Raw genomic sequence first — 119,832 nt, 5'->3', positions numbered from 1 at the left:
ATGTGAACTCCCTATTTGTGAGGGGTCCTGCACCATTTGAACACCAAGGGTATAATGCTTATGCAATTTTCTTCTTAATTCTCAATTACAAGTACAAGGAAATATTTTTCATTGGACAAACCAGTTAAAATATTACTTGTCCCACCATATCCTAGAACATTAATAAAATAGACTTTGCATGAAGCCCATCAAAAGAAACCAAATCATTTATTTTTATCAGCATCAATCCGAGATGGGCAGCCATTTGGCAATGGAACGAGATCATTAGGAGTGTCAACGGATCAAATCCACATGCTAAGCAGAAAAAATAATATTCTTGTAATCAGATCGGATCCAGATTAGAGCTACTCTTTTTTTTTTTGGGTCAAACCCATGACTGGGTCCGGCCTATTGAAATTAAGAAGTAGAAACACAGAAACACAGAACTGACCAATCACATAGAGGAACATGAAGCAACACACTTTGCACTTTCCCAAAACAAAATGGGATAATGTTTTACATTCAAGAGGCAAATAGCCACTAATTGAATGGTCAGGGAATGTAATAATACATACACTTGTAATCTTCCTTGCTTATAATTCTCTTGATTTCGCATAGAATGCGAGTTCTAGATCATGTATGCAGCATGTTAATAACATATCAGGGCCTAATTTTCAACATAAATTTCATCTAAAAGTGGGACAATGTTATGAATATGAAAGAAAATAACAAAATTAGATGGGCCTACAATTTAATAGAAATGCTAAAGCCATAACGTTTAGGTGGCACGCGTAGACACGCACCATCGTGGAACATGTGTGCGTGTCAGAGTGTGCCGCCCAGGGTGAGGCTTTAGAAGTACTCATAATTTATTATAATGACCAAAATAAGAGGGAAAAAAAGAGATACTGGACATACGTGAAGCTTTCACACGGGCATCGGGCATTGGTCATAAGCAGTTAAATATTTTCTCTGAAAACACAGAAAATAAATATGTTTTCCATTACCAAAGCAACCTTCCCAACTGAACAATCAATAAAAAGGAGAAAGAAAAAGAAAATACAACCCAATTTCAAGCACTGACCTTAGTTTCATCAGAACCTAGAAGAAGTGTGCTTGAAACAGTCGATATTGCACAATCCAACCGATCTCATCATGTCTCCAAAGCTGCCATCATTTGATTCATTCAACAGTTAAGAAAACCAGCTATGTACATGATAAGCCACATTGGCGACAATAGATAAAATAAATACAGATAAAATAAGAAGACACTATTAGCGAGTCCAAGTTTTATCGAACCGATCTATGCTGTTCCTTGCTCTCTCCGGCTGGTCCACGCTGTTCCTTGACTTCTCAGAATGATCCACACTTCTTAATTTGTCTCTCCTATCGGTGCTAACCCTTGACTTCTCTCTACGGTCTGTGCTTGACCTAGATTTCTCTCTGTGGCCTGTGCTTGACCTAGGCCTTTCTCTGTGGTCTGTGCTTGGTCTAGGCTTCTCTCTATGATCTCTGCTCTTTCTTGGGAGCTCCGAACGGTCTGAGCTAGGCTCTGAAAGATCAGTGTTCTGATTCGATCCGTTTCTGATGTGAGGTGATTTTCCGATGGCTGATATGAACTTCTTGAGATGCTTTATGTACTCTGGATGGATTTCCAAATCACAGTGGTTCCCACCTTTAAGCCACAGTGGCTCATACTTCTCTTTACATAGCTCCCAAAGCTTCTTACCATGAGACCAATTCACTACTTGATCTGCTGTTCCCTGCAAATGCCAAAAACACACTCAAAATGCTTTACAGTGTAAACATGCTTGAACTTCATATGTGTGTGTGTGTGTGGCATTTTTGTTTGATCGTGAAAATGCCGGAGTTGGTTTACAACTTTAAAGACATCAACATCAACAGGGGTTCCACCTCTTTTCTCAATTTTAAATTTCTTACCATTCAGAAAAAAACGCAAGGGTTCCCCTCCTACAGAATATAACTTCAAAAGGTTCAAGTGGAACAGGGTAAGGTTTGGGTGGAACAGGATTTTTTTTGGTGACGCAGGGTGTTCCCACCCCCTTCGGGAGTACGACTATTCCCTACGGATGCACGCAGTGGCCCACACACCACGTGCATCAAGATAAGTCCGGGGGGATTCGAACACTCGTCACCAGGGAGCAAACCCGTGACTTACGCCAAAGAGCCAACACCCATTTGGGCAGGTGGAACAGGATTCATGCCCCATCAACCTGACAAGTCAAATTACTGGTATTCTGTATAAATGGTTTTTTCTTTTTTTTTCTCTCTGTATACTACTGGTAAGGTGTGTATTATCCAATTGGAGTCTCTGGACTAAGACTTGTCAAGATAGTTTTCAGTGCATGAAATGATATATATTCGATTTTCTAGTTACATACACTATCTTTGTGGATGTGATGCAGAAGTTAGGAGTTACACAAATTTACACACTAATTACTATTTTAGTTAACATATTGTAACCCATGTCATTTCCACTACGGTCCGCGGAATCCAATCATATCCAGCGCTACATATTGAAATGAAAATTCATGTGACGTGAGTGGAACAAAGGTAATTTTTTTTAGATCAAGATGAGTGAAAAAAGGTATTAAGATCGTCTTTCCACTACCAAGGAGTTTATATTACATATAAATTCAACATAACTCTGCAGGATTCAGAGTGAGATTATGAATAAAAACTCAATCTGGTACTTCTAACTCAATAAATGTGGCTAATTTAGGTTAATGACACTTAAACAGCAATGCATGATAATAAGATAATGGACACTGATCTAGCTACAAACGTGCAGTCTAGATGATAGCAGTAGTTAGGTCTGTTGCTTTAAAAACTTTGGTAATGAAATAAAGATGGGAGAACTGACTGAATCATTACGGTAGAAATACTCACATGAATTACCAGAACAGGACAACTGACCAGTGGAATTTTATCAATGTTCTGCACAAACACCAGATAAATGTTTGCTAATGTTAAATAACATCTCACTGAATTTATCAAGACCAAAACACCAATAAATCGAATAATAAAAAATATGAACCTTATATATGTCAAACCAGTACGTATGTTTTATGGGATACATAACACGCAAGCCAGACAGAATTGGACTATGCAGAACAACAGCTCTGAGTCGAGGTAAGTGAGTCGCTAAATCCAAAGTAGGGCCACTACCAACTGACTGGCCATATAAAATAATGTCCTCCTCCTTCGCTCCATAAGTTTGTTCAAGGCATTTATAAGCGGCCTCAATGTCCGCATAAGTGTTTTGTTCACTTGGCTAGCAAAGAGAATAACACAAACCAAATCAACTTCTGCTTGACAAAAAACAATTGACAGTCCTAATGTACAAAACATAAACAGTTATACTTATATGCCAGACCTTTCCAGATGACTGGCCATATCCAGAATAGTCATACCTGCAAAGTGTACAAACTCAGAGTTAAACAGGATGCAATCCACTTGTAAGCTTTTAATAGCAGGATGAGAAGGACAAACCAACAGATATCACAATTACGGTAACCAAAGAATGTGTAAGAATAGCTTGGATAAAAAAGTTCCAGACTCGTTCAATACATTTCTTGCACATAAACAAAGAGCTCTCTCTGGGAACGGCAACAAAGAGGTTGTCTCTGGGCATTCGCTACATCCACTACAGAACAAGAAGGGTTTGTTGCATACCATCAGCATGCGAATGTCTGTACAATCGAAGGATCCAGATCATCCATTTGGTCACTTAACTGTGGATGTGCCACTGTACAAAAATACAATGGTTGTGTTTATGGTGATGTGATGAGCGACAAATTCATCTTTGTTTGTCGCAACAGATTAAAACAAGCTCTTAAATACATATACTGCAGTATATGTAACAGTAACTAATATTCCAAATCCAAGTCCAATAATTACTTCCTGCAATCAACTACTAAGTTGGTGAATGCAGTTGCTCCCTAACTAAATGTAGCCCGTGAGGAAGTTATTACATGTTCCAAAGTTTCATATCAATATTCTAAAACATAGACTCAGACGAGAACTACTAGCCAAAGGTAAAGGGGAGTAAACTGAGGTGAGTCAATTATTGAAGCAGTCAATTTTTCACTAACTCAGGCGGGTCAAAGGAGTGTGTATTGACTTAGTAGGGAAAAACTCAGTCTCGGTCAAAAACTTCGACAAGGTAAATTAAGCCGACTCGCATGAGCCTCACATAATTCTTCTTCTTCCTCTTCTTCTTATTCTCCATCTTTATCATCATCATCATCTCATCTTCTTCTCTCTCTTTTTTGTTTTTCTTTTTTGGGACAACTGGAGAAAAAAAAAACATAAAACAAAAGCAACATACACTAAAGTTTAGAATAAGCGAATGCAGTCTCGGGGTTGGGCGTTACAGCCTGTAGCTTAACGGTCGAGACTTTGTACCTCAACCTTGAGGTTGCAGGTTTGATCCCAGCTTAGAGAAGCCAAGGCACAACAGCTTCTTCCCTGAGCCATCTAATGGACTTCAACAAATTTCCTGCAGACAGAACCCTGGCCATGTCTGCCATCATGTAACAGTGAAGCCTAGTCTTGGGTTTGCCAATAAATGCATCCAGGCAACTTCCTTTTTTAGAATGGCAACAATTTATTAGAAAAGAGGGCGATGCCCGAGGAACGAAGTGGTAAAAAAACAAGCAAAATGAGAGAGAGACAGAGAGAAACAATAACTAATGCAACCTCATAGAATAAGAAAGTCAAAGACTTCAAAGCTAAGTCTATTACCCTAGTGCGGGCGAGCTGGTCAAGATCACAATTGGCTGAGCGCCAAATGTGTTGAAAAGTCATGGGGTGCCCCTCCATATGAACCAAGATCCCTTCAATCATGTCAACAAATCTCCATGGATAGCAAGCCCCCGCCTTCACCAAGCGGATATTAAGCAAGTCATTGTCCACGATCAGGTTGCTGAGGTTCCTGTAATCCAACGGGTGAATACCAGATTGTAAGGCTAGCACTTCAACCTTCTTAGAATCCCTCTAACTCCCCACTTGGTAGCCCCTTCCTCATTGCGGAGAAGAACAACCACTCCAGCTGGGCCCGCGTCCCCCCTACTGGATACCTCAAAATTCATCTTAACTAGCCTAGTAGCAGGAGTGGCACAAAGGGGTATGGGTACAGGCCACGATCCTGCCCATGCACACCTAAGCCCAAGATTGTCGAAAATAGTATATTCATTTATTTATTTTTATCAGCGTAAAATAGTATATTCATGGATGCCCATAAAATTTGAAAGTCAAGGGGCAAAGCTCCATCCCTCAAAAAGATTAGCAATGTGATCTAGAAAAGCCCAAGCAATGCCAAATAGAATCAGAATAAAGGTCCAAATCTTTTTGGCCTCCTTGCAATGAATGAAAATATGGTCCATGATTTCCCATATGTCAGAAAGTGCAACGACTAAAAATTAAAAAAAATTGCGACTACGCAAATAATTCATTTTCAACACCTTATTAAAATATGCAGTCCAACAGAACGTGCAAACTCTTGGTGGCACAGGAGTCCTCCAATCCTATTTGTTGTTAAGGCACGATCGGCACGAGACGCTGCTGGACAAATGGTAAACAAGACCTCATCTCAAGCCCAAATTCAAATTCACTAATCCTTTCTGATAAAGATCTAGTCCAAGGCTTCCATAAATAAGACTACCCTCTCAACCTAACTATCAAAGAAGTTCTTACGGAATTCGACCTACCAAGCAACCTTGTCATTGATTCAGTTGAAGGATTCTTCGACCGTGGTCTCTTTCTTCTTCCCCACAAGAAACATATCTGAGAACAAGTCCTTCAACAGAACTTTATTGCACGAGGGATTAGACCAGAACTGCACTATATCACTTTTGCAAACCCTATAACGAATCCCCCCTAAGAAAGGGAGAGTTAATTTTCATCATGCCTCTCTAGACCTTACCGCCCATATTCTTGTAACCATATGACAAAATCCAGCTACCAACACTGGCATTGTACTTCTCCGCAATCATCCTCGTCCAAGGTGAGATCAATCCCAATTTCGACAACCACTTGCCCAACAACGCTCTGTTCATGGATTTGAGATTTCTAATGCTTACGCACCAAGAGTTCTTTGTCTGGCATTCCTCCTATCCAAATCAGCCCAAAGAAAATTTTGTTGAAGCTGTTCAATGCGCTTAAGGACCCTGACAAGGCATTTGTACAATGGCATGCAATAAATGGGAAGGTTAGACAAAACATAATTAATCTAAGTGATCCCGCCTCCCAAAGAGAGAAAGCTTCCAAGAAAAAAGATTATTCTCCATTTTTTAAAATTTGGGTCTCAAATCCTTCTCTTAGGCCTCCCTCCACATAGGAATTGCTGAAAATGGTTTTTTGACCAGGCACCACCTCATAACATTGAATAGCAACTTTCAGTATCTTGATTTTTCCTTTATTGGTGTTACTAAACACCAATGTGTCGTCCACATACTAGGGGTGAGTAATCTCCACCCTTAGCAATTTCATTCTGAAACCCTCGATCAGCCTACACCTCTTAGGTTTCTTAAACATTCTATTTAAAGATTCAGCCATCACAGTAAGAAGAACGAGCAATAACAAATCACCCATACAGAGGCCATGAGAGGATTTGAAGAAATTCTGAAGAGCCTCAAACATTGACAACACAACATATCCCCCTTAAAAATCTCCCACATACGTAGAAAAAAGCAAGGCAAAAATCGTCCATCCAGGGGACTGGTCTCCTTTAAGGGAAAACAGATTGGCACTAACTTCCTTTTTACTAAACTCAGCCTCAAGCATGTTGTTATTACCTTGAACAACCCGATAAAAGACAAACTCATCCGGAGTAGGGAAAACACTACCCTCTGTAGAGTACAAAGATTTGTAAAATCTCATGACCTCCCAAATGATGGTTGCGTAATCGTCTCCTTTTATATCCTCAATCAACAAAGATTAGATACTGTTACCTCTTCTTCCAGCACCGACACCAACATGAAAATAAGAAGCGTTCTTATCTCCCCCTTTTAGCCACTTAAACCTTGATCTACTCCTCTGACAAAGAACAAACTTACTCTTTACCATCCAGCTCTCTGATAGAATAAATGAGATCCACTTTTTCTGGTTAGCGTGACAATTCTCTTATGCTACGTTTGGTTGCTTGGAGTGGCTTGGAGAGTAGTGGAATAGGAAGTCAAAGGGAAGAGACAAGAATTTTGATTAGCCTAGAATTACCTCGGAAAATTGTGCAGTAGTGTTTGGTTGCGCGGCAAATAATGGGAGAGTAGGAGAAAAAGTAGGGGGTGTCATTACCAATATAGGGAGAGAGAGAGAGAGAGAGAGAGAGAGAGAGAGCATCATTCCCTAGAAAATTCAACCACAATTCTTTGCTTTTGAAATAAGGGGACAAGAAAGAGACAAGAAATTATTTCATGAGAGAAATCCAAGGGAATGAATGGGAATCCAATGCATTTTGGCAACCAAATGTGGAATGGCATGCCAAATCCAAACCAAATTCCAACAGCTGAAGAGCTTTTGTGCAACCAAACGAAGCATTATGGATGCCACCTTCTGAGCTATTCTTTGACAAATTTAAGCCTTTTCTCAATTCTAACATCGATTCAGCCAAACAATCTAGCCTCCCGTCACCAAGTGTCTAATCTCTCTATTTCCTCTTTGGCTATTCCAACGAGGCTGACCGTAACCAGAAGGGGATCACGGTTAGCCTCCCCCGGTTGGGTTGTCAAAGCTAAAATTTGATGTTCCAGTTTTGGGAACCCCAGGCCTGCGGGTATCGGGGGTGTTCTTAGGGACCCAACGGGAGTGGTTATTTGGGCCTTTTCATGACCTAATGGTTCAATGGATGCTAGCGAAGCACAGATTAGAGCGGCTCATCAAGGCATAATGCTCTTGGAGAAGGATAGTTTGTCTCAAACTATTGTCGAAGGAGATTCGCTAAATGTGATTAGGTGGCTTAGAGGTTCTTTGGTTCCTCCTTGAAGACTCACTCGACTCTTTGATGAGATTAGGGATAGAACAATAGGATCCTCCATTACTTTTAAACATGTGAGAAGGTCTGCCAATGGGATAGCTGACAAACTTGCTAGGGATGGAGTAATTAAGCAGGTCTTAGAGTTGTTTGATTTTTTAACACCTTGATGGGGATGTTCACCATCCCAGGTCCTAAAGAATTCATCTAGACAACTTTGACGCCAAGCATCTTAATTCTAAATTCATATATGGAACAGCTGTTTTCAAGAAGAAAAAATGTAAAAAAAAACAGCTGGGCATCTAACAAGCTGTCACATTGGCAACACAAAGAGGCTGAAATATCAGCCAGCAAGCTTTGATGAGATCAAGGCTACAGTTCCTTACAACTAAACTCAAGACCATAAGCTCAACCTCAACAAGAAACACCTGTTTCTGGTGGATAAGCTAAGATTGAAAACACACACAGTCTCTTTTCATTTTCGGGACACTTAGAATCCACCTACGCTTGACGCCATCGAAACATCTCACTAACAATTATAAAATCAAATATAATAAACTGAATCAAAAGTCCAAAACAGAAAAACTTAATGCTCACAAAGTATCATAACCAAATATTTAAAATAAAAAATTTCAGATCATTCTGATCGAATGATCACAATTTCAAAATTTTCTCGATCCTAAAAAGACATCTCATTAACAATCATAAAACTCCATCTAACATACTGAAAAAGGGAAAAAAAAAACCCAAAACAGAAACATAGCGAAATAACATATACTAACAAAGCATCAAAGCCTAATACTTCTAATCACAATTTCCGATCATTTCCACCAAATGAAGCTTAGAATTTCAAACAGAACCAAAGCTGAGAAACGGGAAAAAAAGAGAGAAAATAATCTATTTCAATACTGACCCCATGAGATTTACGCGTAGATGAACGCTGAGCTGAGAAAAGAGCTCGAACATCTGCCCCACATCAGCAGCATTTCCATGCGAATACAGCAAAGTCAGTGTCGCCGATGGATTCTTTACATAGATAGCTACGATCTCATTCCCCTTTTTCGTGCAGAGTTTTAAAACATCAACGTTCTGCTTCCATGTAACACCAGTGAGAATCGTATTACCCGTAGATTCATCAACAGAGAGTTTGTAAGATGGGGGATTTGGAGGGAAGAATGCGAATTTTGCCGCCATTGAGGAGGTCACGGCTCCCATTTTTGCCCTAAAAAGGTCAAAAGTGGAAAACAGAGAGAGAGAGAGAGAGGGGGGGGGGGGGAGAGAGAATTAGGGTTTGGGATCAGATCAGTGCGTTGAAACAGAGTGGGAATCTCGATCTCGGCATCGAATGGGGAGTGAAATTCGATAGTTTTGAAAATGGAGATGAGAAGTGTCGATGATGTCGAGAGTTCGGAGAAATCTAGGGTTTGGGTATTCTGGATCTCTGTTTTTTTGTTTTCTCGGGTTTTTCAGAGCGAGTTGGACTCGGTTGGGCCTTGGGAGCTGCTTTCTTTTTGCTATTGTTGCGTGTGCAATGAGTCATGGTGGAGGGACGGGAGGCGGGGAGTGTGAACTGGGGAGAAATTTCCGCCGCGACAAAGGAAACGGACACGTGTGATACTATTAAAGTAAGTACACTCTAGTTTGGAAGGTCCCACTGTTGTTAAAAGCTAACATGCGCTGGGGCTGTCTACAAGGGTTAGGATCATCCTATGAATTTGTTTTTAGGACATGGAGACATACGTTAAAATTAAAATAAAAAATCATTTAGTCTAGTGATATTGGCACTACCATGTTTTAATAATACACGAACTCCTCTTGTCTTTTATCAACTAAACAACTGTCAAAGGTTACTGCAGTTCCAAAAAATCTAGGAAAGGGGAATGATATTCCGCCACCCCCCTAACAGTTTGTGTGAGAATGAGGATAAATTCATCCCCTTTAATGTTTTTCTTTGTCTTTAAAACTTAACGAATTATTCATTGGGCGGGAGTGGGGGCAGAGGGGTTTTAGCCATCAGAGGGGGGAAATATCATTTCCCCAATTAAAACATAAAAGACTAGCTAAGTTTGCAATTATTAAAACATGGTGGTGCCAATATCAGAAGCCAAAATTGATTGGGAAAAAACATTATAACTCAGGCGGAATTAGAATACCACCTCTTGGCGGGGAAATAAATTCCGACCTTTTGCCCTTTTAATCCCACCCTGATGTCCTTTTTCGACTCCTGCCGTTCAATTTTTGAGCCAAACATTGCAATCATATTGAATCGGAATAGGGTGCCAATTCTAATGACTGTTTCCGATAATTGCAATCCACCCTATGGGTCAATTGGATTAAACTGTCCACTGATAGGCTTGCTTTAGGGCTCTTCTGAGTTTTATGGTTCAATGAATAGGCTATTAATATTGGCCATGACATGTTTTAATAATTGAACGAACTTGGCTTGTCTTTTCTTCGTTAATTGGCTTTGGATAACTTTTTGAGAACTGTAATAACCTTTAACACCAGTCTACATAATAAAAGAAAAGATGGGTTAGTGCAATAATCAATACATGTTGCACTCGTGAAGTACCTAATCGAAGGAACAAGTTATCCAAGGATTTCAATATCGTGGAAACAATCCCGTATGGTGTGTATCCACTATCAATTAGTGGGGTCATATCATGATTACGGAGTGATTAAGTGGGAATTCGGGGTGTAAATAATCGGGTAGAGTTTTCTGCAATTTTTTAATAAGGAATAGATTGTCTATTATTCCATTATGCTTTTGTAATTTGACTGGGGCGCACCTCTACTCCCTTTACTCATTTTTCTTTTATAGCCGTTAGCTTTCGTGGCCCACTCCTACCTAACATCCTCTGTTTTTTTTGTCTCTCTCCGACCTTTTCTTCCTTCAATTATGATGAACCCTTTTCACACTGGAGATTTTATATGCAGTGTGAGAGTGATGTCAAGTATTTACAACAGTGAACGTGGACTAAGTTGAAATGAACCGTTGGATCATATTAACCTGGCTAAAATGAGATAACCTAGCTAAATTAGGAAGCTAAATTAAATTAGTAATTAGGTTAGATTAGTATGTTTCTATTCTTATCTCTTTCCACAATCAATGCTTCTTTATATATTTATCCTTTGAGTGTTCTATATTGTAATTAATCATTAAGATTCATCTACATAAACACTCCTTAGTGAAATTCTCTATTTTATCACTCATATTTCTTGGAACCGACAGTTTTTTCCTAGTGTAGTAAAATAAAGTGAATAGTGTCATTATAAAAAATATGGAAGTGCAGATATCAATCAACTGTATTTTTTTATAGAGGTGTTATCAACTACTTAAGATTATCCATCTAATCAGTACGAGAGCAAAGGACATTGTCCAAAATAATGACTTGTCAACAGTCCCAGTCATCATGAAGTGCCATGTTTTTAATGATTTAAGAAATTGGTAACACCACCAACCACCATATTGTCGATGATTCTCCTTTCAACAGTAGTCTTGACGATTCTCCTCTCTATCCCAGCAAACCTACCAAGAAAAAAACAAGAGTAGTCTTGACTCTTGATGGATGTTGTACAAGTGATTTTCCAAACCATCCTTATCAGACCCATCACCCATACATGACAGGCAGTGTCTAATGGTCAGTTTAAGCTGGTAGGAACCTTTCACAATTGGATGACTCTCTCTTGGAGAGGATATTTGTAGTGGCAAGGTTGGGGTGGTTAGAAGATGAGTACAAGGAGAAAATAGTATACGGTTAACCGGTGAATGTGTAATTATCTTTTCTTTATCTGAGACAATTTAGTTGTTTTTACCAAAAAACAGTTCGACTTATTGGATCTTTATAGCCATCTTTGCGATGATTGGTCATTGGACCTTTGGCAATTTTATGAGATGATTGGTCATTTGGGGTCTATAGAGAGTCCGCTTTATGAAATTTCTCAGAGATCAGAAGTGAGAGACGGTTTATTTATCACCAAGTAGGGACTAATATTATACGGTAGACCTACTTATGCATATTTGCAAAGGAGTTATTTTAGTTGCCCCAACATTTAAAAAAAAAGAAAAGTCAAACAACTGTTTGGGCAATATTAGTTACCTAACATATTTAAAAAGGGAGGTGATAAACCCGCCCCTTTTGATTACTTGGGACACCTAGCAACAGTATATGTGGCAATCAACCCCATTGAATCCTTCTGACGTGAAGTACATTAGCCCTTCTGCAGTCATTGATACACTGCTGCTGGGTGTCCCAAATAATCAAAAGGGGCGGATATATCACTTCCCTTTAAAAAATGTTACGTAAGATCAAAGAACGGACATGACCTTGGATATGATAGAATGGAAGAAAATGATCCACGTAGAAGAACCCAACTAGAGCCAGGATTAAAAATCGGGGTATGATTAAAAATCTATTCTCTATCAATGTAGACAAAAAGGAAATCTATGAGCTGGAATTGCAGGCTATTGAAAGAGGCATCGACCTTGTCCTGTCCATGAACTGTCTGAACTTATGGATCGAATCAGATTCAAAACTCGTGGTGGATATCATCCTTGGAAATGTACCTGTCCCCTGGAAGTGGAAACAAACCCCTAGACAAATCAGAAGCTATCTGGAACATCTGAGTTGGCGAAATATCCCATTCATGGAGAGAAGGAAACTGCCTTGCAGATCAACTGTCAAAAAGGAATTACCCACATAAAGGCTTTCCTTCCATTGTTTTTTTGGCTACTCAAAGCATCCTCTTAGCTGTAATTGAACACAAGAATGGATCATTGTATCTTAGATTGTAAGGGCTGAAGCCCGGCCTGTCTGCCCTTTTGTACTGGCCTCTTGGCCCCCTTTGTTATGCTTCTATCTTAATGATATCTGGTAGGGGTCTTGCTTAACCCCAGCTTACCTATCAAAAAAAAAATTGGAGCCAGGATTAGAGCCGGATAGATTCCTTCTTCGTGAAATTTTTCTAAAGGATTCATTTAGCCGACCCCAACTAGTTTGGGACAAAGGCTTTGTTGAGTTGTTGAGTATGTAACATCAAGGAACCACTCTCCCATCTCGTGGATCCGTACAACCAAATTTATGGGGTATTACAAGGTGCTATCATTTCACTGTAATAGGGAAGAGAGAGACTTTCGTTCTGCTTTATTTCATGTGGAATTGTTGGAGAAATTTGACCATGGAGATGGTGAGAAAATGAGAGTTGAGATGCTCCAAGGAACATTAACATACATTGCTTTCCTTAAGACGATATTCGCTCACACCAATTGGTGCACTCGATCACGATGGACTACTTATTTGACTGTTAGAGTTGCGCCAAGTCGTGATTCTACAACTATCCGTTGCTACGCGATCCTAGGGTCGTGCGAAGTGCAAAGTTCGCCAAAAAGCATCATTAATGCCCCGCTGCCCATGCAGCGCATGCGTTGCATCGGCGCCAAATTGCTCTGTCCCATGGTCCCCCAATTTACCAAAAGCCACATTTGCTACAAAAGCAAAAGAGAGAAGCGAGAGGGACTTTATTGTTTGCTCCTCACAAGCACTTTTCATCAACTACTTTCCAAAATTTAAAACTCTTTTATTTCAAAATCATTTTATTTTGAAAATCCTCTATCAATCTCGTCCTCTTCTTGAATATAATCTTTTTTTTTATTGGGTATGAATATAATCTTCACAATAGGGTTTCTATAGATGTTGTGATGTCGCGGTGTTGCAAATACCCCACCCCCTCCGCTGGTCCTTGTGTATGTTGTTGAAGCGGTGCCACTACAATTAGGTGACGAACAAAGGAGGAAGTTTTTTCAAAAGAGATTGAGACCATAGCACCTCAAAAGCAACATCCATCTATTGATTTCGTTCATGAACCAAAATGCCTTGATATGCTTCATACTGCTGTACAATCTCATGCAGCTTTATGTAAAACAATGAGTGCTCTGACATGGTGGTTTTTACATCTATTTGTTGTGTCTAGATATTTTGGTGATAATATTGTTTTAGCCAATTGACTGAGTTGAATTTTCAAACACAAATCATGATTTTGAACTTTTATTTTCATCAAGGAAGCATGTAGTTTTTAATTTTGGATTTGAACGGAAAAAATTGTCTTTTCTACCACGTAAGAGTGTCGAGGATTCTTTTGGGGAGATGATATTTTCACCCCCTGCATTACGTGCACACCCCACTTGTAACCTGATTTGACGTGAAAAATGGGCAACTTTATGTGAAATCGCGTTATAAGGGGGTGTACAAGTACTGCAGGGGGTGAAAATATCATCACCCTTCTTTTGTGAGCGTGTCGTTGATGTACTGTTCAATAGTGAATATATTGCCAGACAGGAGGCTGCTAGGAGTCGAGATTTGCCATGAGTGTACTATAAATTTTTGTCTTCCGGGATCTTTGACAAAAAATTGTAATCACACATTAATCACTGGAATCATACTATACACATTGATCCGTCAGGGGTGCAACTGGGTTTGGGTTGAGGCTAATCCGAACCGAACCCGAGGAACCACTAACTCAACCCGAACCCGTGCCGACCCAATCCGAGTAACCTTTTTCCCAACCCGATCCTAATCCACCCTGAGTTTTCAAGTTTACTAAAAACTCAAAAAAAAAAATTGATAAAAAATTGTTGGGGTTCACTAGGGTTGGGTTGCCCAAGCCCTCAACCCGTACCCGACCTGAAAGACACCCAACTCTACCTGAATTTTTTTCGGGTTGAACCTGACCCGAGTTGCACCCCTGTGAGCTAGGTTCAGAATGTCATGAGATAGTTCCGTTTATATATCCAGTGTGGGCATTAGAGCATTGAGAAGACCTTTCCCTAATATAAGATCATCGGAACCATTCACAATGGAATATAATCGATACAACAAAGGCTTTATACTAGCACCACTCTTTTGTTCGTACCGTAACATTTTTTAGATCTATCGCCGAATAAAGCTAAATATGATGATGATCAAAGCTTACTTAATACGGGAGCTTAAGAAAGAGTGGGGAAGAGATAGGGTTTCTCATCTTGTAGTTGTGAAACTCTAGAAGAGCTTTTAATAAACTCCAAGTTAAGATTTTCTACTCTTAGTTGGAATTGATTAACAAGTAACTTCTAATCATACTCAAATTAAGATCTTGCATAAATAAAGGTATACTACTCAAATGTCTACACTTCTAAGGTTATCAACTTTTCATCTTTTTAATTATTATGGTTATGTCATCACAGAGGAAGCCCTATTGATACTCAATGTGTTACAATAATGTAGTTATCTCACATGTATACACTAAATTTAAGTTACTTTTTATTGAAAGTAGTTAAAGACACTAAACGAACCCAAATTTTCTCGTAATTAAACATCCAAGTTTGATTTCTCATATTGCAACCTAAATATGTGAGAAGTTTAGAATCATACATCTCCTCAGCCCCGAGAATATCTTATTAATTCTCCATCTAATTAGCATGACAATATCTTAACTCCATCTAGCATGTTCTAGATCCGCTTGCATTGATTAAAATAAATATATTTAACTAAATAAATATAGGAAAATGATATCAACACAACCATGTTTTGATATTTTCACTCAACTTGTCTTTTAGTATCCAAAGAGCTGTCAAAGGTTATTACAATAAAAGCCCTCACAAGCCAATTAAAAGAGAAAAAACAAACTGGTTTTGTGCAATTATTAAATATGGTTATGCCGTTATCATTTTCCTAAATATATTTTAAAATAGCTTATATATCTCTAATAAAACACTTGATAATGTCAGTGGATAAGAAATATAAGTGGATCATGACCATTCGATCATAATTAAAAACCTTGATGGATAATCAGATTAGTAAAGGGAATAATGTAATATCATGGAATCATTAACAAAGCATGCATATATCATTATGTATCAATCTAGTTGCTTTCCTTGCAATTTCCTATGGTTTGATTGATCACAACCATAGGTAAGCATACCGGGGAAGTTATTAACAAACTCTAACTTTCATGAATGGCATGTGAACACAAGGATCACCTACTAGGCCAACTTCTCCTACAATAGCATAAACATGAATCGATCACGTACTTATTGGCAATGGTCTACAATACACACATCATAGTGCATTTCTACAAAGCTCGAAGCAATCTTGACCCATGTTTTGCTTAATTATACCATGTAGGACAAGTCATCGTCAACTTAGGTTACTTGACTCATCTCAAAATTCCATCTCGACATATGAATAGGAATGGATTCGTCCTGACCTCTTGAAAAAAGTAGAAAAGCTTTTCTTCTCTATGCGACTGGTCTCATCTCTCTCAATAAGACTGGCCTTGGTGTATAGACCAACTTGTTGACGATCTTTAGTCAATTAAATAATTAAAATAACTAGGTATTCCAGTTTCATAACATGCAACATCAAAAGCATGAAATAATAAACACTAACAACATCTCGTACATTAAGCAAATATTATCCTTAATACCAATATATGCAAAAATCAACACATTTAACATTTCATGTAAAATTGTTTGAAAGGTCACACTGATGTCTAACACAATATGCACTACTTGTACGACTGGTTCGCGCTACTTTTTTTTGGCAAAGTTCCCACTAGAGAATAACTTTTAAACATGCTCTCGTGCGCATAAGAGTAGTAGTTACAATTTTTGTGCATAAAATCTTCAAGAAAAAAAAAAAAAAAAACACTTATGACTTCATCCTTGGCGTGATTTTCAACTAAATTGAGTCAAATACCAATTTAGTTATTTGATAATTTGTTCCCAATTTCCAATACACAACAGTGGATAAGGGTATTAAAATTAAGTAGTACAAATAAGAAATCCCTTTCTCATGTTTTAGGTGTTATAGATTTTTTTTATCTTTTAAAATATACCCTTTAGTAGATAGAGCGAAGGAATTATAGGGGATTATGGAAATGTTGATGACTGTTTCAAGTGTCTTTTAATTAAATTCATGATATTTCATTATTTTTTCGAATAATTTATAACAAAATTGGTTTGGAAGATTTTGCGTTGGTTTACACAATAGTCAGAACAATCTAGATCTTCAAGATTATACTAACTCAAAAGTTGATCTAAAAGGAAAGATTCTATACCGTAGATACACATGTAAGTTGGTATCAGCGGTACCGACCTTGATATCTGATCCAACAGCAGCGCACATTTTAAGATGCTGTTGTTGGATCAAATATCAAGGGCGGTACCTCTGTTGCCTCGTCTTTCATGCCTTCTATTATCTAGTATAACCAAGGTATTATCTCCAAGGCCTACAACAAAAACGAAGCTTCTATGAAGAGAACACACCTTTAAAGGAAGAAAAAACTAAAGAGAGGAGATAGTGCCTTGGTTTTTATAACTCGCAGCGAGAAGTTTAAGGGCCAAGCTTGGTCAAGAGGTGAGAGCAAGCACACTTACATTCTATTGTAGGCGATGTCAGCCGGGTTGCAAGGAAGGGTTTGGGAATCAATCTAGTGTTAAATCAATTGGAGTTAATGTGCAGTTCTTTTCATATTGGAGGGTTAGGATCATCTTATGGAAAAGATTTGCGGGGTATGCCTTATTTACATTGCGGCCCATCAAATGAACAGTTTGGATCATCATAAGAAGTGGGCCCAATGTACTTTTAGAAGAATACTAGACTTATCACATGTAAAACCTCCTATAATGATCCGATGATGGTAGAAACCATGTCAATTGAGTAGACTTGTTATGGTCAATAATACGGGAAATGTTTTAATCGCCCATTTTTTTACTTGGGACAGCCCCTTCTAGTATAAAAGAGAAGTCATAAATACGCCAAGGGGGCTGTCCGAATTTAATATAAGGGGCGAATATATCACTTCCCCAACAATATTCTCAAAACTGTTACATTGAACCTTTCAATGCGCACATTTCCTCCAGCGCATTTTAGTAGATACCAATTTTTTACCTGACGACAAAACATTCACTCTTGAAATCTCAGAGAGGGATTTTTCTTTCCCGTTCAACAAATTTTCTCCGCTCATGTGAAGGGCTTTTACTCCGAAAATGGCGGAATTTTGAGATCAAAAGGTACGGCTCTCCAACATGATTTCTAAAATTCAGGAATTATTCGATCAAATATACGGATCTCGAATATGATTTATAAAATTTAGGGATTACTCGATTTTTAATTATTTTACAAATTTAGGGATTTGATCTGCAGTTCGATTCTCATTCCTCTGTAATCGATGTTTGGAGCTTCTAGGGCATCGGATGTTGGGGTTTCTAGGGTTTCGAAGTAAAGATCTTGTATTTCCTGTCGCTTTTTTATTTGAGATACTTTAAAGTTAGGGTTTTTTTATATATATCTGTAATGAGATTTTCGTTTGATTGTAATCGATGTTCTGAGTTTTAGGTAAAGATTTTAGAAAGTTATGGCTTTGATTCCCTATTCGGTTTACATTCTATTATAATCCACGTTTTAGGGCTTCTAGGGTTTCGAACTAGGGGTTTTGGATCTGCGTAAGAGGAATTGTCATTAGGTCTGTTTTCAAAACGTTCTAGACTCTGGGGTTAGGGTTTCTTTCTATTTATTTCTGAAATCATGGATGGAATTGGCATTCCTGATTCTGGAAACCGAGAATTAGGGTTTAGCTTTGCAAAAAATGATATTTTTCGTGAAGATGTTCTTCCAAAGCCATCAGCCATTTCAAGTAGGAGTGGTGTTAGGAACACAAGCCCGTCTCGGCAGAAGGTAGTCAAGACGAAACCCCGTGGATTCGATGAAGAGACTGTTTCATCGTTTAATAAAATCATACATTCAGACGTTCGAATGGAAGATAACATATGGGCACTATTGCCTGAGGATTTATTAAACGAAATCCTCCTTAGGTTTCCTCCGTTTTATATCTTTCGCCTGCGATCAGTGTGCAAACGGTGGAATTTGATACTGCAAGACAATAGTTTCCTAAAATTTCACTCACGAGTGCCATCTCATGGACCCTGCCTTCTTACATTCTGGAAGAACTCACAGACCCCGCAATGCTCGGTTTTTAGCTTGCCGCTGAAGACATGGTATAAGCCTCCGTTCACATTTCTGCCAGATTGGGCGTTTTGGTTAGTTGGTTCTTCTGGTGGCCTTGTTTGCCTCTCTGGGTTGGATGGGCTGACCTTCAAGACTCTAGTTTGTAATCCCCTTACTCAAGCCTGGAGGACATTACCAAGCATGCATTATAATCAGCAAAGACAATTGATCATGGTCGTTGATAGGATGGACAGATCGTTTAAAGTCATTGCCGCAAGTGATATCTATGGTGACAAAACATTGCCAACCGAGGTGTATGATTCAAAGCTGAATAGCTGGTCTCTTCATCAGATAATGCCCGCTGTTAATTTATGCTCGTCAAAGATGGCATTCTGCGACTCTAGGTTGTATTTGGAAACGCTTTCGCCACTTGGTTTGATGATGTATCGGGTAGATACAGGGTACTGGGAACATATTCCGGCTAAGTTTCCGCGATCCTTGTTGGATGGTTATCTTGTTGCTGGTGCACAGAAGCGCCTGTTTTTGGTTGGAAGGATAGGGCTATATAGCACTCTCCAGAGTATGAGGATTTGGGAATTGGACCATGCGAAGACACTGTGGGTGGAAATAAGTAGGATGCCACCGAAGTATTTTAGGGCTCTCTTAAGGTTATCAGCGGAAAGGTTTGAGTGCTTTGGGCAGGAAAATTTGATCTGCTTTACATCGTGGAACCAAGGGAAAGGTCTTCTTTATGATGTCGATAAGAAAGTGTGGTCGTGGATTGCTGGTTGTGCGCTTCAGTCTTGCAACAGTCAAGTCTGCTTTTATGAGCCTAGGTTTGATGCTTCCATCTACTGAGGATTTTGCTTGGGTGGCAGTGTGTGAAGGAAGGATGCCATTAAAAAAAATGCTCAAAGGAAAGATATCAGATGTCATGATATATGACCCAGGTTCATCATGAGAAGGGATTATTTTAATTCATGAAAATGGGTCACAGAATTTTGATTTCTCAGATGGTGCAATATAAATAATGAATGTTTGTTTGTTCAAATGAAATGGTATACAGATAATGGGGGAATAGGTAATGCAGGCATCATTTTGAAATGTACACTGTCGTGGCTGGAATCTGACTCATTGAATGAAGAATTGCATGAGGTTGCGTTTTTTCCTTTTCCGTCCTCCTTTTCCCCAGGTGTGAACATTGCAAATCTCCTGGTCAAGATAGTTGTTTCATTCATTCCTCAACTTCACCATTTTTTCCAAAATGGCTTCTAGATCCAGTTATTTCTTTCTTGAGAAGCCTCTATATTTGGGATTTCTCTTGAAGGACTGCCTGCTGCAATTCAGCATTACAAGTAACAGTCCAGAAAAGTATTATTCTTTTACAGGGATATTTATCTTTGAAAGTAATTCCACCTGGTCCTGGGGCACAATCAACTACATGGATTGGTTCGTATAATAGTTGGATTCTTAGACAAAGATCAGACTTGTTAAATGGATTATATTCTGAAAGGTGCATTTGAGAAAGGAGGTAAGAAAATATAGGGTTTTCTTAAGTTTCTTTATCCTCACTACAAACGTTTGACATGTGTGAGTTGATTATTTAATTTTCTTCTTGACATAGCTCATTATTCCCATTTTTGTCAAGTTGCTGTTTTGGCATGTTTTTGTATCTGTTGTTAAGAACTATTTATGATGTACACCTGCCAAATTACCATATCTTATGATCTTACGTTGGGTCATAAATTATTTTTATTTTGCTTTTATTGTATGTCATTGTAGCATAGGGATTCTTTAGGGATTTTTGGTGAGTGACTGCATAGTGACGTAATGGTGGGATGACCCCATCAGGTGCTAATGGATTGCTTTATTTTACCTTACATTCTGGGCATTTGGTATTTTTGTGTGTCTTATGACCTCATAATCTGGATCCCACCTGCTGCTCGCAGGCATTACCTAGCCCACTACAAGCCTTGAAATGCTGGAACTGACTTATTATTTGGTCAGCTCCTGTCACTGCTTATGCTCTTGGGTTCTAATGCTGTGAATTGGGATACTCATCTTTGAATTTCAGGTGCTGCTGGTCTCCGATATTTGTTTGTGGTTTAATCATACATTACCAGGACTTGAAGCTATCAGGTAGTACATGTTTGTTTTCTATTTAATTTAGACTGTAATTCTGTCTTGGGTAAGGCGTGGCATAACACCTGGACATGCCATGAAGCTCCTTACAATTTGTTACACAACATCCATTTTCTCCTTTTATTGTTTTCTTTGTGGAAGAGATCAGCAGATATCAGTCCTCACTGTGGCTAGTTCAATTGCCCTGTTTTATTGTTTCCATGAAATTGTAAGTTCTGTTGTGATTGATTTGGTGTTTCTCTTGATGAGCTATGCTTTGGATGATTTAGTGGTATCCTTGTTATTTAATGTACTGTTCATAAGACCCTTGTAGTACTTTGGAGGCTCATACAGAGATGGCATACCTGTCTCGATGTTAGATTTTGTCCAACTCTAAAGATTTTATTAGAAGAGAATGAAGCTGCCTCAGTAAGTTTCTTGGGCTATGGCTTTGATACCTTGCTATGTCACCTCATCCTGCATTGCAGTTTGGTACCTCATGTTTCCTTTTGGAAAATGATATATCCGCCCCTTTTGATCACCAGGAACACCCCCTGTCAGTGTATCAATAACTAAAGAGGGGCTGTTGTACTTATGTCAGAAGAATTCAATGCCCCTGATTGCCACAAACACTGACAGGGGGTGTTCCTGGTGATCAAAAGGGGCGGATATATCACTTCCCTTGTTTTTTTAATTACTCTCATTGGCAAACTCAAAAACATTTTCTTTCTCGTGGCATTTGTAAAGGCGAACGACAACTTCTGCCTTTGGCCTAATTTATATGGATGGAAAGCTTTGCTGGAAACGGACGAACCCTGAACCGTAGACTTTTTCCCAATGCCAATGAAGACATATTTGAGAAGTTATGAAGGGGACACTGGGGGTTGTTCCGTGCAGTAGATAAACCTTAAAGAAACTTTTCTTCCCAGCTCCCAGTAGTTGCTTAAATCCCCTTTTACAAGCTCAATAGAGGGTGTGTTAGATTGTGTGCTTCTAGTGAACTGTTCATTTCAATGATCTTTCTACTAGTATCTTTGCAGCAAATAAAAAATGCTCTTTCAAGATGGAAGGAACTGTTAATCTTTCCATTAGAATCTTTGCAGTGGATAAAAAATTTCTTTCAAGATGGAAGGAATTGTTCTTCAGAGCATGTGAAGTTCCAGCTCCCAAGCAGTTAAAATGGGAATGCTGAGTAGGCATTGATGTGGCAACTTGAACTTCACTTTTTGGCTCAACATAGTTCTGTCATTTGCAATGGCAACTAGAAGAATCCTTTCCTCTCCAGTCTGCTCATTTGAGAAAAAAGTCACTTGGCTATAGTAGTGCATATACAATTCTGACAAGCATGTTCTTTGCTTGACTGTCTACACTAAAATCCATGATGTATCTTACCATGAAATTTATCTATCCTCTTACCATTTTTGTTGAGAAAGGTCATTGATTGACATACTTCACAGCTCTCTTAGCCTACACACAAAAAAAAAACTAGGATAAAAAGTGAATAACAGATGTAACCCATTTGCTATTAACAACTTATAGCATTGTACTCTTATACCAAATGAGAAATTCATGAAGAAAATACCTTCAATTTTTTAGGCATTGCCAATCCAAAGTTGGGATTTTGGTTTTAAAAATGGGGTTTTACAGAAGATCACCTATCCAATGAGATATTCTTAAATAGCCACTTCTACTTTAGGATATACAAAAGAGCACCTACTGTTTGTGTAGAAACCTACTGTTTGTGTAGAAACCTACTGTTTGTGTAGAAACCTGGATGGCTAAAATTGAACTTTGATGGGAGCTCAAAAGGTAAGCCAGGACCTGGACCTGCAGATATAGGAGGCGTCATCCGTGATTCATTTGGCAGGACAGTAATGACATATGCAGGTTCGGCGGGAATATGTTGAAGCAGAAGCTAAGGCACTATTATGGGGTCTAAGAAGGTGAAAGGGCCATGGAAATTAGCCACATTTACAGCTAAAATTAGGGACCTTATCCAGATTGTTGATCCCCATTTTTAACATATAAGGCGATGAGCAAATGAAAGTGCCGATAAAGTGGCAAAAGAAAGGGTAGATATAGTGGGAGTTCAGATCATAGAGGCCGGTGTTATTTCTTATTATAATCCACCCTAAGGGTAATATTCTCATTACATGTGGTAATCTTGGGGTTGCTGCTTGGTGCAGAGAAGATTTGAGGCCACACTATTTGTATTTGCAGATCACAGTTGGTCCAAACAATAGTTTTGATCAAGGTTTTAGATTTCGTTTTCTGGTCTAACTTCGGTCCTCACTCAAACTGAAATTGGTAGAAGCGCCTGAAATGCCGGTTTTTTGGGCTGAAATTTTGGTAATTTTCACTGAAATTCTGTACAGAAATAAAAAATTAATATTTTATAAAAATATATGCGAACCGGTTGAATGTTTACAAGGGTCGGGAGCCGTTAGAGGTGTTAAATTATATGGTGTCTGCACGTAATTGTGTGTGTGTGTATATATATATATATATATATATATATATATATATATATATATATATATATATATAGAGAGAGAGAGAGAGAGAGAGAGAGAGAGAGAGAAGGTACTCCCTGGAGTAGATTACTTATCTACTCCCTACCTTAAAATAACAGTTGGGGCCACATTGTTTGGGTGATCAAAAGCATTCATTTGATGGGCCCTCACATAGATATGTGCCCAAAAAATCAGCTCGATAGGATCATCCTAACCCTATGAACTATGGAGGCAAAAATGGACGTGTATAAACCTGCACAAATCTGTCCATTTTTTGCCCCCACAGTTCATAGGGTTAAGATGATCTTATCGAGCTGATTTTTTGGGCACACCCTATCTATGTGAGGGCGCATCAAATGAATGCTTTGGATCATCCAAACAATGTAGCCCCAACTGTTATTTTAAAGTAGGGAGTAGATAAGTTATCTACTCCATGGAGTACCTTCTCTTCTCTCATATATATATATATATATAGTGAGCCCACATTAATATTTGTTGATCCAAACCATTCATTTGTTGGGCGCGAGGTAAGTAGGTTGTGCCCCCAAAATCATCTCTATAGGATGATCTCAATCCTTCGATCTATAGAGTTATCTATAATGTGTCATCTCTCTACAGAACTGAGGGATATGATCAGCAAATAATATGGGCCCCACTGTATTTTTAAAATAGTGCACATATATGGGTAGGGCTAGACGTACCCTGCAATGGTGGGAGCCTGCACTAGGCTGCCTTTTTTTTTTGTGCATATATATATGTGGTACTTTAAATACATATCGATAGTCAAGGGTCTATGCACGCTAGGGTGCAACTTCGGTCGACTCAACTCGTACGGACAGATTAGACCCGATTTTGGCTTGGCTTTGGTTGGTATTTTCTCAGGTTCGGATGGAAAAGCCAACCCGAATTAATTTTGGGGGGAGTTAAAGTTGAGACCTTGGCCAAAACTGACCCGACCCTAACATGACCCGTCCGATAGTTTTATCGTGATTTTCATAATTTTAAGGTTTAATGTTTTTCTTGTATTTTTAGCTTCTGCCATAGGACAACCCGAACCCATTTTGAAAAGACGCGTCAGACGACCAGGCTAGAGTTGAGAGATTTAGAGGCGGGTTGGGTGAGGCTTGACCCTCTTTGACCCTAGGCTCGGTTTAGGGTTGAGGGAATGCTACCTTGGGTTGGCCTCAATCAGACCCAACCTGACCGGATTTACACATCTAATACACGTATCAAATGAGAAAGGAGGAGGAGAAGGTGAAGAAAAAGAGTTAGGTGGTGGCTTCCATGTGTTGTGATCGTCCCCCAAAAGCCAAAAAAGATTTTCATGGCTTTGAAGTTTGAACTTTGAACTACCGTCCAAGTCTAGCGTCAGTTCCAAAGTAATATATATTATTTCCATGTATGTAACTTTTACGAAATTAGAATCTCTAAGCCTCAAAGACTCCATCGTCGTACACATGCGGTACTAAGTGAGGAACACAACCCAACTCAAGGAGACATAGTACTTGCCTACTGCCATTTACCAATGCAAAATTACCCTAGTCCCTTTGCTTATGCTTTGAGAGAAGTGATCCACTGTATACACTGACTATTCTGTGTATGCCAAACATTCACATCTTTGTATGAAATTCACCACTAGTTTTGATCGTGATTCATGACAACGTTGTAGTAATGGGATCCATTTAAGTAGAGAGCGGATCACACTAGTTATCACTTATCACCACTCGATCATGATCAAACAGAACTTTAAAGTGTACACTGACTACTCTTTTAGACTCGAGGGAGGGGCTGTCCCGAGTAAAAATCTCCCCCATAAGATGATACTAACCCTTACATTTGTGAAGGCTTGTAAACAGTTGTTTCTTTAAACCTGCTGAGTCTATCATTTTTACTCAACATATATATCAGATGGTTAGGATCATCTTATGGAGTTGGGGCACAGCCGGTTCATGGTGGGACCAACAAATGTACAGCTTTGATCAACTAGATAGATGGGGCCACTGTGCTTTTTGTAGAAGACAGTCCACGTATCAAATAAAACCCCGTTTTCGAGATAAAATTGTTCGCTAGGTTTTCACGCTTTGGTTTGCACGCTAGACATGTGGTGGCCATTGTTAAGCAAATGGAAATGATTTTCCAAATAGGGCATTTCAAACCGACTTAGTAACAGTTGACACACTTCACAAGGGGCACCCACTAATATAGTATTGGAGGGCACGCCCTCGTGTTCTAAACTCTTTCCATCCCCAAACCCTAAAGTTAATATAATACTTGTTTTAGTGTTTAATGATGATGATGGGTTAGTGATTCTAGGTAATAATCACTTGCTCATGTCTCTTGAGCTCTTAATTTCATGCTCATGCCCCTTTGCCAACTATGCTTCCTACCCACCACTCTCTCTCTCTCTCTCTCTCTCTCTCTCTCTCTCTCTCTCTCTCTCTCTCTCTCTCTCTCTCTCTCTCTCTCTCTCTCTCACACACACACACACACACACACAAGCCCTTGAAGAAAATTTGACTTAAAGAGCCTTTGGTAACAAATTCAACCATTTTTTCTGCCATCTTTCCTAAACAAAGCTAAATTTGACTTAAAGAGCCTTTGGTAACAAATTCAACCATTTTTTCTGTCATCTTTCCTAAACAAAGCTAACAATTAATATAAATCAGCTGACCTTGTCCTACTTTTGCTTAAGTAGAGAAAGAAAACTCTCTCTCTCTCTCTCTCTGAAGCCCTTGAAGAAAAAAATTAAGTGCCTCTCCTTACAAATTCAACCTCGTTTTGCTGTCATCTTTACTAAATAAAGTTAACAATTCATATAAATCAGCTGGCTTTTTTTGACATTTGCTTCCCTAGGGGAAAAAACACACACACACACAAACAAACAAAGAAACTTTCTCTATTTAATCTTAAGAAAAACACACACATCCAAACAAAGTAACTGACCGTTTGATTTAGCTATCAACGGACTGGGTGAAGCATGTAATAAAAAGAAGAATATTCTAATCTTGTTTGGTTGCTGGTTTTTTTTGTTCCTGGGAGTTATGTGGGAGAAAAAAATTTCCTGGGAGATAGGTGAGGAAAAAAAAGTCTTAGAAGTATCCGGGTAAAATAAAAATCCCATGTTTGGTTGACCGGATTATGGTGGGAAAAAAAAAAACCTTTGTTTGGTTGCTTGAACTGTTGGGTAGAAAAAAAAATTCTTCTCAAGCTTATTTTTGGTTCCTGAGTTTATTTTTGTTCCTGGGGTTATCTTGGGATGGGATGAAAAGGCAATCATTACAAAAGTGGGATTAAAAAATTCACCCACAAGTAATCATTACAAGAGTGGGATTAAAATAAACCTAGTGTTAAAAGGCAACCAAACATGGGATGGGACCAAAATTTAACTTACTCTCCCAAATAACTCCCAGGAACAAAAAAAACCCGGCAACCAAACAGAGCCATGAGAACTATAATCAAGAACCTCGTTAGTTTATTTATAAACTCAAACTTTTTGCTAATATATTTCCTTCATTTTTCCAAATAAAAAAACAGCAATTCAGCATTTGTTTAGGTGGATAAATGAGCACCCAAATTGCAATTTAGGTATTTTGCAATTTCATTTTCACCCATATATTACAATAAAAAAAAGGACACCCGAATTGCAATATCCAAATGCATATTACCTTAAGCTAAGAGCCTTTTCTTTCGATAATAACCAATTAGTCTTTTAATAACATTTTTAGCTACTAAACATGTCTAAAGGGTCTCAAATGAGTCACTTACAACCAATACAAGATAGAATCCAAGGTATTTATTCCCCATTAACATCCAAAACCTTATAACCTCTCAAGGCAAGCAGGTTTCACCCATCTGTTAGGGTCACAATGAAATATCATTTTAAGGCATGTTTGGCAGCGATGAAAAAAATCATGGAATATTTATTTAACCAAGGTGAGAGAAGTTAAGGAGGGCTGGTGAGAGAGAGATTTGAGAGGGTACGTCTTGACTGAGGAAAGCATGTGATAGGGTAGGTAAAAGAAGAAGAATAAAAAATCAATCTATTGCTAGAGTCTAAGTGTTTTATGAATTCTGGTACGGGTCCTGCCTATCCCCAGCTTACCGATAAAAATAAAAATAAAAAGTTTTATGAAATGTTTTCTCGTCGCAAGCATTCATACTAAATTCTTTTATGCAATAATTTTTCATACAAATTATGCTATTTATATTTTAATTTTGTGAGAAATGTAACGTACGATTACCTCTTGAACCCAACCTAGTCAAAGTCAAACCAAGGTCAAGATGGCCAACAATGACAGGTTTAGTATGAAAAATACTCATCTCTTCACACTAATTTCCATTAGAAACATGCTAAGCTTGCCACCTTAGCTTCCACTACCATAAGAAACTGTGCCAAAGACAAGTTGGGGGCCTTGTGATTCTCTCTTCAAACTTACACCAACCTCACTTTCATGTCTCATTTCCACTAATACCAGAAGCCTTAATTAAAGCCCTAAAACATATGTTGATATGGGAACTAGAGTCCAATAATATAATGTAAGTATCGAAATTCGAGGTTTTGGTGGGTACACCATTTTCACCCTCCTCGTTGCATGCATGGCGGCAGACAGGCTCAGAACACCCGTATCTTCCATTCCACGCTGTTACACACACAAAATCCCCTTTACAGTTCAAACAACCCCAAAAAAACCACATTCAACTTCTCAAGCTTTGAAACACTACACTTTTTTGAGTTCTTCCAAAGTCCTATTTGAATCCAACACGACAAAATAAAATAAAGGCGATCTTGGAACCCTAGCTTTGACTTAGCTTGGGCTTATAAAAACCCACCCACCCTGTTACATCTTCCTTCTCTTTTGTTGCGCATCAAAGATACAAGGAAAGCAAACATGATACCCATAAGGTTCACAAGCTTATTATTAGGGATTTTGTTGGTTATTCTTGCTGTGAAGGACTCCATTGCACATACCCACCAAGGTATTCTTTTCTTCTTCTTTGTGCATTTGTGGCAATGGGTTTCTATGGAAGATTATAGTGATGTACTTAACTCATTTTAGTTGTAACAGAGGCTGCGTCAACGGCGGATAACTATCGGTTTGTGGTGAATAATGGCTATTCGGCAGCTAATCAGGTAGCTAGGTTTTTTCATGCATGATTGTTCTTAGCATAAAATTTTATCTTGTGGGGAGGTTTTTGTATTGAATCAAACATGTTTTCAGGAACTTTCGGGCGATGTTGACGCTAGCAATGATAAAAAATGGCTTAAAGGAAGGAAAATGGCGGTGGACAATGTGTTAAGGAAGGAGATGAAAGAGGAATTGGTGAATAAAGATGCTTCAAAGATTTCAGGTGCAACCCATTCTGTTGGAATGAGTGAACATGAAAAGAAGGGGGAGTTCAGTGTAGCATGTAAATTGAGAGTTAGAAGTCTTCTTCCTATGAAAGTCCATGCGGTTGGTCATATTGCGTTTAGTGCTGATTATAACGTGCCAAAACCCCACCCACCCAAGAATAATTGAGGAAAAGCCCTTTATGGTTCTTTTTGTTTCTATATATGTGCAAGTGAAAACAAGTGAATGTATGTATGAAATTGAGTTTTGGTGTTTAAAGGAATATATATACTGAGAAGCTTTCTGTTCATATGTTTTTAACTGGGTTGCTTTTTTGAACTTGCATGGTCTTATAATTTAGAGTGGGTTTAATGATTTTCCTGCAATGGAAATGTTCATATTGTCATAGTGCCAGCTTTAGAATGTGGGCTGTTGGGACAAAGGAGAGGCTTATGGTTCCATTTGAATATTTGAATACTTAATTGTTTGGATGCAGGAAAGGGTAAGAATGCTTCAAACAAGCCATTTGGACAATCACAAACCGGGATGGATGATAAGGTATCTTTCTCATACAAAACATCCACCAATGCACAACTAAGTTTACACAGACTATATCTTGGTACTCTTAAATAGAATTTTGCTTGTATATATAGATTGTGTTGCCTATTCCAATCTAACATATGGTTCTTCTTATGAACATCACAGAAAAGTGGCAACAAGCTGAATCCAAAGACACTATATGCTGTCCAAAGAAAGAGAACTGATCTCCCAAATAGCCCACAACTTAACTCTCATGCCTTTGAGGCCACTTCAACCAATGATCTTTCTGAGACAGTTGAATCAGAAAAGCTTCTGCAGGGCGCCATTGAGACTATGAACATGGTGAGTATGGACTATAAGGATGACCCTCCTCGCAAGCCTCCGATCAACAACGCTCAACCTTTAAATGAAGAAAATGCTGAGCCTTAGTTAAACTCACAACTCTAGCATAGGAAAATAACTCTCTTTTATTTTGAAATACCAAACTTTTATTTAGTATAAAGGCAAGTATAGAAGTTCCTCTGTCTAAATATCAAATTTCCTTTTTGATTACTAAACTGAAAATTTAACTTAATTTGATATACATTGGATTGAGATTTGGATCTTCATTCAAAATTTCGAAATCTAATTTTAGGGTTTACGATCCCAAATCCCAATCCAGGTCTTTCTATGGCGACACTATGGTATACACATGAAATACAGAGTTAAGTGTTCACTGTTACAGAAATCTTGAATTTTCTAGCCCCATGTTTGGCCACCATGAAAAAATATAGCATGGAATATTTACGTTTAATTATGAGTCAAATAATCAGTGGCCTGATCACTGCAACCCCCTTTGTAAGGACGCACTAGTTGTCATTGTTGGAAAACGACAAATCTTTCCCTTTGTAAAGGGATCGATAAGTACATATAAGTAGAACTGTTGGGACTTGGGTAGAACTCACCCCTAAAAGCTAGCTGTTAAGGAGAGGGTGCCCAAGTCCTTATAATCCCTTCCACATCCATATACTTTTCCTATGTGGGATCTTTGCTTTCACATGGAATCCCCAAAACGAATGCGGAAACAGATTTTTGCTCCTGTTTCCCATAAATTAGATGCCTTTGACAACTTCTTTTGCTTTTTTAAGTCCTCTGCTCATTTTCAAGAAACACCCTTGTTACCTGCGGTAACTCTTATTTCAGAAGTAAAGGCACAAGGCAGATGGAAAACAACAAATAGGATGGCAGGGTCACAAAATTACGCTATACATTGTGCTCAATGCATTTGCATAGCTATGCTACCTCTAAGTTGTTAGTGACTTAAAAACTGTGAAAAGTAACAATGGCAGGGTCACAAAATTACGCCTTCAAGAACACTAAATAAGCATCCAAGAAATAGAGCAGAATACTGTAAAAGATACAATTCAATGATGCTTCAAATTTCAGAATTGGATTTTCTACATAAGCATTGATAAATTTAGTTGACAAAGGGCCAGAGAGTCGAGAAAGATTGAGGTCAGTCTTTCTGTCATGAAACACTGAGATGAGTATCTGTTCATTTGTTCTATAGAAAAGAAAATCTCAATTGAGGCAGGGCCAAGGCAACAATTGAGTCTGAACCATAGTTTCAAAGCATCCACGCAAACAATTAGGTGAGCCATATTTTAAAAACATCCATGCCAACAATCAGGTCTGAACCATAGTTTCAAACCTCTTACCATCGTGGACTTTCCTGAGTCGAATCCTTTTTACCTTGGTCGTGTTATTGTCCGAGTCTGTGTTTTGCCCTACAAAGTCAACCAAAACTCATTTGACTCTCCTAAATTATAACCGTGTCAACCGAGTTCTCAGCCCCGTCAACCAAGTACTGGACCACATTGGATCGACTTAGATTTGATTTGGCCGCATTTTGACCTGCAACCAGTTTTGAAACACTGGTCTGAACATACACAATATGGGGGATGTATTGTGTATGAATTCTTGTGTATGTATTGTGTATGTATTGTGCATGTATTGCTATGGCACTTGAACCCAATACGTGGTTGCCAAGCCACGTTACATGAATTCTTCTAAATAGGCGAAGAATCCATGTCGGACATGTCTCGGTTTCCTAATAATTCAGGATTCTCTAAGACACTTCTAGATCTCTTTTATCTTTTTTCCTTTCCTGGATATTACGACTACAACTTTACAAATACTGAATGTTTTGAGTTTTACCCATCCTAATAAAAAGTTGGGATTTACTAGGGTCCATCGCATAAGGTTTCGCGGATGGCCTGTTGCATGAAGACAAAATCTGCTGAAAAGTGAGCCGGTGTGGTTGCTCTCACATGCAACAGGCCATCCGCGAAATTAAGGGTGAAACTTGGGTCAGGTCGGGTTGAGGTTTTGCTAAAAAATGAATTGGAATCAACCCGAACCCGACCCGATTTCAAGGCAAAAGCTCAACCCAAGTTCCAAAAAATCAACCCGAGTTGCACCCCTAAGGGAAATGCCTTCTGCGATGGACGCTAGCAAATCCCTAGCAAGTTTCTTGAATGGAAATAAAATATTATATCTACTTAACCTATTAAAAATTTCAATATATTACTTATTATAACCATATTATTAATGGATTTGCTAGCGTGTCCATCGCGGAAGGCATGTTGGAGCAGCCCCCTCATGAATGAAGACAAAATTTATTGAAAAGCGAGCCTGTGCTAAAATCTCCCATACTTTTATTGGTTGTCCACACTGTAATTTTGCATTTTTTTTAAAATATCGTGGGACACACCTTGTTCATTGATCCAAACCATTCATTTCTTGGGCCACAACGTAGTGCTCCAAAACTTATCTCCATACGTTGATCCCAACCTTCTGATCAGTAGAGGCTTCTTTATGGTCCCATCATTCTATCTATCAGAGGGTTAGGATCATGCAGCTATTTGCGGACATCACAGGAAAACATATATCAGGGGGTTAGGACTTAGGATCACGCAAAACAAACAATGAACCCGGCGTGTGTAGTGGTGAATGTTCTACCGGCAGGGCTAAGATGGTGGGTCCATTCAATAAAAACGATGGGCCTACGTATAGGAACTAACTGTAGAAAAAATAATAGCAATAAGCAGAGAACACTGGTGAGGCGAAGATGAAGGGTCCAGGGTCCAGGGTCCACTGGCCAAAAACAAATAAAGATGAGATATATAGATTTGCTAGGGACCATAGCAGAATGCATTTTGCATGAGAGACCAGCAACAGGTTCACTTTTCAACAGATTTGGTCTTATTTATTTAACTCGTCTGAAGTGGCCTAACAGCCAAACAATAATGGATCTTTATACCAATTAGTGATCTACTAGTGTCACTAAGGGCTTGTTCGTTTTAGATTCTGACAATCGATTGTGAGTCCAAAACTGATTATTGGACTCAAAATCACGTCCGATAATTGGTTTTTGACTCCCAATCTGTTGTCAAGGCCTAAAATAGATGGTGCAACAACCAAAGACTATACTGGGGCATTAATAGTTATATATTAGTAGGGAAATGTTATCAGCACTACTGTATTTTGATGAAGGCACTCCTCATCGCACAAGCCAAAACAAAACCAAATCGTGAAAACTAAAAGGGCAGTGATAAATCGACCTCCTAATATGATAAATCGACTCCCCATGTGTCTCTCTCTCCTCTTTCTCTCTCTAAATAGACTCCCCATGTGTCCATCATTCCTATTTTACTTGCATGTCTATTATTTAACCAGCTGTCAAAGGTGTCATAAAATTAAAAAATAAAAAAAACAAGGGGAGTTCGCACCATTATACGAACACGGTAGTGCCAATAACGGTAGAACTTGGAGGAAAACATGAAATAATTAATCAAGTCAAACAAGAGCCCATATCATTTCTTTTCGTTGCAGCCAAAACAAAACCAAATCGTAAAAGCTAAAAAGCATTTGAAGCATAATGGAAACCATAATCAACACTCACGACTTTGGAAAAATAATTTGAGATTAATCAGCCCCCTTTCTTTCTTGTGGTACTAACACTTCTATTTTGTCATCTACTTAGCCTCTAGCGCACCCAACTCCTCCACCAATCCACCTAAATCCTTCCAAGAACTCCCACCTTCTTTCACGGCACTCAACGCAGCCTCCTTCAGCTCCCTGGCTCGGATCCTCATTGACTCGCTCCCCCCAACCGAGTTCGCAACGATCCTAGCCAACTCAGCCGAGTCAGGAACGGTATCCGCACCCTCACACACACTAACCCCAACGCCCATATCCTCTATCAAAAGCCTAGCGTCCACAAACTGGTCTGCACCCATCGGCCACGTCAGCATCGGCACCCCAGCCAAGATTGCTTCAAGCACCGAGTTCCACCCACAGTGAGTCAAGAACGCGCCCACAGATCTATGACTCAGTATCATCACTTGCGGGGCCCACCCCTTGATCACCAAACCCCTCCCTTCCACACGTTCCTCAAACCCAGCTGGGACCACCCCGTACTCACCCTCCACGTGTCCCACAGTGGCCCCCTTGACACACCACAAGAACCGGGCCCCACTGCGTTCTAAACCCTCTGCGAGTGCATCCATCTGACGGTTATTCAGCACCGCTAGGCTTCCAAAGCACACGTACACCACCGAACCCTCCTTTGACTCGTCGAGCCAACTCAGCAACTCGTCCGATTCGATCGAGCTCGACCCGCCTCGGTCACTGGGCCCCACTGGAACAAGAGGCCCCACCGCCCAGACACGTGGATGCCCCATCACCTTCTTCATGTGGTCCACATACATCCCTTCCAACTCGCCAAACGTATTCACCACAGTCCCCCAACTCGCCACGTTGGCCCTCATGCCCTCTTTTATAAATTCCGAAACTGGGTCTCCTTCTTTATAGCTCCTAAACACGGATGAAATCTGATACCAGGGGTAAATCGGGGAATTAGGAATTTCAGGGAAGGAAATTGGGAAATTGGGATCGTCTGAGTCAGCATCTCGCTTGGGCTTATCGCGCCACAGGCGGTGGATTAGGCATAACATGAGGGCCCCAGACGGGGAGAAAACGACACGTGGAATGCCGAGCTGGAGGGCTAGGTGGTGGGTCCAGCCTAGGAAGAAATCTGAGAGGATGGCAATTGGGGGAGAAGGGTGGGCCTCAAACCATTGGTGGAGAGGATTGTAAAGTTCGCCCAGGGCATGCATCATAGAAGAGAAGGAGTTTCCGGGCATATCTTTGGCGTTTTCTACGCCGGGAGGGATAGAGGGGTAGTTTGGGAAGGGAAGTACCAAAGTTTGGATGGAAGGGCATGTTGAGAGAAGAGGTTGGAGTAGAGGGAGGTTTTTTGGGGTGACGAGGATGGTGATGGATAAACCTTGGAGTGCTAGCAGGTGGGAGAGGTCTAGGAGGGGTATCATGTGCCCCTGCGCAGGATAAGGGAAGACCAGGATATGTGAGCCGTTGGGCTTCATTGCCTCTCTCTCTCTCTCTCTCTCTCTCTCTCGTTTCCTCAGTGTCTGTTTTGACGTTTATATTGGGAGTCAAGAGTCATGACAGGGGGGGTGGGGGTTGACATCACTTTTGACGCATGATCGAGTGGTATTTTAATGCTGTTTCGATGAATACATGGAAATTTTCATTTGTGATTTTTTTTATTGGAAAATGAATTTTCCCTCTTTGGTTGCTCATTTCGGGGAGATAATTGGAAGATTATCTTTCCAATATCTCCCATTTCGGTTGTCATTTTGAAATAAAACTCACTTTTGACCACCATACATCTTCTAGACATTATGTTTGTCTTTTTTTTCCCTTCTGCTGGATTTTCGATGGGAGATTAGGTGAAGATTCTTTCTCTCTTGCACCCTCTATTTTGGTGGAATTTGGATGTGAGATTAGGAGAAGATTCTTTTTCTTAGTCTCTGTCTCTCTTCCCTTTCTCTCTTTCACCCTCTATTTTGGTAATTACACCACTAATCTTCTCGCAGATTACCCCACAACCAAACACTACTTATCACTCTTTCTCTAATCTTGTACCCATCTTCCAAGCTTGTTTATTTCCTTTTGATTTCTTACTCTCCTAATCTCCCACACAATTTTCTCCAATTTCTGATAATAGGGATAGTATACCCTGTGGTTAAATCCCCTTCTTCTCTCAACGGGTAGGATAGATCGATCACTCGAATATTTGGAATTATTTTTGGTAAAAGAAAGGTTTAGAACATTCACATCAGAAGTCGAAGACACGGACAATCCGTGGGAGGCTAAGCAAGAGTCATTACAAAGACGCATTATGACACGGACAATCCGTGGGAGGCTAAGCAAGAATCATTACGAAGACTATGAAGTACGCGCACTCACCCCGACACGGTCTCAATGAATGATGAATGTTCTAAGCCGGCCCACATTTTTTTTTTATGTGAATGGTATCCCCTAATAAAAGATTGAAAGCTCTTTGCAATTTGCATGCTATCTACCGGTCCCATCTCCCCCGTATAATAGTACTGAAAAAAAAAAATGTCAAAGCACCATAGGATGGTATGACCAGCATCATAGGGTGATTCAAACCGTCCATTAGATGGGCACATCCTAAATAGGTTGTATCCCAAAAATCATTTCCATAAGTTGATCCTAACCCTTTGATCTATAGAGGGTTAGGATCTACCCTCTAATATTCAGTCCCTTTATAGAATGGAGGGTTAGGATCAACCTATTGAAATGATTTGTGGGGCACAACCTATTTAGGCTGTGGCCCATCTAATGGATGGTTTGGATCAATCTATGGTGCGGGCCATAGTGTACTTTTTAATAATGTGAGGAGTGTGATCATCAAAATACAGTAGTGGTGATATCATTCTCCCTATATTAATAATATATGGTAAACATTTTCATAGAAAGTAATTAAAATAAGAAATATATTATTAGGGATTTGCTAGCGTCCATAGGAAAAGGCATTCCGTACCATTCACGAGTTGGCTGGTTGGCTGGTCTGACATGCGACTGACCAGCCCCGTATTATTATCATAAGAGAAAAGAGTTTCTACACAACTGTCCAAAGCATTCATTTGATGAGCATTTTACTACATATAAACCTTACAGCAATGTGATTTACATTAGTAAATATAGAAAAAAGAAAGGAAGTAAGCTCTAGACAAGTATATATGTAGCATATTGTATTTAGACCTGGCAAACGCGACCCGTGCCCGCGGGTCGACTAGACTCACCCGCAAATTTGCAGGCACAGGTCTAAATTTTAGTGACCCGTCAAAACTGACCCGCGGGTGACTCAACCCGCAAAAGCACGGGTCGGGTCGGGTCAACCCGTGGGTCATTTGGCTTTTTTAAGGGTGGTGATTTTGTCATGCTAATCTAGCTAGATGGCTTTTTTTTTCTAATGCAAAGGATGGTGATTTTGTCATGCTAATCTATTTTTATAAGGGTTTGATGCCTGAATAGGTTGTGGCTGGCACCATAGGTTGATCCCAACCCTCCGATCTGAATGTTAGAGGGTTGATCACTTGATCCTACCCTCTATAGATCGGAGGGTTAGGATCAACATATTGAAATGATTTTTGGGGCACAACCTATTTAGGCTGTGGGCCATCTAATGGACAGTTTGAATCATCTCATGATGCCGGCCATACCACCCTCATCAAAATCCAGTGATAACATTTCCCAAAATAAACGACTGTTTGAATTTGCGGGTGACCCGCGGGCCGCGCGGGCCACCTAAATTCTGACCTGCAAAAATGCGGGTCATTTCCTGACCCGACCCGTGTGACCCGCACCCGCGGGTTAACCCGGCCCGGCCCACCCGTTTGCCAGGTCTAATTATATCTACATATCTCTACGCATTTATCATTTCCCTTATTAGATTCGTTGTTGACTTGTTGTGATGCACTGCCAATTACGAGTCCAACTCAAAACAAATGGGTGTTTATTATGTCAAATGATGGGGGCTGCACGCATATCCTATGGTGGGACTCAGCTTGGATAATGGTTCACAGGAAAGCATTAGTACTTTTGCATGAATCACGTTTCCACATTGACCACATACCATCTCTCTCTGTGAAATGCTAAACTGAAGAGCGCCCTTGCCAAAACCAGCTACATCATACATGGGTGCGTGCGTCCAACCATAGCTAGAAGCCCAAGGACAAAACAAAAAGTCCGTACTCCTTGCGGATAGAGCCGATGAGGGCTATACGAGGAGGAACAGGAAGACGACCTTTAGGACAAGAATCTCTAGGAGTAAATTGGGGCGTAGTTGTCAAATTCGGCTTCCTTAAGAAAACAAATCTCCTCAGACCTATGATTCTCATATATAATCTGGTGACCCATGATTCTCATAATCTGGCTTTGGAAATGGTTACCAATGATTCTCATAATCTGCTTTAATCGTCTTGCATCAGATTGAATAGTCCGATATCTCGTCTTTCTAATGAAGGAAAACTCGAGCCTTTCCTCTTACAAATCCGAGGTCTATGTCGTTTCTAATGCGATAGACAAACAATGGCAATGATAATGATAGAGATAGAACATAATGTTGAGTCAAGAAAGGACAAATGCAGATGGAGGGGACCATACAAATTCCATGTTAGTATGTTACTGAGCTCATCCTTAGAAACTAGCCATCAGGAGGAGGTTGCCCATTCCCTTATAAGCCCATCCGCATCTCTACACTTTCCCGGTGTGGGATCTTGCTTGAGAGTGGAACCCCCCTACCAATCTCCCCCTCCATGCAGAGCAACGAGGGCAATCTTGCCCCAAGAGCAACGTGGAAACTGCGAGATCTTCCCCAAGGGATTTTTCCATCATGGAAGGTACATCGGGTTTACCAATGTCTTCCCGATGGATTGTGTTTAGAGATTTTGCAAAATAAAATAAAAAACATTTTTGAAAAGATTTTAAAAAAAATTAAAATAATTTTTATTTGGAAAAAATGGGTGCTTTTGATAGAGAGGGAAAAGAGCTTTTGGGAGACAAAAGATAGTCCCGCATTGGATGTTTAGAAAGTTGGAAAGGGGTATATAAGCTTTATCTCTTGCTTTGTTGTACGTTGGGTTTTAGCCATGGGAGGACCTGCGGTCTGTGAGCGCGCGACATGGGATGTAGGGTGCTTTTTGGTGCACTTCGCATCGTTGCGAGGAGCACTTAAATTTTTCCCAATTTGATCCTAGCCATTGGATCAAAACGGTTCAATTCGATGGTGATCTCGAGCGGGTGCGATCTAGACCGTAGGATCGGGCTTGATCTGGTGCGTTGGATCGTGTCTAATGGCTAGTGTCCGATTCCCGTAGGGGTGTAAATCAACAAAAAAGTCACCAAATGCTCTATAAAAAGCAGAGTATGGCCCTTTTCTGAGCTTGTGGCATGTCAATTTGTGTAATTTCAAAGCTCAAAACACTCTCTTGAAAGCCTTTATAAAGTTCTTTACATTCTTTTGCAAACTTTGTTCTACATGACCCGCATCAACCCGACCCGAAAAACCCATGGGCCGGGTTTGATGATCGTGGGTTTTCCTAAAAAAAAAATGACCCGATAACAAGGTCAGTGGGTGTCATCCAAGAATTGTTCATTGCATGCACTATTTTATTTTTCCATGGGCCGATACCCATCACATAATCGTTCACAGTAACTGCATGAAGTAATTTCCCGATATTAAGGTTGGCAATTAAACCCATGAAAATGGGGATCCACCCTGCCCTACCCCGCCTGCGGGGAGGGATTCCCCGGGGATCGAAAAAAAAAATTCCTAGAAGTGGGGACGCGGATGCCTCTGGCTCTGCCCCACACTGTAATCCTGTAAAAAATTGAATTTTCCACTATTAAATTTGGGTTTGCTGCTTTTAATTTGGATAGCCGCACTTACCTTAAAACAAATTTCGTTTGGTATTCCTAAATTTTCCCTAATATCTTTCTCAAATGCATCTATAGTAGTATAGTAGAATATTTCCTATAATAAAATCCATTAAACACGTTTCCCTGTAAAGTATGGGGCGGGGATGGGGATTAGATTTTCCCCACAAAGCGGGGATAGGGATTCCCCGCCATCCCCGAAGTGGGGACGGGGAATTTCCTTGATGCGGGGACGAGGAATGCAACATCAGCCCCAGCCCTGCCCAATATGACTAACTTGTGTCATGAGTTAGCGCTGTTACATCATCAATTAAGAATGTTTTGGGTGAGCAGAGATCACATCTTTATACTATGGATTAATCTGGTAAAAGTCCCCAATGGTTATTTCACCCCAAGGAGAGTGAGCACTGAACAGAATTCCCCCATGGAATTTTGAACTTTTTTCCCAATGAAATGAGGGTATCTATAGTAATTCCATCCGCATTTTTGGTTTGTATATCTGCCAATAAGTTGCAGTTGTAGTTGTATTGGTGTTATGATCAGATTAGGAAGTTATGGTTAATCAATCATATTATAAAGTTGATGTTAGTGTATAGGATTTGTTTTTTTAAATGGTAAAGCAGAAGCTTTATTGGAGAAATATAAATGGATAGCAAGCCTCACCTATATGGCCAAAGGCAGGATAAAAGAAATAAACAATAAACACCACAAATCAGGTTTAGAGTGAAAGGACATTTTGGAATAAAAAAGATGTAGGTTTGCATGAAGTTGAATGCGATAATGTGGAAAAATCCGACCTGACCAAAGAAACTATCCGGGGTAGGGCCGGGTTTAATAATCGTGGGTTTTCTATAAAAAAAAAAAGAAAGAAACCAACCTGCCCGACCGGAGTTGCAACTCCACAATGGAGTCCGTCCTCTTTCCATTTGCCAAGATCCAAAATTTGAGTCGATCCAGCAATCTTGAGAATGTTATCAGGCCCAATTGGATGTGATCGGAGATCCATCCCATCGAGAAACACATGTGCAGCCCATTGCCGTTGGTACCACCTTGATCAAATGATTCTAGGCGGTTGGATCTTGATATACTCTACTGAACTAATGATTTTTTGACGCCTTAATCTAATCGACTAGGACATATGTGGGTGACCTGGTGATTTGTCCACCAGATCAACGGTTTGGATTGCACATAAGTTCCACATGTGGAACCCAATGTTGGTCATTAGCATTGGTTGTAGACTATAAGAGCTTACACTATATTAGATCTGGCAAACGGGAGGGTCGGGTTGACCCGCGGTCACGCGGGTTGCAGGTCAAAATGACCTGCATTCCTACGGGTCAGCAAATAGTGACCCGTACCCAATGCTGGTGGGTCGGGTCAACCCGCAATTTTTTCCAAAACAGTGTTTTTTTTTTTGCCGGCGATAAATTCACCCCTAATTTTAAAGATGGATGGTACAACATACACCATAGGATGATCCAAACCGTCCATTTGATGGGCCACAACGTAAATAGATTGTGCCCCAAAAATCATTGCCATACGAACCGTTCGATCTATAGAAGTTTCCATATTGTGAGTCCCTCTTTAGATCGGAGGGTTAGAATCTTCCTATGCTAATGATTTTTTAGGCACAACCTATTTACATTATGGCCCATCAAATGCACGGTTTGGAATTTGGATCATCCAAAGCATATATAACATTGGGGTTAGAGTTTCAAACTTTTAGTTCAAAGCACAACCTATTTTCAGACTTTTAGCATATATAACATTGGAATCTGAAGTTAAAGAGTGGAATTTAGATCTATTTTCAGACTTTCAGCATATTATAATTTCGGTCAAGACCCGACCCGACCCTTGTTTTTGCGGGTTGGGTCACCCGCGGATCGGTTTTGACGGGTTACTAAAACCCCAACCCGTGCTCGCAAATTTGAGTTTGGGTTGGGTCGGCCCGCGTTTGCCAGGTCTACACCATATAAAACCTCCTAACATCTAACAATGATCAAGGATTCGTTAGTAATATTTCTAACCGTCTGTTGCCAGGCTACTGAATCAACGGTGGAAAATAACACGTTAGACGCCCCAGGTGGGTCCCACTGATGGAATGTTTATTCATGAGGCACTGCCAAAAGAGGGATATAGAAAATAGATACGAGGTAGATTTGGTGGGGGCAGAGAAGTTTTCAGGGTTTTTGTTGTTCGTGTGAGAGGCGGTTGGCTCCCAAAGAAGCGAGAATGGGTAGGGTTCCAGATCGCAGAAAAGCTTCCAGAAAATCGGATTCCGAAGTCTCCCCAAACAAACGCTTGAAAACCCTAACCCTACCCTCTTCTCCTGTTTCCAAAAGAAAAGGAAAAGAGAAACTCGAAGAAATCAGAGAGGAGGAGGAGGATATAGAAGGAGGAGGAGGAGGTGGTGGTGGCGATCTCGTTTCGGAGACATGCGGAATTTGTCTTTCGGAAGAAGGAAAGGCAATCCGAGGGCGAATTGATAGCTGCAACCACTATTTCTGCTTCGTATGCATCATGGAATGGGCAAAGGTCGAAACTCGTTGCCCTATGTGCAAGCAACGGTTCAGATCTATCCATCGCCCCCCTAAATCTGGACTTTTTCTTCGTGATCGGATCGTTGATGTCCCCGTCCGTGATCAGGTTAGATCCGATTTCCTCTCAGTCGTTTTTCTTTGTTTAATTCCTCGCAAAATGGTGGATTGATGATTGCTGATTAAATCGTGTTATATACAGCTTCGTAGAGGAAATTTTTTTTTTTTTTTATTCAACTTTTTTTTTTTTTAGAAATTTTTGGGAGAAAATTTTAAATTTAAGTTCTTCAATTCTGCTCTGTAAAATTATGGAGTGAGTGCAAAAGAGAGATCTGAATTATCCAAAGCTGTTTCGTGTTGTTTTTAATAATTCTCTTGATGGAAAATCGGAGTCTAAGGTTCATTCTTCAGTACCAAATTTGCGAAATTTAGTTCTTGGATTCTCCATTGTAAAATCGAGGACTGAGCGCAAAATAGTTAGCCTTATCAACCAAAAATCTTTTTCTTCTCAAGAAAAAGAAAAAGAGGGAAGGAAAATCTGAGTGCAATTTAAATACTTGCCTTAAAGTGGAAAGATTGACACCTTAATCTTATGAACCATCATCCAGGATTAGATGCCATGTACAGAGAATTATGCAACCTAATTTTAATTACAGGCTTAAAGTTATTGACTTTATTTTGTATATATTTTTTGTTATATCCATGATTATGAATGAGAAGGCAATTTAGATGGTGCATAATACTAGACACCACTCTAACTTAGTTTTGATGTCGTTCATGGAGGTAATCATCTTGCATCACCTTCATAGTTGTATTTTCGCTAGTTTTGGTTTTTCACCATCCTCCCTTGAACCTGGATTTAAGACTTGCTGGATAACATACTTATCATTGTGATGAGTTGAGTTTAAATGATATTGTGTACTAGTTTTGCATTTGAATTGCCTGGTATCTTTTTATAAACACCCTATATCAATTTGTTGAAAGTACAAACACGTGTTGAATTACATAGATACTAGTTCTATTTATTCTATTTCACTGTGTTATTTTACAGTGATGTCCTGCAATTGGCAGCTTAAAAAGTTACATGTTGTATGAATGTATACCATAAGTCATAATACAAACTTGTGGCGTCAAAAAAATAGTCAGTGTAGCTATAAATAAATTTTTGCAATTAGTCTCATGAGTCATAAATACAAAAACTGTGTTCCTATATGTTTCTAATTGCAATTTTTTATCTTTTACTTTAGTTTCATTTATTTTTGTTTTTCAATTTTCATCTCTCTCAGTTCTTTTCATCCTGAAATTCACATCTTATCGTCTATTGCATAACAGTTTTGTGTCTGGAGTATAGAATATGCGAAAATGAAATTTTAGTCCACTCGTGATAATACATTTTCGCGATGAAACTGTCATCCCCTTCTCTAACTGCTAACTTTCGAAATACAGTGCCTTATTTAGGCTGGAAACTATCAGATTGGGAACTGGTAACCTGTTGTGAAGATTTTTCTTGCTTGCTCCTTTGCTATTATTGGTTGAAGCTCAATTTCTTCTGAATGACATGATATTAGGTCTCCATGGAAACTTAATTTGATGCAAGTCGAACTGCTCCTTTTTAATCACATTCTCATGACACAGTCTGTTCATTGACAACTTCTTTCTAAAGGATGCATAATGCTTTGTTAATGCTTGGAAATAAGGGATGCCTCTTGTAAATTTGGATAAAATTAAGACCCTTGGATAAATCACACTATAATCCAGTTTTACCCAGCTCAAAGCCTCAAACAGTCCATTTCACAAGTCTTTCACTTTTCAACCAACTCACTGATAGTCTTTGATGGTTGAACCAAAACCTCACTGGGCCACTAAGGTTCTTCTGGCCCTTGGTGAAAAAACTGGCATTAGCGTAGAAGTACATCTACGAATTGTGATTTTTCTTTCAATACGTACTAAACCTCACCGGCCACTAAGGTTCTCCTGGCCCTTGGTGAAAAATCTGGCATTAGTGTAGAAGTACATCTACGAATTGTGATTTTTCTTTCAATACGTACTCATGCTTCTATAATCCAAACAGAAAGATCCGAAGGGGTTCATCCATTCTCCATTAAAAAAAGGGGGTGCATCCATTCTAACTTGCCTTCCGTCATGCTTTTCTAATGTGTGTTTGATGGGATCATTTTGCAGGTTTACGATCTTGATGGAAATGCAACAATTGGGCCTTTTGATCCATATGCAGAAGTCATTTGTAGTGAATGCCACTCTTCCGAGAATGAGAATCTGCTCCTGCTGTGTGATCTATGCGACTCAGCTGCTCATACATACTGTGTTGGACTGGGGCATACTGTGCCTGAAGGTGATTGGTATTGTCATGATTGTACTGTTTCTAGGAATGAACATTTGAATTGCAAAATAGATTCTGACTGTCACAATCAAGATCTACGCAAAAACTTTGATTTTACGATTTATGAAATCGTACGAGAGGGGAAAGCTTTGGATGAGTTGTCAGTGCAGAGATACTCCAATAATCAAATGCATGAAAGTCAAATAGAGAATGGTAGACTGACCAGAAGAAGCTCAACTGTTCTGGAACAATCATCAATCCCTGTCGTTCCTGTCGGTGAAGCTGAATTATCTTCTTCAGGGGAAAAAATTGTTGAGCAAGGTGCAAGAACCTTACGTCGTTGCCGCAATTTGCATGTTCGTATACAAACACTTCGTGAAAATTGGAATGCCTTGCGAAGTGGATCAGTGAACTTCTCATCGACAATTTGTTCTTCTGGTGGGAAAAGTAAGAATATAAGTCGCAACAGTGGAGCAGCAAATTCTAATAGGCAAAGTCAATCCCATTCATTTGCCGCAATTTGCATGTTCGTATACAAACACTTCGTGAAAATTGGAATGCCTTGCGAAGTGGATCAGTGAACTTCTCATCGACAATTTGTTCTTCTGGTGGGAAAAGTAAGAATATAAGTCGCAACAGTGGAGCAGCAAATTCTAATAGGCAAAGTCAATCCCATTCATTATCTTCTGCAATATGTCAGGAAATATCGGAGGGCACTGTTTCTAGTAACATGTTGAGCAGTAGTTGCTCAAATGATGTTGTAAGAGCTTGGAAAATTATGGAAATTGCAAAATCTATTCAAAGTGGTCATGACGGCCCTGCATTTGGACATCACGACCCTAATTGTCCGTCTATTAAAAGAAATGTCCCAAAGGATGTGAGTAATATGAATTCAAGTTCCTGTGTATTGAAAAGTGAACCCTTTCCACATACGGCGCTGGGTAACCCACTGTCAGAGGATACCAAGCGCTATCACTCTCTTGAGTTGGCACCTAAAGAGTGGAAATATCAGCTCTGTCAGAAACAGAAGCAAGGCATTGCTACAACAAAGGCAAATCCAACAATTGCTAGAGGGCCTATAGGTTCTACCCTTTCAGCATCTTGTGAATTGCCCTCTACTAAGCAGGAGTTGAAATCATTTCAGGTTGTGCATCGAGCATCAGACCTAGTTGATGGAAGTGATGTGCCTCCATGCTCAACATCTGATACTTATTCCTTGTCAGGAGCTTCTGATCTACCATTTAGCAGAACTAAGCCTGTTGCATCATCCTGTTGCAAGATAGAGCCTAAGAGGAAAGGTGGATTCGATAAAAGTTTTGAACGTTCGGTAAGAAATGATGATGGTGCCAAGAGCGAGATTCAGTCATTGGTTAAGCTGAACTTGAAGTTGCTAAGTAGAGACAGACTGTTAGGTATGTGCCATACCAGTTTATATTTCAATAGAACTTTTCATTATGTTTAAATTTTCGACGTTATTTGATAGTCTTGAGCTGATAAATTATATGTGTTTGGCATCTAATATTATATATATTTATATATATATATATATATATATATATATATATATATATATATATATATATATATATATATATATATATATATATATATGTGAGAGAACATTACCTACACACTTGTGTAGGTAAGTTACCTACACACTACCTTAAAATACAGTGGGGGCCCACATTGTTTGGGTGATCCAAACAATTCATTTGAATGGTCCTCACATAGATAGGGTGTCCACAAAAAATCAGATCCATATGATCATCCCAACCCTACGATTTGTGGAGGTAAAATGGACGTGTATAAACCTTCACAAATTAGTCCATTTTTTGCCTCCATAGTTTGAATGATTAGGATGATCCTATGGATCTGATTTTTTGTGGACACCCTATCTATGTGAGGACCATTCAAATGAATTGTTTGGATCACCCAAACAATGTGGGCCCCCACTGTATTTTAAGGTAGTGTGTAGGTAACTTACCTACACAAGTGTGTAGGTAATGTTCTCTCATATTCTCTCTCTCTCTCTCTCTCTCTCTCTATATATATATATATATATATATATATATATATATGAGGAAAAGGATTGTACGCTGGAGTGTACCAAGCTTATGATACGCTCGAGTGCCCAATTACATGTGGGCCCACTTTGTTAGGGTGATCCAAAGCATTCATTTGAAAGGCCCTTACATAGATGGGGTGTGTACCAAAAATCAGCTCTATAGGATCATCTTAACCCATCCATTTGTGGAGGTCAAAATGGACAGACACTGTTTGTCCACAAATCTGCCCATTTTTGCCCTCCACTTTTGGAGGGGTTGGGATGACTCAATGGAGCTGATTTTTGGTACACACCTTATCTATAATAGGGCCTTGCAAATGAATGCTCTGGATCACCACAAAAAATGTGGGACCCATGTGATTGGGCACTCGAGCGTACCATAACAATCCTTTTCCTCATATATATATATATATATATATATAGAGAGAGAGAGAGAGAGAGAAAACGGTTCCTACACATATGTGTAGAGAGTTCTCTACACACTAGCTTAAAATACAGTGGGGGCCCACATTGTTTGGGTGATCCAAGCCATCCATTTTAAAGGCCCTCACATAGATAGGGTGTCTACAAAAAATCAGATCCATAGGATCATCCCAACCCTACGATTTGTGGAGGTAAAATGGATGTCTTTAAACCTTCACAAATTAGTTCATTTTTTGCCTCCAAAGTTCGAATGGTTAGGATGATCCTATGGATCTGATTTTTTGTGGACGGTATGAGAGGGCCTTAAAAATGAATGGTTTGGATCACCCAAATAATGTGGCCCCCACTGTATTTTAAGCTAGTGTGTAGATAACTTATCTACACGTGTGTAGGAGCCGTTCTCATATATATATATATATATATATATATATATGTGTGTGTGTGTGTGTGTGTGTGTGTGTGTTGGTAAACTGTTTCTGCAGGGTACCGCAGATGACTTATCTGTTCTGACCCTAAAAAAAAATCATGTGGGCCCATATTGTTTGCATGGTCCAAAGCATTCATTTGGTAGGCCCTTACATAGATAGGGTGTGTACAAAAATCAGCTGCATAAGATCATCCTAACCCTTCCATTTGAGCATGTTAAAATGGATGGGTATAAACCTCCACAAATTTGTCCATTTTTAACCAGAGCTGAAGTCCCCAGGGAATGTTTAGTGATTTTTTATTTTCTCCCTTGAGGGTCTTGATCTTATGTATGCCTTTTTTTTAGTTGCATTCTTGTATTGACCATCTTGGTCGTCAGGGTTCATCCCCTTCTTAATTAAATTCTTCATCAATGAGAGAGAGAGAGAGAGAGAGAGAGAGAGAGAGAGAGAGAGAGAGAGAGGCACTTCAACTGGGAATAGGAGAGGAAAATAGAGCCTACTAGGAAGGCAGAGAAGAAGTCCCAAGAACAAGAGAAAAAACTAAATGAAAAAATGACTATATTTATATATGTATATAGACACACACACACACACAGATGTGCTTGTGTGTGTGATGATACTTCATTTGGAATCTAAGCTTTCTTCTTTTTATGGGACTTTGTTGCCATGTGTGTAAGGGTGTCAATTTTGGCTCGGGCTCGGAAGCTCGCTTGAGATCGGCTCGAAAAAAGCTCTGCTCGAGCTTGGCTCGAATCCTTAACGAGCCGAGCCGAGCCCGAGTTAGGCCAGGCTCGGCTCGGCTCGGCTCGTTAAAGCTCGTTAAGAATTTAATATATTTAAATATATATATATATATTATATATTAATATATACATTAAAAGGGTTGTCCATGCAGTGAAAGGGGGGGGCAAAATATGTCACTTCATTTTTGGAACCCCATTTGTTACTAGGACCACCTAGCATAGTGTAAAAAAAAGTAGTCAAATTACACTAGTCGTCCAGGGAAGATGAGGGGTGTGAACATAATATAACCCGAGCTCGGTAAGGCTCGCGAGCCTGGCCGAGCCTAGCCGAGCCGAGCCTGACCGAGCCCGAGCCCGAGCCTCGCCTCACTTGTGAGCTTAACGAGCCGAGCCGAGCCTGGCCAAGCTCGGCTCGGCTCGTTTACACCCGTACATGTGTGTGTGTGTGTGTGTGTGTCTATAATATAATGGGATTTGCTAGGCAATTTTACGGAAAGCCATTTCGCGGCTCACTTTTGCTGGAGAGAACAACCACCTAGGCTCACTTATTTGCAGATTTTGTCTTATTCATTTAATTCATCTGAGGTGGCTGTTCTCTCGTGCAAAAGTTAGCCATGAAATGGCTTTCCGCGAAATTGCCTAGCTAATCCCTAATATAAAGAACTTTGCATTTTCATTTGAAATTTCCTTAAGAAATTTGCATTCTTAAGGGAAAAAAAATATCTTGAGGAAAATCGACATTTATATGATATTAAATAATTGAGCCAAGTTTTCTCATTATATACTGTATAGATAAGGTGTTTAATTTTAATTGCTTTGTTACAGTTTTACTATATGTGTAGGAAATTTGCATTCATAAGATATCTAATAGATGAAGGGAAGCATACATTTGTAAGGTTGTAATTAACATCGAGTGCCACCGAGTTTTCCCATTACGTAAAGGAATTACTCCCCATTTCAAAAAATGTAAAGGCATTAGTGATATAGTTTTAGGATTTGCTGCATGCACTTTTATGTGTGAAAACATTAGATGCATAAGCATCAAATGCATCCATCTAAATCCATTTCAAAAATAAAAATCAAAAGCATCTAAATTTGATGCATAATTTTACCTTTCAAATTTTTTTTTTGATACATCAGCAACTTGCTTTGACTAAATTTATCTGAATCATCTATTTTCTGCAGGGGTTGACAGATTCAAGGAAATTGCAAGGCTTGCTACGCACACCATCTTGGCAGCGTGTGGGTTGGAGCACTCAAAATCCAGTGTCCGCTCTTATCCAAGGTCAATATGCTGCCACACTGATAAATTACCTCATCTTCGTCCATCTAAACTAATGCCTTCTTCCTGCCGAGAATGCTTCTACGTCTTTGTAAAAGATGTCGTAAACTCCGTCATGGAGGAGAAAACAGGTCTCCCTGAGTCATCTTGACAAAATTGACTTTGGTTTTTCACTGCCAAAGGTTTTCTGTATTATTGGTTTTAGAGACACGGCAGATAGAAGATTGCAGCTTATTAGTCAATGCAGAACATTTGAATTGATGCTGAAACAGCAGCGTTATGAAGGTCTGTAATGGGGGGATATTGAAGGGCTGATACGTCACCCAAACCAACCATCAAGAGGATACTAACTGTGGGCCACGATTTGAATGAGATGAGCCATGGTAAGCATATTATACAATTGTACCCACTTTGACACACGAGTTAGGGGAAGATGGATGGCTACATTGGCAACGACAGCTTGCAAACTTACCTGGTGACATGTATGCTAGTGCCGCTCCATAGAGGAGGCTCTAAAAATGATTCATACAACCACATGTACCAAACAGACTACTTTAGTTGGAATGTCATGATTGGTGTTCCCATGAGACATGAAATGAGTAGTTCTGCATTCGGTATGTTGGCGTAAATCCTATTTATTTCAGTCCTGGTAGATGAGAAACATGGGTTTGTCACATGTTCTGTGCCCATGGAGAGCACAAGTGGGCTGTGCGTGGTAATATGTTGATTTGGAAATAATTGGGAGAGAAATCTAGTAAGGCCTTGTGGCTGCTTAGATGAGGCATGTTTGTAAAGACAATGGCAGTAGAATTGATGGCTTTCATGTTGAAGTTGACAAAAGGCTAATTGAAACTGATATTGAACATGTACGACACACTATGTGGCAATAGAACTGATGGCTTTCATGTTAAGCAGTCTAGCTGGGTGGTTCGAGATTGTTGTAAGTTGATGAAGGGCTAATTGAGATTGGAGCCTAATGACACAAGTCATTACAATGGCAGTAGCAGGGATGGCTTTCATGTTAGGAAGTATAGTAGGCTGGTTGGAGCTTGTTGGAGCTATTGGCAAAATTTTCACATAGGATATTGAGAGAAGTCGTATTAGAAAGGTGATGTAATTGCCTTATTGTTAACATGTTTTATGTTAGTTATGAAAGTTATATTTGAATTTTCCAATAGGCTTGCCACTGGATCTTTCTGTCAGTTCTTTCTACCTCTTGGCTCTCTTGCGGATTTTTTTCTGTTTTCCTTGCATACACTTAATTAAGCTATTTAAGTGTCTGAGGGCTTTTTTCTTTCGTCCCCATGGGGTTTCTTTCTAGTATTTATACATGGGAAGAGGAATGCTAGCGTGAAGCAGTTAAAGAGCCGCTTGAATGTAGTTATTGGCTATAAAACTCCGTGCTGGTGTTCTTTAACTACGATTAATAGGAAGCCAAAATTGTCGGGCAAAATACTCACATTCCTCCTTGTAGTTATCTACTATTAATAGAATCCCAAGCTGGCAGTCTTTTCTTCGATACGATTAATAAGGGTGAAAGGCGTCTCTCTCCCTGACGTTCTGAGTTTTTTACACACCCACCCATTACTGCATTTTCTGCCTCTAATCCTCTTAAACATACCAAAAACCCAACTCGTTCGAATCGTATTTTGTTCATCTGACCATGAGGATTTCATGAACCGCGTGTGGGTGAATGGTCCAACCATCTTCGATGCCGGCTGTTGGGCCTCCTCATGGGTGCATGCCTGAGAGAAGATTTTATAATCTCATTGATTCTCTATGACAGAAAATAACTTACAATCGATTGAAACTTACCTTCTAGAAAAAGTGCCATTTACAAAAGAATATCCTGAATATACAAGGAAGAAGCAGTTCATACAGTACTTAGAATCATAGTTCGAAATCAAGCCGAGGTTCGTGGTGGCAACGGGGGAGAACGAGTCATGGTGCAGGAGATTGAAGGACTTACAGATTTCGGCAGCCGAGTAATGCATTTTTTGAGTATAATTCTGGGAAGATTATAGTGCCGGGACAGATTTTTCTTCAAGTGGGTTGGGTTTTAAAATTTTCTCCTCAGCTTTCCTTCCAGCCTTTTCCAAGTGAGAATAATAGTATTAAGCTGGTGTGTGTGTGTGTGTGTGTGTGTGAGAGAGAGAGAGAGAGAGAGAGAGAGAGGCATCGGAAGCTGTAGTTTTTCATTTAATCCACCAAAGATGTATGAAATCCAGTAGAACGAACATGAAACGAGTAGATCATTAGTAGCTGGATTGTCTTTCTTCTTCTTCTAGATTCTTTAACTTTTGCTCCTCTCCCGTCTTCTTCGTTGATTCTGTAGTTGAAGAAAAGAATGCCAACTTGGCGTTCTATTTATAGTAGATAACTATAAAGAGGAAAAGCGAATATTTTGGCCGACTATTTTGGCTTCCTATTAATCGTAGTTAAACTGTTGAAGAAGACACCACCATGGCGTTTTATAGCCAATAAACACCCAACTAGGCGTTTTCGTTTGCGATTATGCCAACCGATTGTGAGCCCCAAACCAATTATTGGACTCAAAATTATATTTAATTGTTTTGGGCTCACAATTGGTGCATAATCTTAAATGCACAGGGCCTTGGTGTGATGGTTATGCAAAACAACCCTCCTTATTATAGCCAATTAGGGTTGCAACTCGAGTCCGGCGGGTCGGGTTTTACAATGCCATATGCTACCCAAGAAACTATCTTGGTTCGGGTCGGGTTTTCATTGAGAAAATCCAAGATTCATAAACCCGGCCCTACCCGTGATAGTTTCTCGGGTTGGGTCGGGTCGTGTTGGGTTTTTTCACACACTCGATACCGTCCCTTGATTTTTCAAATGTATATATGGTCATGCATACAGTAGTATATTTTTCAAATTTTCGTTCCTTGATTTTTCAAATGTATATTCAGTCATACATAGAGTAGTATATTTTTCAAATGTGAAAATTTGAAGACAGATTAGAATGATATTTGCAGTAAAGCACGTAATTCAGGATAAGTTAACCGTTCTCAAAGAGTAAAGAACAAAAGCAGTTGAGAACTTAGAATAAAAAAGATTAAATAGTAAAAGAAAGCTAAACTGTGAACAAAAGTAAGCTCACCATGACAATGAAGTACCCCTTAATAAATGAATAGTTTCTAATCTAAACCGTAGTTAATGATTTAATCAATCACTAGCATTTCATGATAAACAACCTTCCTAAGAGAATTTTCGATTAAATAAACAGAGAAGAGTCCTTGTTTTCGGCCAAGTTCTTTATGGACTGTTAATGGAATGATGTATCTAAGACTCCGGTTTCTTTAACATAGTTTACCTACCTTTACATGCTTTTTATAACATTTACTTTAGACAATCACTTGATATGTGAGAATGTAAACTGCCTCTTGCTTGTTCCATGCTGTGCCATGCAAAAGATGTTCTTCCCAATAGTTAGTTTTCACATGCTATTTTCTACAACTGTCATATTGATGTTCATATCCTTATTTCCACCAACCTCTGTACATTTCATGCCCCAAGAAAAGGAAAAGAAAACTACCTTTACATATGAAACATATTCACCCTGCAAAAAGAAAGATTTTCAGCTTAGCTTTCCTTTCAGACTAAGTAATAATTTTATAGTCTTGAGCGGCGAATACATTTCATAGGATTAAAAGGGGTATGCCGACGCCTGGAGGAAAATGTCTGACTATTTGAGGACCCAATAGGCTTTAAGTCCCAATCTTCGATGTTCTTGGGAACACAAACGTCGAAGAGAATTTTTCCAAGGACGCTGTGGGCGCTGAGGCTTGGTGGGTTCTGCCGATGAATCAATCTTTCCTTTTGTTCATCCTGGATAGAACCCACATCTTTACCTTCATGATACTCCACTGAACTTGGCATGAAGAAGTGATCGCTAGGTCCGTGTGCAACTCTACACAGACTCTTGTTAGAGCTCACTGCTGCTTTATGGAGATTGTACACTGACTCAGATATCTGGTTGCATGCCATGCCTCTTCTTTCTTCATTGAGTTTTTGCACCCTTTCTGAATAAATTGAAGATGCTTTCTCAAGCAATTCGGTCACAGCAGCTTTATAATCGATTGGATAATGCCTCAAGTGACCTGCAAGGGCATCAAGTCACTCTAATCACATTTGAATTTATAAACATGGTAACAAGAATAAAGCATTTATAGATTAAATTGCTATTGTGACAATAAAATGGATATTTCTACTGCCTATTATTCGATAAGCAACTGCTTCTAAAAGGTCTACTCTTTTCAATTCAACATCAAGGGGATTGACTGTTAGGGCCGTCAATTTGGAAAAATAGTCGGCCGATACCCTCAGTGGCCAAGTGATAGAGAGCATCCACCTTACTAGACAGGTCGGGAGTCTAATCCGATAGGTTGTCACTAGGTTTCGGTCTGCCAGAACCAATTTAACTTCCCCCAAAGAAGTTAGTAACAAACTTTGAAAGTTGGAATCAAGTATTTATTTTTGCTAGAGAATTTTCATCTGCTTTGTCCTCCGGAATTTTTTAGATAGGTAAGTTGGCTTGAAGCCCCAACCTCGTGGTTGTCACACTTTGGATTTTCAAGTGAGATACGGGCTCCAGCCCACTTTATCCTTCAGAATATGTTTCTTGATCTGTTTAAAAGGGTTCTCTTGGCATGGGTTTCTCATTTTTTGTTTCAGATCTCATTCAATTAAACCATGTAAAAATTTAGCATTATAAGCTGTTTAAATATCCTTTTCATTTTGGTTGCATAATTGGTTCAGGCAGAGAAATGTGAAACCTTTTTTTTTTTTTGAATGGTGAATATCATTAATATAAAAAGGAAGAGACTGAGAAGGTCATAACAATATATACAGAGCAAAAATTATACAAAAATGCATGATCTTCTCTCAGCAGAGGAATGCTCTCTTACGGCTTGCACACCAAGGGCATGAGCAATCTGTTCAGATATCTGTTTGTATTGTCACTAATTTATGTTATTTGCAGCATGTTCTAACAGTATTGTGACATGGTGGGGCCCACAAATGTTCTTTTTCAGAACTAATAGAAGCGATTTCCCCAACTAGTTTGAGACAAAGGCTTAGTTGAGTTGAGTATAATAGAAGCAATTTCTCCAAGGAGACATGGACGGGTGACTATCGAAAGTAGTAGTAGGTTTGACGCAATGGGGATGGGCCTGTCTCCTCGGCCATTGGGGGGGCCCACAGGACCTTTTGATGAAGGTGAGGCCCATTTGTCGCAAAACAGTGCAGAAAGGTGTCCTTGTCAAGGAAGGGCCAGGGCTACAGAATTTTGTTGGATACGATACAAGTTAGGCTATTGGGTAGTGTAATGGGGAATGGGGATGGGTGGCACATAACTGAAATGTAAGCTAATTCTACAGTATGTAGTGTTCTAACAGTATTTATTGGAGTGTGACAAGACATCTTATAGCAATGCATGATAAGGAAGCATGATAGTTTCATCGAAAAGCTTAAATGAAAGCATGCTTCTCACAAGAAACAGTGTAGATGATGCATCTGAATGGTACAGAACAACCAACTGATACATGTTCATGCAGTGATGTTGAAAGAAATGGAGATAGAGCTTTATATGTGACAGGCCTTCAAATCAAGGCTAAAAGAGCAAATTTTGAATCATACCACCCCCCCCACAAGAGAGAGAGAGAGAGAGAGAGAGAGAGAGAGAGAGAGAGAGCATTTTGAATGATAAGTCTAATAGGAAGCATGGGATACATTTGTTGCCATCTGGTTCAGTAAGAATTGAGAGTCTAAATTTATGAGTTCATACCCAAATGATGCCTCTGCCTTGATTATCATCCAATTATAGTAGGACTAGTCATAATGTGTTAGACTTGTGTTAACACACTAGTTCAACAAAATCGATTATGTAGGTGTGTGACATGCATGGCGGCCTAGAGCCACCTTTCTTTTTTCTTTTTTTCTTTTTTCTTTTTTCCTTTTCCTTTTCTTTTGTATATGCACTCACCACCAAAAATATCTTGGATTAGATTGTGGGATAATTAGGTTTTTCAATTCATCCTTGTCTTCCGACTGCTCTTTGGACAATATGGATGGAAAGGAATGAGAGAATATTCAAAATGATAATCACAAGCTCCGAACCGTTCAAAAAAGTTTGGCAAAAAGGTAGAGTGGGCACTGATGACGAGATGCCTTAAGGGCTTGCAAACATCGATGACAAGAAAATGGTTCTATTTCTTGCACAACACAGTTCCTAAACTGAAGACAGTGTGTACCTTATACTGGAAATCTAGTGACAATCTTCCTTGAATCACAAAATACAGAAATCATATAATTCATATCAAATGCAAAGTACAACAGTCTTTCATTTATAATTAGAAAATTTATGTTCGTTATCCAGATAAGATTTAAAATTAGAAAAGATAAGTTGATTATTTAGATAAGATGCATAGTAATCCATTTAGAATTTCATACAAGTCAATATATATAATGTAAGAATTAAATATTTGACAAAATCATTGCTCCATAACAACCTTGGATTCATGACAGCCTACGACTACAAAGCATGAAAATCAAAATATTTTCATTAGAATCTTTCTCATCATACTTAAGGTGTTGCATTCATAAAAAAAAGAATAGTAAATCGATGCCTTAACTTCGGAACAACACTCCAAAATCCATAGATTTAAAAATGCAAAAAACATGGCATATAGTTTAGGACAGACCTACATGAGGGGAACCGTTCCATTTCACTAGTTTAACATTGCCGCCAAGCTCTTGGAGACGCTGAGCAAAATTGCAAACTATTTGATAGGGAGCGAGATCATCTTCTTCTGAGCATAAAATGAGAAATGGACCCATGTTCTGCCAAAAATGATGCTAAATAAATTGCATGGAAAAGGAACATGAGCACTTCAAACGGATACGAGCCAGAAAACTTACTACTGAAGAGTACAGGGTCTGCCAATACTCAGCCCGTTGTGCTTCAAACCTGCTTTGAAAGAGAGAATCCAGACCAGAAGCAAAGGCTTTGGCAAGCCATGACACTACCCTTGGTGGTTGGGCCATTTTGAGGACAGTGGGGTGAAGGACAAATCGAACACCCAAATCACTAACAAAATCTACAGGGCTAGAATCATATATGTGCCCAGAAATGCAGTCCCTGACCAGATGACATTCATCCTAGACGGAAAAAGGAAAAAGGTAATCAAGAAAAGCTCTGTAACACTGCTTCCAAATTTCAGAGACAATAACTAAATGAGAATAATTGTCAGGCTTCCATGCAGATCTCAACCAGAGATTCAATACAATGAGATGCTCCAGATGACAATCAAATTGATAATCTGATTTCTCCTGGTAGCATTTATCATAATTGTTTGCATAATTTTTAATGGTTATCTTGAATGTTTTCATAATTTTGAATGGATATCTTGGAAAAGTTTTCATAACAACATAGTGAAGCATGGGATTGCATTGCAGAAAGGAAGCACACTGGCAGAGGGAATGAGTATATTTACTAGCAGAATTTGGCATAAGTGAATCGCATTATACAAAGATAAAAGTGAATCGCAGTATCCAGAGCATGGGATTGCATTGCAGAAAGGAAGCACACTGGCAGAGGGAATGAGTATATTTACTTGCAGAATTTGGCATAAGTGAATCGCATTATACAAAGATAAAAGTGAATCGCAGTATCCAGAGGTAACCTTTGCACACTACCATTATCTTGGGAACATTAAGAAACATTGAAATATACGCAAGGATTATTCTACTCCTGTAGGCTCAAAAAGTAGTGAGTTACTTTCTGTTCATCGTATTTACATGGGATAAATGGCAAACTAGATCAAGTAAAAGTGGATTTCAAAAAACAAATAAAAGAAACATGCATACCGGATCAAGTTGTGTTTCACACTTCCCATCAATTATCTGAGGAAAAAGGGAGAAAAGATTAGCTTTATACCCAAAGTAGAAATAGAAATATCCAATGTTCACATCCACTGGATTTCTACTAGCAATTAGAATTAGGGATTAGGAACGTAAAAGAGATGGGTAACAATAAAAAACAACAAGCCATTAAAAAAATCAAAAAGCAAAGCACGTCAATCATGCAAATGGAATTTCCAAGAAAGTTTACCTGAAGAACCTTGTACATGCAAGCTTTTGTTCCACCGGAAAATGCTGCAAATACGATGGGTAATGGCCTAATCTTCACTTCCTGCATTTCCAGAATAAAACAAATAAACACACCTCGGTCCATATATTGAATTCACAGGAATGTTAACCTAGAGGACATTATTAAGTTGTTCTATCAATTAATGCATGAGTTATAAAGCAAGTTCACTTGAAATATTGAATGCAATGAGCAGAAACCTCAGTTGAAGTTGGTGTACCAAAATAACACCGACCTTGATAAGCTCATCGAGAACACCATATGCTAGTGATGTGGCCTTCTCAGGAAAAAACCTGTCACCAATATTACAGCTTAAATATCTTGGAATTGAAATTTTCAACATTAATCATTTACTTCTCCAATAACAACCCATCCAGAAAATAATTTTAAGACCCTATACATGCAAAAATATAATTCTAGGGACATGGAATGAAAACAGTAAAGAAATCATCCCCAGCCTGCACAATCTCTTGTATCCTTTTGATAAAACAAATTCTGTAATAATGTGGCTGGTCTGAGATGCGACAGGTCAGCCGCGAAATGCCTTTTGCAATGGACGCTAGCAATTCCCTATATATATATATATATATATATATATATATATATATATATATATATATATACACACACTTTACTTTCTGGAAATTCTAGCAGGGTATGGAAGTAGTAATTTCTCTTTTCAGAATGTCCCTAGAAGTGCAGAGTTAGCAAATAGGTTGGCCGAATCAGGTGTAAGTAGAGGAGCTTTGTATATATGGCAATGTCTGCCTGACGACATAGCATTGTAATTTTTCTTTAACTAATCCAGTTATTATTCTCCCCAAAAAACAGAGTGGCGCATCTTCCTTAAGCCATCTGATAGAATGCAAAGGCTCCCCTCCAATCTAAAACTCTAATTCTCTCTTTAGTAAATAAAACCTCCACCTTTGATGATTTGAGGATAATTCGCATTACCTCATTGGAGAATCCACTGTCGATTTCTCTTGCTCCCAGTGCAGCATTAGCTCACCGAGCAATAGAATATCATTTTCCCCCAATTCAATTACAAGAACGTTAGAAATACTTTGTGGCATCCCTATCATGACCAGGAGACAGATTTTATGAAATTAATGTTGGACCTACTCGAGTCCATGAGCAACACAGGGACGCATCTCCCCCAACTGCCCAAGGTAGCAAAGCTTTTATGCAAATATTACTGTTATTCTTAACGAAAATGACCTTGTCATAGTAATGAATCAGAGATGTCAAAGGTGGGCGCCGATCAATCACGCTCGATTGTATGAGATTGACAAACTAGCAAAACTTTATTCTTATTCATACTTCAGTTTCAAAACCCTTTTGTAAAAAACAACGAGCATTTGTACCCACAAGAAGGAATTCACATCGTTTTGCTTCATCATGACTCACGAGACAAATCTTGCACTTTGAGTTTCAATTCCTTAAGGGCGCGCACACATCATCCAATTCCAACCAAAAGTACGCCCCATCAATGAAATTAAGCTGACCTGTGTTAATCTCATACAGTAACAAAAAGCTTGGAACATACAGCAGATCCTCATAACCCAAAACCTTCCAACCCTACTATCTAACCAGCAAAAGAAACACCCCATTTTCTTCCCCCTGAACTGTTTCTATTCGGCTTATCGTATTTCACACAATTGAGCATCCCCACATATCTTGAAAATCAGTAGCTATTGTACATCAAACAATTTTATAATAAAACCTAGCACAATTTCAGGCATAGCAAGACCCTTGCTAATTGATCTAAGTATCAAGATTACCAATTACAAAAACTCAAACCATCAAATTGACATTCTCAAGATCCCAAAGAAGAAACCTAACTAGAATAAAATCAAGATAACCCATAACCCAATTTTTATCCAAACAAAGAAAAATCAAATCTTTATAAAAAGAAAATAATTCATATTCCATCAGAAAACAAAACTAATCAGATAATTCAACTAATCAAATCGACAATTAATAACGAATGGCTAAACAAAGACTCACAGATTGAGAAATTCGGCATGGCAAATGAGGGAATTCCAACCCAAGGAACCATAGAGCTGAACATAGGGTTTCAAATGCTTTTCCTGACTCGATATCCATGCGAAAATCACAACAATTCCTTCAACTTTCCCTCCCTCTTTTCTCCCCCAATAAAACTTACCCCCATCTCCCCACATCTCCAAAACCCTTAAAAGAAGAAAAAAACAAAACAAACCAAACAAAGAGCCAAAACAGATAAATTCAGAGTTTTCTACACCTTAATACTCCTTTTTCTCATCTTCTCAGTAAGTCGTGTGGATGTTGCATGTTGTATTCTGTTTAGAGTAGAGTGCGTATGTTAGTCCAAAACGGATTCTGGATTTGATAATGGCACGCACGGTATGTAGCATATCCTCCTGTTTGTTTTGTTTCTCTTTTTTGTCCTTTTTCACTTTATGTCAGTACCATACTTCACTTTCGTTAGATAATGAATGAATTTCAAAAGGAGTGGTGATACGCGAGGGTGTTCAAATTCAGGTGACCCGCTACAATTGTTAGTCATTCAATGTGGGCCCCCATAATCGGTCATCATCGTCAAAATCAAGAGCTCAAACCTAATCCAATGATCAAGATTGCACGAATAGCGGTCATGGAAACAATCAACTTTGTATTCTGGTCCACCCGATTGTCCATAGGTCAGACTCAATGCACAGGATAGCCCAAAAACGATGCTACATTCGGGCCTGTGTTTGTTTTAGATTATGACAACCGATTGTAGGCCCTTCGGGTGCACTTGCCGGTCACCTAAAGTCTCATACAACTCTCTAGAGTTACTTTTTGAAGCAATTCATTCCTCTCTTTTTATGTCTAAGCTCCCTGCCTTTTTTTTTTTGAAAAATATAAAGCCTAAAGTTTAATTTAGAGAAATGATATCTGCGCGACTGCACCATAGTGTTTTGATATGTGTCGGGTAGTATTTAAAGGGCTTTAAGAGCTTTTTGAGAACCGTAATATCCTCGGACAACCCTTTAAATATTACACGACAGACAAGTGGAGCGTATGTTTATCAAAACACTTTGGCACATATATCATTTCCCTTAATTTAAATTGATTAAAGTTGGAAGCATGGTACAATATGGAAGGGCTTTAAGGGCCTTACCAAAACAAACTTATTAGCCATTATCCTCATGAAAAATAATTGTCATGGTATTGTTGGAAGCATGGTACAATATGGAAGGCTTTTAAGGGCCTTACTAAAACAAACTTATTAGCCGTTATCGTCTTTTATTTATTACTTTATTTTATAAAATGACAAAAATGCCATTAAGAGAGAATTAATTTTTTTCTTTTTTAAAAAAAAAAAGCCCTTCACCATGTAAAGAGGTTATTCTCGTGACTGCCATTGTCCTCACTCGTGCTGTTATCCGTGAAGATAAAAAACCTTGGACAAGTTGTTCTTGAGATTGGCTACTCTAGTTAAATAAATTTAGGGCGATGGGATTTTCACCCCTGCTGCAGTATGCATTCACCCCCTTTAAACGTGATTTCACGTTAAAAAGCGTTAAAGTTGCCCACTTTTCATGAAATAAAGGGGGCCGAATGCGCACTGCAGGGGTGAAAATATCATCTCCCTAAAATTATCTTGAATAAACCCTTGGGATTGACAACCATGTTTGCATAGTATATCCTACTCAGTAGCAGCCATTTGGGTATGGATTTTATAATCCTAGATTTTATAAACCAGATTATAAAATCTGGGTTTTAGCTTATAATATCAAAGAATTTAAAGTTGGGCCTATAGCTTAATGGTCGAGGCTTTGTTACTACTCGACCTTGGTGCTGGGGTTGCAGGTTCGATCCCAGCTTGCCAACCAAAAAAATCCAAGAATTTACAATCCTCGATTATAAAAATACACATATCCAAACGGCCCCTAAGACCATCCTCCCCGTGAAGGGAGGATTAAATGCTATCCAAGGATAAAGTTAACTCCGAGCTTGCTATCCGGCCAACGAGGAGAGATGAATTTAACTTTTCATGTCCAAGGAAAATGATATTAAAGCATGCTTGTGTCCCCTAAGACTATGCCAGACACTAGAATAAGTTTATATTTGTTATTTTATTAAATAAAATATGAGTATACTCGTATCATTAATTAATAGTCATTAGAAATATTCTTGACTATGCCGTGTCGTCTTAGTCTAAAATCAAAAAGAAAAACAAATCCAAGATGTTTTTCAGTTTCTCGAATCTCTTGAAAAAAGGCAGTCCAAACAGATGAGCAATTAAGCATTATGCTAGGAATGATGCCATTAGTATTTTCTATATTTGGCTTCTCCACCTTGTTTTACAATTCCAAACAAGTTGTGTACAGCATTTGGATATGTTGATATGTCCGAAATATTCGAGAATATTTCTAAATATTCGTAAACATTTGGATTCTAATCGTGTTCGTTCGATGCCTATCCTAAGGTCCGAAATTATTCAGATAGTGACCTAGACGTGGTGAAAAAAAAAACCCAAAGGAGCGTCATAGGTATTTCTAAATAAGTGTATATTTATTATTTTCTATTTGGGAATTGGTGGGCAACTACTCAGAAATCCATTTCGTAGCTCACTTTTTCACAAGAAAACAGCCAGCTCATATTAGAGTTTGTCCTATTCATTTAATTCATCTGAGGTGGCTGTTCTCTCCTGAAAAAGTGACCCGCGAAATGGCTTTATTAGAGTTTGTAACCATTTTAAATCTCTCTCTCTCTCTCTCTAGTTTTTTTCCCAGATCGTGACAAGCTATCCTGCGCTTGGAAGAAGTAGAAAAAGGAATAAATATAGTGATATTTATATTCTTCGTCGCCGTAAATAATAAAGTAAATATGAATATTGAAAATCGAATAGGATAAGTAATCGGTGGGTGAACGACAGGAATTGAACCCGCGCATGGTGGATTCACAATCCACTGCCTTGATCCACTTGGCTACATCCGCCCCTCCTCTCTCTCTCTCTAAAGCTAAAGGAGTCAATCTCCTTTAAATGATACAATTTCTACCATACAATTAATTATTATTGTATTGAGTCTTTCTTACTTTCTTTCATACTGAGATACATGGCATACAATACCAATAAAGTCATGTTTATTTTTAGGAACGTACATTAATTTCAGATTGATACGGAACCGAATTACTTAACACTTCTTTACATCTACATCTTCAACAGATTGTTCGGGACAATCAATCATGAAGGATCCAACTCTTTCTCAAACAACTAAATTAAAGAAAGATCTTTAATTAGGTTCTCAATACCGGAAAAAGATAAGTCATTAGCCAAATAAGCTATTCCAATGACTCGGAAAAGTCGCAAATGAATCGATTATAGACTAGGTTCACCGAGCTTATTAGATGAATGGTCATGATCAAATACACTGATGTATGTATGGTGGAGATCGTTCAAAATTAGGGGTACCCAGATAGGTCATCTGATTGTTGCTCTCAAAACTATGTTATTCAATCATAATCAAGCCCGGGCACATCTGATTATGATTGCCGGTGTCTCTATCTTTTGCATCACAAACGGCCTCATAATCAAATGGGGCATAATCATCTATGAAAGAAGATAATGATATTTCATAAGTGAAATAACAGTCACCCACTTGTTTTGGTCATTTCAATCCAACTTAAAATGTATCCACTGGTTCTTTCTAGAGGTGCAACTTGGGTCAAGTCGGGTCGAGCGTTTGCTAAAAAATAAGAGGAATCAACCCAAACCCGACCCGATTTCAAGGTAAATGCTCAACCTGAATTCTGAAAAATCGGCCCGAGTTGCACCCCTAAAGTCTTCTTTCATCCTATTTTAAGTTGAAAAGCTTTTACAAATTCTAAATAAAAGACATGGGTGGAAATGACCAAAACAACCAGGTGGGAATATGAGCTTCCTAAGTTAAAATCATAAGAAGTTAACTCTTCTCGAGGTTTTATATGATGAAAGGCCTTATAGTCCACTATTATTCAAAAAGTACAGTACAGCCTACACCATAGGATGATCCAAACCGTCCATAAGATGGGACACAACCTAAATAGGAGGTGCCCCAAAAATCATTTCCATAGGTTGATCTTAACCGTCCGATCTATAGAACTCAGGCAACATATAAAACGAACAAAACTTGGCTCCAGAACAGTTTGGAGGAAGTTCCTCTAGACCCCTTGCTAATAGTGTAATAGCAAGGGGTGTGGAAATATCAAACCCTTTTGAAAATAAATGTAGCCATGGATTTGATATTTCCACACCCCCTGCTATTAGAGGGTACCGGAGGAACTTCCTCCAAACTGTTCTGAAGCCAAGTTTTGTTCATATAAAACCTTGGTGCAAAAAACCCCATGGAGTTTTTTCGTGGAAAACACTTCTAAAATTAAATCCTGTACTAAAAATAAAGAAGAGGTAAATATGGTCGATGGATTTGGGCGCTTTTTGCATTCCGTGCTTTTTCTAGCACGTCTCTCTCTCTCTCTCTCTCCCTCCCTCCCTGGTGGATCTGGGTCTTACTCTTTTGATCTGCTGTGTTAATGGGTCAAAGGACTCAAGATCATTTGGTGAAGGTGTGTTAGTCGCTACTTCAATATTACAAGTCTATGACTTCAAAGTCATGGAGATATTATGTGAAGAAGAGCCGTATAAACATGTAAAAGTGGTACGATAGATAGACCTGGCAAACGGGCGGGTCGGGCCGGATTTGACCCGGCCCGTACGGGTCCGGGTCAAACGGGCCGGGTCAAAGTGACCCGGAAAATATTACGGGTCATTGACATTGGACCCGCACCCGGCCCGTACGGGCCGGGTCGACCCGCGGGTCACCCGGATTTTTTACGTATTTTTAAAGAGTTTTTTTTATTTATTTAGGGATTTGCTAGCCACCTTCTCCTGGGCTATTTTTCGGCTTGTAGCCTCTCCTTTGGTGCAAAGATTGTGTGAAGTACCGTCTGGGGCAAAAGGTTGCTACCAATAAGAGAAGTAATCATTACGGATTTTGCAAGATTCTCAGAATTAACTAAGTTTGAAATGAAATATTACCGTAAAAAGGACACAAGTAGAAAAATTACCTAAAAAATACCAAAATGGTGTAGTAAAATATGACAATTACCAAGAAAAGAAAAAAACCGCTTTTAACTTTTCTACGGGCACCCGCGGGTCCACCCGACCCGGCCCACTTTTGACGGGCCGGGTGGACCCGCGGGTCAATTTCAAACGGGTCATCAATCGGTGACCCGGACCCGTAATTTAAGGGGCGGGCCGGGTGGACCCGCGGGTCCGGGTCACTTTTTGCCAGGTCTAACGATAGAAGTATCACCCTTGATATTTGATCCAACAGCAAATATGAAGGATGGGATGATAAGTGAGTGTTTATATGGTGGCCCTTCATTGTTCATGACTAACATGTGATTTAAATGTCTGCATGACTTTAAAAAGTTCCCGTCGGAGTTCAGAGAGTCCCAAGTGTCCCCACATTTAAGTCCAAGTCTGGAAAGAGTTATGGAAAGTTTAGCGAAGTCCTTTAGGGGTTTAAAATCCTGCACGACTAACCCCATCTAAGGCCCTTTTTGCTTCTGATTTTGAGAATTGATTTTGAGCCCTCTAAATTAAACGCAATTTCAAGTCCAACAACCATACATAATCAAAAGGTGTTTCACGTAGGGTGTGTGTTCTTCAATGCTTTTCAGTGTCTTTTTTAAGATAGACTATAAGAGTGAAACAGGCAGAAGAGAAACGCTTGGAATGACTCCGCTTTGCTTTAAGAGTTCATTGCAAATCACTGCTAAATCCGACTTGAAAGTCAAAAATTACACAAACGAAAAGGGATAAAGAAACTAGTGAGTCCTCAAACGGAGCTCCAAACCATGAGTCCTCAGCAAATCAAGACTCAGTTAAAAGCAATATCTCTCTGGCTAATTCCTTTGGCGCCCTAGATACCCATGAGGAAGAGGAAAATGTTCAAGATGAATCAGAAAATCAAAGACTGAAAATGTGGAATTAAATATTGAAGGAAACCAGTTTTCTGATCATTCCTTGTTTCAGGAACAAAGTGGATCTTTGTCATAGTAAAGAGGAGGCAATTAGGAAACAGAGTACTCCTCCAAAGAAGAGTCGGAAACGGAAGCTGATGAAGAAGATCACCCCCATCAGACGAAAAAAGAAATCCTCCATCAAAGGAAAACTAAATCTCCAAAGGTTCAGAAGCTAAGGAGGAGCCAGAGACAAAGGTATTTTAGCCAGAAGATGAAAGACGCATTGGATCATTAGTGACTTAATCATGAGGACCGGCTCTAGAGTTCACGTGTTTTTCTCATTCTCTTGCTTGTTTTGATATCAAGGGTATCATGATCTTTGTTGTTATGCCCCCTTAGTTATTGTTCAAAAGATTGAGGAGTGGTCTTGGTTATTGGTTATTTTATTGTAATATCTTTCTTTAATTAATATACTGGTAGGGGTCCGCCTAACCCAGTTTACCGATCAAAAAATAAAAGAATAAAGAAACTAGTGTCTTATTTGATCTTATGTAACTTGTGTTATATCTTTCTCCTCGAAAGAAATTGCATTGGAATCTTTCAATGGTAAAGAGTACGAAACTTTAAGTTAGCTAGCCTTTTTGCTTGAGTAATTGTGAAAGCATGCATTGTTATTCTCTTTCCAAACATACGGAGGCCAAATGTGTTTGGCATGCTGGGATTAAGCCTCTAGCTCAATGGTCAAGGCTTTGTTCATGAACCCGGAGGTCGGAGGTCCGATCCCAACTTACCGTAATTACCTTCCAACAACTCTTTAGATAGTAGAAGACAAGATAGGTGAGCTCATATATCAAAACATTGTTGTGTTCATATCATTTCCCTGAGAATATTGTCTGTTGTTTGTCTATTTTCTTGGATTCTCAAAATAGAAGTTAATGATGGTAAAAGGGGGGGCTTTGCTCAGCGTTTTAAGGAGCTAATAATCAACACACACGCACACGATAAGTTCTGCAATTCTGGCTCACTATCGAACCAGATGAGATGAGGCCATGTGGCCATCACCTCAACATATTTGGTATAGAAATACACTTTGGAATAGGGGTGCAATTTGGGTAGGGTTTGGTTGAGCTTTTGCTGAGAAAATGAATTGGAATCAACCCGAACGAGACCCCATTTTATGGTAAAAGCTCAACGCGAATGCCCAAAAATTGACCTGAGTTGCATCCCTACTTTGGAACAGGAATATTAGTTTCTCTAATAGATGTTTAAGTCTCCCACCTGTGTAATAGCCACTACATCATCCCTTAATGCATATTGTTGGGAAAGTTGCCTTATTTCCAACGGTTGTTTTGGGAAGGCAAAATAGAAAAGCTATCTTGTTTCCTAATGTGATTAGGAGTGAGAGAGAGCCTTCGGCTGGTTTCTTTTTAAGAGGAAATAAAAAAAGACGTTTCTCTCTCTTGGTGAGAGTTGCGGCAAAACAAGAGTTCTTTGGTGTGTCGGCTGCCAAATGAGAGAAAAAGGGAGAAAGAGAAAGGGAGAAGAGGTTTTTCATCTCAGGCTTTTCTCTTGGGTTCTTTTTCAGGTTTATTACTCGGGTTATCTCTTGTGTACGGTCTTGGGTGTGAGAGGCAAGGAAAGGGTTGCAGGTTGTGGGTTTTGGTTTTAATCCATTGTAATCATTGTATATTATTTTTCTCATAGTTGAAGATCGTGTTTCTTGCCCGTGGAGTAGGCTTGGCCGAACCACGTAAAATCTCGATGTTCATCTTGTGGCTTGCTTGTGTTGATTTTACTTTTTCATTTAATTTGTGCACGATCGGATTGATTTGCCCGGCGGATTTTCTCATCAAAGTGATATCAGAGTTGTGGTTGGACCGATCATCGAGGCCGGGTGGAGTGATCGTGGGTGTTGTGGTTGGATCGTGGCTAGAACAATCTTTGAGAGTAGAAAGATTATCCAAGAAAGATTCTTATTCGAGGTAGAGTGTTACACCGAGAAGTGCGAAGTAATCTGAGATGGCGGTAAAATCAAGTTCTACTCAGTTCAACATCGACAGATTTGGCGGAAAGGGTAGTTTCACCCTATGGCAGATGAGGGTGAAGGACATCCTAGTTCAACAGGGCTTGGTTAAGGCGTTGAAGGGAAAGGATGGGAAGCCGGAGAAGATGACGGGTGCCAAGGGGGAAGACATAGAGTTGAATGCGGTCAGCACAATTCGACTATAACTGACAGATAACGTTATATTTAACGTTGTGGAAGAAGATGTGCCTAAATTATGGGAAAAGTTGGAAAAGCTTTATATATCAAAAAGCTTGGCCAACTGGTTGTATCTGAAGCGGCAGTTGTATGGGCTGAAGATGGGGGAAGGCGGAAATCTTCTGGAACACATTACGGTGTTCAATGGGCTTGTGGATCAACTCAAAAAGGTTGATGTAAAGTTGAAGGAAGAAGGCAAGGCCCTATTACTTCTTACTTCACTTCCTGATTCATATGGCAACTTGGTGACAACTTTGTTGTATTGTAAGGATACAATAAAGTTAGAGGAAGTCACGGCGTCGAAAGTTAGAGGAAGTCACGGCGTTGCTCTTATCGAATGAGATGCGAAAGAAACATGTCTTGGTATAAGTGAAGAGCATGGGTTGGTTGTTCATGGTGGGAATCAAAGAGGAAGGTCGTCTGACAGGGGATCAGGAAAAGGTAGGTCAAGATCTAGGGTCAGCAGAAAGGGCGTGCAATGTTACCATTGCAAGGAATATGGCCACATCAAGCGGGATTGTCTAAAGAGAGCTGACCAGGCGAACAATGGTGCTATTAATGCTGTGGTGGCAGTAACGGATGAACAGAGCGAAGAGTTTGGAGACGTTATCACAGTCTCCATAGGTAATCACACTTCTCTTCATGATGAATGGATTTTAGATTCGGGGTGCTATGTTCATGTATGCAAGAGAGAATATTTTGATACATTCCAGGAGACAAGTGCGGGTGTAATGTCCTTGGGTGACGGGTCTACTTGTGACGTCACGGGAGTTGGGACGGTGAAGATCAAGATGTTCGATGGAGTGGGTTCGTACTTTGGGTGGTGTGGCGTATGTCCCAAAGATACGGAAGAATCTGGTGTCTCTTGGCCTGTTGGACTCCAGGGGTTGTAGATTTTCAGCTGCAAGTGGAGCCATGAAAATCACACGTGGTTGTATGGTTCTAATGAAAGGCGAGAAGTGTGGTGAATTATATCTTCTGGTCGGGGACACAATGACTAGTGTTCATCAGATCTCGATAGCTAGTTGGAAACGGGGTGTTAGCGCGTGCACGCATAAGGTCTCTTTCGCAGTTGGTGCAGAGACAGATTTTTAGGTTGCAGACGATGGTGAAAAGACGTTTGTACCTGCATTGGGAGGATGGATCAAGATCCCTCTCCTAGGTTGACTAAGTGAGTCAACGGGTTAGCAGCTACACATGTGCATTGGCTGTTTTGATCGAATCAGGAAGAGTCAGAACCAAGATGATTCGAGGAGTGTGTAGCTGGTACTTTGGAAGGCCAATGGTGGTTTGTGGTAATAGTGGACCGGTGGCGACATCAACGGGCAATCTTCAAGTGGCTGGGAAATAAGCCAAGGTGGAGATTGTTGGGAATGTTACTTTATTTCCAATGGTTGTTTTGGTAAGGCAAAATAGAAAAGCTATCTTGTTTCCTAATGTGATTAGGAGTGAGAGAGAGCCTTCGGCTAGTTTCTTTTTAAGAGGAAATAAAAAAAGACGTTTCTCTCTCTTGGTGGCAAAACAAGAGTTCTTTGATGTGTCGGCTGCCAAATGAGAGAAAAATGGAGAAAGAGAAAGGGAGAAGAGGTTTTTCATCTCGGACTTTTCTCTTGGGTTCTTTTTTAGGTTTATTACTCGGGTTATCTCTTGTGTACGTGTCTTGGGTGTGAGAGGCAAGGAAAGGGTTGTGGGTTTTGGTTTTAATCCATTGTAATCCTTGTATATTGTTTTTCTCATAGTGAAAGATCGTGTTTCTTGCCCGTGGAGTAGGCTTGGCCGAACTTACTTAAAATCTTAGTGTTCATCCTGTAGCTTGCTTGTGTTGATTTTACATTTCCGTTTAATTTGTGCACGATCGGATTGATTTGCCGAGCGGATTTTCTCAACAAATATTCTTCCCAACCCAAGAAACCCAAAGTGATAATTTTCCCTTTGCCAAATAGGCAGCCAGTATTAAGATGTAATCCTTTGTTACCCTTTCGAACCCCCCTCAACTCCATTCCGGGGTCCACCTGAAAAATGATAATCTCTTCTCTTCCCACACCTTTTACTAATTCGTCGACTTCTTCATTGGCTGACCGACGCTTATGCTGGAATTTTGGGGATATGACCGTAACGCCCAAGGACCTATTGACTTGTTAGTAGCCCACAATATGGATGTAACTAGGGCCCTAATTAGATGTTTAAGTCTATTAACTAAGAGTTGGATATGGCCTTCAAGGTACATTGCATAGGTTGATTGGCTTAAATTTGTTGGCTGACTTTGGCCTTCGGACTCACAAGATGTGTGTTCATTAAGGTTTGCGTGGATATATAGAATGGTTGACAAAATTTAGGATTGATGGTCTCCCATTGGGCTTTCCTGGAAGAAATAAGCTTCGAATCCATCTGGTCCATGAACTTTGAAGTTTGAATCCATCTAGAGGATTGTTATCCACTTCTACCACGAGAAAATATTTTATAGAATATTTGTCGGGTCAGTTTGGAGAGATGGAGACTTGAAGGTGGGAATGAGGGGAGCATGAAAAGCTGCTTAAAATCAGGGAAAAAAAGGGAAATGTTATCAGCACTACTGTATTTTGATGAGGGCACTCACTTTATTAAAAGTACGGTATGGCCCACACCATATGATGATCCAAACCGTCCATTAGATGGGCCACACCCTAAATAGGTTGTGTTCCAAAAATTATTTCCATAGGTTGACCCTAACCCACCGATCTAGGGAGGGTTAGGATCAACCCTAACATTCAGATCGGAGGGTTAGGATCAACCTATGGAAATGATTTTTGGGGCACAACGTATTTAGGCTGTGGCCCATCTAATGGACGGTTTGGACCATCCTATGGTGCGGGCCATACCGTACTTTTAATCAAGTGAGGAGTGCCCTCATCAAAATACAGTAGTGCTGATAACATTTCCCAAAAAAAATTCTATATGGGTATTCTCTTTTCACTATTTTTTAGGATTTTTTGATGCAATCTCTACTCCGCCTAGGAATTTTTAACTCTCTCTCTCTCTCTCTCTTAAAAAGAATAAATAACGCCTTCTCCAACAGCTTACTCTCTGTTAAAGTATAAAAGAATAAATAATGCCTTCTCCAACAGCTTAAGCTTTTGGAGTAACTGGTTGTTTCACAAGTTATGATTTCAAACCCCCCGTATAGCAAAAGTCCACATGCAATGGCTAAACCCAAAAGTGGGGCCACATGTGCCATGTGTAGGCCATCCCAAAGAAAGAGGGGCCACGCGTTATAGTTTAACTCTTTATCTCTCTCTCACATATTTAGACCCACTAATAATTCCATTGAATAATTTTTCATTATTCTTTTTCATGATAAATTGGTTTCAAAGGAGGTGAGGGTGGGGTAAGGAGAATTGGAGTAGAGACTTGAGATGGCAAGAGGGTGATAAGTGGCTGAAAAACAAGGAAAAAATCAATCATATTTTGGGCGGATTTTTTTGTTCCCTTGCTTTTTCACTCTTTTCTTACACTCTCCTCGACTCTCTTGTTTCTTCCTCTCCCACACAATTGTGTAAGCTAATATTACAGGGGAAAAAACTCTTGGCAGCCAAAGATGCAGTAAATTTCTCAAGTATTAATACTTATTGCCATATTCAAGTACAATCACTTTGCACCTAGTTAATAATGCTGAGGATCAAATAGTTAAAGGTTCTGGGTGCGTTTTAGTCCTGTCATTAGATAGGGAGAAAAACATTTCTGACAGAATTTTTTTCTTCTTCCCACAATTTAGAGTAAAAAGGTGGGAAATTTTATGAATAATTTTCCTTTCCAATCTTCTCCAGAGAATCCCTGCAACAGGGGGAAGAAGCCTTTGCACCACTTCATTTACTATCAAAAAAGGATTGTGTCAAGGTTGTCCACCACCCCAACCCCCACACACAGGCAATTTCATAAAAGCATGCATATGTTTGCACACACAGGCAATTACATAAAAGCTTGGATATGTTTGCACGCACACAGGCAATTACATAAAAGCATGGATATGTTTCCACACACAGGCAATTACATCAAAGCATGGATATGTTTGCTAGGGACCATGGCAGAAGGCAATTTGCGGCTAGGCTGTTGCATGTGATTGCAGCCACCTCAGATGAATTAAATGAATACGGCAAAATATGAGCCCTAGCAAATCCCATTATATACATCCCCATATCTTTTTGTCAGGGATGTGTCTGTCTACACACAAAATTTTGCCAAGAGAAAGTGAAACAAAAGAGAACAGAATAGAAGGTTAGACAGGAAGAGCCAACAAGGTACAAAAAAATAGAAAATTTGAAGCTGAATAACTATCGGTATAGATTATTCCTGTGCTAGAAACAAATCAAATTTTGTAGCTACTGTTTCAAAGATCCAAATGTACTACTGTTCATTGCAGATGAATTCAAGCACTAGCTTCCCAGGCAATGTGAGTCAAAAGGACTCTGGCATACAAACTCGAAATTGTACAGATGAACTCGGAGTATGAAAATCAGCTTTGCTGTCAGAAAAAAATGGAGGTTAAATATACCGTATAGTGGAGCGCCCAATGATAAGAGAATCTGCCTCAGAGGTTTGTATACACTGATCTTCCACAACAAAATGAAAAAATTCACAACATCCTTTAATCTCTGCACACTTGACTGCAAAATTAGTGTCCCCAACTGAAATCTTCCCGCCCATATATGCTATATAATCTTCTAATGAGACTGGGCGCTGAAGAAGTTCATGGATCTAAAGAAAAAGAATTATAATTCCTGCTCTCAAAACCCTCCTATTCAGGGATGGCCCTCCATCTCCAAAATAATCATCATTTATGTGCATCTGCTAATAATTCTAATCATCAGGATCCATCTCTTCATCCTGCTCTGAGGGCCGAGCTGACTCAGTTCTGCCACCCCCGTCATCAGATTCGAGCTGCTCCCCAAGATCAGTGTCATCTTCCATTGACTCGCTTTCATCAACGCCCACTTCCTCAGCACCGCTCCCCTTCAATGTAACCGCTTCGAGAGCAGGCTGCATCCATTCGGGGCACTCATCCTCACCTCCATACAAGAATTCACCATGGCTATCCTTCACTGGGTTCAAAGTGTTGGCAGATTGGGGTGTTCTACAAGAACATTCGGGCAATGGGTGAGCGAAGAATGAGGTAGGCTTTGACGTTCGAGACTCCGTTGTAAGGCCATCTTCACCCAAACTTCTGTTAAGGTGGTCGCGTACTGAGGCTGTCCAATTGCGCTTTGGATGATACAGATGTTCACGAACATCATCGAACAGTTTGAAGAGAGTTTTTCTGCAAAAAAAACCATAAAAAATAAGTACCATGAAAAAAGAATACAAGAAATAAAAGGGGAAATCTAATGAAAACAAACAACTAATAGAAAGGGGGAATCTAGAAAAAAATAAAAGGGGAAATCTAATAAAATCAAAGCCATAATACAAAAGAAATAATGCAAAAAAAAAAAATGCTACAACAATTACCAATATTTGTTTCGATCGTGTTTGTGGATTCAAATGTCATATCTTCTGAAATGGGGTCAATTGGATCTAGTGAAATATCACGAGGTGTGTCTGCCTATATGCTCAAATTGCAATTTCAGTGCAATTTGAGTTTCTTACATTGCAAATTTTTTTTAAAAAAAGTCTTACATTGCAAATATATTTGCATTCTAAGTTCCTGTCTGTATTCCTGCAAAAGTAAGATCACATGGTGTCATGTGTGCTTCGCTTCATTTCAGCTCCAACCTGAAATGAAGTCTAGGTGCAAATTGCTGCAGTTTTTTTAAAATTAAAATGGGGATTTTGAATCCAGGATCACCTCTAGAAAAATCCATTTCCAGCATCCGAACACTTTGAGCTGGCTAAAAGACAAAAGACTCTGACTCCATGTGCAATCAGTGTCAACTTTAAATACAGCATCATCCAAAAACAGGCCCAAAAGGTGTTTAGGTGTTCACCAAATTGCACCATCGGTTTAGGCATATATTTTTCGAAAACAAACACAAGGCACAGAAAGCAGATATAACTCCAAAAATAGCAGTTTTAGAAACCCACAAATGGCCTATCTAAGACGAAGCTACCAGTGTAAGCAATCCCTTCAAAACCCTCACAACCCACAAATGGCCTCTCTAAGACGAAGCTACCAATGTAAGCAATCCCTTCAAAACCCTCACAACACTCAAATCTCATCATTAAGATATCAACAATGTCAACGATAACCTCTGACATAGGGGCAGACAGCTACTAAAAATATATTTTTTAAGTTTATTTCACTACATTTAGAATATGATTTTAGCCATTCAAAACTTAGGGAGCATAAAGCAATTGCTCATTTTACCTGTCCGGACGATAAGTTCTATCTGAGGCCATTCTGTATAGCCGGTGCCCCATGACTAAGCTTGAAAAGTCTGGCCATTCACTGCCATCATTGTTGAAACCAGGAAAAAATGCATCTGCTTCCAAAGAGACTAGATAATCAAGAGCATCCCAGAGAAGTCTGTGTGCTTGCATCCTCAGATCTGTTAGTGAAGGTTCTGGTTCTCTGTCAGTCTCAGCAACCCAACCATACCAACCTTCCTTCTCGTGCCGATAGATTGGCCTGGCTGGTGGCGGAGGAAGGGGTCGGGGCCGCGGACCTGCCTTCTTCCATTCTTCAATAAGCTGTTCCTCACTTTTGGCCGGCGGGGACCACAGCAGGTCTGAAGGAAGAGAACTTTCAGGGCCTATTACATTAGATAACTCTTTTTTACTGCATAAAGTAGTACGGTCCTCTAAGTTTGGGTACATGGCACGTAGAGGGATCAGAACCCGTTGCCCTCCAAAGGTTTCAGCACCAGCCAAGTATATTATTGTATCAGGAGGATAGCCCATTGCTCGAAGGAGAAGCCCAACCTGCAACCATGCCAACACAACAATTGAGCTGGAACACCTAAATGAATCATGGAAAATAAGGATTTACAAAATGAACGGGTTCTCTATGCTTGCAATAACACCTTTCAGAAAATTTATCAACTAATATTCATTTGAATACCCCGGATTCTATGAATGGTGCAAACCCAGGGTTTGCAAGTCAATTCTTGGAACTTTGGAGCATATAAATGATTTCTCGTTCAATATGGGCAGCAACACAATCCGAAGACAAATAAAACATGACATAATAATCAATTACAGCTAGAGTTATTGTAGGAAATCAAAACCATTGAATTCATTCATCAATAGGAAATAAATCAGCCCAAGTAGGTTCCAGACATTAAATCCAAAAAGAAAGGGAGCTAAATAATGAAAATAAATCAGATCTCAAGATATGTCACAAATATCTCCGATATTTTCAAAATATCGTGATTTTATAGGACATTTTGATAAAACGACAAATACCCAAAATGAACCCAAGATTTTATAAAACAGTGTATTTTCATTTTTACCATTTACCATTAAAATACCATGATAATATCGGAATATTTTTAACATATTTTTATTTTACATTTTTCTTAAATTATATATTTTTAAATAATTTTATTTTATCATTTTTCCCAATATAATCTAGAAAAGAAAAATATATCGTGACATTTTCCCTGGCCGAGAAATTCCCTAGAACAGTATTTGTGACATAAATCTCAAGAATTGTATCACAAATATCAAATCTACAAAAATAAATATACCATTTGTTCCAACAATACCTAACGATGGCTAAATAATAATGATATGTAATGGGAGGGGCACAATGTGATAATAAGGGTAATTGGGTATGGGAATGGTTAGGTAAAGAAGTGTAAAGAAAGGAGGGGAAAGAATAACAAATATATGGGGGAAAGAAAAGGGTAAGGAGATCAAAGGAGAAGGAAAAAATAGAGTTAGATTGTGGAAAATAGGTAAGGTGGGAATTGTACCTGGGAGTGGTGTGCTGGGCCTCGTGTCATGGTCATCCTGCTATGGGTGATACCCAAGAGGGGGGGAGAGAGCTATAGAGAGAAGAGGAGGGGCTGATCCCAGACAAGACTAATAGAGGGAGAGGAGAGAGAAGAGAGAGGAGAAAGAAAGAAGGGATGGATTTGCAGCCGTGAGATAAAGGTGACAGAGGAGAACAAGAAAAGGGGAAAGAGAAAGCAAACGGGGCGGTGGCTACACACGCAGCCAAGAGGTGAAATGTGTGTTGGGGGGGGGGGACTAATAAGGGGAGGAGTAGTGGAGAAGGTGGGGCGGCTGCACACCGAGCCGAGAGAGAAGGGGAAGAAGAAAGAAAGAGGAGAGAGCGGGAGGAGTCTCTTTTCAACGTTACAAGGTTGAAGTGGGGCCTTGGGGTTTTGAATCAATGACAGATTATTTACTGTCGACGTTTAATGTTTCTCAGTCTGGTTAGGATTCTGTTCTACTAGGACCCCCCAAAAATTGTGGGTTGTAAATAGTACATGATGGAGCTCGAATATAAAGTGTTTATTCATTTATTAAGGGGAATCATCTAGGGTTAGTGCCTATCAATAAGTTGGAACAAATTTGTAAGTATATCTTCAATATAGAAATCCTAAAGTTCAAATTCGAACAAGTTTCAAATTAAAAAGAACAAAGTAAAATTTGCCAGAATTGGTAAAACTATTTCGATCAAAATTGTATAATAGGAGAATCAATCCTCCGTATGATTCTTCGATAGAAAGAAATAAAAAAAGGTATGTTGAGATCATTTTGAAACGATTAAGAATAACCGAAGTAATGTCTAAATCCAATGATTCAAAGCAAAGATAAAGGATATAGGAACAAGGAAACACCATTTTCAATTGTCTCAACAACTCGAACTAGATCAGAATGAGAAAGAAAAAGAGATTCTAGACAGGACAAACAAGAGGTTAGAAACAACTCAATAAATGTCCACGGATTTCCCTTTGAGCTCTTTGAGAATTACCCAACTTGAGATATGAGTACGAATGGGATTTATTATTTTTCGTTTTCAGGAACGGAATGATAGTCAATTATAGTTGCAAAAACTAACTCAATCTGAAACTGCAACAGTATTTTCAACTCACCTCTTCAGGCATGAAAGGACATGAGCCATTTCTTCTTTGCACATGGGAATCAATGGTAAGTTCTTCATGAATAATTCCTTGCTTGATCATCTGTGCCCTTCGGTACTGTATAAGTTCAGTGTGTACATCCTAGGCCATTATAAAATTACCAAGCGGTCAGGAGTAGTACAAATAGCAAGTGAATATAATCTCGGTAATCAAACATATATCATCTCAAGGACAAAAACACACACCACACCCCCACCCCACCACCCAACAAAAAAAAATTAAAAACAGAAGACACTGTTGGAATACAATCTAACATGCACCAAATCTTTTAAATAAAAACCAAACTTAAAGGAAAAATCATGAACTAAGGCAAAGCAACACAAAGACTAACATAGTAAGAATACCAGTTTAATGAATACCTAAAAGAAATAGATTTAAAAAAATAAAAGCATAGAGGAGAAACCTGAAAAAGCTCTGCACAACCATGATATGCCAGGGTATCTCTCATCAGACCAGGATGAAAAGCAAGGAAAGGTTGGCCCCAAGATCGTAGCCTGCAAAATAAAAACTAAAGAGTGATCAAATGCAGGCCTGTCATCGGGAATAGAGTACAAAAGGAATTGTGCCTAAATCTCAATACCACAAATCTTCACGCGTAACAAAGGCACTATTCATTTCAAAAGGATAAAAAAAATTCATAATGAAACAGGAGACATTCAGCAAACCTAACTAGTTACAAAGAACAATGAGCCATTTCATTTAAGCATGACAGACCACATTTTTCCCTGACAGCAAAGAAAATCACAAAATATTTATCTTACCATGTTTAAGAAAAAATTGTACTTTCTTATGATTTAGACACCTTTAAACATAAGAGAACTAGAACAACACAGAAAAGAGGAACTGTGGTATCAGTAACAAGAGTAATGCCTACGACATTTGGGAGGTGGAATTATGATTTTAAGAAGAAAGGTTATGCGGTTTTATATTATTTCAAGATGAAATACTAACAAAGAAAACAAATAGTTGGGACATTTCTACCTCTCCACAATGCGTTGACCAAGCTCTCGAATTTCGGGGCGGAAATCAAGGGCATGGAAGGCCACCCTGCATCTAAGTCTCTGATACTCGGCCATGCTTTGGGGGAGAATTGACTGCAGAGAACAAGTATAGGATCAGAGGTGAACAACACACTCCCATCATTATCCAGTGAGAGGCATGCTACAAAATAGTAGTTATCATATAAGATGAATAGAATAAATTTGGATGCACAGCAATTATGAATCATAATTAGTTATATTGTGCGCTGCATGATTTCATACCAATAATGGAGTCTCAATGACAGAGTAGGCCCAATTCTTGTGCTAATTCTTGTGCTCTGCCGTTGTCCATCTAGTGATGTCCATTTTGATTAAGGAAATAAGCTTAAGACCTTCGAAATACTTTCATCAAAAGTCAGACCATTGCTTTCATTCCATATTCTCCAAGCAATGGTATAAGGAGTCACATTCAATAAGAAGTTTCGGTTTATTAGGGAGACAGGAAGAAAATATGAGATTTTTTGGTGTGCACAAATGCATTGGCAAATGGATAAAATTGAACTTTGATGGTAGCTCAAACGGCAAGAAAGGTCCCACCAGAATTAGAAGTGTGATTAGAGATAAGTTTGGATCTGTAATCAAAGACATTTTCTGGTCCTATAGTTGCGACTTGTGACTGACTCTAACAAGGTAGAAATTCATGCCCATTGGAGGGTTTGTGAATTATACGAATGGTCTGGGTTTACAATTATGAGTGGAGGATGATGAATGCCTTGGCCCACGGAGACATGCCAACATCATTCCCCTAGATCAGAGATCTAAGACCATTCCCACACTTGTTCTCCCATGTTCCTCTTAGTGCTAATAGCATCTCGGACAATCTTGCACGACATGGGGTCAGAAGTGATTCAATTGCTACATCATATGCCCATCCTCTTTAGTATCTTCAAGTGGAAGTTATTTTGTCATTTCATTCCTGCGTCCTTGTCTATTTCCATGGCGACGGGCCATCACAATCCCTTCTCTTTGTTCCTTAGTTTTCCTTCTCTTTAATGAAGTTATCTTTCAAAAAAAAAAATCCTAAAATAAAAAAATCATAAAATTCCTAAAAATTTAAAAAAAAAAACTTACACTTCCTAGTTTGATGAAAATAAAGCATCTAGGGCCAACCATTGACTTCAGGTGATTCCTTAATGACACCATTGCCATTTGCCACAATCCCCTCTTCTATAACTTTTTTTTTGGGCTTTCTTCGACAAAATTCTTTCCTAGTTGGATTTCTTTCCTTAATTATCAACCATTAGTACATATTTTTTGGGCCTCGTATACCATGTGTTTCCCCACGTCAGAATCATTTATTTATTTATAATACATCTGAATCATTTATTAGTAGTATACCATGTACTTTTTGGCCCTCATATACCAGTAGTAGTAGTAGTTGTCCTCTTGTCAATAGCCTCCAAAATTCTTGTTTTGGTACTCTTGATGTAGGACAATGATGTAAATACATTATTACTCAAAAAAATAAAAAAAGATGATGATGTACATACATTGGATCACCCACGACAGTTGATAGCCTTTCATTGAATCTTTCTAATAGAAGCCAAATGTTAAATCTTTCCTTGATTTGTAAGGCCAACATGATGTTGCCTCTCCTACTGTCCATAATTGAATGGGAGCCAATTCATCAAAAATATCTTCCATGTTAGACATCAAATTTTCTTCAATATTATCCATCAATATGTCAATGTTGGCTTGCATCTCTCTGCTCGTATCTTGCATAATTTTATTTGATTGATCAAATCGCTAGTGACAATCTACCAATTCCAATAAATTGTAGATGACTGCATTCCATTGAGCATCTTTCATGTTCCGTCGGAACTCATATCAGCATCTACTAGTCAAGATAGATCCAGCAAAGTTCCATGAGTTTTGGCAAGTTCCAAGAAAATTTGACAAGGTTTGTAAGGATCAAAAACTCTAGCACAAAAGTTGGTCCAAAATTTTCTAGCTAGTTAAAATCAAAACCATGATGCAAAAGTTCAGTAAAATTGGTGATGGAACATCCAACAAAGACTAGACTAACAAAAATAAAAGCAATTGTAAAATAAAATCCATCCGTATCTCCAATATAATATCTCATTTCACTCCAACCTAATTGTAGATATTAAAAAAAAGGAAATTGATAAATCAACATTATATACTAGAAAATAACTTGGGGTCAGAAGCAGCACGACATTTATCATGCAGCAGTATCACACCACAAAGGCATTGAGCATCACTAGTACTTTACAATGGGCAACCTCGCCCAATAATATGTAGCTGTATTTTGTTATTTATTAATAAAGTAGCTACCTTCCACCCAAAAAAAATCACTATGATACATTGGAAAGCTTTGAGCCCAATTCTACAAAGAAGAAGTTAGTTTTGCCTTTTGCCTTTCTCATGCTTTGCCCTTTAGACCAAGAGATAGCATTGGATGAGTCACCTTCAATTCACAACAATCCTTGCATGTATCTGGTAAAGATCCTAAGACTGGCAAGAAGAGATGGGATTTTAGTTTTGTTCGAGTCGGTTCTTCAAATCGGTTCCGTGTACAAGAAGGCAACCTTTTTTTAATGGTGATTAGTATTAATAAAAACAGAAAAAATCGAGAAGCTCTGTACAGAGAGAAGAAGAAAAATGAAAAAATGATAAAGAAACCGATCGAGGGGCAGAAAGTTGAACTGCTTCAATCTCTCCCTAAAACCCCCATCTCTAGCTAGCCTATCCGCTAATCCATTCGAAGACCTCTTCACGTGATAGGCATTAATAGTTACTGCTCCGTCCCTATCTTGGATTTCATCGAAATAAGCCGAAAATCTCCAGGGAATTGAGGGTGTGCCATTAATCCATCTTATCACATTCAATGAGTCACCTTCTATTTCCACCATTTCCAAGTCTGCATTCCTTAGAAGCTTGATACCGTGGTGAATAGCCCCCCCCCCCCCCCCCCCCGCCTCGAGGCATCCGCGACTCCTATAGGACCTGAATAGGCCCATACAACATTTCCTTGGTCATCTCTTAATACTCCCCCGATTCTAGATGGACCCGAGTTTCCAATTGGGTCCATCGAAATTAAGTTTCAATAGACCTTGGACAGGTAGCTCCCATGCTTGGACCACTTTGGGCTCTTCCCTTACTCCATTACATATCATTTTCCAACCATGCCACAAATCATTAGCAGACACATATGGAAAGCTTGGGATTGGTCTTACCCAAGATAGTGTGATTGCTATCATTTTGTTAAATAGGTAGAGAGGTCTCTTTCATTTGTTTCAAGAAAGAGATCGGTCAATTCCGATTCTTTCTTTTTCTATTGATTCTTTTCTGGTCGAGATGTGTGGATCCGTGGATCTATGTACCAGAGTCCATTCTTTTTTTTCTTTTTTTTTTCGGTAAGCTGGGATCGAACGTGAGACCACAAGGTTGGGAAACAAAGCCTCAACCGTTGAGCTACAGGCCTAGCCCCTCCAGAGTCCATTCTTAACTTTACGGCACCATTACTTGAAGGGCTTTCAAGCCGGGTGGGAAGCGGTGATTCACCTTCACACATCTGAGCGCGGATAGCGATAATCGTTTCTTAGTAGTGTTCAGAAGGCGTCCATACCGACTCCTGTAAAGGGGTATGGTATGGAAAACCTCTGTGTTTCGATGGTGAACCAGTGTTGGGCAATGAGAATGAGATTTTCCTTTCCTCTTTCGCTTTTGAATGACTAAACCTTGTTGGGACTCCTACGGTCTTTGTAAGGGAGCGAAGCGAAGGGGTTTTCAACAAGTGGAGGCAAGGCTAAAGGCTAAAGGTTTTCTAAGGTACTCCAACGTAACAGTTTGTTGAGCTAAAGGCGGGCTGTCTTGAATTTAGGTTGTGGCTTAATTGCGCAACAAGGGCTTGTCTAATGATCATGGAGTTGCTTTAGCACTAATCGCATAACTTTCGCCTTTTTCCAAGGCCTTCTCCCTAAACGCATTTCCCCAACACTGTGTGCTCCCTACAGCCATCCTTGGTTTAAAAGTGCATGTCCGATCCAATATAGAAAATCCCCTAAGTCCTTTCTTTCCATAGAACCCATATGGTTGCAAGAAAGGATACATACATTCCACATAACTTTCATTTTCCGTTCCATGGGGCCATTTCCCAATTTTCTAACTACTCCGCTAGTTTGGCTGGAAAGACCCATTCAACACCAAATGTGGATAATAGTCAACACTGCACCTCTCTTGCCACCTATGAAGCACGGGTACTCTCTCGGGGGTCCCGTACCCGTACCCCACACGTATGGGGTGCGGGTACGTCCCGGGTACGCACCCTAGAAAATTATAAAAAAAAAGAAACTTTTGTGATTCGGGTGCGTGTCGGGTGCGTTGGGCGTGCGCACCTGACGCGTTTAAGTTTAAAAAAAAAAAACAAAACTTAAGTTAAGGGGTGTGTGTGGAGTAAAGGGGGGGGGGGGTTTAAAAACTTTAATAAAAGTATAAAAGCACAATTTGGGTTTTTTTAAAACCCTAACATATCTCTCTCTCTCTCTCTCCCTCTGGCTCTCTCTCCGGCTCCGTCTCCCTCCGGCTCTCCCTCCGACGGAACCTCCGGTATCTCTCTCTCTCTCTCTCTCTCTCTCTCTCTCTCTCTCTCTCTCTCTATTCCTCCCATTTCTTTTTCTTTTTCCTTCCTCAGATTATGGCAACTGATTGTGTTCCCCAAACCTATTTCATCAGATTAATAGGTTTAGGGCTGACAATCAGTTGTCATAATCTCCAAACTTAGGCCCTTTTCGTTTGAGATTTTGGCAACTGATTGTTTTTAAATTTTAATCAAACCTATTTAGGGCTGACAATCAATTGTCATAATCTCCAAATAGGTTTTGGGCTTTTTCCCTTTTGGGAGCACAATCGGTTGTCAAAATCTGAAACGAACAGGGCCTTAAATCTGTGTATCTCTGTCTCTCTCTCTCTCTCTTTTTGGGGATTTTGTGAATCGATTTTGCGTCCAAAAACAGATTATGGGGCCCTCTTTCTTTTGGATTTTGAGACAGATTGTGAGTCCAAAGCAGATTTTTGGACTCACAATCTGTTGAGTCTAATTTTGAGTCCAAGAATCAACTTCGGACTCACAATCTATTCTCAAAATCCGAAACAAACAGGGCGTAAATGCTATTTTTGGTGCAATAATCTGTTGGATTCAAAACTAATTGTTTATCTATTTGTTTTTTGGGTGTAATAATCTGTTTTTGGGGTGTAATACCTGTTGAGAGTCCAAAACTGATTATTGGATTCAAAATTTTGTTTAATTTTGAGTCCAATAATCTGTTTAGAGCTCAGAATTACATTTACGTCATGTTCATTTGATATGGATTCAAGGCATAGTCTGTTCATTGTTCATTGAATAGATATTTTATTATATATCTATTCAATAATTTGTTGTATATTTTATTCCAATAATCTGTTCATTGTTCTTTTAATAGATTTAAGAATGTCTTCATCCGGTGCTAGTGTGACACCACCTACCGATGAAGATGTCTCGAAGCCTTTGTGGAAGCATGTGTCGAGATTTGATAAAGATCCTAAAGGTGGAGGGAATGTGAAGTGGCAGTGCAATTATTGTCAGAAGAATTTTAGTAGCTCGTACACAAGGGTTAGGGCACACTTGTTAAAGATAGCCGGACAAGGAATCGGAGCATGTCCTAAAGTGAAGACGAGTGATCTAGTTGCTATGCAAAGGATGGCGGAAGAGGCCAAGGAGATTATGAAGCAAAATGCTCCCAAGAAAGTGCCATTGCCGTCATCGTCGAGTACTGGATCATTGGGTTGCACAAGTATGTTTGTGGCTCCAAGTTATGATTTGAAGAAGAGAAAGACAAGTGGAAATGTGAGTGCACTTGAAAAAGCTTTCAACATGGCGGCCCGTGATCAACTACATGCCGAGATTGCTAGGATGTTTTACTCCGGTGGCTTGCCCTTTCACCTAGCAAGAAACCCATACTATGCTAGTTCCTACACTTTTGCCGCCAACAATGCACTTTCGGGTTATTTGCCTCCGGGGTACAACTTGCTTAAGACAACTCTACTTCAAAGAGAGAGGACTAATATTGATAGGTTGTTGCAACCTATTAGAGACACGTGGAGGGAGAAAAGCGTGAGCATTGTTAGTGATGGATGGAGCGACTCACAGAGGAGGCCTCTCATTAACTTCATGGCGGTATCGGAAGGTAGAGCTATGTTACTTAAGGCGATAGATTGTTCGGGGGAGACAAAAGGCAAGCATTTTCATTGCTAACTTATTGAAGGAAGTCATTAATGAGGTTGGACATGATAAGGTTGTCCAGGTAGTTACCGGTAATGCTCCAAATTGCAAGGCGGCCGGACAACTTATTGAAGCTCAATTTCCTTCCATATTTTGGACCCCGTGTGTGGTGCACACACTCAATCTTGCTTTGAAGAACATTTGTGCGGCAAAGAATGTGGAAGTAAATCAAATTGCCTATGGAGAATGTAGTTGGATCTCGGATATTGCGGGAGATGTCATGCTAGTGAAGAATTTCATCATGAATCATTCGATGAGATTGGCCATATTCAACGACTTCAATAGTTTGAAGTTGCTTTCCGTTGCCGAGACTCGCTTTGCGAGTGTTATTGTGATGCTTAAGAGATTTAAACTCTTAAAGCAAGGTCTACAATCGATGGTGATTAGTGACAAATGGAATTGCTATCGAGATGATGATGTAGGAAAAGCAAAGTTTGTGAAAGAGAAGGTGTTGGATGACATTTGGTGGAATTCTATCGATTACATACTCTCTTTTACATCTCCTGTGTATGACATGCTAAGAGAGTGTGACACGGATAAGCCTTGTCTTCATTTGGTTTATGATATGTGGGACACGATGATTGAGAAAATGAAGACGACAATCTATAGGAAGGAAGCAAAGAGAAAAGAAGAAGAGTAGCTTTTATGAAGTGGTGCAAGAAATTCTTTTTTATCGTTGGAACAAGAGCAACACTTCGCTTCATTGCTTGGCTCATTCATTGAATCCAAGGTTAGGTGACTTCAAATTTTATTTAGATTAATAGTTATATTCATTGTGAACTTTATTTCCTACTTTTAACATGAAACTAAATTATTTTTTCTATTCTTGATGGTATTACAGCGAAGAATGGCTTAGTGCCAGTTCAAATCGTGTTCCTCCACATAAGGATACAGAGATTTATGCAGAGAGGGTAAAGTGCCTCAAAAGGTACTTTCCCAATTCAGCAGATCGCACGAAGGCTAATGTGGAGTTTGCCCACTTCTCTATGAAGTCTGGATTATTCAATGACGTTGATTCCATCAATGACAGTGCTACTTTAGAGCCTCATGATTGGTGGGTGTCCATGGTACATGCGCTCCTATGCTTCAAAGCTAAGCTTTGAAGCTTCTTATGCAGCCTTTGTCTTCATCTTGTGCCGAGAGGAATTGGAGCACTTACTCCTTTGTGCATTCTTTGAGAAGGAACAAGATAACTCCACAACGGGCTCAGGACTTGGTTTTTGTTCATAGTAATCTTCGTCTTCTATCAAGACGATCTCCACAGCATGCACAGGGAGAGACGAGGATGTGGGACATAGGTGGAGATTCATTTGACTCGTTTGAGGATGTTGGGGTGCTTGAAGTTGCTAGCCTTTCACTCGATGAGCCGGATTTGGAAGCCGTTGTTTTTACCGATGATGTAGATGATGATATTGGAGATGAAGCGACGGACATTGTATCTAATGAAAGATGCGATCGTAACATCTTGTACTTAAAGTTGGAACTTATGAAATATGGAGTAATATTAGATTTTGCTATTTTGGTGATGTTAATTGTAATTTGATTGTTCTTTGATTGTTTTTAATTTTTATAAATATATAATAAAATAATAAAAAATATTATTATATTTAACGTACCTGGACGTACCCGCACCCGGGTTTTTTGAAAAATCACGTACCCGTGTCGTGTCGTACCCGTACCCCGTACCCATACCCGTGCTTCTTAGCTTGCCACCTTACAATGCAACAGCAAGTGGTCCACCGTTTCCCCCGACTCTAAGCATAGGCCGCAAGGAGCATCCTTTGGAAGATTGCCGCCTATGCAAAAGCGCAAACCCTAGGAGGTGCATGGATGCTCCATACTTTGGCAACTTTAGAGGATACAGGGCATGGGACTAAGTGATGATAGAAGGATTTAACCAAGAAAGTCACCCCTGGCAACTTTAGAGGATACAGGGCATGGGACTAAGTGATGATAGAAGGATTTAACCAAGAAAGTCACCCCTAAATTCCAGGTCCAAATTCTTTTGTCCTCGCCAAAAGATTTAATATAGCACTTTTCAAATGTTTCCAATAATTAGTCCTCTGACTCGAGCTCTCTATAAAAAAAATCCCTCCTACACATAGGAGACCAGACTACTCTATTGTCTCTGCATGTGAAACAGTCATTTACCAACACATCTTTAGTTGTGAAACAGTCATTTACCAACACATCTTTAGTTGTGGCGACCGCATACAGATCTGGAAACAATTCCTTCATCATTTCTAACCCCCCCCCAATTGTTTGCATGGAGGGGAGTTCTTCACACTGAAGTTTTACTTTTTTCAGAATGTTTCCCCTCAAAATGACGGTCCACTTCCTAGTAAAATCCTAAAAAACATAAACAAAAATTTCTTTCCGAGGATGCACCCATTGAATAGCGCGCACTCATTGAATAATATGTACTTTGATTTCCCAGATCATCCCATCGAAGGATGTTTCTTTCTCCTCAAAGATTATTGTCCCTTTTTCTGAAGTGACTGAGAAGAAAGCCATCTGCCATAACACTCTCCCCAAAAATCCAAGATAAGTACATCGCCAGCCAGTAATCAATCGAAAGTAGGGATGCAACTTGGGTCAGGTTGAGGCCAACCCGAACCCAACCTGAAGTAGCACCATGTCAACCCCAACCCGACCCCCAACCCGAGGAGGGCGAACCCGAAGCCAAACCCATAACCCAACCCGACCTAAATTCCAACCCGAGGAGAGAAGAAGACAAAAAAAATGAAAAACAAAAAATGCTAAGACGAGAAAACTTACTTGCTACCATGGCTTGTAGTCTTCTTTCCTCCTTATTCTGGTTTGGGTTTAGGATTAGAAAGCTTTGCATATGCCATTGTTGTACGTCGAAGGAGGAGATAACTTCTGTGGGATTTTGCTTTTCTCAAGGAGGAGATAACTCAGACTTTTTTACAGTTTATAAAAGAGAGAGAGAGAGAGTAGCCTTTTTTACAGCTTATAAAAAATAAACAGCTAGGAGTTTTGGGTTTTACTTTTCGGTAGTGGGAGACAACTGGCGTAATTGAGCAAGTAAACCAAAAGTCTCATAACTCATTTATGACAGTTTTGACTATAGAAGAAAACAATAAAAAAAAAGGAAGCTCTCCCTCCATGTCTCCACTGTAATTACTAAAAATCGGTAAAAAAAAAAGAAAAAACCTCGCGTTGAGAGTCGGGTCGGGTTGCCAACGCCTCAACCCTAACCCGACCCGAATTAAACTCGGGTTGCCATTTTCCAACCCGAACCCTAACCTAACCCGACCAAGCATCAACCCAACCCGGGCAAAAAACCGGGTTCAACCCGTCGGGTTCGGGTTGAGCCCGCCCAAGTTGCACCCCTAACTGGAAGAATGTTCTTGGCATGATTCACGTCAAACCAAACCAGTCTCATTACTCTTATCCAAACCTAGCATGATAGGAGGGAATGCATAAGGTGGTCCACAATTTCATCTGGGTGTTTGCAAAGTGTGAATTTGTTGACTATGTGAAAACTCTTTCTTGAAGGCGATTCACCGTGTTGATTTTCTTTAGCATAGGAGTGTAAGGAAAGCACTAAATGGGGGAGGAATAGGGGACCCAAATAATGCATCAATAAACCTTGAGCATATCTTTAGTTGGGATGAACTTGAACATTGACCTAGTAGAAAACTTTCCTTTGGGATCCGTAGAACAAATCCGTTTTGTCATCTTCGCCCTGAGAAACATAGCAACTTTGAAAAAGTACGAGAAGACTTACCAAATCTTTAAATTTTGTTTCTTTAAGATTACAACAGAACATCCAAGCCCACATCACCCCCACGCTCTCAGAACAACATGACATTGCCACCCACTAAACCCTCCCCAACCTAGAGCGGCTTAGAAAGGGATGACAGATCGAACTTGAACCCACCCACACATCCTACAAAACCTCACTATATTTCCCTTAGACCTTACTCCATTGTTATGGACTACCTTAAACCACAAATGGACTTCCAAATGCCCGAGCCTCACCCACCCCCACCCCCCTCTCCCTTCCAAAAAAAACTCCCCATAATTTTACGCCAAAGAGCATTTCTCTCCTTGCCAAAGCATTAGTGCCACTTTCCAAGGAGGGCAACATTCATGCATGTCAGGTGAACTGTCATGCCCCCAACCCAAATGCGCGACAAGCGCCGCATGCTTGCAAGGTTCTAGAACCTCGCAAGCCCAAAAGGCATTTTTACCAAATATTCATATAACTCCAGGAATACATCCACAATACATTGGAGCGGAGATTAAAGCAACTAAAGTCTCCATAACTAAATAAATAAACAACTATCAAGGTCATTATTTACAATCACAGCTTAAAGTCCAAACCACAACCACGAAAAGTCAAAGTTCAAGATCTGGAAAGTAGAAAACAACACGAGCAAACTGGAAAACCAATACCCATTATAGCAAATCATTAGTTGAATCTTCTTCTTTTTTTTTTGAATCGTAATCATTAGTTGAATCTAAGCATGCCAAAGACAAAAGCTAAAACATATGATTAAAAAAAGCATGGTCTGGAATTGACTGGCATATGTTGCCATGAATTTAAATGATTTCCATTGAAATTTCCAACTGAAATCGAAATGTTCCCGTTTCCGTGGAGACCGAAACCAAAATTTAAAATCTTGCCTCGGATTGGTAGGGTCAATGGGACAAGAGGATGTTCCATATCATATAAGAGAGGTTCATCACTAAACCAATGGAAAAACCAGAAGACCTACGAAGGGCCAAACTTTGTTTTGAAATTTGACAGAAATTTTCATTGATACTGCGAAAGGTACATTGGGGACCAAAGGTCCCATCTGGTAATACATAGTATCAATATAGCATGGCTAGAAGCATACTTCTAAACCATGAAGAAAAGCAAAATAAAAGATCAGGATAGACTCAAACAACATCTAATCAACTTCACCTCCCCTCCTTCGCTACACTTCACTACTAAAGATTTCAAACACCAACCAAAACATTCCTCCACTAAAGAACTAAGACTCCCACAAAAATAGCCACTAGAAAGCTTCCTGGGAAAAAATGCCTCGATAGGCGAAAGAACATGGTCTCACAATCCAAAGAGGACTCATCATTCATCCCACCTAAAAAGCACTGAGATCCACCTTCTGAACCAATGAGACATTAGAACATAAAGACAACGCTTCATCGGAGATTACTAAAGACCTCCTTCACAACCCATCAGAAGAGAAACAAGCCACCAGGCTAAGATGCCTCCGCAAGCGAAAGACCGGGGTCTCTCAAGCCAACGATGGACTAAAACAATTGATTCCATCTGGGGAACATTTAGGCACATCTTCAGGATTTGTGATGAGGAAAACTTACAGATAACATCAAACCTCCTAAAAAAACTAACTCCAGCCCCAAGATTGCAAAAAGAAAACGCAAAACACTGCCACACCGAAACTTCAAAAAGAGACATCTAACCTCCTAGAAACTCTCACTCTATTCTAGGGGTGCTCCTTCACTTAGAAACCAGAAGCCAGATCCTTCCGATCCCAGAAACCATCAAAAAACTTTTCATGGTCCCACCGAGGACTTCTCTCCAAAAGACAGAATGACCAGAAAGAAGCAAGAGAAAGCACAAAAGGCCAAACCAAAAGATATTTACAAAAACAAAAAAAAGGGGGAAACTTTCTAATTGCTGGGGTCAGAAGACCCATCCTTTTCATGACCCTGACTTTTGTTTTTTTCCTTTTCCTTGCATTTTTCCTCTGCTAGTTGGTCTTCCAGCCCCCTCCCGAAGACATCCCTTATTGTGAGGAACTCTCGGCCATCCCATCCGCTGAGTTGACATCCTCCTCAGCTCGACAGATCATCAATTTCTCTGAAGAACTTACCTACCTTCAATCTCTCACGCCCTTTGCTTGGATACCCACCGTTGCCTCCTCTCTCTCTCTCTCTCTCTCTCTCTCTCTCAGGCCTACTTAAAAAACGGAAGCTTGTATTTTGGGACGCTGATTTCTTTTGGAATTTCTCTTTCCAGTTAGAAGGAAGAATTCTTCTATATTTTTTCTGGCGTCTGCCTTGAATTGCTTCCAGTCCTTATTAAGGATTTCCATTTCTATTTCCCTTGGTGTTGGAGGTCCTTCATAAGGACTTCTCTCTTTGACTTTAGGTGATTTTTTACTTTCGTTTGCTAGTTCCTCCCTTCTATCTTCCTTTTCCCTTTCCTGTCTTCCCCATTATCTTTCCCATAGGAGTTGAGGTTTTCCATAGGACTTTGAATTACTGATGGAGATTTTTTTCTTCTTCTTTCCTGGTTTTTGGCGACCTTGAAGCTTCCTTTTAAAGATTGATAGACCTCCTTTAGTGGCCTGAAGCAACGGTGGTTTGTGGTAATGGTTATTTCTCTTGGGTTGGATGCCACCTCTCAAGAAGGAAACTTCTCCTTTACTACAACTAATTGAATTCCGCACAGAAGAGACGTGTTTCCTTCCGTAGTGACACATTCTCTCCTTAACCCTATTAAGTTTCTAAATTATCTTTTTAGGACTCTCATTAGATTTCCTTGGGCCCAACAAAAATCCTGATTGTATATCATTTCCTCCTGTTGAAGTGATTCCGATAGCCTTTGTTCATAGGCCATTTATTTTGGGTATTAATGCTCTCTGAAAATCCTTTTGATTGGATTTTCCAGGTTTTCTTTTTTGACTTGTCGTACGAGTCCCTGATTCCTCTGGTTCGATCCGTGACACCCCGATTGATTCAAGTTCAAAAGATTGGGATAACAGCTCTTTTTCCTCCCTTACTCCTTTTCCTAGAAAAGCTTTTCCTTTTCTCGCTCGGAATGAATTTTTCTTTGGCAATGGCATGATAGTACTTTGGTTATCTTCCGCCTCTTGAAGAGTACTAGAAATTTCTTCTTTGTTTGTTGGGCAATGGTTTTGATTAGATAGCATCCCTTCTTCTACCTCCTTAGTATTTATTAAGAAGCTTCTTGAACCTACCTTAAGGTGGATGAAAGGAATCTGGTATTTCCATTCCGAGGATAAAACTTTAGCAAAGGCGTAATTTATGCAATGATCGTGATTGCCCGTCAACTGAACTTTGATTACCTGCCCAAAGAGCCTCCCCAAGGCCTCAATTGTTGATGGTGTCCATGCATGTAGCGGGATATCGTAGAATCTAATCCATCTAACTTTCATAGAAGAGGTGAGCATTGGGTTCCGGGGTTTCAACGAAGAGAGGAAGTCACCAAAGACGTTGTTTCCTCCGTCAAGGATCCATTTTGCTTGGGATTTCGACTCAAAGCTGAAGAAGACTAATAATGGGCCAATGTGGAAAGGTTTTGGTAATTGGGGCATATTCCAAAGACTTTTGGCATTTAACCATACCTCTTCGAAGCTCCATTTGATGTTATTCATTGATCCCACCAAGCATCTTCTAAGAGCCAATGCTCGATCTTCAACCTGCTTAATCGGGATTCTAATTTCACTTCACGGGGGCCTCTGCAGAGTTTGATCATATGGGTCAAATCACTCGAACCTCCTAAGGGACTCCTTCCTCGAGCTCCTTCCTTACGCCTCATCAGACACCTCCAACAAAGGCTCTGACTTCCAAAATTTCTATACCCACAGCCTGGGCATTTCCAATCTGATTGGTGCGAGGAGGTGGTCCTACCCCCCCCCCCCCCCCGATCAAGAACTTCTTCTAACTCCTTGACATTTTCGGGCGAGTGACTCCCTCGCATCTTTCTTCTTCTTTTTTATTGAAAATTGACAAATATATTCATACAAGCAAATTTACAATGAGGACCAGTAGTCCCACCAGATTTACATAGTAAGAATTGCCCAGGAACATTCTCCTTGGCCCAATAGAAAAAACCCATTCCCCCTTACATTAACAAATAACAATAGCCTCAATTGTATCGAATCCAACAAAAAGTGACATTTGTGGGCCCCACCAAGTCAAGATCGTGACCTGCCACGTCACATAGACTTCTCCACCACTTTCCAACTGGCAAATTCGATTTTCAAAAATCCCGCTCAAAGGCCCAGAGCTATTGTGCGCCCCTAACCGTGCACAATAGCCAACCCATCAACATCATCCGATCTCCAACGGATCTTTATTCTCCGAGGCAAGATACAAATAGGGATGTAGCCTCTCAGTAGAGCTTTTTGGAAGCTGAACGAGCAAGTAACCCTAACCGCTGGGCCTCTCTGAAGAAAAACCCCATTTTCTCAATAGAGGGCCAAACTATTAACCTCAAAAGAATTAATAGTTTAAGTCCTTTGGTGAATTACAAGGATAAACAGAATTACAAAGTCCAAACACTGTCAAAGGAATAAAATATGAGTGACAGAGTTAAATCAAGGGTGCTAGTTCATTGTAGCATTAACAGAATTATAGAACAGACCAACCGTCCATTGCTTGCCTTTGAATCCAAGGTGTTCAGTTCCAACTTGGATGACAAGCACAATTAACTGAGGCACACAGAAGACAAAAGTATTTAGAGGTAGTTAAACACTGCTAACATCTCAACATGTCTGGTGACATTCTTAACATCTCCACAACAGAAGTTGCTAATATTCATGTAATTTATGGTTACCATGCTACAAACAATATTTGAAATATCCTTCCGTACTGCAAGATTCAAACCAATGTAAAATACACTATGATATTCATTTTCTTAATTTCTATAACAGACTTGATGAAGAATTAGACTTATACACCTCCTCTAATTGAGAAGGAAAAATAAAAAATGACAATCATTGTTAGCATTCTACAAATTTTAGAAGTTCCCTTCGTCGAAATATGAATAATAGAGTATGAATACCAACAATCTGAGAAAATATCCTCTCACCTGAAGGCACCCGCCATCAGTAATCACTAACCCAATAACCTTTGTCTTCTTTAATGTCGGTAAGACTTCTCCAATATAAAAATTGGGTGAGGCAGAGTGTTTGGGTGTAAAAATAGGGAACTTTTTCCGTTTTCTTGCTTCTTGCAGACTTTTAGGCAAGCTCCTCACAATGATTACATCATCCCTAAGTGCTGCTATGAACTGCTCCTCATTGTAAAGATAAGAAAAGCTCTTGAATTTGGAACTGTCAAAAGTATATTAAAGGGTGAGAAGAAAGCAAGAAATATTAGAAGAATTTCCATAAGAATTAACATTTGAAGAGTCAAGCAATGGAAGCTAGCAAGAGAACCTGATGCCTTTTGAGCGAGTACTTTCTTGGATCTCTGGAATGACAAGAGTAGCATTTAGAAGCCTGGATATGGTGACAAGATCACAGATCTAGAAAATGAAAAAAACATGTCACAAACACTCAATAACAATCACCAAAAAAAAAAAAAAATCTTTCTTAGATGAAAGAATCCTACCGAAGATCTTATCTTCTCAAATCCACCAAAAATTTTGGCATAAATGAACCCATTGTTCTGCTCTCTTGGAACTGTAACAAAAATTAACCACAAAAGAATAAGTAATTCGGTTACATATGGTACACCTAAAGCATGAGAAAGTCCAACCACCTATATCCAATAGATAAAATGAAAAACCATACTAATAATGTGAAATAAAAGCAAAAAAAAAGAGAAAATTTTGAAGCCTTTGTGGTGTGTGTGTGTGTGTGAATGAAGGGTGCAGCCAAAATAGGAAACTCGTCATTAGAAACACATGGAGTTAAGATATGCACTACAATATAAAAGCAAAGTCTCCTGCTAAAACTAAAAGGTCTCATGCTAAAAGAAAGAACTGTACCTGCAATTCGGGTCTAACATTGTCCACAACCATTTTAAAGAATGCACAGTAACCACATCATTTCAAACCATGTCCCATCCTATTTCCAGTTAAATTGGTTGGTGTTTTCAATGAGAATTGATTTCATCCATCAGTGGAGACTTGCAACTTGTTATGCTGATAGACTGGAGAGGGTAAAGGGGGGGGAGCTCAGCGGTTCTTTATAAAACCAAATTTCCAGTCGGTTGCAAAATTGACGTTTATTCGTAGTTTCATACCTGTGACTATCTTGACATTTTTCATTGATTCTAATTGGATTTGACTTTATTTTTCTTATTTCATGGAACTATGGTTTGCATCCAATGAAACGGGGTTGCGGATGGATTTCCCAATTTGGAGAAACCGTATCCTTAGAAAACAAAAAGGGGAGTCAAGTGTTATAATCTTGTACATGGCACATTGATAACTAAATTTTTTTTTAACGTGAGATAGAAAAACAACACAAGTAGAAATGAGCTTGGACAGCCAACTTATTATATTGTTTTCATATGTGAGATGACTGTTGTTTGCAGTGTTCTCAATAACGGGAGTGGTGGCATTCTGCATACGCAACAGAGTGTGTTCTACACACATTGATCTGGACTACCATGAGAGGAACACCCATGAGAGCTATTAGGGAAGGGATGGTACCTCATGCAAACCTACGCAAGTATTCAAGAACCTAATCTGAGGTATCTCTAGAATTCTGTGAATTCTTATTGGATATTTTGAGTAACCAACATATGACTCTTACTGAATAATCATTATGGAGGGCTTAAAAGATTTCAACATAAGATCCACAATTCTTTGACGAAGATGACATAACTTCATTAAGAAACAAAAAGTTTAAAAATGAAAATCATAGGGCAACAATGGCCCTAAAAACATCTAAGGTCTATCCACTCCTGATTTGGTAAGCTCATCGGCTAGGTCGTTAGCAGTCCATGGGACAGAACAAGGATAACCTAACAGACAAAGATATATGAAATTGACACCTCATGTAGGTTTAAGTTTTCCTGTTCTATTTTCTCTATATGATTCTAAGTTCGTGTGCATCTTGGATTCAATGTGAGCCTGTGAATCCAGTTCAAGCATATACGTCATAAACAGATTTTTTGAATCATCTATCTTAATCCCACATTGGCATAACAAAGCTTCATAATTCTGCAATCTGCAACAATGCGGTTTTGTATCTGAACTGCAGTACTAACAATTGCTCCCCACGAGTAAAATACAATAAAAAATTAGAAGGCAGTTTGAACAAGCATTACTAGGATATCCGCTTCTAGGGTTAGCATATGGTTGCAGATCCTCCAAAGATTTCACAGACCCCCATAACCGTCTGTATCGTACGTCCTGCAATACCAACAAAAAAAAGAACCCAATTAACCAAATGTACTTAACAAGCAAAGATTTCATCTCCCGCAAAAGTGAGCCGCGAATTGGCATTTTGCGAAATTGCCTAGACAATCCCTAATAATAACAATATAAACACAATAATCAAGAAAAGAAATAAAGCGACATCAGAACTAGTCTACCTGTTTCCCTATTTTGGGAATGAAATCATCACCATAACCCACTGACGACCGGTATGGTACCAAATCTTCGCTCGAATACTTGGCAATAAAAAGGTGAACCAGCAAAGAAAAGGCAATTAAGACAGCTCCAGAGAGCATCACCCATTTTAACTTCGATTTGAATAACATCTTACATTACAGGAAGCATTTCCAACAAGCCTCGAGTAGAAATCCAATCACTACATCGCGAAGCACAAAAAGAAAAAAGAATTCTATGCATCAGATAAAGAAAACAGCAAAATCATGGATAGATCACAATCCATTAATCATCCAACAAAACACACAAAAAAGAAACAGGAAATCTCACAAGAAAGCAATTCCAAGAAGTCTCGCGTAGAAATCCAATCAATGCATCACGAAGCACACCTAATGCAGGGATCAACACCATTCATTAAGGGAAAAAAACCCTAAAAAGAACGACTGTAACAGATAAAGAAAGCAGAGAAAATCTTATATAGATCACAATCCATTAATCAACCAAGAAAACATAAAAAAAAAAAAAAAATACAGCAAATCTCACAAGAAAAGCGAGTCTCAACAGATCTCTCATCAAAGAAACAAAAGATAAGCTATTAACCCTAGAAGAAAGCAAGAACTTATAAAGAACTAGGTTTTAAAAATAATAGATTATCGAAAAAAGATGAATCAAGGCTACAATTCTATTGAAAATTTGGAAAGATTTCACAATAATATCAAACATCTGGCGCGAAATTATAAACCCTAGAACAAATCGATGACATACCTTGGCGTCACAAATCGGAAGGGGAAAAAATCCGAATGCTGATGCTTTCAAAAACCCTACGAACGAAATCAAAATAAAATAGGCATAAAGACAAAAATGGAGATGAACTGATTTTACTCTTTTGTGTAAGGCTAAAAGGCGAGTTGATATTGACTGGGCCCATCTAGTGTGGGCCTTGTGTTATTCTTTTAAGTTAATCTGGACGGTTCATATAGTAAAGACTTGGATTAGGGTTTCAGGAACTTGAACAAGGTAAAACAAGATGAAAAAAACAAAAAGGACTTGCAAGATCGTTGGGAATGAAACATCTGCCTGAGCTTGGCCGGAATTAGGGTAGCAATGGCCGAATCAAGGGTTTGGTGTGAAGAGACAATGAAAAATCAGTGGTTTGATGCGATTCCTTGAAGGTTATATAGCAAAAGGGGAATAGAGTAACAATGGAGAGGAGATTGCCGGCCGGAATTTGGCCGGAATCCGTAAGGAAGTTAAGCCGGAGAAGGAGAAGAAAGGGTTAGGGGAAAAAGATTGGGGTTTGGCCTCTTTTTAGCTCTCTCGCTCTCTCTCTTTTCTGTTTTGATCCAGAATGAGAACATAAGCTCGTTTTATCGCAAAAAACACGAAAAATTATGAGCCCCTTTAGTTGTCTTTGGTCACCCCCAATTTGACATTTTCTTTTGTATTGTGTTAAACAATTGGGTGGTCCATGTAAGAAGATAGGGGTGATATTTGAGCTCTTTCTTTATTGCTTGCAAAACTGATAAAGGCACTCCCAGGTTGGATACCTCACCCCTCTTGTGTCCTGGTTAACTTGGCAAATGGTTAATACACCCCCCTTCTTCTACACTATGCCAAACTACACTATAAACTACACTTGCTTATTGAGCAAACCTTGGCGGATTTTTATGAAATTTCGTAAGGACCTAGCTGGGATCCTAACCTACCCTAGGGCGTAATTTGGGACGCTAGATCACTAGTTTGAAGGGATTTTTATTCAGAATGATAGATTGGGGTTTGGTCAAAATGGTGTCTACAAATATGCATTAAATACAGGGGGTTTCCCCTCCTAAGAAACTAGTAAAATAATGAAAAAGAGAATGATGAGGACCAACATACGAGGAGTCCTGATGGTGTCAGAAGGGTATTGGGGTCTTTTTCCCACCCGATTTCGAAGCTTAGCCCTTTTTGGTTCTTGTTTTAAAAGGTGCCCGTAATTCGTAATTTCACTAAACATTGGCCCTCATTCCGTACTTTTCTCATTTAACTGCTCCCTCCACAAAGGTCAATTCTTTAATTGCCAACTAGAACTCATGACCAGATATTTAAATGAGGAGAACAGTACGGAATGTGGGCTGATGTTTGGAGAAATTACGGATTATGGGCAGCTTTTAAAACAAGAACAAAAAATGGGCTAATCGTCAAATTTGGGTGGTGAAAAGACCCTGATACCCTTCTGACATCGACAAAGTCCTCATTTTTCATTACTGCCTATTAAATTGGCGCGCTTCACGAGGCTTCTTTTGGTTAGTTTGAATGTGTATTTGAACCGACAGAACCTTGGGTTCGTTTCTATCTTGGCCGTTGGAAATACGTCTCTTTTGGCTTATAATCTTTTCTCTTCTCTTTTGCTTCTCATTATTTTCACCGCTAGCGTACCAATTATTTCTGCCGGCGTACCCACTATTGGCTTATAATTTTGCCATTTTCTTTTGGTCCTCATTATTTACGCCATCGTAACCATTATTTCCGGCGGAGTACCCACTTTTGGCTTGGAATCTTTTCCCTTCTCTTTTGGTCCTCATTATTTCCGCCGGCATACCCATTTTTGGCTTCGAAATCGTTTCCCTTCTCTTTTAGTCCTCATTGATTACGCCGGCGTACCCATTATTTACGCCAGCGTACCCACTTTTGGCTTAGAATCTTTTCCCTTTTCTTCCGGTCCTCATTATTTACGCTGGTGCACCAATTATTTCCGCCGGCGTACCCTTAATATTCCGACGTCGTACTCTAGAATCCGGCGGTGTTATCAGCCAAAAGAGAAGTGAGGACCAAAAGAGAAGTTAAAAGTTTCTAAACCAAAAGAGATGTATTCAATAACGTTACCGTTATAAGCCAAAAGAGAAGTGAGAAAAAGATAATGATTGACTTTGGGTTAACCGTCAGCGTTCCAAAAAGTTTTCCAACACGTGTCAAGCATCCATCCCTCTCTAGTTATTTCCGACGGCCAAGATAGAAACGAACCCAAGGTTCTATGAGTTCAAATACACATTCAGACGAACCAAAAGAAGCTGAATGACGTTTCTGTTGATGTCAGAAGGGTATCATGGTCTTTTTCCCACCCGATTTTGACGATTAGCTCGTTTGTTGTTCTTGTTTTAAAAGCTACCCGCAATTCGTAATTTCTCCAAACATTGGCCCACATTCCGTACTTTTCTCTTAAATGTGTGTGTGTGTGTGTGTGAGAGAGAGAGAGAGTAAAACAATTTGCTAGATGAGAGAAAAATTAAAACAATTTGCAATTTTCATGGTTCCATTTGAGACAACATTTTGGGCAGTGATAAATCAACCCCCGACCCTAGAGAAAGACACATATGCTCTGTTTGGTTGCTTGTAGATGACTGGGAGAATAGGAGAAAAATAAGTCAAAGAGAATTAGACAAGAATGGAAGAGAGTGGAAGATGGGGAGAATATTAGGAGGGAGATTTGCGAGTAGTGTTTGGTTGCGCGAGGAAATTAGCGGAAGATGTAGGGTGTCATTATCAAAATATAGGTGCAAGAAAGAGAAAAGTAATAGAGAGAAAAAAAATAAGTCAAGAATTTATCCTAATTCCCCCAACAATTTTTCCATTTTGGTGAAAAAAGGGGAAAAGATTATGGAGGGGGGGGACATCTCCGCCACGTAGGCGCCACTTAGGATAAAAACCAATAATGATGTCTAGAAGTTGTCTAGTGGTCAGAGGTGTAAATGACAACCAAAAATGCTTTGGGGAGATCTCATGCATTTGAAACTCCTACAACCACCCCCCCCCCCAAAAAAAAAAAAAAAAAAAGGCATCGAAACAGACCAATAAGGGGTTGATTTATCACTCCCCAACGTTTTGGGGCCAAGTGTATCATAGTTTTAAAACTCCCTTACATCTTCGTCCCTAACGGCCTTCAATACAATTTAATACTTATATTCACAGTGAAGGATATTTTAATCATTTAATATAATAGAAATTTATTCATTTACATAGAAATATAACAATATCTGGGTCACGTGACTTTTCAAAATTAAAATTACTATATCTTTGATTGGTGGATGATCTGATACTTCGGTCAACAAATATAAAAAAAGAGGACATCTACTATAATAAGCTCGGAGGAAAAGCCAAAGTTTTTTGAATTTTTTGAAAATTCGGTAGGATTGACACCTCACTTTTTTTTACTTTTTCTAACAAAGGCACCCATTCAACCCACATATTTTCAATCCTACCCCTTCCTTTATGCTTTTTAACAAAAGCACCCATTCAACCCACATATTTCAATCCTACCCCCTCATTTTTTCTACATTTTTTTTAAATGATGTTTTTTTTGTTTCATATACTTTTTTTTGGCCATGTCATGCATTTTTTTACTTTTTTACACAACAATTCATTAGAAAAATTTGTATCATATACTCTTTTTTTGTCGCACCGTGCATTTTTTTTTTACACTTCTTTTGTATTTTTTCGTTACTTTGTAAGTGGTTATGCATACTTTTTTGCATATTATTTCTACATATTTGTAACTAATTTTTTTTAGTATCGTAGTCCTTTTTTAGGCCGTGTCGGGTATTACTAGTATTATATATAGGGGCTCACATTTTCTGGTCCGTCAACCCGAAATTGGGGAGAAAAACTTATGGGCAATGAAGATGCCCAGAAGTACCTCCTGGGGGCTCGATGCATATTCCAAACCCGGAATGAAGCTTCTCATCTCATCTGCTGTTTGGCAATGTGAAAGACATTGACTTCTGGAAAGACCCCTGGTATTCAAATGGCCCAATATGTCACCAATACACAGAAGGTTGCTTGTTCAACTCTTTCACCAGATCGATTACCAGTGTCTGTATATACTCTAATGGTGACTGGGATCCAGGCTTGCAGCTCCAGCACCCAGGCATTCAACCAATCCTTCAATCAGCTTTATCCATTCCCGACCAGCATAACAAACCCATTTGGAAACCTACCAGCACCGGAGTGATGATGCCAAAATCCGGATCTGGGCGTCGGACGAGCGCTATCGGCAAAACCAGCAGCTTAGGTTGGTAGAGCTCCTATTCATGGGTGCCTGCGCTCATAGAAAACAACGTTAGAAGGGCCCCGGAGTGGGGACTCGGGGGCACCCTCCGACGCTCAAGTCAGGTATCGGTATCACAGGTATCTAAGCAAGACTAATAGAGATAAACATGCTTACGGGGGGAAGAAGAGTCTCCCTTTACCATTGAGCAAAGGGGTGCCTTTTATAGGCTTAGAGTTCTTACACCATGTTTTTGTGTATAAGCCATGTTTCCTTGTCCATGACAAGTTTTTAGCATGTTTGGCACTTGTCGTAGTGCTTGCCATGCATTAGCCTGTATGCCATGTGTCCAAAGTAAAAGGGGAATTTATTTAGTTTTCCCCCAACACTTGTCTTTATACTTTTCTTGATCATAATTAGATTCTTTTGGTATAAGGGTGATACGTGGCGGGCTCTAACGGTCCTGCCGTATTTTGTCCCTATCATAATACCCCCTACTCTTTTGGTCCATTAAATGGACCAAGGGAGTAAGTTCCTTTGTCTGGTCAAAGAATTTAGTGACGAGGGTATTAATGGGAATCTGGGAAGGCGAATGAGCGTGCTGCTACATTCGGCAGTTCTTTCTCGATGGGCCTTTTCTCCATCTAAGTGGAATAACCGTAGGGTGATCGGACCCTTGTCCTGAGGTCCAAGCCTTTTTTTGCTCGACCGGGCTTTTTTTCCATCTAAGTGGAATTGTAGTAGTAAGGCCGGACCCTTTTGCTGGGTTTTGAGCCTTTCCCATCGTACTTGGTGTTTTCCATCTGGTGGAGTTGTAATGGCCTTGTCGGACCCTTGTGCTGGGTTCTGAGCTTTTCCCACCGTACTTGGTATTTTCCATCTGGTGGAATTGTAGTGGCCTTGTCGGACCCTTGTGCTGGGTTCTGAGCTTTTCCCACCGTACTTGGTATTTTCCATCTGGTGGAATTGTAGTGGCCCTGCCGGACCCTTGTGCTGGGTTCTGAGCCTTTCCCACCGTACTTGGTATTTTCCATCTGGTGGAATTGTAGTGGCCCTGCCGGACCCTTGTGCTGGGTTCTGAGCCTTTCCCACTGTACTTGGTGTTTTCCATCTGGTGGAGTTGTAGGTAGGGGTGGCCAGAACCGAACCAGACCCGAAGAACCGAACCGGAACCGAAGAACCGAACCGGAACCGAACTGTTTAAAAATACTTTGGGTCCGGTTCAATTCCACTGATGGAGAACCAAACTTATTCGGTTCGGTTCCGGGTCTAATATTTTCGGTTCGGTTCTGGAACCGAAGAACCGAACTTTTGAATATATATAATATTTTTTATATTTCTATTATACATATACTTATTAATATAAATTACTTATAATATTAATAAGTAATAGTTAATATATACTATTCTTATAATAAGAAAGTAACTTATATTATAACTTTAATTAAAAGTTTTTTATAAATTATAATTAGTAATTAGTAATTAGCCATTAGAACCGGAGAACCGAACCGGACCGAACCGATTTTGTTCGGTCCGGTTCGCTTCGGTCCTACTATGTACTACGGTTCGGTTCGGTTCTTACGGTTCATGGAACCGAGAACCAAAAAAAAAAAAAACCGAGAACCGAGAACCGAACCGGTTGGCCACCCCTAGTTGTAGGGGCCCTGCCGGACCCTTGTGCTGGGTTCCGAGCCTTTCCCACCGTACTTGGTATTTTTCATCTGGTGGAATTGTAGCGGCCCTGCCGCACCCTTGTACTGGGTTCTGAGCCTTTCCCACCGTACTTGGTATTTTTCATCTGGTGGAATTGTAGTGGCCCTACCGGACCCTTGTGCTGGGTTCTGAGCCTTTCCTACCGTATTTGGTGTTTTCCATCTGGTGGAGTTGTAGGGGCCCTGCCGGACCCTTGTGCTGGGTTCTGAGCCTTTCCCACCATACTTGGTGTTTTCCATCTGGTGGAATTGTAGTGGCCCTGCCGCACCCTTGTGCTGGGTCCTGAGCCTTTCCCACCGTACGTGGTATTTTCCATCTGGTAGAATTGTAGTGGCCTTGCCGGACCCTTGTGATGGGTTCTGAGCCTTTCCCACCGTACTTGGTATTTTCCATCTGGTGGAATTGTTAAGTTCTAACTTGGTTGGCGAGAATACTTCTAATGCACCCCTGTAGGGCGTCTTATTCGTGGAAGGACTATCTTCCCCTCGAGTGATCAGTTCGGGGTTAATGGGTCCCGCTTGCCCTTTAAGGTGAGGTCTTTTTTTCATGGGGAGCGTTTTAGGGTATGTTCGGGGGGATCAGCCCAGATGCTACCTCTGTCCCACTCCCTGTCTTTTTCCGGCCCTTTATTTATTGTGGGCCGGAATTCGAAAAGTAGAGATACACACATGGCTCAGATAGAAGTGCTATTTCATTGATTTGCCACGGGGAATACATGTCTTTGTCTCTGGAAATGACAAAAGGAGAACAAGCAAACCATACGTCATATCTAAAAAGAAAACACGGACCTTACCCTTCCTTTTCGCTGGTAAAACTCTCGGAGGTTATCCATGCTCCAGCTTCGAGGGACTGGGGTTCCGTTGGTGTCGTGCCTCGTTCTCTCCGACCGTATGAGGTGGATCCGGGCTCCGTTGATGTCGTGCCCTGGTATCTCTGACCGTATGAGGTGGGATCCGGGCTCCGTTGATGTCGTGCCATGGTATCTCCGACCATATAAGGTGGGATCTGGGTTCCGTTGATGTCGTGCCTCGGTATCTCCGACCGCATAAAGTGGGATCCGAGTTCCGTTGATGTCGTGCCTCGGTATCTCCGACCGCATAAGGTGGGATCCGAGTTTCGTTGATGTTGTGCCTCGGAGGGGTCTTTTTTGGCGATGCTTAGCCTCGGAGAGGGCTTTTGATCTCGGCCTAGGACTTTATAGTCCATCTTTGCCAGAACTTTTAAGCTTGTCCTAGAGGAAGAACAAAAACATGAGTGTTGTTAATATTAGTGGTATGGTGGTATAGAAAATTTGTATTGGTCGCTTTGATTTGGAATAGGCCTCAACTCTCCAAGAGCAGTGTTGAAGGAAGAAGCGATGGAGATACTGGTGATGCCACAACTGAAGTTGATGGTCTGCCCCACCATGTCATCCTTTTTAGATCGTATTTGGCAAAACATGTCGGTGGGGATCGGTGCAATCACAGGCATGTCGGTGGACATCTATCCATGGGGAATCCAGAGAATTGTGTCTGTGACATGGAGAGTTGCTTGGAGAGGGTCTTCATAAAGATGCTTTTCTCGATCGCTTAGGTCTCCGATGTTTTGAGGTGTTTTTGGACTTTGGAGGGCCATCTACCGGCTCGGCTTGTTTGCGGGCCACGTCGGATGTTTGAACACCAACTCGGCCTCAGCCTTGTCAGGCTCGCACACATTGGTCTTTGCATAGAACCGACAATTGTTTCTCATGCCCCCCGGATGTATTAGATGCCTCAAGGGAGCCACACAAGCATAAGCAAATTAATTTTTAAAATTGACTAAAACACCTTCGATCCAAGGGCTTGGATCGTTCAATCTGGGTGTCGTCAGTGGTGGTAGATTATAGTTGTGTTCCCCTTGTTTCAATAATGGCACTTTACTCTTTATTGTGCATTTCTCGAATCAGCTTTTAGAGGTTGTTACCATCTTGAATATGGTCTCAACAACTAATCGGAAATAATACGGGGGCTCTTAACAAAACAAGAGTACGTAGATGCTATTTTATTCTCCACAGCGGGTGGTAAAGACTAAAGACGAGAGACATGTATGTTAATTTGGAAAGGCTCGGCCCATTGAAGCGCGCATAGACATGGCAAGTGATCTCACCCGTTGATTTGGTCTCATAATGGCGCTCTTTTTAGGCCAAAAATATTTTGCCATTTATTACCGAATGAAATCTCCAGTAAGCGTAAGGATTAAATCAACGGCTGCGATTATCTAATATTGGTGCGGTGTATAATGGCCTCATATTTTGATGGAATGGGGCAGCTACGACCTTAATCATTGGGATGTGTGGTGCCCACGATCTGTATCACCACCTCATTGGGTAGGGCCCACCATCTTTTGCCACGCTTTTAGGAATACCATTATTTACTAGATCCCCAAAGTAATGGATTTCACTTATAGCAAGTTAAGCAAATTTAATTCATTTAAATGGGTATCCCTCTTATTATAAAATTAGAAATATAAAGCCAGTTTCCAGAATCGTGAAAACGAGTTCCATCTCCTCGAGGGGTGTCACTACTGAAATCATGGTGTGTGGGTTTTTTTTGTTTAAAACAAGACAATTTATCTCTTCCCCTTCTTCCTCCAGAATGGAAAAACGGGATGTTTTTAGACAGGCCAGGGACACCGAAGAAAGAAAGAAATCGGCTTTCCTTGAATTAGATCCGGTCCACGCTTGGAAAAATGGAAACAACTCCAACTTCCATCTTTGATGGACCGGTCAGAAAAGGAAAGGCCGCACCCCATCCGTCGACCCTCCGGCGTACACAAGAACGGTGCCGGCAGACGATCGACTATTGGATTTATCATGTATATTTCGAACTCTCCCAAGGGTGCCATTATCAAGATTAAGAGTGAGGAAAAAACATCAGAAAATTTCTGCAAGGATTCACAAACTAATTTAAGAGGGTTAGGTCTTACTGGTTTTGTTGAAACCGTCAATGTTTACTGTGTTGGCGATGATCTCTTGATCTAAAACCTGCGGATTGAGAACCGAATAGCTCCGATATATATTTGCATAGATATCGAATTTAGTGTGTGGATTCTTGCCCCCAGCACTTTTCCGAATGGTGGTCCGAGAGAGAGGTCATCCCTTGCCCCCCATTGTGATTTTCTCTGAAACTAGTGTCGTGCTTAGATTTATTTTTCTTTCGGGTCCCACGGATGGCGCCATGGGCGTCGGACGAGCGCTATCGGCAAAACCAGCAGCTTAGGTTGGTAGAGCTCCTATTCATGGGTGCCTGCGCTCATAGAAAACAAGGGGGTGCCTTTTATAGGCTTAGAGTTCTTACACCATGTTTTTGTGTATAAGCCATGTGTCCTTGTGCATGGCAAGTTTTTAGCATATTTGCCACTTGTCGTAGTGCTTGCCATGCATTAGCCTGTATGCCATGTGTCCAAAGTAAAAGGGGAATTTATTTAGTTTTCCCCCAACACTTGTCTTTATACTTTTCTTGATCATAATTAGATTCTTTTGGTATAAGGGTGAAGCGTGGCGGGCTCTAACGATCCTGCCGTATTTTCTCCCTATCATGGAGTCTTTACCCTTTCGAGTGCTTGGAACAGTATCCGCTCTCACAACCCCAAAATCTCATGGTTTTCCTCAGTATGGTACAAAGGCCACATACCAAGGCACAGTTTAATCACTTGGCAAGCTATAAACTAAGGCTCAATACCAAAATGAGGCTTCTGAGATTGGGCATCGCCGGAGAAACCTACTGCCCTCTCTGCAATGCTGATAGAGAGGACATTGACCATTTATTTTTTAAATGTTCATATACCGCTTCGATTTGGAGGTCAATCAAATGGCACTTTTCACGAGGTCAATCAAATGGCACTTTTCACTCAGGGAAAAACCAGCAAAAACTATCGCTGAGGAAGAAATATGGCTGTGTAACAACTCCAAAGGTAAATCAAGACATGCCACTGCTTTCCGCACTGCTTTCTGCGCCACAGTTTACTTCACTTGGAGAGAAAGAAATACCAGAGTGTTTGAATCGAGGAAAAGACACAAAACTGAAATTCTCCATGACATTATCAACTCCATCAGAACCAAAACCCTGTACCTCAAGTTGGATGGCTCCCAAAATGATCTTGAACTGAATCTCTCAAAAAACTTCCAACTTCCAGAGTTCAGAATTATAAAAAATCAGGAATACTGCTCGTGGATCCCTCCAAATAAAGGAAATTGGAAGCTGAATACTGATGCTTCTTTGGCAGATGATCATGCAGTGATTGGAGGCATCATCAGGGCTGATAACAGATCCATTATCTCGGCCTTCTCTCTCCCCAGATCTGCCAAGTCCATTCATGCCTTAGAACTTGAAGCAATCCAGCAGGGCATTTCTCTCGCTCACAAGTATGGTGCTGTGGACTTATGGGTTGAATCGGATTCGAGTGTAGCAGTTTGTTACGAACTTAGATCAGAGAACAAGAAAAAAACAGAGTTCTAAGAAGAAGAAGAAGAAGAAGAAGAAAAGATTCTTGAATTACAGAAAATTGAAGAAAGATAGCTGGTTTCGAGGCACCAGAACATACATTCTACAGATTTTCCATATTCCCTCCTCCTCTGTTTTTCTTATTTATAGCCTATGTACTAGCCTATCTAGTTCTAACTAACTTCCACAACTTCCTAACTGATTCTGTTATGCTCATTCTTTATATGTAATCCTTAAGCCTAGCTGTCACCTCTCTCTTTCTATTGCTGACTCTTCTTGCTGATTGTGAATCTTGCTGGCTCGTTACAATTGCTGGCTCGTTACACAGTTGGAGCAATCACAGGAGAATTTCGCTGTCCTTGGATTTTGATCCCAACAGTTTACAAGATCAGAACCCTTCTTCAAGGCTTCAATCACTGGACCATTTCTCACACCTGGAGAGAAGCAAATGGTGCTGCCGATTATCTCTCCAAAAACAGCTGCCATGTTAAAGGAGAAGACATTCCTTGTTCATCTATCCCAGATGATCTGTGGGACATCTTCCACTCTGACAGTCAGACTATGTTGGCACTCAATTCGAAGGTATTGAGTGCCAAAAAACAGAGTCTGACTATGTTGGCACTCAATACCTTCGAATTTAAAATGATTGCTCATGCTTTCGATTTGTATTTGCAGATTAGATGTATTCCTGGGAGCATGTTCCCCTCTTGTTTGGCCTTCGAGCCCCTTAGCTTGTAATCGTTTTCTCTTATTTATTATATCTGGTCGGGGTCTTGCCTAACCCCAGCTTACCTACGCAAAAAAAAAACTGAAATAGGATCCTGACATAGATAGGGCACGCCCAAATATTCATCTCCATAGGATCATCCTAACCCTTTGATTTGTGAAGCTTTTTTTTCAAGAATTTATTTTATTGGAAATCCTTTTCTTTCGACATCATGTTTTGTTTTGATAGAATAGCATGGGTGGGGGGCACCATTTTACACTTGCTCTGGTACGCCCACTATTTTACACTTCATGCTATAATGGGTGGGGCCCACCATTCTACACCTCATGTTTTGATGTGTAGGCCCACAGTGTCCACCCGAACCCATGCATAGGGTGGGGCCCATCATTATTTATCACAAGAGAGTAGAAACATCAGCTCCCTGTTTTAAATGCATTATAGTTTTTTAGAATACTTTTCTATAAAGAGAGAGATATATATTTCCACTCCCTTTTGTTCATCTTTTCCTAAAAACAATGGCATTCCCACAATCCCACACTTTCCCCCCCCAGAAAATGAAGTCATTTTCAGCTAAAGACAAACAAAAGAGGGTGGAAATATCATTTCCCTTTAAAGAAAGGTAATTTAAACAAGTTTTTGCATCTTTTCAAGAAAAAAATTACTTCTAATTATAAATAGCAATAAATAATTGGCGTGCCAGTTGCTATTATTATCAATAACATGGAGTTTAACATATAAATGATTTTTTAAAATCAATTACTATCATACCTACTTAATTTATTGTTTTTTTTTTTTTTTTTGAGAGGGATAACGAGACTTTTACTAACGTGAAAGCCAATTACATCATGGGGACAAGGTGTCCCACCAATGCAATGGTTTTACAGTGAAATCCCAGAAGAGAGAATCCTCCCCCCAACACACACACGCGCACACACATACGCACACAAAAAAAACACTCTACTTTCTTAAACTCAATATCTATAATTTTTCTTCTCACATAAAAAACAGCAATAAGCCAATAATACTCATATCCATGTTAAATTTGAATTTGAATTTTTCTTCACATTTCATAAAGGATTCTGAATACCAAGACTCCCAGCTCATGCACATTCCCCATAAGTTGTTTTAAGCAATAGGACCAACAACAGTAGTGATTCAATCAATCTCTTGCAACAGCTTAGTGAGTGCCTCAGAATCGAGAGGTATGTAAAAACAGTCCTGGCCATCATCATTCCTTCTAGTCCTGACCAAGTCATGATCTTTGAACTCTGTCAAATGGAAATTCAGTGTGACTTCGCTGCTAACCAGAAGCCGTGGACGGCACATGTTATACAAGTTAGTCAATGGCAGCCCTGGAAAAGAAGCACCCGAATAAATTCATAGTATCACAGATTATCCACACCGAGAAAAAAGGATTAGAATCATGAATTGTGGATATAATACTTACCTTCTTCATCAGAATGAGCAAGTACATATTCAGCAAGGACTTTGAACACACTTTGTGCAATTGGTGTCAAACTCTGCAGGACTATGGCAGCTGTTTTCGCGCTTTGGGCGGTGCCACTGTTGGCAAGAATCAATGGGAAGAAGACCCCTTCCACTTTGTAAGGTGAAAAGGTTGGGACATGGTACCAGCACCAGTTGAACTGTGTCTGAACCATTTTCTTGTCCCACAATAGCATCAAGCCTTAGTTATTATTATAGTTCAAAAAAGTGAGGAATGCAAAGAAGATTCAAGCACACACAAGTAGCTAAAGAAAAAACTAATGAAAAAAAGATGGTCTAAAAAGTAGAAAGTATAGCAGCATAAATACAGTGGCCTCATCAAGAGTTAAAACCAACCCACACTAGAGTATTAGAACCTGACTGTATGTCAGAACGATGTTTTATGTATCTTGCCCCAAAAAACTCCAATATGGTGGGCATTTTAGCTTGCTGATGCAGGCCAAATCAATACCCTGAGTTAGTTTCACACATCATATGGAATCAAGCAAAAGACCACACTAGCCATTAGGAATAATGCCCTTGAGAGAATACCCACACCACATTTCAACTATGGCTTTAATTAATTGACCATGCTTACCATTACTGTGTCCCAGAAATGTAACCTTTTCACAACTAAATGAATGATAGCAAATAAATATTAAAGATGCAGCTAAAGCGACCAAGTTTTACCACTTTACACTCTTAGCTTGTTGTCCCCAATTTCAAGAGTGATGGGAAGGAATGTTTAAGGATGAACTCAACATTGGCAAACTTCACAAGGGAAATGAATCCCAAGGTCAAAGGGTCACCATAGTCAACAAGCATGCAGCAGGCAGGCCATAAGCATGCACGACTCACATTATAAATGTACATCCGTGGGGATTCACCTCTTCACACCAGTGCGTTCAAAGTTCAAACCAACATTTAGGGTAGCAGTCGGAAACTTTTTTTTATTTTATGACATAGGGTATCCCCACCCATTTTAGGGCGGGACTAATCCCTATGCGCGCAATCACCCGTAAACCATGCGCATCGGGTTTACTACAGGGGGGTTCGAACTCTCGTCACTGGGGAGCATACCCATGACTTTAAGTCAAAGAGCCACACACGTCCGGGTTAAGTAGAAAACAGGGAGCCAAAGACTTACCCCTAACACATCACCAAGTGCACACATAGGAATATATGCCTCGTGATCATTCAGTAACTAAAAAAGAAAAACTAAGAAAATGGCCCCAATTCTCTAACCTCAAGTCATCAATTCATCAGGTCAATGCTATTTTGTGACATTAAGTGTAATCAACTCGGTAATTCTAATTTTGCGAAGTCATCTTGTAAAAATCATCTCCCCCTCGTTTCTCATCGGATTTCATGTTCTTGTGTTGTACGGTTAAGCTAAGAGCGAGTACTATCTTTTAAAAATAATTTGAAAATTTATTAATTCCATTATCAATAGGATAAAGGCTATTGGTCAATCATGCAAGTGCCATTGTGGTTCTTTTCATTTTTAAGTCCTCTTTGGCACTTGGGCTTTGGGTCCACTTGATTTTAATGATTAATTTAACTTATTTTGGTCTTATTTGATTGAGTTCCCCTTGATGCCTCTGGATTTCTTAAGTGGGATTAGACTTTACATTCTATTTCAACTATGAGTTGATTTTATCTTCAATGAGCTTCACTCTTCTTCAAGTCTTCTAGCTAATCTTCATGGATTTTCATCTCCTCTTGGCTTCATTTGATCCTTCAAGAATGCTTCAAGGCCTTGATCTATACTTTCTTGAACTTGATGATTAGATCTTCAACTTAAACTCACAAATTCATCTCCTCTTGGATTTTCCTATGGAGCTGATTTTTGGTACACCCCCTATCTACGATAGGGCCTTGCAAATGAATGGTTTGGATCACCACAGAAAATTTGGGACCCATGTGATTGGGCGCTTAAGCGCACCATAAGCTTGGTGAGCTTAAACGCACCAACAGTTTCCTCTCTCTCTCTCTCTATATATATATATATATATATAAGAAACCATTTTTTTGGTGTGCTTAAGTTGTTATAACGCCTCCCATTGGTGCGCTTTAGCGGGACCCAAACATTTAAATGAATGAGAGGCGTTATAACAACTTAAGCGCATCAACAGTTCTCTCTCTCTCTCTCTCTCTATATATATATATATATATATATATATATATATATATATATGAGAGATAGGGAAAGTATTAAGCCATTCATCATTCACCAATTATCTATCCAGCCGCCTTAGTTTGAGCTCAGACTTTTGCACGCTATTATTCCATGACAGAGATTCCCCAAATGATCTCAAATCCTTTAGAGAGCAAGCTTGAATACACTAATTGAAATCTTCCATGCCTTTTAGATTTGGATCAGCCCCTCCCATTTTTTCATCTAGGGAATGAATTGCATTGAAATCACCTAGGACTATCCAAAGGATCTGGATGGTTTGGGTCAGATTCTCCAACTCCACAAACCTCTTCTTTCCATACCTCCATTTGCAGCAGAGACTGCAATAAGCAAAAACTTTGTGTTGTATTGAGTGAAATAAACTTCAGCATGGATGTGTTGTCTCGAGTCACTAAGGATATTAACCCTCACAATAGATTTATCCCATATTATCTAAATTCGCCCTTCTGAGTGTGGTTGTAATTGGCTATCTCTCCCAATTGTTACATATCTATATAAGAGATGATAGTATCCTGGAACGCCTTTGTTTCTAACAGGCAGAATAAAGAAGTATTTTCTCTTCTGATCAAGCATTGGATCTCGTCCCTCCTGGTCTTTGAGCACAAGTCCCTAACATTCCAGGCACCCATATTCATCATCATCATTAGTTGGGGGTTGAGGAAGGTTCTGCCTTACAGCAGAAGTACTAGCCATTTCTGGCATAAGGGTAGGAAGTGAGCACTGATCCACACTCTCTCTTCTAGTGATGCTGGGCTTTAGGGCTTCAGTGTGGGGGATTCCTAGTGAGTCCATTGGGGGACCACTTTTGGAGGTTTGAACTTGTAGATCATCTTCCGTGTCTGCCTCAGTGAGACTCTTTTGGCTCGGGTATTCTTTTATTTCCTGGGGTGTTAAATTGACTTTGAGCTCCTCACCCCTTCGTCTCTCTCTGGGCGAATGGGTGTCGGTTCCATTTCCTTTCAGAAGAGAGAACTGGTCTTGGGAGTCCTGGTGATGATCAGGCATTACATGGTCAACCTTTCTATTTTATAGTTTTGCTCAGAAAGACTTATTGTCTAGAGTAATAAGTTCAGGCTCCACCTCTGACTTTCCGACCACGGCTTCTTCCTCAAGATTTTCGAGCACACTCAATGTATTTCCAGTAGGGATAGGCATTTCCTTTTTCTTCTTTCCTTGATGGTCCTCTACAGAAGGCTCTTAGGTGGAGCATTTTTTATTTCACTTGGTGGCTTTGCTTAGAGTTCCCTTCATCTTTCCTTTTTGGGACCCATTCTTGATGATGAGATCTAGTTTTTGGAACCTCTTTCTTATTAAGTGCAGTTGGGCATTGATTTGTAGTGTGGCTCAAGTCTTCACAATGCTTACAAAATATTGGTTTCCAATTGTATTCGGCCTCTTGGATGATCAGCCCTGAAGGGAATTGGATGTGGACTTGGCTTGGGAGATCTTTGCCGGCTTTCACTTAAACATAGTCCCTCGCATAGTTTAGCCGAGAGCCTTCCGTTGTGGGGGTGTCTGTGTACAATGGATTGCCAATGATACTTGCAATCTTTCCAAGTATTCTTGGTGTCCAGAATTTCAAATGAAGGCCTGGGAATCTGACCCAAATGGGGATTGTTCTAAGTTTCAATCTTTCAAGAGCACACTCAGGCAACCATTTTTGCAAAATGAGAACTCCGCCTCCATATGTAGTAGTGGATCCTTCTAGAACAGAAGCACAATCTTCCTCATTACTGATTTTAAAAAGAAGAAGCCGTTTTCCAGGGCAAAATTTTGATGTTCTCCCTTCAATTTACACCTTCTAACCAGGAAGTCTCTGAAAGCAAGATAGTATGAGCTTTTTCCCATGAGATAGCCCACTAAGCAATTTGTCCATCTGTTTTTTGCTTCTTGCTCATCTTCTTCTTCGACCATGGCTTTTTGGATTTCATCTTTATTAGGTACTGGGTAATGGAACTCAAGTGTAGAGCTGCTTGAGTTTTCTGTATTCTTGGCGAAGAGATGGCTCCAATGCCCGATGGGTATCCTTGGCAGTTCCTCTGTTTTTTTCCTTTACAACGCTACTTTTTTGTGAGATAGCTGGTAGAGCTGACTGAGTTTCATCTGCTGCGCTGCTGGTATTTATATTTTTGTGAAAGAAACATCAAGGGTGCAATTTTCTACTTCATCTCCTTTTGGGATACCACCACTTTCCTTTTCGGGAGCCGCCTTCAATCTTTCGCCATTAAGAGGGACCGTGTTTGAGTTTACCTGAACCAGCTTTTCCCCTAAAAATTGGGCTATAGAAGGGGGTGGTGGAACTGGTTTGTCCAGGTCCAGTGATCTCAGTAATGGAGTTTTGTTTCGTGGTTTTCTCTTTTTTCCAATGGGGGATCCGACTAGTTGGCTTTGGTTGAAGAGTTTGGGTAGAGGTTTATCAGGATTATCTTCCTTTTTTTTTTCTTTTGGTCTTTGATCATATCCCAGAACCATTAATCGATAATTCCGAGGTGGATCCATCTTCCTTCTTCTCTCCATCTTTGAAATTTTTTAGAAACAATAATAGTCTATAGTCTGAGAAATAAGAGCAAGAAATAGGCCTTTGAAAGTCTAGTGTGAGGGATATTGAAAAGGGAATGAATAGAAATCTAGGTTTAGGGTTTTGAGATGAAGCTAAAATTTCAAGAACAAGAACAATCTAAAAGATATGGTTGGCTTTGATGAAAATTCCCACAGATCTAACTGAAAACACAAGAATTTAATCTTTTACTCATGGGCTTTAGGTCTAGGGTTAAGGATATAGAAAAGGGAATGAAAAGAAATCTAGGGTTAAGGATTTGGGACAAAGAATCTCAACAAATCTAAATGAAAACACGAGAATTCAATCTTTTACTGACAGTTTTTCAGGCTGATGTGACTCTGTCCAGATTCCATACCTATGTGTAATTAGTTTTCATTTGATTTCTTACTTATAGTATTAGTCATTATCTAATTAGTATTAGGCAGTATCTTATTGGTTGTTAGATAGCTTATCTTTATCTAGATAGGGTTGCCTTTATCTTTATCTTTTCTTTTAGTTGCTAATATAACAAACCAGATGTAAAGAGCCAAAAGGCAGTAAATGAAATGTTTGGAACAAAGGAGGCCTTAGCCCCACTATTGGCTAATTCTCTTCTCTCTCTCTCTTCTTCAATTTTTATCTTTTTTTCTTACAATACGATCTAGGGTCGTATTATTTGGTATAAGAGCCAACCAACGTGCAAGATATCGCCCAACTACGAGAGCAACTCGGTGAAATTCTCAGGGATTTGATCAATTAGCGATAACTGTCCATGAAGAAACTGGTTCTCTAAAGAATCAATCACGACCTGCCTCCCTGGAAGCATCCAATCATGATAACAACTCGCAGCGAGGAGTTCGCCAAAACGCCAATGAAATTGATGGATCACCTTGACCACCCGCATATTAACGTTCGTTAAACTCTACTTTCCGCAATTCGATGAAACAGATCCATCTGGATGGGTTTTCAACGCCAAAACATTCAAAGATTTTAACAATATTCCCGATGATCAGATGGTAGATCTAGCTACTATCTATCTTACTGGTGATGCCATCCCTTGGTATCAGTGGATGCGACACACGTGGCGAGATGGCACCTGTTTGGACCTAGCGAACAGGAAGATCCAAATGGGGCACTTTTGAAACTCGAGCAAACTTTGAGGGTCTGAGCCTACCAATCAAAGTTCGAACGCATGGCAAATCGCACCTCGTGTTTACCGGAATCATTTTTGGTAGGGTGTTTTATATCTCTGGTATTTGAGAGGATATCAGTGTGGGTGTAAGAGTGTGGGTGTAAGAATTTCACAGCCAACTAGTCTAATACAAGCCTTCTAGCTAGCCACATTGCATGAAGAAGCCATTTCTACACAACACAGCTTTAATCATCCAAGTGTACCAAGGTTTGTTGGTAGCCCATCAAATTCTGCACCAAAAGAGGAGATCCCACCAGTTAAGTGAATGACACTAGTCAAGATTGGACGAACACAGAAAAAGAGGCTTTGCTATAATTGCGACGAACGTTACAGGCCTGCTCACCAATGTAAGGCACATCTAGCCATTATAGGCGGGCACGAAGAAGACAACGAGAGTGGTAACAATTCAGATCAAGTTGCCTTGCCTCAAGATCAGGAGGCTGTCCAGGTTTCCCAACTTCAACCCTTGAGGACAATGGTGTTTTCAAGGATTTTGGATGGGGAATGATACGACTCTACTTCTTTCCAGATTCCATACCTCACGTGTAGTTAGTTTTTATTTAGAAAGCCTTTATCTTTTCTTTTAGTTGCTAATATAACAAACCGGATATAAAGAGCCAAAAGGCAGTGAATGAAACCTTTGGTACAAAGGAGGCCCTGGCCCCTCTATTGGCTAATTCTCTCTCTTCAATTTTATCTTTTTTTTTTTTTACAATACGATATAGGATGGAATTACAGGCATTTAAAAACCTACCAATCAGATCCTCTGTATTTTGATAAAATTCAATCACAGAAATCTAAATCCACTAACCAGAATGAAGAACAACAACAAAAAAATAAATAAAATAATCATAGATCCTAAAAACAACTAAATCCTAATCTACAGAAATCAAAATCAGACGCCAATATTCAATGAATTTCCACGGAAAGAAAACAGATCAGACGATGAAAGGAACAAAAGAATTACAAGAACAACTAACCCCTGGCAATTTTCTTAGATTTCCGCCAGCCGGATCGTCTGATCTAAGGTATCAGATGCCAGATCCGATTAAGACCAAAGGGAGTTGTTGCATCAACTGGATCTAAACCCTAACCCGACAATTAACTCAGGGGGGCCCTTGCAAAAATGAGATGAAAGGGTGCCCCCATTGGTTGCGAGTCTGGTGAAATCAACCAATGGGGGGCGCCCTTTCATCCCATTTTTGCAAGGGCCCCCTTGAGTTTAAATCCCTTTATAAATTATTTAGTGTATACATACATACATTTATAAAGTTTTAACCTAGCGGCAGTGTTCATGAAAAATCTTTTTCTTTTATTTTACTTCACTAGCCTTAAATATTATGGGCTTGTACAAGTGGCACCTAATCTGTAGCGGATTCTATAATATGGCTTCGCATTGCAGATCAGAAGTTTAGGATTATTCTACGGGGATGATTTTGGAGACACATTCTATTTACATTTTTTGTGCCCGAATGTAAATCGGTTGTGCTCCAAAAGTCAACATCATAGGCTAAAATTTTGGATCATTTATACCCTGTTTGTTTGGGATTATGACAACTGATTGACAACCCAATCCGATTATTGGACCCAAAATTACATTATTTTTGGGTCCAATAATCGGATTGGGGGTGACAATCGGGTGCTACAATCGCAAATGAAGTTGTTATTACCAAATCGAACCGAATTTATCAAGGCTGGTCAGAAATGCTAACCACGGCTCGTGGCGTTGCAAGATGTGATGCCTTAGGTCTTCCAAATCTCCGGTCGAGGATGACCTAGGTGGTGGGCGGTATTAAGGGAATGTGTTGTTTTTGGTTTTTCCCCTTTTGGTTTCTGATTTAGAGGCGAGTCGAGTAGCCCTCTTCTTGTAATTTTGTAAATTCTATATAATATTTTGAAGTCCTCCCCGGGGCCGCAATCTGTTCCGGGTTAAAAATAAAAAATAAACGTTCCTTGGGAAGGACAACCACAGTCCTGAAGATATCAATTTAGGTGCAAGATATTATCATTATCACCAAGGCAATTAATCATCCAACCTAATTGCAAGAATATATATGGCCTGCCCTCTGACCTGTCTCAGTGATGCAAATGTCGAAGACAAATCCCAATAACAACATCAACCAATTCTTCCCATTGATCCCCCATCCAATCAGGCTGCACTTAATTCCTTCCCACAGGTGGTCCATCTGTGTAAGCTAATGGTTTCGATCATCATCATATATATATAGGTTCAATTGCATGCAAATGCCATATAAAAACTCATAACCCATATAAGGGCTCACCCAAAGAGACGGAAAGAAAGTAGGTCCTAGCAAGTAATGCAAACTGTTCTAACCCATTATAATACATTTTTATACGAGAAATTACATAATGAAAATAACAAACAGACAACTTACACTCATATTTTGCATTGCATTGAGATTCATAAAGTTAAAGAGTAATAAATCCATTGGTTATGTGAGAATATGGACCAATATCTCTTGGGAGAAGATATTTTCACCCCTTATGCAGTACGCATTCGCCCCACTTATAACGTGAACAGTGGGCAACATAACCTTTTGAGATCAATAGATAGAAGCTGCTATATGGGCTCTATTAGTGAAAACATAATTACTAGTAGTTAAAACTATGTCAACTCAAAGTCCAAACTAAGCATTTATTTGAGATATCTGTGAAAATTTTGATCTTGTAGAGTTGCACTGTAATTTGCTTCTTTGTTACTGTGTCTGCATCCAACATGAAGAGATAGAGGAAGTTAAAATTAAAATACTCCCATACAAAAGAGATGAAGTTTTCCACTTTTAAAATACTCTCATACTCTCATAATAGTCCAAACTAATAATGTTTTTAAGCTTGTGCGAGTTGTTGAATATTGATTGGTGAGCACACCGATGTTGAATGATTGAAGCAACGGATTGCCATTATGTTGTATGCAACTTGAGTCCTGTGAGATACATCCCAAAAGAGATATTGGTCCCTTTTCTCACATGGTGGCTGATTAGGGATGCACGTTCCGTTGCCGCCGAACACACAACATGGGTTTTTCGTATCAGTAAATCCTGGTGTAAGCAAAGGGTCAATTTGTTGTTAGATAGATTCACCGCAAAGAAATGATAAAAAAAATGGTGAAATTCTAGTTAATTTTTGGGCATTATGTTTGAGCTTTTAGCTTGAAATGACATCCAATTATGGTTGAATCAAATTCATTTTTTGTGAAAGTTGAATCCAAACCCGAGATAATATAGCAAAATGTCAAATAGAAGATGGGTTTTATGGATAGATTTTGAATCTCACCGTAGATTGAAGGATTTTGAATCATGTCAAGCGTAAGTGCATAAGCTGCCCCATGAACAAAAAAGGATCCCTGGAGTATGGATTTTAATTCCTTCAACAACGTACGAAGTCGGCCATTGAATATGGATACCAACTGATTATATGTTTCCACACATGATCCGTTGGATTTTGCTAAAATCATCGAAATTGGGTGACACCCAATTGGGATAATATCATTCACCACGATCTTCCTAGCTCCTAGTCCATACAATCTCTGTAAATGATGGAAGAAAATAAGAGGTGAAAAAAAGAAAGAAAATTATTTGTTGATACTGAATGCTTTTGTCAAAACGTAGAGGTTCAAATCGTACTACTTAGCCTGATTAACTAACTAATTTGATATAAATTCTAGTTTTGAAATAAATAAAATTTGTGATGATATCAATTTTCTCATGGGCTAGTTGTTTTCCCAACAAAATATGACAGCAGATTTACAAAAACTTATAGCTAGAGTGTCAATATTAAAACATGCAATGTTTATATCATCTCCCTTGATTAACAAATTAAACTCTGCCCTCTCAATTATATAACTAGAGAAACCCTAATCACAACAAAGGGGTTTTGTCCTTAAATCCCTAATTTGTATCGTAATTCCCATATCACTCCTTCAAAATTAGGAATGGCCACAAAGTCAAATTTTGAAAAATATTTCTAAACAATTCCTAAATGCTAAACCAAATCTTTTGTGGATGAAAAAACCCTTCAATCACCTTCTAAATTTATTGTTCCCCCTAAAATATTTTAGTCTCTGCATTTCTTATGTTAAGAATGATGAAAGTGTAACATAGAAAACAAAAGTTTTTTTCAGCGAAAAAACAGCATTTTTTGTTAGTGTAATATATCTTAACATGAGTAATTTTAAAGTTCTTAGAATTTTTTATTTTTTTTTAAAAGATAAAGTTTTAATAATGAGATCTGAATTGGGTTTTGATCTGTATTACTACTAGTTGAACTTTTTTTTTTTTTTTTTTTTTTTACCTTGAGACCTTTTGAGAATTTTTTTATCAAGATGTCGGCAAATTCTTGAGGATCGTATTTTTTGCTAGTGTTAAAGAAACTACGCTGCAGATAATTATAGCCGTAGTCATTGGCGCCAATATTAACTAAGAAAATGGCTTTAGCCAAATACTTGGAGAGAGCATTCGGGCTTGGAAATTGTCTTCGTAGGTTAATATGCAGAGTATTTCTGAAGTAATCAAGCTGCTTGTTGAAATGGATGTTCTTTCCCTGCAGAAATCCACATGATATTAAATGAGTTCCCTTTGAATATACATTGCATGGAAAGAATAGGTTCTCTGTATTTATAATAAAATGATATTTTCACTTCATTCCCACTATTTACACCCATTTTCACATCTCGGCAATGACTTTATTTTCAAGAAAAGAAGAACAACAGGGTGAGAAACTAGAAAAAAGGGTGAAAATATCGTTTCCCTTATGATTGGGATTTGAATACGTATAATTTGTGTCATGTATAAGGGTTTGATTGGTTTATGATTCCTTACTAATCTTGTTCCACTTTGGGGGAGAATTCCTGCTCCAGCCGATGCGTAATTTATTCCCGTTAGGATGTTCAACTTCTCAACCTTTGAGAGGCCCAAATATGGAGGCGGAAAGGGTAATCCAAGTAACTCAGCTGCAACCAAAAGCATTTGAGAGAGAGAGAGAGAGAGAGAGAGAGTATTATTGGTATGCTTCACTCTAGCATCTTATGGTGTGGGTCGTACGGTACTTTTTGAAAATTAATGGACTACAAGGCCTTTCGTCATATAAAAACTCTGAAATTAGTTTTACTTCACGAGACATATAAGAAAAGTGAAAATTATTTTCTCTTTACGTACCTATGATATCAACTTCAATTTTGCCATTGGAAAATCTACCAGTGGGCTCCCTTCTTACAAAATCTATACCATAAGGTGAGAAATTCGCTGTCGCGTTTGTACTTAGATAATTGTTGTTGCCGTTATCAAATATAGAGTCTC

At 39.6% G+C, this 119,832-nt stretch overlaps 10 protein-coding genes and 1 long non-coding RNA gene across 13 annotated transcripts; 6 read left to right on the top strand and 5 right to left on the bottom strand.

Annotated features, from left to right (window-relative positions):
- Positions 1-438: 438 nt before the first annotated feature.
- On the bottom strand, positions 439-9,580 carry LOC143879262 (uncharacterized). Its single transcript, XM_077381541.1, has 7 exons — positions 8,886-9,580; positions 3,377-3,413; positions 3,038-3,274; positions 2,890-2,937; positions 1,279-1,742; positions 1,064-1,146; positions 439-951 (listed from the first exon to the last, which is right to left on the bottom strand). The coding sequence occupies exons 1-6, from the start codon at positions 9,185-9,187 to the stop codon at positions 1,074-1,076; spliced, it is 1,161 nt and encodes a 386-aa protein (XP_077237656.1). The 5' UTR covers positions 9,188-9,580; the 3' UTR covers positions 439-951; positions 1,064-1,073.
- Positions 9,581-17,879: 8,299 nt separating this feature from the next.
- On the top strand, positions 17,880-21,248 carry LOC143879261 (uncharacterized). The gene is made up of 2 exons (XR_013251182.1): positions 17,880-18,020; positions 21,029-21,248. It is a non-coding gene; the product is annotated as an uncharacterized LOC143879261 (long non-coding RNA).
- On the top strand, positions 17,956-20,709 carry LOC143879260 (F-box/kelch-repeat protein At5g15710-like). The gene has a single exon (XM_077381540.1). The coding sequence runs from the start codon at positions 18,535-18,537 to the stop codon at positions 19,810-19,812; it is 1,278 nt and encodes a 425-aa protein (XP_077237655.1). The 5' UTR covers positions 17,956-18,534; the 3' UTR covers positions 19,813-20,709.
- A 6,976-nt stretch (positions 21,249-28,224) lies between the features above and the next one.
- LOC143878210 (uncharacterized) lies at positions 28,225-29,972 on the top strand. 2 transcript variants are annotated; one of them, XM_077380512.1, is made up of 5 exons: positions 28,225-28,565; positions 28,655-28,719; positions 28,808-28,937; positions 29,415-29,476; positions 29,624-29,972. In XM_077380512.1, the coding sequence occupies exons 1-5, from the start codon at positions 28,478-28,480 to the stop codon at positions 29,885-29,887; spliced, it is 609 nt and encodes a 202-aa protein (XP_077236627.1). In that variant the 5' UTR covers positions 28,225-28,477; the 3' UTR covers positions 29,888-29,972. The 2 variants fall into 2 exon arrangements, with proteins under 2 accessions (XP_077236627.1, XP_077236626.1); XM_077380511.1 differs by having other exon boundaries at positions 28,646-28,719.
- Positions 29,973-33,286: 3,314 nt separating this feature from the next.
- Positions 33,287-34,941, bottom strand: UGT89B1 (UDP-glucosyl transferase 89B1). Its single transcript, XM_077381539.1, has one exon. It carries the CDS (start codon positions 34,882-34,884, stop codon positions 33,475-33,477), a length of 1,410 nt encoding a protein of 469 aa, XP_077237654.1. The 5' UTR covers positions 34,885-34,941; the 3' UTR covers positions 33,287-33,474.
- A 6,482-nt stretch (positions 34,942-41,423) lies between these two features.
- On the top strand, positions 41,424-50,259 carry LOC143879257 (uncharacterized). Its single transcript, XM_077381538.1, has 3 exons — positions 41,424-41,914; positions 43,987-45,555; positions 48,988-50,259. The coding sequence occupies exons 1-2, from the start codon at positions 41,501-41,503 to the stop codon at positions 44,722-44,724; spliced, it is 1,152 nt and encodes a 383-aa protein (XP_077237653.1). The 5' UTR covers positions 41,424-41,500; the 3' UTR covers positions 44,725-45,555; positions 48,988-50,259.
- Positions 44,874-49,235, top strand: LOC143878123 (uncharacterized). The gene is made up of 2 exons (XM_077380439.1): positions 44,874-45,555; positions 48,988-49,235. The coding sequence occupies exons 1-2, from the start codon at positions 44,874-44,876 to the stop codon at positions 49,233-49,235; spliced, it is 930 nt and encodes a 309-aa protein (XP_077236554.1).
- A 2,262-nt stretch (positions 50,260-52,521) lies between the features above and the next one.
- On the bottom strand, positions 52,522-59,607 carry LOC143879256 (uncharacterized). The gene is made up of 7 exons (XM_077381537.1): positions 59,259-59,607; positions 57,487-57,544; positions 57,216-57,296; positions 56,972-57,007; positions 56,024-56,263; positions 55,807-55,945; positions 52,522-53,205 (listed from the first exon to the last, which is right to left on the bottom strand). Exons 1-7 carry the CDS (start codon positions 59,432-59,434, stop codon positions 52,718-52,720), a joined length of 1,218 nt encoding a protein of 405 aa, XP_077237652.1. The 5' UTR covers positions 59,435-59,607; the 3' UTR covers positions 52,522-52,717.
- A 12,166-nt stretch (positions 59,608-71,773) lies between these two features.
- LOC143879255 (protein EMBRYO SAC DEVELOPMENT ARREST 30-like) lies at positions 71,774-104,880 on the bottom strand. Of its 2 annotated transcripts, none has more exons than XM_077381536.1 (12): positions 104,861-104,880; positions 95,512-95,570; positions 95,166-95,383; positions 94,899-94,983; positions 93,231-93,301; positions 93,056-93,144; positions 92,707-92,950; positions 77,529-77,641; positions 76,951-77,041; positions 76,500-76,628; positions 73,823-74,376; positions 71,774-72,778 (listed from the first exon to the last, which is right to left on the bottom strand). In XM_077381536.1, the coding sequence occupies exons 3-12, from the start codon at positions 95,331-95,333 to the stop codon at positions 72,322-72,324; spliced, it is 2,001 nt and encodes a 666-aa protein (XP_077237651.1). In that variant the 5' UTR covers positions 95,334-95,383; positions 95,512-95,570; positions 104,861-104,880; the 3' UTR covers positions 71,774-72,321. The 2 variants fall into 2 exon arrangements, with proteins under 2 accessions (XP_077237651.1, XP_077237650.1); XM_077381535.1 differs by lacking the exon at positions 104,861-104,880 and adding an exon at positions 95,947-96,508.
- Positions 104,881-105,744: 864 nt separating this feature from the next.
- LOC143878122 (uncharacterized) lies at positions 105,745-107,115 on the top strand. Its single transcript, XM_077380438.1, has 3 exons — positions 105,745-106,348; positions 106,706-106,959; positions 107,053-107,115. Exons 1-3 carry the CDS (start codon positions 105,745-105,747, stop codon positions 107,113-107,115), a joined length of 921 nt encoding a protein of 306 aa, XP_077236553.1.
- Positions 107,116-108,259: 1,144 nt separating this feature from the next.
- Positions 108,260-108,765, bottom strand: LOC143878120 (origin of replication complex subunit 2-like). The gene is made up of 2 exons (XM_077380437.1): positions 108,552-108,765; positions 108,260-108,456 (listed from the first exon to the last, which is right to left on the bottom strand). The coding sequence occupies exons 1-2, from the start codon at positions 108,763-108,765 to the stop codon at positions 108,260-108,262; spliced, it is 411 nt and encodes a 136-aa protein (XP_077236552.1).
- Between the last annotated feature and the right edge of the window lie 11,067 nt (positions 108,766-119,832).

This window comes from Tasmannia lanceolata, unplaced genomic scaffold (genome assembly GCF_043159265.1).
Source record: "Tasmannia lanceolata isolate RefF3 unplaced genomic scaffold, GAP_Taslan_0.1 ptg000006l, whole genome shotgun sequence".
Classification (NCBI taxonomy): Eukaryota; Viridiplantae; Streptophyta; class Magnoliopsida; order Canellales; family Winteraceae; genus Tasmannia; species Tasmannia lanceolata.
The sequence above is the reverse complement of the archived record's forward strand: the minus strand, read 5'-3'. Positions and strand labels throughout refer to the sequence as shown.

Bases quoted from the DNA above. Each gene is read 5' to 3' on its own strand.
- LOC143879262 (XM_077381541.1), bottom strand. From the start codon at position 9,187: ATGGGAGCCGTGACCTCCTCAATGGCGGCAAAATTCGCATTCTTCCCT. The intron at 3,414-8,885 runs GTCAGTATTGAA...TACACTTTGCAG, and splicing joins CTACGCGTAAATCTCATGGG to GTATGACTATTCTGGATATG. The intron at 3,275-3,376 runs GTCTGGCATATA...TCTCTTTGCTAG, and splicing joins ATGGCCAGTCATCTGGAAAG to CCAAGTGAACAAAACACTTA.
- LOC143879260 (XM_077381540.1), top strand. From the start codon at position 18,535: ATGGATGGAATTGGCATTCCTGATTCTGGAAACCGAGAATTAGGGTTT.
- LOC143878210 (XM_077380511.1), top strand. From the start codon at position 28,478: ATGATACCCATAAGGTTCACAAGCTTATTATTAGGGATTTTGTTGGTT. The intron at 28,720-28,807 runs GTAGCTAGGTTT...ACATGTTTTCAG, and splicing joins GCTATTCGGCAGCTAATCAG to GAACTTTCGGGCGATGTTGA. The intron at 28,938-29,414 runs GTGCAACCCATT...GTTTGGATGCAG, and splicing joins AGATGCTTCAAAGATTTCAG to GAAAGGGTAAGAATGCTTCA.
- UGT89B1 (XM_077381539.1), bottom strand. From the start codon at position 34,884: ATGAAGCCCAACGGCTCACATATCCTGGTCTTCCCTTATCCTGCGCAG.
- LOC143879257 (XM_077381538.1), top strand. From the start codon at position 41,501: ATGGGTAGGGTTCCAGATCGCAGAAAAGCTTCCAGAAAATCGGATTCC. The intron at 41,915-43,986 runs GTTAGATCCGAT...ATCATTTTGCAG, and splicing joins ATGTCCCCGTCCGTGATCAG to GTTTACGATCTTGATGGAAA.
- LOC143878123 (XM_077380439.1), top strand. From the start codon at position 44,874: ATGTTGAGCAGTAGTTGCTCAAATGATGTTGTAAGAGCTTGGAAAATT. The intron at 45,556-48,987 runs GTATGTGCCATA...TATTTTCTGCAG, and splicing joins AAGTAGAGACAGACTGTTAG to GGGTTGACAGATTCAAGGAA.
- LOC143879256 (XM_077381537.1), bottom strand. From the start codon at position 59,434: ATGTGGGGAGATGGGGGTAAGTTTTATTGGGGGAGAAAAGAGGGAGGG. The intron at 57,545-59,258 runs GTGAGTCTTTGT...TATTGGTGACAG, and splicing joins CATGCCGAATTTCTCAATCT to GTTTTTTCCTGAGAAGGCCA. The intron at 57,008-57,215 runs GTAAACTTTCTT...CTTTTTCCTCAG, and splicing joins GCATGTACAAGGTTCTTCAG to ATAATTGATGGGAAGTGTGA.
- LOC143879255 (XM_077381536.1), bottom strand. From the start codon at position 95,333: ATGTTATTCAAATCGAAGTTAAAATGGGTGATGCTCTCTGGAGCTGTC. The intron at 93,145-93,230 runs GTAGGATTCTTT...TTCATTTTCTAG, and splicing joins TTGAGAAGATAAGATCTTCG to ATCTGTGATCTTGTCACCAT. The intron at 74,377-76,499 runs GTGAGTTGAAAA...GCATGGTTGCAG, and splicing joins GTCCTTTCATGCCTGAAGAG to GTTGGGCTTCTCCTTCGAGC.
- LOC143878122 (XM_077380438.1), top strand. From the start codon at position 105,745: ATGGCACTTTTCACGAGGTCAATCAAATGGCACTTTTCACTCAGGGAA. The intron at 106,349-106,705 runs GTTACGAACTTA...CTCGTTACACAG, and splicing joins GGATTCGAGTGTAGCAGTTT to TTGGAGCAATCACAGGAGAA. The intron at 106,960-107,052 runs GTATTGAGTGCC...TTGTATTTGCAG, and splicing joins TGTTGGCACTCAATTCGAAG to ATTAGATGTATTCCTGGGAG.
- LOC143878120 (XM_077380437.1), bottom strand. From the start codon at position 108,765: ATGGTTCAGACACAGTTCAACTGGTGCTGGTACCATGTCCCAACCTTT. The intron at 108,457-108,551 runs GTAAGTATTATA...CTTCTTTTCCAG, and splicing joins TGCTCATTCTGATGAAGAAG to GGCTGCCATTGACTAACTTG.